The sequence below is a fragment of the Bos indicus x Bos taurus genome, chromosome 12 (assembly GCF_003369695.1).
Source record: "Bos indicus x Bos taurus breed Angus x Brahman F1 hybrid chromosome 12, Bos_hybrid_MaternalHap_v2.0, whole genome shotgun sequence".
In the NCBI taxonomy this organism is placed as follows: Eukaryota; Metazoa; Chordata; class Mammalia; order Artiodactyla; family Bovidae; genus Bos; species Bos indicus x Bos taurus.
The window spans coordinates 15656400-15800578 of record NC_040087.1 but is presented as its reverse complement, the minus strand read 5'-3'; the positions used below and the strand labels follow the sequence as shown (position 1 = coordinate 15800578).

Below are 144179 nucleotides of genomic sequence, written 5' to 3'. Positions count from 1 at the left end.
AGTTCCAGGGAAATTGGAGCCAAGCAGTTCAGACTGTTGCTGAGCAATGGGGAGGATTGGAATTTTTAGGGCAAGTGACAGAAACTGAACCCTGACTTCCTTAAGCAGAAAGGAGAACTCATTGCAGAAGTCTTGGGCCTGCAGGGGACCCTGGACAAGATAGGACTAGGGTCGGGACAGCTGGAACCAGGCCGGCCACACTGTGTCTGCCCCTCTCCCCTCTCCCCTGTACCTACCCCCACCCCTTCCACACCAGCTTCCTCTCCGTTCGGAGACATGTGTCAGTAAACGCCACGTTACCAAACTTCAGAGCTTCAATCTCAACCACCAGCAGGAGTTTGGCACAACTGCTGAATCCAAATTCGAGAAGCCCACTTGGGGGCCTCTTTGGCCTAGCTTGCCCAGGTGTCCTGCCCTGGATAAATCAACATGGCCAGGCCTGGGAATTCACAGTACATACTCCAGCGTCAATGGCACCCCACTCCAGTCCTCTTGCCTGGAAAATCCCATGGACGGAGGAGCCTGGTAGGCTGCAGTCCATGAGGTCGCTAAGAGTCGGACACGACTGAGCGACTTCACTTTCACTTTTCACTTTCATGCATTGGAGAAGGAAATGGCGACCCACTCGTGTTCTTGCCTGGAGAATCCCAGTGACAGAGGAGCCTGGTAGGAGGCCGTCTATGGGGTCACACAGAGTCGGACACAACTGAAGTGACTTAGCAGCAGCAGCAGCAGCACTCCAGTGTCAAAAGATGTTGAGACTTTTTCTGTTGCCTAGAAATGGTGAGTTCAACTCCAGCAAAAAACAAAACAAAACAAAAACAAGGAGGCATACTCCTGCTTCGTGAAGAGAGTCACCTCCAGAGTGTACCCAAGAGATTACCAAGCTGACCCAACCATCATGCCAGATGGGCCCTCCTAACCCCTGTGAGATGACTGGAGGGAGAGAGGGGGACAGTGATTTGGGCTTAGACCTCATGTGGATGGAGTGAGATCATTCAGGGAGAGGGGTGCTCTCCTGCCCGCCCCCCGCCCCAAATCGAGGGAGGCACGGAGAGAATCACACTGGAGTGATGGGTCAGCGAGGAGGGGAGCCTGGCAACTCAGGGCCAGCTTTGTGGGCATGAGAGCTGTGCAGTCCCCCAGGGCCAGCACCCAGGAGGGTCCCACTCATTTAATGCTCTGCTGTGGCCATCTTGGAATGCTTAACAGTTCAATAGTTTTGCACTGGGTCCTGAAAATTAAGGGGCCCATCCTGAGGCCCATCAATCATCTGGGGACACTTCCCAGGCAGTGGACTTGCTGTCCATCCTGTGGCTCCATGCAGAGCAGAGAGAGGGTGGCACTGGGGCACCCAGTACTGCCCGGCATCTGAGATGGCAAGGATATAGTGGTTTCCGTTGGTCAACCACTGGAGGGCTGACAGCAACCATCTTACTGACACCCTAACAAAAATCCACTCCCATGCAAAGCACTCTGATAACAAGAAAACTGGAGTCTCCTGATGGTAGAGGCTGAATAGAATAGGGAACGATGTTGGGCTGAGCAGGCCCCTGCACACCAGGGGACTGAGCCTGGAGGAGGCCCTACAGACACTTCAAGAACTCAGAGTCTTCACACACTTTGTGAGGGGGCCACTGATGGGACGTCTGCCTCACCTAGGGCATCAGAAAAATAGTGCTGGATCCCGGGGCAGAGCAGTGTGCCTCCCCCACTCCATCCAGCCTCCTTCACTCCCCCCAGTTCCTGAGAAGAGAGGTGGAGGAGGCAGCTCAAGGGAGGATCATGCTGCCATTCCTAACATCCCACCACAGGTCCTGGCATCCTGGGAAGAGGAAAAGGTGAGCTGGGAATGCCCACGAGACCGGAAGTCTCAAACCGGGCTGGAATGCACTTTAAAGTCTTCAGTCATCTGAAAGGTACCTGGCCAAGATGCTCTGAAGGACTCCTCTACCCAACAGGGGTATGGTGAGCGTCCACACGGCCCGGCTGGGACACTAAGTCGGGGGAGGGGGAGATACATCTGGTTTATGTAGACAGGCGGCTGGGTTGAGATCACCGCGCTGACAAGGCAGCACCACGGCACTGTGATGAAGGGGCTGGGGCACACCTTGCCGATGTGCCCACATGGTGTGTGGGGGGGTATGAGGCAGGCTCACAGACACTCACTCCTTCTGGTGTCCTTGGGGGACCTAGCATCACCTAGGGATGGTGCACCACAAGATGGCCTGCTTGGTGTCCCCCGGCTGCACACATTCTGGGGCTCTGCATTCAGGAGGTGCTCACTAAGTGTGCTGAGTTACCGCCCAGAAGAGCATCCAGTTCTTTCCACAACGGTTGAGAACAGTGGTTCACCAACATCAGAATCTCCCACAGGATGACCCGTGAAAACACTAGGCTGGGCTCCACAGCTGGTGCTTCGGATCAACAGGTCCAGGGTGGGGCCTGGGAATCTGCATTTATCACATATTCCCAGGGGCCACGCTGAGACCCAGGGGATTCAGGGCTGCCCCCTCTACCTGAGAGCCACACCCTCCACACGGGGACTGCTAACAGAGGCATTAGGTGGGCAAGTGTGTGTCTTCCTGGTCTGCAGGCCTGGCCTGCTAGTGGATCGCCTGAGGGTTATCTCCCTCCCGCAGCCCCTGCCTGAGTTGAGGGCTCCAGGCCTTTCTTACTCCACTGGGGACTGCGAGGTCTGTCCTGCAGGTGCCAGGGGCGTGGAATTAAAGGCAACCTCTGTATGCCAGCCTCCCCAGACCTGGCGTGATCCCCCTCTGCCTCCACAACCCTCTGGTTTGTTTTATATAACATCTAAGAGCAAGGGGCCTATCAACCTCTTCTCAGCTTCCTGTGGGCTTTTTTTTTTTTTTGGAGATTACAAAAAAATGTTTTAGAAGTTTAATTAGATTCTAATTCTTCACTGTTTTGAAAGTGTCTTTACATTCTGATCCACTTTAGTTTAAACTTTTTAATTTGTATTGGAGTATAGCTTTCCAGATGGTGCTAATGGTAAAGAACCCTCCTGCCAATGCAGGAAATATAATGATCCCTGGGTTGGGAAGATCCCCTGGAGGAGGGCATGGCAATCCACTCCAGTATTCTTGCCTGGAGAATCCTATGGACAGAGGAGCCTCGTGGGCTACAGTCCATAGAGCTGCAGAGAGTCGGACATGACTGAAGTGACTTAGCATGCAGAGCTGACTCACAATTCTGTGACAATTTCAGGTGGACTCAGCCTTACACACACATGCATCCGTTCTTTCCCAAACTCCCTACCCATTCCCATGGGCTCCTTTTTTAATGTGATAAAATATACGCAACACAAAAGTTACCATTTCAACTGTGTTAAGGTGTACTACTCAGTGGGAGTATGTACATTAATATTGTTATGCAACCGTCACCATTACCGATTTCCAGAACTTTCTGACCCCAGACAGAAACTCTTGTACTTAAACAATAACTCCACATTCCACTCCCCTCCATTCTACTTTGTCTCTATGAATTTGCCTAATTTAGGTACCTCATACAAATAAGACCATACCGTATTTATTCTCCCGTGTCTATTTCACTTAGCGTAATGTTCTCAATATCCATCTATGCTGCAGCGTGTGTCAGGACTTTATTCTCTAAGGCTGAATAACATTCCATTGGATGGGCGTATACTCCATTTTGTATATCTATTCATATGTTGTGGGCATTTGGGTCATTTCCACCTTTTGGTTAATGTGAGTAATGCCGCTATGAACAGTGTTATATAAATATCTGTTTGAGTCTCTACTTTCAATTTCTTGAGCTATTAATACATACTGAGAGGTGGAATTGCTAAAGCGTATGATAATACAATGTTTAACATTTTCAGGAACGACCATACTGTTTTCCACAAACTTTAATCTACCTAACAATCATTCACCAGGAAACTTGGAACCTCACCAGTATCCTCTGAAGAGGATCTGAGGCTGCCTCTACCAACGGGCTTATGGCTCCAAAGTGCTGTTGGAAGTGGTGTAACCAAGCTCCTTATTTATAAACATGGAAAATCTAGTACTGGCCTGTCACCCCAGCGCCCTCGCTCTATGAGATGAGCAGGTTGTAGCCAAGAGAGGTGAGGCTGCTCTGTGGCTTTGCTGGCGCCTCACTCCCCAGGGCTTAGCCCAAACACCGCCTCCGCAGAGACCCTGGCCGGCCCTAGTCATCCTCTAGCTTTGTTTTACTTTCTACGCGTAACAAGCTAAGATGATCTGTCTCCTTGTTTATTCTCCTTCACTTCCAAATAGATGTGAGTGAGGGCAGGAACCTTATCTGTCTTAATCACAGCACAGCCCTGGCATCTAGAACTATGCCTGACACATTGTAGGCACTCAGATAATTTGACCGACTGAATAAAATATAAATAGCCTATAAGAAGGTATATTTGTTGTTTGTTGTTCAGTTGCTAAGTCACGTCTAACTCTCTGCGATTCCGTGGACTGTAGCCTGCCAGGCTCCTCTGTCCATGGGATTCTCCAGGCCAGAATACTGGAGTGGGTTGCCATTCCCTTCTCCAGCGGATCTTCCCAACCCAGAGATGGAACTCAGGTCTCCCGCATTGCAGGCAGATTCTTTACAGTCTGAGCCACCAGGGAATGTATATATAACTCCAATATTTGCAAGAAATATTCTGCAACCTTCGTAGTTCTCCCAAACACATAATCTTCCCATAAAACCAACTTTTTTTTTTTTTTTTTTAAAGATAAAGTCATACTGAGGTGCTCACTAGGTGACTGACTCCAGTTCAGCAGTTTTGAGCCTTAGACTCTGCACAATGTTAACTCTGCAAATGCCAGATTTGCCACTCTTTCCACAGGCCTGGGATGGTTTGGGAAGGGTTACCATTCCATTAACCAAGTCTTAATTGGGACCAGGCTGAAATTTGTCTTTCCATTAAGATTTTAAAGCCCTATGATTTTCTAAGTAATGCATCCCCCCAGTGTAAAAAAATGCTGTGGGTAATAGGAAGGAAGGAAGGAAGGAGAGAGGAGCTTGGCTTCTCACCCCATCTACGTAGTCAGTCAGCATCACCATCCTTGGTCCTGATGTTCTCACAGGAGCACACTGCATGTAGACCAGGGCAGAATTTCCAGGAATGCTACATATGGTTTTACTAGTTTCACGTCAACTGGTTGAAAACTGAAACGTGAGACTTTGTCCTGAGCCTGAAGTAGAGCTACCTGGCGGCTGGGTGGGAGGCAGGAAAGCATGGCCATGACTCATATGGCACAGACCCTCCAGTTTATGGTGCTTGACCTAGAAATTAGGAATTTCAATAACAATATAAAAACCCATAACAATATAAAAAACCCACAGCATTTTTTGTGGCTTGGAGCTCCTCTGTGGTTCCCAAAGTCCACACTGTCTATGTCCTGGCCTCCGAGTTCCCTGTGCTCTACTGTGGCTGAGTTGCTAGCCCTTTGCCAGGCTCTGCTGTCCACCTTCCCTGCAGAAGCAGTGGGATTAAATGGGAAGAAGGGACAAGAGATCCAGGCTGGAGCAGGTCGGTCAGCACGACCAGGGCACGACCCTGCAGGGGTTCCACCTGGTGCCACCAGGACAGTACCTGCCTGTCACGCCTCCTTTCTCAGTGTGGGCTGTCCGCTCCCTTCCTCTTCACCAGCCAAACACTCCCTTCAATAAAGCCTCCTTCCCCTGGTAGCTCAGTTGGTAAAGAATCCACCTGCAATGCAGGAGACTCTGGTTCAATTCCTGGGTCAGGAAGATCCCCTGGAGAAGGGCTAGGCTACCCACTCCAGTTTTTTTGCACTTCTCTTGTGGCTTAGCTGGTAAAGAATCTGCCTACAATGTGGGAGACCTGGGTTCGATCCCTGGGTTAGGATGATCCCCTGGAGAAGGGAAAGGCTATACCCACTCCAGTATTCTGGCCTGGAACTGTATAGTTCACGGGGAAGCAAAGAGTTGGACACAACTGAGCGCCTTTCACTTTTCCAATGAATCTGCCTATTTGACTTAAGTTACCACACTCTCTATGGACATGAGTTTGGGTGAACTCCAGGAGTTGGTGATGGACAGGGAGGCCTGGCATGCTGCGATTCATGGGGTCTCAAAGGGTCGGACCCGACTGAGTAACTGAACTGAACCACACTCTCTGTGACTTTAACATCCTTCAGGTTTTTAAGATTCCATATGTTTATTTTCCATTTGTGTTTAGGGCTTCCCAGGTGGCTCAGTGGTAAAGAATCTGCCTGCCAAACAGGAAACACAGGTTTGATCCCTGGGTCAGGAAGATCCCCTGGAGAAGGAACTGGCAACCCACTCCAGTATTCTTGCTTGGAGAATCCCATGGACAGAAGAGCCTGGCGGGCTACAGTCCATGGAGTCACAACGAGTCAGACATGACTTAGCAACTAAACAATATGTTTATTTAAGGTGGGCCTGATTTCTTTGAGGACAGTATCTGCCTCTTCTGCTTCCTCATGAACCTTTCCTATATTCAATAAAGTACCAGAGAGGTCATGGGGAACTGGAGCAATAGAGAGTGAAAGATGCTGAGGAAGAAGAGGATTTTGAGGGGAGATGAGGCAATCAAACATAGCAGTCACACCCACACACAGCAGGAGAAAGAGAGGGATGGAGGGAGAGAGAAAGAGAAGGAAAGGAAGTGGGGAGGGATGGAGAAGAGAAGGAAGGAGAAAGAGATGCAGAGGGAGAGAACAGAGAAAGGCATCAAAGGGGGAATTCTGGATGCAAGAACTAGAAACTCAGAGAACTTGACGAGCAAATTTGACATTGTTGTAAGAAAAGGCTAGATTAAAAGGCATTAGGAAGTGAATGAAGGATGGTACCCAGTGCTGGTAACATGCACTTTCAAACACAGCTCATCGAGTATAAATTTGTGTAACCATGTCTTGAGAACTTTAAAAATATTCATACCCTTTGGCTCAGGATTTCATTTCTAAGCATGGCTACAGACAAAGATGCAGGCGTAAGAATGTCTATCACAACAATACTTACAACCATGAGAAAATGGAAACCACTTCAGTGTCCAAAACTGGATCTCAAAGATGGACTATTAGTCATTACCACTGTTATGACAAAGAATATTTCATCACCTAGGATTGCAATATCATGTTTAATTCAAAGTTCAGAATATAAGATATTTCGTATGATTTAAACTTTGTAAAATATAAACAGGTATCTATTGATGTATTTACTTGCCTACCATTTAGGCATCTAATCTCACAGATAAAGAAAGACTGAAAAGGAAACCCACTAGAACACTAGTAGTCAGTGGTTATATTACGTTGTGAGCTTAGAAGGGATTATCTGCTTTCTTTTCTATATTTTCTGTCTTTTCCGGATTTCTGTACTAATTACGAGTCATGCTTAACACTCAGGGATACCAAAGGTTGCTATAAAAATAGAATGAGACTGTGGTGAGGAAGTGGAAGGATGGAATGAAGATTATCTTAAAAGTTCAGAAGAGGAAGGAGCCTTTTGACTCAAGATGTTAACACAGAAGTCTCCTGAATTTACTTCCTTTTAAGGAACACCACATATCTACAGTTACACATGGAACCATTTTCTCTGAGATATATCTGGAAACTAGCTTAGTGGTTCTTACACGTTTGGCAAATGAGCCAATAGCTAACATCAACCTCAATGGTGAAACACTGGAAGCTCTGCTTCTAAGATAAGGAATAAGACAAGGAAGCCCACTCATGCTGCTTGCACTCACCACAGTCCTGAAAGTCTAGCCAGTGCAATCAGGTAAAAAAAAGAAGTAAACGCATCCAGATCAGAACAAGAGAAGTAGAACTGTCTCTATTTGCAGATAACATGACATTATACATAGAAGACCCTGACGACTTCTCTCGGAAATTGTTAGGACTAATCAATGCATTCAATAAAGGTGCAGGATATAAAATCAATATACAAAAATTAGTTGTGTTTCTATACACTAGTAACAAGCCCATTTACAATTGCTTCAATTGTGGGAATTATAGGAATTCAATTGTAGCAATAAGTTTAACCAATTAGGTGAAAGATCTGTACACTAAAAACTGTAAGAAATTAATGAAAGGAACTGAAGATACCAATTAGTGGGAAGAATATTGCAAAAATATCCATACTACAAAGCAATCTACAGATTTAGTTCAATCCCCATCATAATTCCAAAGGCATTTTAAAAAAGAGAAATGAACACTCCCAATCCTCTATGGAACCACAGAAGACTCAGAATACCTAAAGCAATCTTGAAGGAAAAAGAACAAAGCTTTTTCCTCAAATTGGGAAGCATTCATACTCCCTGATTTCAAACTATATTGTAAAGTGCTAACAAAACAGTATGGAATCGGCCTAAAATAGACACGCAGTCTGGAGAAGGTAATGGCACCCCATTCCAGTACTCTTGCCTGGAAAATCCCATGGACGGCCTGGAAGGCTGCAGTGAGCGACTTCACTTTCACTTTTCACTTTCATGCCTTGGAGAAGGAAATGGCAACCCACTCCAGTGTTCTTGCCTGGAGAGTCCAGGGATGGGGGAGCCTGGTGGGCTGCCATCTATGGGGTTGCACAGAGTCGGACATGACTGATATGACTTGGCAGTAGCAGACACGCAGTCCTGATAGCTCAGTTGGTAAAGAATCCACCTGTAATGCAGGAGACCCCCATTCGAGTCCTGGGTCGGGAAGATCCTCTGGAGAAGGGAAAGGCTACCCACTCCAGTATTCTGGCCTAGAAAATTTCATGCATCCATGGGGTGGCAAAGAGTCGGACACGACTGAGCGACCTTCACTTCACTTCACATTGAAACAGAAAAGAGACCCCAGAAATAAACCTATACATATATGGTTAATTTATGATAAAGGACCCAAGACAATACAATAGGGAAAGAACAGTTTCTTAAGTGGATGGTGTGGGGAAAAATGTACAGCCACATGCAAAAGAATAAAACCAGACAACTATCTCACACCATAAACAAAAGTCAACTCAAAATGGAATAAAGGCTTGAATGTAAAACCTGAATCTATAAAACTCCTAGAGCAAAACATGGACAGGCAGCTTCTTTACATAGGTCGGTGATGAATTCAACAAAAGGCAAAAAAAAAAAAAAGGGAAAAAAAGGGCAGAAAACAAACAAGTGGGGGACTACATCAAACTAAAAGGTTTCTGCACAGCTAAGAAAATCATCAACAACATGAAAAACAAGTCTACTGAGTGGGAAAAATATTTGCATATCTGATAAGGGGTTAACATGCAAAAAATATAAAGAACTCATACAACTCAATAGCAAAAAGCCAAACAATACCATTAAAAAATGGGCAAAGGATCTGAACATTTTTCCAAAGATGACACACAGATGGCCAACACATACATGAAAAGATGCTCAACATAATTAGTCATCAGGCAAATGCAAATCAAATCCACGAGTTTATCACTTCACACCTGTTAGAAAGGCCTTTATCAAAAAAATCATGTTTGTGAGGATGTACAGACACAAGAACACTTGTGCCTTGTTAGTGGGAATGTAAATCGCTGTGGCCACTATCGAAAACAGTATGGAGGTTCTTTCAAAGGTTAAACATTCAACTGCTGCGTGATCTAGTAATTCCACTTCTGAGAATTTATCCAAAGGAAATGAAATCACTGTCAGAATAAGATATTTGCACCCCCCCATGTTCATTGCAGCATTACTCACAATAGTTAAGACAGGGAAACAACCCGAGTGTCCGCGGACAGCGAATGGATTGAGAAGATGCGGCATACATACACAGGGATCGCTCATAAAAATGGAGGAGTCCACCATCTACAGCAATGTGGATGCGCATTAAGGGAATTAAGCTAAATGAAATAAATCAGATAGCAAACGACAAACTGTACGCTATCACTAATATGTGGAATCTTAAACAAACCTGAACTCACACACATAGAACAGACTGGTAGCTGGCAGACGAGGGTTGGAGTGGGGGGTTGAAATGACTGAAGTAGTCAAAAGTTTCAAACTGCCAGTTGTAAGATGAGCATGTACAATGAACAACACGCTTACTATTTTTTTTTAATTGAAGCGATGGGGAAAGAAAGAAAACTAATTCAAGGGATAGCAATGGTTGGGAAGGTGTGGTTTGGGGTTATTTTTTTAAGCTCATACAGTAAACCATCCTTTTAGACAGAGGAGACTACAATAGAGAGGCTGAAACTGAAGAACCAGAGGAGAGAGTAACTGACAAGAATGCCCAGAGCCACAGGGGCAGGTCACGGGGAGAGGCGGTCTTAGAGGGAAGAGGGCCCCTTCTTCCCTGCGATGATCCAAGGCAGAGAGGAGGCAGCGAGGAAGAACCCAGAGTGGCTTTGTTAATGACCTTGATGATGACCTTGTTCTGCTCTGGTGCATAGCAGAGGACCCAGGGGGTGGGGGGACGCTTGGGCTTTAAAGCAGGATAGGTACCTCACTTTGCACAGCCACATCTGGGACCGGAGTCCTTCCCAGCTTCCTAATAAAATAGGTTCCACAGTTCTGGGCTCTCATTTTTCTACCTTCCAGAGACTATTGCAAAAGCAAGATATATGGACAAAGTCTGTTACTGGTTGGCACACTGCCCTGGGCAGGTGGCTCCTGGGGGGAGTCTGGGAGAAAATAGAACACAGCCTTCTCCTGGGAGCCCCTGGGAACTCACCAGGTCTAAACCTGACACCTTCAATCCGCCTGCTGGAGCCAGCTCCCCTCACAGATCACTGTTCCTGTTAAAGGCACTGACGTCCACACAGTGCTGAAGCCCAGAGTCACCTCTGACAGCTTCCTCCTCCAGCACCTTGTCACCTCTTCTTTGTGGTTTCTGGTGCCCACCTCGGTAATACCCCCACTCCCAGTGTTGGCCTCAGCTCCTCATCACCTCTGAGGATGACGGCAATGCAGACCAGCTGGTCTCCCCGCCTCCAGCCTGTTCCACTGCTCCAACCCCCTCAGTGCCTTACTCTCTTTGACCCAGGGACATTTGGATATGCTATCCCCACACTTCCTGCCTTCTCTTGGCCAAGGTTAATCATGGCAACCTACTCCCTATTCTTGCCTGGAAAATTCCATGGACAGAGGAGCCTGGTGGGCAGCAGGCTATGGGGTCACAAAGAGTCGGACATGCGCTCACGCGACAATCAGCCTCCAGACTCCGCTCTGACCCTCCCCCTCCCTGATGCCGAAGAGGCTGTACTGTGCAGTCTGGAGACAGGAACATGGTTCTATTTAACCCACAGTCATGTTATTCCAGCATCTAACCTGGTCTCCGGCACATAGTGAGTGCTTGGAAGTGATGAAGGAAGAGCTGAACAAAAAGTGATGCTCACAGCTTGTTCTACTCAAGTTAGATGACCAGGGAACTAACACCTGTGTTATGCCTGCTCCAGGAATTGTACCAAGTATAGTTATCCCAAGTGCTCTGAATACACTATTTCAATAAGTCTCAGATCAACATAGAGGTTATTACTCTTTTGCAGATGAAGAAACGGGCTTAGAGAGGGAAAGCATTTACTCAAAGGCACCCTCCACAGTTAACACCCACCACTGTCTAACTCCCTATAATCAGGATCTCTATATTTTCATACTCTTATCTCCTTCTCCAGTTAAATTCCCTAGTGATCGCAAACTTTAGGGAACTAGGCAATTGCTCCTTTGCACAGAAGTTTAGGGTTTCTAAGAAGTAACTTTATGCCATCTACACATCTGTAAATGTTTATTTCTTATCTTTACATCAGGCTGAGAGGTCCCTACAGACCAGGACTAAGTCTTAATTCATCCTTGTACAACATACAATTCTTGGCAAGTTACAACTATTTCGTAAATAGTTACTGATTTGATAATCAACTTATTTGTTGATTTATTAAGTAAAGTTACGATGGTGAATTTTCTTGAGTCAGGGCAGGAAGTTCTTTTGAGCAGATGGCCCATTCTGGCACCCATCAAATTGTACTAGATCGGTCATTTTCTAAGCACAGGGTAGCCCTGGGGCTGTAGACAGAACAAATTTAAATTCATAATGAATTCATTGAAAAATCCCAAGGCAAGAAATCTTTCAGGAGCACTAATGGCATCTCCATTTAAAACTGGATTAATTCTGTATGGATTAAATATTATTATAGGGAAGGGCAAATAAACACAGTTGTGATGAAACGCTGCTTCTGAAAAAAGAATTCGTTAAGTCAGTCAATCATCATAGCTTAGTTGTTCATTAATACGATGACCTCTTCTATCTCACATCTTTTTTCTCAGTTCATTTATTCCTTTCGTATTTATGGAGCACCTGTTCAAACAAAGCAGGGGGCTGGGTGCTTGGGAAGTGGCACGGAAATGTGTGTTCCATAGGTCTTTGCTGTTTTAAGAGGCATCTAAGATCCAGCGTGTGGAGAGTTCAGCTAAACTGCTCTGTGATATGGTGGCCACGCATCAGTCTTGTGTGGTCAAGTGGCCTGCTGCTACTGCTAAGTCACCTCAGTCATGTCCAACTCTGTGTGACCCCATAGACGGCAGCCCACCGGACTCCCCCATCCCTGGGATTCTCCAGACAAGAACACTGGAGTGGGTTGCCATTTCCTTCTCCAATGCATGAAAGTGAAAAGTGAAAGGGAAGTTGCTCAGTCATGTCTGACTCTTAGCGACCCCATGGACTGCAGCCTACCAGGCTCCTCCATCCATGGGATTTTCCAGGCAAGAGTACTGGAGTGGGGTGCCAAGTGGCCTGAGGGGGCCTTAAATTGACATTAGCCCCTCACGCAAGTGCACACCCTGGACTACAGCCCATAGAATCACAGGTGGATATAAATTCCCTGTGACTTCTCCAATGACCATTGTGGTAAAGTATCCCTGATTCCCATGGCATTCTCTTGTATGCCCCATTGATAAGACCCCCAAGAAGCTTACGAAAACCCTGCACTTTTGGTCTGAACTCACCAACTCACCAGTCTTAGACATGGAACCCCAAAGCATGGCACCCACCAACCCTGAAAAGACCTGTGGCCCAGGCTCCTGCCTCTCAGCCTGCACCCTGCCTTAACTTCCCCCCTCCCGGCCCTGCAAGGCATGCCAGCTACCACCTCCTGTGGGTGGTAAACCTCTATTTCACCTTCCCTTGCAGTCATTTGTTGAGCCTCGCCATTGCACACCCCAGGGCTCTACTTACCTGGCGTTAATCCAACAGAGACAGAGAACAGCAGCAGCCTCACCTGGGAGCTTGTTAAAAAGGCAGGCTCTTAGACTCCATCCCAGGCCCACCCAATCAGAATCTCCAGTTTAACAAGATCCCCAGGTGATTGGAATGGCCATTAAAGTTTGAGAAGAACCATGGAAACCAACATCCTGTGGGCCATACAGGACAGTCCAGTGAGACTGTTTATTAACGACATAAAACCTTTTCAATCAGGTCTTCCCTATACGTATATCAAATCACTGCACACCACAGACTTTCCCAATATTACACGTCAGTTGTATCTCAGTAAAGCTGCGGGGGGAAGGCCTAACCTGCCTTATTTATTCCTACAGCTTGAGCCCCCACTGTAAGATTCTCATAGTCTTCTTACCCGACTTTTTTCCCCCCATGGTATTTATCACCTCAGGTGGTGCTGGTGGTAAAGAATCTGCCTGCCAATGCAGGCGACCCAAGAGACGCAGGTTCCATCCCTGGGTCAGAAAGGTCTCCTGGCGTAGGAGGTGGCAACCCACCCCAGTATTCTTGCCTGGAAAATTCCATGGACAGAGGGGCCTGGTGGGCTACAGTCCACAGGGTTGCACGGAGTCGGACACATACATATTTATTGTGTATACAGTTCACTCTGTCTCTTCCTGCTAGAATTTAAGTCCACAAGGGGAGAGACTGTCTGTGTGGCTCACCAGTACCCCCAGCACCGTGGATTTGAGCTTCCAGAGCTCAGGCGTGCTTCTAAGGTTCCTCCAGCTCTCAGCTCAGCCTGAGGCTTTCTAAGTTGAAAACAAATGTTTCGTAATTATCAGATGAAGAACAGCGGGCTGCTTCCAGGGCCCAGAGACGCTTCCTAGTGCAGGACTTCTAGCCTGTCTGCCGATTCTGGGTCAGTGAAGAGCAGCCTGCAATCCGCGTGCCTTGTGGGTAGCATGGTTGTGTCATTTAAACTGGGACACTTTTGAGATGGGGAAGGAAGCACTATTAATAATTCTGCAGATATGAGAGGTATACAACTGTGACCTCACGTATGGGGCCCACTCTGTTACAGCCACAATCCAGCTCCCGGGAAGGGATCATGTCATACATTTTTGTCTTAGTCTGGACTCGAGATGCAAGAAACAGAATCCAATACAAATGAGGTCAGGTTTAAAAGTGCCTTATTGGAAGCTTATAGGAACAGCTTGTGGAAACTAGAACAGGAGTTGCAGGCAGGTGGTGAAGGGTAGGGCAGCCCGGTGTGCTGCAGTCCATAGGGTCACAAAGAGTGGACACAACTTAGCAAGACAACAACAACAATTACCTGGGGCCTGCTCTAGCTCAGATATGAACGAAGCAGAAGAGCATGCCCTGGGATATTTCTGGTTTACAGCAGTTTGGGAAAGCAAAATAATTTATTTCCAACATTGGGAAAGGAATACATCAAGGCTGTATATTGTCACCCAGCTTATTTAACTTCTATGCAAGTACATCATGTGAACTGCCAGAAGGGATGAAGAACAAGCTGGAATCAAGACTGCCAGGAGAAATATCAATAACCTCAGATATGCAGATGACACCACCCTTATGGCAGAAAGTGAAGAGGGACCAAAGAGCCTCTTGACGAAAGTGAAAGAGGAGAGTGAAAAAGTTGGCTTAAAGGTCAACATTCAGAAAACTAAGATCATGGCATCCGGTCCCATCACTTCATGGGAAATAGATGGGGAAACAATAGAAACAGTGACAGACTTTATTTTCTTGGGCTCCAAAATCACTGCAGCTGGTGACTGCAGCCATGAAATTAAGAGACGCTTGCTCCTTAGAAGAAAAGTTATGACCAACCTAGAGGGCAGAGACATTATTTTGCTGACAAAGGTCCATCTAGTCAAAGATGTGGTTTTTCCAGTAGTCATGTATGGATGTGAGAGCTGGACCATAAAGAAAGCTGAGCGCTGAAGAAGTGATGGTTTTGAACTGTGGTGTTGGAGAAGACTCAAGAGTCCCTTGGACTGCAAGGAGATCAAACCAGTCCATCCTAAAGGAAATCAGTCCTGACTATTCATTGGAAGGACTGATGCGGAAGCTCCAATACTTTGGCCACCTGATGTGAAGAACTGGCTCATTTGAAAAGACCCTGATGCTGCAAAAGATGGAAGGCAGGAGGAGGAGGAGGAGACGACAATGAGATGGTTGGATGGCATCACCAACTCAATGGACATGAGTTGAGAAAGCTTCAGGAGTTGGTGCTAGACAGGGAAGCCTGGCGTGCTGCAGTCCATGGGGTCACAAACAGACACGAGGGAGCGACTGAACTGGAGTAATTTATGGGACTAAGGGAGAGAGGCAGGGACTTGATGCTGATGTTTTGGCATATGCCAGTGTTTCCTAAAGCTTGGGCCAACTAATATTCCTTTAACCTGAAATGTTTTTTCTTGCCTGTCCCTTTAAATAGCCCACATCCTCCACCCAGCCTTTTCCTGAAGGACTGTTGGGGTGGGACAACTCTTTACTGAGCCCTTTGTCCTGTGCAGAGGTGCTGGATATTTAGTGTCTCCTGCCCAGTAAATGCCAGTGACATCTCCTTAGCTATGTGTTATTACAACCTAAAATACATCCAGGCATTTCCAAATGCCCCCACTTACATGATAATACAGGTGCAGCATCCCTGTCCAACATGGCATCAGTGTCTGAGTTCAAATTCCCAGAAGAGAAACTGATCTGAAACTGAACTGAACTGAAACTCTGCAGCCACTGAATTGGACCCTGGTCCATCCAGCCATGACTGGAGGTGTGAACGGTCAATCACAATCACAGGATACACCCCAGGCTGCCAAGACCGACCCCCTCCACAGAAGCTAAGGGCAGGGATAACTTCCAGAGAGGGGACTGCGACAATCAGCCTGTTGACTTGGCTAAGGGTGGGGGCAGTGAAAGGCGTTCTCGGGGATAATTACATTTGCTCAAGAGACCCCAGTGACACTGCTCAGTATCTTGTCATGCTTTTTGGAATCAATGCCTACAAGGTCATCTCTTTTCCCGTCTCTGAAAGCAAACCTCACCCCCACCCTGTAACTCCTGCATTTCCACCTTCCCTCATCTTGTACTTGTCTATGCCTCCTCCAGCCTTGCATGTCCACAAACATGTGATATCAGCAGCTCTGGCTTCTCTTGCATACAGACAACATATCATTAATTTGCGGAAACTTGAATGAGCTATTTCATAGTCGTAAGGATGCAGGAAAAATGCCTAATTTACCCTCAATTAATACACTTTTGGCGTATGCATTTGCCTTGCACAGCTGTTCACTATTTGCAGAGGCCATCACGATGCTCAGAAGATAATCAGAGAAACTACTTAAGAATAACATGCTGCCTTTAAAAAAAAAAAAAAAACACCAATGCCCATACTGAATGGTAATGAGCTCAGGCAGGAACCCAGCTGAGACCTCCATGGCCAACCCACCCAGCTGGTATATTTCCATTTTATACGAACCTTTTTACAATGTTATAAATTTCACATTTTTACAGTAACAGGTCTTAATCATCATGAAAACCATCTCTACATGTATCTTTGGTAAACGGAATTCAAATTTCCGCGTGACCTGGAAATGCTTAATTATTCATAGCTTCTCTAGGGCCTTCTGGCTTCTTCTGACCCTGCTGATGATTTCATCATTGTTTATGCATATAAAAACCACAATTTAGGCTCATGCACCAAAAGTAAGCCTATAAGGCATTTTTCAGTCCATTTTTGCTGCTTGTATATATTCTCAAAGGTAGAGGAGTGGGGGTTTGAAAAGCAGCAAATGTAAGGCTTGAGTTTGTAAATCCCTTTCTCACACCAAGTTTTTTTTTTTTTTATAATCAACACAAAATAGTACAAAATCTTGGAGATATAATTTGTAAACCCAGCATATTTTAAACACTGCTATATCCCTTGATACACTCTAGAGAATTCATTTGAAACACACAGTCACAGGGTCTGACCCATAATTTTTAGTTGTTTCACTTAGTATTTGGCTCTTACATCGGCTTTTCCATCTAGAATCTTTCTTAGAGATTGTTTTAACCTCAGTCATTGGAAGTTTTGAACCCAATCTTCCTATATTTGCTTACTTTTTAGGTCACAAAGCTTTTTGGAACAGAGTCAAATTTCTAAGAGCCAAGCAAGCATTTGACTGAAAAATTATCTTTGAGCCATTTAGTAGCGACTTAGGAGCATTTGTCTGCTACTCTATGGGAATTCTTCTGAGTGGTTCATTCATTCGTATTTTATCAGTTCTGTATGTTTGGGATAAAGAACATGAAGTAGGGGATATGGTCACAAGACAGTAAATTTAACAAGTTGTTTTTGATTTCACTATAAAATGTAAGTTTGTGCAGCCTTGAAAACCTCCTTTGCATGAAATGAAGGCATTGATTCTATCATTGTTACCTGCTGGAGGGGATCAACAAATCCGTGGTAAACGCTGACCTAACGGGCTCTGCATCCTCACCTCCTTCCACCTTGAACCCGGGGCCCTGAGAAGCTAGGAGTGTGTTGGTTGAGGCTTATAAAACTTTCTCTCACACCAGGTGTGTGTGTGGTTGATGGCACAATAGGGCGATAGGGGAAAAAAAAAAAAAGCACTAGGTTTCCATGGGAACAAATGAACACGAAGAACCTGGACACACCTGTAAAGGATCTGACACATCCTGCCTGGGTGTTTGACAAAGGTCTCTTGTCCTCACAGAATTGGGACCCAGGAGATGCTGGGTCTGTCTTTTGAACGAATATAAGAACTTCCTAACTGATCTTGCCCACTTCAGCCTCACAACATGGTCCCTGGTTTATTCTTCTCAAATGTAAACGTGACTCTGTCATATCCTTTTTGAAACTCTTCAAAGTTTCCCTATGGCTTGCAGGGAAAATATACAAATAAGTTGGCAAGATCTCCAAAGCCAGGATCCTCTGGCCCCAGCCATCCCTCGGGTCCTGCCTAAAGCACTTCCTATTAGCCTTGTCCATTCCAGCCCTGCAGAGCAGCAAGGAGCCCTTGCAATGAGTTGGTTTCCTTTCACGGATATGTATCTGTCTAAAGGGACTCTCCCTTTACCTGCCCTGGTGACCCCTGCTCTTATTGTTGTTTAGTCACTGAGACACGTCTGACTCTTTGAGACCCCCATGGACTGTAGCCCACTAGGCTCCTCTGTCCGTGGGATTTCCCAGGCAAGAATACTGGAGTGGGTTGCCATTTCCTTCTCTAGGGGATCTTCTTGACCCAGGGATCAAACCTGCGTCTCCTGCATTGGCAGGCAGATTCTTTACTGTTGAGCTACCGTGGAAGCCCCAGTAAACCCCTAGCAAACTTGTGGGCTTCCCTGGCGGCTCAGATGGTAAAGAATCCATGTGTAAGCCAAATAAAAAAATACTAAAAAAAAAAAAAAAGAAAGAAAGAAAAACCTTCCACTTCTGTGAGTCACAAACTATTCCCAAGAGTGTGTTTCTGTTCTCAGACCAGTGTTTCGACAATCAGACGGTACTCATACCATTCTGCAGAAGGCAGGATCAGTCTCCTGGTATCATTGGTCAGCCCCGCCCCCGCCCAGAGCCACGCCCAGGCTGCCTTGCTCGAGCAGCAGAGATCTGGACAGAAGATTGGACAGACAAGAGAAGACTCCAGAGATGGGCTGGAAAGAAACCTCTCCCAATTTCCCAGGGATTTTCCAGCAGCCGAATTAGTGCATTATATTCCTCTGCACTGAATACCAGGACTGAGGCTAAGCATCGTGCAAAACCCACCCCGTAGGGGGTAAAAAAGCAGATCTTCCCCAGCCTCCAGGATAACTCTTTCACACTCCTAGTTGTCTGGATTTTTGCAAAATGGACCTCAGAATTGTAACAGTCCAAATGATCAGAGCTGACGAATCGCTAATGACTGCAGGATTTTGTTTTTAAATATGTGAGCTGTGTAGGGAAGGGAAAGTCATTGTGCAGGGTGCAGCATTTGAAGCACAAACGTGATCTGGGGAAGAGTTATGTCCGTGGCAACCCCCACATGACTCCCCTTTGGGGCGCTGCCAAAGTTCCCATAAAACCCTCCTTTTTTTCTGGTGTCTGCACCCTGCGCTCTCGTGTAATCAATTTAAGAGGCTTTTATGAGATGCCAGAGGACGTTACTTAAAGCATTTCCATTTATGTTGCCTTACTTTATGTTTTTATTACATAGAATTTGAATTGAATCCATTTGGCAACGTTTTACAGTTGGGGGTGGGGAGCAGGTGGGGTCCATCAGGAAAAGAGGAATTTGTCATGAGGGGAAAGTGCTACTGGTCAGGCTCCCGAGGAGGAAGCAGAAGTGAAGATGCCTTGGGTGGGAGCACCGCTCTGCCCCTCAACTTGATCCGATATGGACAGCTCCTTAAGCATCACTAGGCTTCCCTCCTTCCTATTAATACGACCGGTGGTAATCTTTCCAAAGGCTCTCTCTGCCCACCACTGTTCTGTTCACCCCCTCCAGTGACATCACATCGGCTTCAAAATAAAGCCCGTTGCACAGCATGACGGTTTCCATCACCTATGAACCGCTCTCAACCCAATGTGACCTCCGGTCTTTCCTTTTTGTGTTCCTCACTCTGCAGCTCTGCATGCATTGCTTTTTATTGGTCTTTCCCACTCACCAGCCTCTAGTTCTTCCCTGAGGGTCAAGGTCCAGACACAGCGTCCTCTCAGCCTCAACCTTTCCCATAATCCTTCTGGAAGGAAGTGCTGGTGCCTGTTCTGAAAGCCCATGGCATTTTATTTGTACATCTTCATGACAGTTGTCACTTTTTTCTTGATTTGTGCATGCATCTTTTAATTAAGTCCAGAGCGAGATACCCGAACGTTTCATCTTTGACTCCTGCTTAGCACCTAGTGCCATAAACTGACACCAGTTGTTGCTGTTCAGTCACTAAGTCACGTCTCACTCTTTGTGACCCCATGGACTGCAGCACACCAGGCTTCCCTGTCCCTCATCATCTCCCAGAGTTTGCTCAAACCCGTGTCTATTGTATCACTGATGCCATCCAACCATCTCATCCTTTGTCGCCTCCTTCTCCTTCTGCCCTCAATCTTTCCCAGCATCAAGATTTTTTTCCAGTGAGTCGGCTCTTCACATCAGGTGGCAAAGGATTGAAGCTTCAGCTTCAGCATCAGTCCTTCCAGTGAATATTCAGGGCTGAACATCAGAGGGACCCAATAAATACTTGCTGAATGGCTGGGTAGATACTGGCCCCAGTAAGCAAGTTCAGAATTAAGATGCATCCACCCCTTACCTGTAAATGGGCCTTAAATGCTTTAGAGGCTGCTCCCAGAATCACAGCTGCTCACACACCCACCCAACAGCAGTCCTGGCAACCACACAGATCAGCCTCAGGTTACCATTGCTTCAGACCTGCACCAGTCCAGGGCCAAGGGCCAGGCTGACTTGCTCTGACGTCAGAGATCTGCACTCCTATGGCATCTTGTGGAAATGGACTGAGTTACTGACTACCAGGACTGGTTCATCTGGCTGCAGTAAAGAAGATCCTGTGTGTGTGTGTGTGTGTGTGTGTGTGTGTGTGTGTGTGTCTCCATTCTGTCCAACTCTTTATGACCCCATGGCTCTAGCCCTCCAGGCTCCTCTGTCCATGGGATTCTCCAGGTAAGAATACTGGAGTAGGTTTCTAGTTCCTTCTCTAGGGGATCTTCCCAACCCAGGGATCAAACTCAGGTCTCCCACATTGCAGGCAGATTCTTTACCATCTGAGTCACCACGGAAGCCCAACTTAGGTATGAAAATGGGGCTCATCTTGAGGACCCAGATGGAGCTCTAATCAGGCCAAGCCCCTTGTGGACACACCTGGAGTTTGGATCTGCGAACCTTCATTCTGGTGCCCGACCTCGCTCAGACGTGGCCACACACCTCAGCTCTGATTCTGCTGGGCCATGAGCAGGCCATCCGTCTAGGTGAGGTCTCCCCATGCCCGACTCCACTGTACAGCCTTTGATTTGAAGCTCTTGCAACCAGCCAGCAAATGTGTTGTCTCCATTTTAGTTTGGATTTCTGAGTAAAGAAATTTGGGACTTCCCCGGCAGCCCAGCGGTTAAGAATCTGCCTGCCAAGGCAGGGGACATAGGTTCGATCCCTGGTCCAGGAAGAGTCCCCATGCCAGGAGGCAATGAAGCCCATGTGCTGGAGCTACTAAAGCCATCATGCCCTAGAAGCTGAGCTCTGCAACAAGAGAAGTCACCGCAATAAGAAGCCCGTGCCCCCCACTTGCTGCAACTAGAGAAAGTCCACGAGCAGCAACAAAGACCTGGCACAGCCAAAAATAAATAAATACATAATTTTTTTCAAAAAAAGAAATTTGATTGGTATAGTGCATCTCTGTTTGGAGAAGGAAATGGCAACCCACTCCAGTGTTCTTGCCTGGAGAATCCCAGGGACGGGGGAGCCTGGTGGGCTGCTGTCTATGGGGTTGCACAGAGTCGGACACGACTGAAGTGACTTAGCAGCAGTGCATCTCTATAAGCCAAACGATGTGGCCCTTAGGTCAGGTGCCTTCTGTGGAGTCTAGTCCCCAGAGGCTGGGGTGCAGAGACTCGTGTGTATCCAGGGGACTGTGCAGTGGAAGCTGCTGCTCAGGTGGCAAGGTCATATACCCGTGGAGGATGGATGCCCGCCCCCCACGGTGACCCTGTGGCTATGGGAGCGTGAAGTAGGAAGGACTCTGCTCCCTGTCTGAACAGCAAGAGAAACACAATAATCAGAGGATGTGACAGCGAATCCACCCAGCTGTCCAGGCTCTGGTGCACTGAAGGGAGAGGTGGGAGAGTGGTATGGGGAGAATGAAACCACCACAAGTGATCCCAGACTTGTTAGGAAACAAAGACTAAAAACACACACCAGGGAGAAGAAGAAGAAAATGAAGTCAGCACTATAATTAGCAGTGGAAGCCTGGAGCTGGTCTTTCTGTACTGAGTGATAAACTCCATGCCTTATTTAGAACCTTAAATAGAGCTCGTTTGGGCCTCCTGTATTTTAGACTCATATTCTACTCTGGGTCCTCATTTTTAAAGCATTTGAGGCTTGCCACGGGATATTTAAAAAGAAAAAGAAATCATAAGCCATTGCCCGATGAATGCCTAAGACACAGCCGTTTCTGATGTTCACTGAGCGCTTTGCCTCTCGAGGCGGCTGATGCTTGTTCAATTTTCATCTAACAAGCTCTCCCTTCTCAAGTCTCTGGTACTTTATAATCACAGGTGGAGAGCCGTGATTAGCTGTTCAATCTGGTGACCACAAGCACCAGTTATTTCTTTCAGCAGATTCAGGCAATCACTCTGAGGTCCCTCTGAGAAGAATCTGATTTCAGGGCACTACTGGTCATGGCTGCCCTGTTGCTCTCCCTGCTGCTGGTGCCCTCCCTGCCTCTGGTGCTTCTTTCTCTTTCTTCCTTCGGGAATCCTTTGGCTGACCCAGCACTGATCCTAAGAGCCAACATCTACTGAATGCTTACTACACACCAGGCGTGCTTGTAAGCGTGTCCCATAATCACCTCACTGAATCTTTGTGACGGCCCTACGGGCAGGTACCATCACATCTCTGATTTACAGAGATATTTTCAATGCTCTCCTTCCAGTCTGGGCTGGGGATAAAGTCGGGGTGAGAAGGAAGCAGGGCATAGGAGAGAGAAGGCAGGGCACAAGCCACCCAAACCCGACTTGATAAAACGTACTAGGCTGTGATGTAAAGCGCATGACCCAACCTCTCTATGCCTCCGTTTCCTCGCAAGCAAAAGGAGAATAAGGATTCACTCACCCCTGGAACAGACAGATGGTTCTGTTACTGGTAGCTGTTTTCAGCATCCTCAGGCTTCTCAGGTGACTCAGTGGTAAAGAATCCACCTGCCAATGCAGGAGACGCAAGAGATGCAGGTTCAATCCTGCAGGGTCAGAAAGATCCCCTGGAGTAGGAATTGGCTACCCACTCCAGTATTTCTAGCCTGGAAAAAGTCCATGGACAGAGGAGCCTGGAGGGCTATAGTCCATGGGGTCGCAAAGAGTGGGACACGACTGATCAACTAATCACACCTAAGTATCCTACCAAGTCACGCTTGACCCTATTTGCAGCCCCTCCCAGAAGGGCCTTGCCTCCCAGAGTCCTAGGAAGCAAGCTGAACGCTTCATTCCCAAAGAGGTGCACTAGACGGAAGCTTCCCAGGCATGGCATTTCTGGATCTACCACATGGTGATAAAATAGGCCGTGGCACATAATGTTAGTGTATTTAACTGGCACAGCAACTTCTAAGAGGTGATTTTCTCTTCATTTGGCAAGGCAAGTTACCCCATCTCACCACGCTGAGTTGCAATGAAAAGAAGAAAGGTTCCTGATGGGACCTGCATTTTAAAAAAAATTTATACTGGAGTATAGCTGGTCAACGATGTTGTGATAGTTTCTGGTTGGACAGCAAAGTGATTCAGTTATACATATACATGCATCTATTCTTTTTCAAATTCTTTTCTCATTTAGGTTGGTAGATAATATTAAGCAGCCTTCTCTGTGCAATACAGTGGGTCCTTGGGACCTGTGTTTAATCAGAAGGACCCCTGTGGGTTTTTCTTTTTCAATCAAGCAGACCTGCTGCCTCCTGTTCCCAACCCCGGGCACATCTGCAGTGGTGGGAAACCCAGACCTCCTGGGTTTCTTCTGCCGTGTGGCTAGGACTCCATTTCCCATCCCCCACCATCACCCCCACACCACACACAGAAAAAGACAGGGGAGAGACAAACATCCTTTGTGTAGCCTGAAAGAATTAAACTTAGGGGCCAATCCTGCTTCAGCACCAAGACGACAGAAATACGGAAAGATTCAGCTCAGCTCCGTTCAGTCGCTCAGTTGTGTCCGACTCTTTGCGACCCCAAGAATCGCAGCACGACAGACCTCCCTGTCTATCACCAATTCCCAGAGTTCACTCAAATTCATGTCCATCGAGTCGGTGATGCCATCCAGCCATCTTATCCTCTGTCGTCCCCTTCTCCTCCTGCCCCTAATCCCTCCCAACATCAGAGTCTTTTCCAATGAGTCAACTCTTCGCATGAGGTGGCCAAAGGACTGGAGTTTCAGCTTTAGCATCATTCCTTCCAAAGAACACCCAGGGCTGATCTCCTTCAGAATGGACTGCTTGGATCTCCTTGCAGTCCAAGGGACTCTCAAGAGTCTTCTCCAACACCACACTTCAAAAGCATCAATTCTTCAGCGCTCAGCTTTCTTCACAGTCCAACTCTTACATCCATACGTGACTACTGGAAAAACCATAGCCTTGACTAGACGGACCTTTGTTGGCAAAGTAATGTCTCTGCTTTTGAATATGCTGTCTAGGTTGATCATAACTTTCCTTCCAAGGAGTAAGCGTCTTTTAATTTCATGGCTGCAGTCACCATCTGCAGTGATTTTGGAGCCCTAAAAAATAAAGTCTGACACTGTTTCCACTGTTTCCCCATCTATTTGCCATGAAGTGATTAGGGGGTGTTTATTCTGTCCACCGATCTTTAACTTCATGTCCTTTCTACTTGCTTTCTTGGGGAAAGTTCTACATTCTCCCCCTCCACCCCACAGACAGATGTCTTGAGATGTCTCTTGTGTCCCCCTCTTTATTTTCAGTTTTACACTTAAAAAAAAATTTTTTTTTCACCTTGTCACTCCCTGGGGTTGGCATTAAGACTACAGCCTCAGTGATCACCTCAGCAGCCTTAAAATGTACACTTCAGGGCTTCCCTAGTGGTTCAGTGGTGAAGAATCTGCGTTGCACTGTAGGAGATGAGGGTTCAGTCCCTGGTCTGGGAAGATCCCATGTGCTGTGCACCACAACTATTGAGCCTGTGCTCTAGAGCCCGGGAGCTGCAACTACAGGCCCATATGCTACAACTACTGAAGCCCTGGCGCCCTAGGGCCTCAGCTCCACAGCAAGAGGAGCCGCCGCAATGAGAAGCCTGCACACCGCAGCTAGAGCGTAGCCCCGCTCGATGCAACTAGAGAAAACCCACACACAGCAACAAAGACCCAGCACAGCCAAAGGGAAATAAATCCTTTTTTTTTTTTAAATATACACCTGAATTCTTCCAACCCTCACCTGCCCTCTGCCGTGGGGTTCATCTCCTTCCAGTCAGGGTTGGAAACGAGGAGCTCTGCTGATGGGAAGGTGAGAGCAGGATGCTTGAGCCTCTGAAGTCCCTCTGTAGTCTGTATGCAGAGTGAGGCTTGGCTGAGCTGAGTGTTTAGACAGCTGAACGCTCTTGAAACAAAAACCTGAACAGGTACTTCCATCCCTGCAAAAGAATTCAGTTCTGTTCAGTCACTTAGTGGTGTCCGACTCTTTGCGGCCTCATGGACTGCAGCACACCAGGCTTCCCTGTCCATCACCAACTCCCGGAGTTTGCTCAAAGTCATGTCCATTGATTCAGTGATGCCATCCAACTATTTCACCCTCTGTTGTCCCCTTCTCCTGCCTTCAATCTTTCCCAGCATCAGGGTCTTTTCTAATGAGTCAATTCTTCATATCAGGTGGCCAAAGTATTGGAGTTTCAGCTTCAGCATCAGTCCTTGCAATGAGTATTCAGGACTGATTTCCTTTTAGGACAGATTGGTTGGATCTCCTTGCAGTCCAAGGGACTCTCAAGAGTCTTCTCCAACACCACAGTTCAAAAGCATCAAAGCTTCAGCACTCAGCTTTCTTTATAGTCCAACTCTCATATCCATACATGACTACTGGAAAAACCACAGCTTTGACTAGACAGACCTTTGCAAAAGAATTAAACTTCATCAAATTCCCATTGCTTTTATTCTCAATAGAGATCTCAGGTGATAAAGAATCTGCCTGCAATGCAGGAGACCGGGGTTTGATCCTTGGGTTGGGAAGATCCTTTGGAGAAGGGAAGGGCAACCCACTCCAGTATTCTTGTCTGGAGAACCCCATGGACAGAGGAGCCTGCTGGGCTACAGTCCATGAGGTTGCAAAGAGTCAGACACAACTGAGCGACTAACACACTACTAGGGGTTTTGCCCTGGGCATTTCAGGCTGAGGCTAGGTCCATTTCAGACATAATTTCCTCAAAAATAGGAGACCTTCAGCCAATCAAATTAGGGTTGATTCACCTGACCCTTCCCAACCAAAGCACAATTACTAAGTGACCCATGACAATGGCTTTGGATTATTTCTACAGTAAGGAAGGAAAAGCATCAGCCTCCCATCTTAGCATCTTTGACTTCATCATTCAATAAATAGAGAGCAGCAGCTATATGCCGGGCACTGGTGGCTCAGAGGGTAAAGAATCTGCCTACAGTGCAGGAGACCCTGGTTTGATCCCTGGGTCAAGAAGATCCCCTGGAGAAGGAAATGGCAACCCACTCCAGTATTCTTGCCTGGAAAATCCCATGGACAGAGGAGCCTGGTAGGCTACAGTCCACGTGGTTGCAAGAATGGGACATGGCTTAGCAACTAAATCACCACCCTTATGTGCCAGGCAGTGAGTGTGCTAGGGGAGAAAAGAGACCCCAGGAGGATTCTAGGAAAGAAAGAAATTACACTTCAGTTTCCATCCTCTGAGCTCAGAACCAATGGAGAGATACATTCAAGAATCTGACAGGAGAGGATTGAAAATGTCAGCTTTATTATTGGGAAAAGCCAGACTAGAGGATTTTTGGCTTAGGTGTGCAGTCTTTTACTACTTCTGACCACTATCCAACCCATCCCTGGAGAGTTGGCCTCCTGCCACCTCCTGCCTCCAGCAAAGGCGGAGCATGTGTGCCCAGGGAGCTCGCCCCAGGCTGTGGGAAGACAGGCAAACCAGTTCCTCCACGGGACCAGATCTGAAGGAGAAAGGAAGGTACCAGGACCAGGCCCTTCTCCAAGCTCACAGGTTCCACACAACAGTGACTCCCAAGGCTCCTGCCAGCTGGGCTGGTTGTGTGCATGCATGCTAAGTCGCTTCAGTCATGACCAACTCTTTGTGACCCTATGGACTGTAGCCTGCCAGGCTCCTCTGTCCAGAGGATTGCTCATTGTTTTACAGAGCAGGGGGTCTTCAGGGTAAGGTCAGAAGGATAAGCAGGGCCTCTGCCAACTGGGCTGGTTGCAGAGGACTTGACTGTGCCAAGGCTCAGAGCATGATGTAAAGAGGGTGAGTGCAAGATGAAGATGAGCTACCAAGGAGGACTTCTTCCCACTGGCTGTCTAAGAACCAGCTTCCTCTGCCTCCATGGCTTTTGCATTCAAGGAATAAGGAATTGAGCACAGGACGCAGGAGGCAGATGCTCCACAGAGCAAAGACAGGTTTGCTTGTGTGTCTGTGACAGCACTTGGCACGCGCGGGTGCTCCGCAAGTGTTTGTTCTTGGAACTCACATCACCTCCCTCTGGCTGCTTTCTGCCCGCCTGGAGCAGGACGCTTTTCCTCTGGGCCCATTTCTTTTAACTGCAGAGACCCGAGTCAGAGTCACCTTCTCACTTCCCTGAGCCTGTGTTGTGAACATTCCAGAAGTGATGTTTGCACAAGCCTGATGCTCTCAGACGCCCAGCTCTCTGTAAACACAGTTTTATTATTAGAAGACAATGAATTTTTAAAATGCCAATTCTGGCCTTTTCACTGTGACAGAGTGCAACTCAAGTTTCCAGGCACTTTGTTCTTTCTTCCTCAGAAACCTTGCAGGTCTCAGCTCTGGGCTGAGGACATGACTCTTGCCAGGGTCAAGGCCTCTGATGCTCAGGGGAGCCAGGGAGGCCCCATGAGTGATGGAGCCTGCCCAGCTGAAGCACAGCAACCCTAGGAAGGCCCAGTGGTATAGGTCCAGCAATAGCTTGTCAACATTTTTCAGCCTTGTATTAGTTTTTCCTTTAATGTTTCCAATTGGAGGACTTGTCTTAATGAAAGTTGATGCCCTATGGCACCGACTCAGCCAAACAGGATCGGAGGTACACAGAGCAGAGCCCGTGATGTCACACCAGTTCATATCCTGATTCCATCACTTATTGCTGTCTGATTTTGGCAAATCATTTCATCTTTCTGAACCTCATCTGCAAAAAAGGAACATTTAGGGCCTCCCCAGTGGTCCAGTGGCTGAGAGTCCACACTCCCAACGCAGGCGGCCTGGGTTCCACCCCTGGTCAGGGAACCTGGTCCCACATCCCTCAACTAAGGAGTCTGTATGCAACTAAAGATCCCGTATGCCGCAACTAAGACCCAATGCATGCCTGCTAAGTCGCTTCAGTCATGTCCGACTCTCTGCGATCCTATGGACTGCAGCCTACCAGGCTCCTCTGTCCATGGGATTCTCCAGGCAAGAATACTAGAGTGGGTTGCCATGCCCTCCTCCAGGGGATCTTCCTGACCCAGGGATCAAACCTGCTTCTCTTATATCTCCTGCCTTAGCAGACAGGTTCTCTACCACTAACACCACCTGGGAAGCCTAACTAAGACCTCGTGCAGCTAAATAAATATAAATAGGCATTTTAAAAAGAAAGAAAGAAAGAAGTGTTCATAATCCCTGTTTCAAAGGATGACTGTGAAACATACTACAGGTCAAGCCCAGGGCACTCTCTCCAGCAGAGCAAAATTCCAGAGAGGAGGTTCCCTGCCCCTTAATGCCTCCTGCTGCCAGCGGAGAACCCAGGGGAAATGGAGAGTCAAGTGGGCATCTCTTGGGGAGAGAATCAGAATCAGCCAGCATTGGGGGTACTTCCTTAATTCCCCTGGGTTGCTGATCTAACTGGGAAACAATCTGCCACTCACCCAATTGGCCTCCTTTACTGATGGAAACATAAGCTTGCAGGGCAGAGTCTGGGGCATGGAGTTCTCTTAAGCCCTTGGCACTTGCCCTCAGCCCTGTCAGGCAGAAAGCGACTCCTTCTCTTGGATGAAGTCTATCTCCCTCCTCCTCCTGGGCTTATACCAGAGAGTTCCATGTGACCCTCCCACAGCATTTAGTATTTATCTTACCCCATTTCTCACTGTCTGTGGGCAGGTCTCTTCCCTTGTTGGGACACAAGCCGCCGGGTAGGTTGGACAGTGGGCTGCGTCTCCATCTCATTCATCCTTGTATCTCCTCTTCCTCCACCAGCTTGCCCAGTGGCTGCCAAGCAGTGCTAAAACAAGACAAGACAAGGCTACTCTGTTAATTCAGGACTGAACCAAGAACACCACAGAGCCACAGGGCCCAACTTCCCCGCTAATTTCATCCTAGCCTTTGGCCTTTGATGGTTTCCATGTCCTTTTCTACTTTAAAGTTCTCAGTGACATCAATAATTGACTCCACACCAGACTGTGGTCTCTTTTCCCCTTTGCAGATTCTCTGGGGCCTGAATGTGAAACTTTGGAACTCATAGACTGTGAGGAATAGCAACCAGGTCTTTAAAAAAATTATTTTTAATTGAGACCAAATTCACATAACATAAAATGAGCCACTTAAAGCACAATTCGGTGGCATTTTGTACATTCACACTGTTGTGTAACCACCACCTCTATCTAGTTCTAAAATATTTTCATCATCTGAAAGGAAATCCTGAACTCATCAAGCAGTCACACTCTGTACCCCCTCCCCAGCCCCCAGCAGCAACCAATCTGCATTCCATCTCTATAGTAGACTTACCTATTCTGGATATTTCATTTAAATGCAGCCTTTTGTTTCTGGCTTCTTTCATTTAGCATAAAGTTTTCAAGGTTCATCCATGTTGTAGCAGGTATCAGCCCTTTATTTCTTTTTATAGCTGAGAAGTGTTCTATTATATACACCACATTTTGTTTATCCATCCATTTTGTTTATCCATCCATTAATAAATTTGAACATCCATCCAAATAATGTTTTCAACATTATTTTCAATGTTTCAACTAAACATTCTTTCAATGTTTAGTCTGTTTAATTGTTTTGGCTATGATGACTAACACTGCTATGAATATTTGTGGGGAACTGGGTCTTTTAAGCCATTGTATTCTCAGTGCAATGGCGCTGCCATAAATATTTATTAAATAAGTGGATGGATGTTCAAACATGGTTGTGAAAAAAAATATGCCAATGTAACAGAACTTAAGGTAGAGGCTCTAAGGGTTCTGTTACCTCACCTCCAGCTCCAAGAAAAACAGCTCACACTGTTCAGTGCTTGACAAATGGATGCTGACAGTGATGACAAGACAGGCAGTAACTGAAGAGCAAGCTGAGGATGCTGGCTGTTCTAGAACTGTCCTGGTAGCAGCTCTGGGTTTCATGGACTCGTAGATGAATTCATGATGGCAAAGTGAACAACTGATTTAAAGACAATTGGCCAGTGTTTCAGATGTTCTTCAGCTCCTACAGAAATCCAGAGAAAGAAAGCAAACGCTCTGAGATTAGGTAAAAACTTTGCCCCGGCCCATGTCTGCGCCAAGGAGCAGTGGTAGCACTGTCTCGAGAGTGGACGGTGACACCCCAGGACTCTAGAGTGACATGGGGACAGCCCTGGAGTGGGATGGCGGGCTGGAGCCGCCTGCTTTTAGGGCGGGCAGCAAGCTGACCGTAAGCCCAAGAGAAAAGGCCGTGAAGAGGATGCTGCCAGGCCTGGGAGGAGAGTCACGTGGCTGCACGTCAAAGAGCCACCAAATTGTGGGAAGAAAAACCAGTCATATGTGGGCCTTGACAGTGACACCTCAACAAATTGTTAGTAACTATTTTCAAGGTGTTTATGTGAACATAAAGTGTCCTGAGTTACGGCACACTGGGAAGAATAATGAATTTACAGTTTTGCTGTTAGGGTGCTACTTCCCAACTGTGTGGTAGGGAGAGCTTGAAATAACCAATGATCCCACATGCACTCATTCATACATTCTTTCCTTCACTCCTTCATGCATTCAGCAAACGTTTATGGCATAACGTCCTCCTACAGGGCACTGTGCTCGGCACCGCAGGATGACTGACAGGAGCTCATCGTTGACGCAGAGATGCGATTCAGTCTTAAAGCTTGGAGAGGGGTTTACCAGGTTTCCTCGGTGGCTCCGCAGTAAAGAATCTGTGTGCAATGCAGGAGATGGAGGAGATGCAAGTTCGATCCCTGAGTTGGGAAGATCCCCTGGAGGAGGGTATGGCAACCCACTCCAGTATTCTTGCCTGGAGAATCCCATGGACAGAAGAGCCTGGCAGGCTATGGTCCAGAGGGTCGCACAGAGTTGGACACACCTGAAGTGACTTAGCACGCCTGTAGGAATTTACCAGATGGGCACAGAATAGGGAGGGGAAGGCATAGGCCTGCAAATCAAACTTTGAGGAAGATGAAAAAATGTGTCCCAGGGACAAGGTTTTTTTCAAGCTCAGATAATGCAGTTATCAATTTGAAAATCTTTGGAATGAGCTATCATTGGACAATAGCTAAAGGAAGTGATTTTGGAGTAAAATATCTTTTTTACTCATAATTTATCAGACAGTAGTTACCTGCCAATGTTCAAAAAGAAACTGAAGTGATTGACCATAAAAATTCCTTATTCTCAATGTGAGAGAAAGACCCACTACATGAGGTCGGAGCAGATGCTATTGGGGGTATCTCCATGGTCCTGGGGGTTCCTGCAGGCAGCCACCTCCCCCTGCCATGGCCACGGGTCTGCCTGAGGGCTTTCCTGCCTGAGGCAATGGACATGCTGGGAGGCAATGCCCCAGCAGCCCGAGGCCCTACAGAGGAGGTTACAGCAAACACACCCAAAGCTCCTCCAGCAGGATATTCTGCATGGTCCTTTGGGGCCCCCAGCAGGATTAGGCCCCATCTGCCCCCAAGAGCGTCCCGCTCATTCACGTCCTCTGTCTGCCTCCCTTCCCTTTCTCACTTCTCCACCTGCTTCAGCGCTTCCTGCGATCACCTCCCAAAGAAACTAAATATTTGCATTCACAACTTTGTCTCAGGGTCTGTTTCAGGAGGAACCCAACTGTTGCAGGTTGAACCATGCCTCCCCAAAAGACAGGCGGAAGCTTTAGCCTTCCCTCCCCCACCTGTGGGGCTACCCTGATAGCTCAGTTGGTAAAGAATCCACCTGCAATGCAGGAGACCTGGGTTTGCTCCCTGGGTTGGGAAGATCCCCTGGAGAAGGGAAAGGCTACCCACTCTAGTATTCGGGCCTGGAGAATTCCATGGACTATATAATCCATGGGGTTGCAGAATTGGACACGACTGAGAGACTTTCATGGGAAATAGATGGGGAAACAGTGGAAACAGTGTCAGACTTTATTTTTTCTGGGCTCCAAAATCACTGCAGATGGTGACTGCAGCCATGAAATTAAAAGACACTTGAAGGAAAGTTTTGTCCAACCTAGATAGCATATTCAAAAGCAGAGACATTACCTTGCCAACAAAGGTTCGTCTAGTCAAGGCTATGGTTTTTCCTGTGGTCATGTATGGATGTGAGAGTTGGACTGTGAAGAAAGCTGAGTGCCAAAGACTTGATGCTTTTGAACTGTGGTGTTGGAGAAGACTCTTGAGAGTCCCTTGGACTGAAAGATCCAACCAGTCCATCCTAAAGGAGATCAGTCCTAGGTGTTCATTGGAAGGACTGATGCTAAAGCTGAAACTCCAGTACTCTGGCCACCTCTTGGGAAGAGTTGACTCATTGGAAAAGACTCTGATGCTGGGAGGCATTGGGGGCAGGAGGAGAAGGGGACGACAGAGGATGAGATGGCTGGATGGCATCACTGACTCGATGGACGTGAGTCTGGGTGAACTCTGGGAGCTGGTGATGGACAGGGAGGCCTGGCGTGCTGCGATTCATGGGGTCGCAAAGTCGGACACAACTGAGCGACTGATCTGATCTCATCTGATCTGAGCGACTTGCACTATCTACAACATTTCCAGATCTTTTCTACACACACCCACAAAACCCTACACTCATATGTAACTGAATTTTATAGCTTTTAAATACTAAAGTATGATGTTTGCCATCTTTAGAAAGATCATAGCACTAATTAAATATTGGCAGGGGAGTTCATATAACTGTAAAACTTGCTATGTCAGACTCTACAGTTCAAATCTCTGGATTGTTTACATTTCTATTCCATTTCCAAGGAAAGAATGAAAGAAGGAAAGGGGGGAGGGAGAGAGTGAGGGAGGCAGGGAAGGAGGAAGAAAGAAAGAGAGAGAGAGAAAAAGAAAGAAAAAAGAATCATTGATCTGTTTTGGAAATTATCTTAATCCTTTATCAAAACCCAATTCCAGGTTTCAAACTTTCAACTGTTTCTATCTTCTTTTATCCACCTTTATTGAGCCAGCTGCCTCTTCCTTAACTTGCATTCAGTCCTTTCCTGTTAGAAATAAATCTGCTTTTAAGTGTTTGACCTTGAGCCCTGAAGACGGAGGAAGGACGGAAGAAAATCAGCACAGCCTGATAAAGACGCTGTGAGCCTCCTCCTGAGGCTGGGGAGACTCTTCATACACATCTTTGGAACCTTGGAGTTTTCCTCCTGGTCGTTCATTCCCGGTCCAGAGTCATCAGATAGATAGCCCCAGAGCAAAACTCAGTGCGTGTCTGTGGCTGGAAGTGGCCACAGCAATTTGGAATCTCTTTTAAGGATTCCTTCCCGCCATTCTGCAGACAGGTGTTGCCATGGTAACTCTCAGGGGCATTTTCAACCAGAGACATTCGAACACGGGAAGACGGTTGGTTAAGAAAATCCATCTTGACAAATAGTTGGCGTTTTAATTTGAAGGCAGAGTCAGAAATTCTGCCTGCAGCTCTGAGTGACCCTATGTGCAGGAGAATGCAAGTGATCAAAGTAATCTGAAATGTCTGTAAATCAGACTCCCAGCTGGGAAGAGCATGGCCCGGAAGCCCTTACTGGGAGGTCTCTCCATAGGAGGCCCAGCTAGTGAGAGACTCTGTGAGTGCTGTTGAGAGCAGAAGTCAATGGTGGTGATTCCTCCTGGAAAGGGTGATGGGCGTGTTCTTCTTTTACTCTCTTACACACTTATTCACCGTCCCCATCATCCTCCTAGAATCTTCCTGCCTTTCTGGGTTCCATTTCTCTTAGGCCACAGACCATATTTGATTTGTAATTCGTTTGAACCTGGAGTTCAGTCCCACCTGTGTGACCTTGTTCCTTAACCTCTCTGAGCCACAGCATCCTCATCTGTTAAATGGAACTAGTAGGGTGGAGGATGCTTGTCAACAGCGAATGTGGTGACATCTGGACCTGGGTTAGCACAAAAGCAGCACAGTGTAGTTCAGTTCAGTCGCTCAGTCGTGTCAGACTCTTTGCAACCCCATGAATCGCAGCACGCCAGGCCTCCCTGTCCATCACCAGCTCCCGGAGTTCACCCAGACTCACGTCCATCGAGTCAGTGATGCCATCCAGCCATCTCATCCTCGGTCGTCCCCTTATCCTCCTGCCCCCAATGCCTCCTAGCATCAGAGTCTTTTCCAATGAGTCAACTCTTCGCATGAGGTGGCCAAAGGACTGGAGTTTCAGCTTCAGCATCATTCCCTCCAAAGAAATCCCAGGGCTGATCTCCTTCAGAATGGACTGCTTGGATCTCCTTGCAGTCCAAGGGACTCTCAAGAGTCTTCTCCAACACCACAGTTCAAAAGCATCAATTCTTCGGCGCTCAGCCTTCTTCACAGTCCAACTCTCACATCCATACATGACCACAGGAAAAACCATAGCCTTGACTAGACGAACCTTTGTTGGCAAGGTAATGTCTCTGCTTTTGAATATGCTATCTAGGTTGGTCATAACTTTCCTTCCAAGGAGTAAGCGTCTTTTAATTTCATGGCTGCAGTCACCATCTGCAGTGATTTTGGAGCCCAGAAAAATAAAGTCTGACACTGTTTCCACTGTTTCCCCATCTATTTCCCATGAAGTGATGGGACTGGATGCCATGATCTTCGTTTTCTGAATGTTGAGCTTTAAGCCAACTTTTTCACTCTCCACTTTCACTTTCATCAAGAGGCTTTTTAGTTCCTCTTCACTTTCTGCCATAAGGGTGGTGTCATCTGCATATCTGAGGTTATTGATATTTCTCCAGGCAATCTTGATTCCAGCTTGTGCTTCTTCCAGTCCAGCGTTTCTCATGATGTACTCTGCATATAAGTTAAATAAGCAGGGTGACAATATACAGCCTTGACGTACTCCTTTTCCTATTTGGAACCAGTCTGTTGTTCCATGTCCAGTTCTAACCGTTGCTTCCTGACCTGCATACAAATTTCTCAAGAGGCAGATCAGGTGGTCTGGTATTCCCATCTCTTTCAGAATTTTACACAGTTTATTGTGATCCACACAGTCAAAGGCTTTGGCATAGTCAATAAAGCAGAAGTAGATGTTTTTTTGGAAGTCACTTCCTTTTTCCATGATCCAGCGGATGTTGGCAATTTGATCTCTGGTTCCTCTGCCTTTTCTAAAACCAGCTTGAACATCTGGAAGTTCACGGTTCACATATTGCTGAAGCCTGGCTTGGAGAATTTTGAGCATTACTTTACTAGCGTGTGAGATGAGTGCAATTGTGCGATAGTTTGAGCATTCTTTGGCATTGCCTTTCTTTGGGATTGGAATGAAAACTGACCTTTTCCAGTCCTGTGGCCACTGCTGAGTTTTCCACATTTGCTGGCATATTAAGTGCAGCACTTTCACAGCATCATCTTTTAGGATTTGAAATAGCTCAACTGGAATTCCATCACCTCCACTAGCTTTGTTCGTAGTGATGCTTTCTAAGGCCCACTTGACTTCACATTCCAGGATGTCTGGCTCTAGGTAAGTGATCACACCATCGTGATTATCTGGGTCATGAAGATCTTTTTTGTACAGTTCTTCTGTGTATTCTTGCCACCTCTTCTTAATATCTTCTGCTTCTGTTAGGTCCATACCATTTCTGTCCTTTATTGTGCCCATCTTTGCATGAAATGTTCCCTTGGTATCTCTAATTTTCTTGAAGAGATCTCTAGTCTTTCCCATTCTGTTGTTTTCCTCTATTTCTTTGCATTGATCGCTGAAGAAGGCTTTCTTATCTCTTCTGGCTATTCTTTGGAACTCTGCATTCAGATGCTTATATCTTTCCTTTTCTCCTTTGCTTTTCACTTCTCTTCCTTTCACAGCTATTTGTAAGGCCTTCCCAGACAGCCATTTTGGTTTTTTGCATTTCTTTTCCATGGGGATGGTCTTGATCCCTGTCTCCTGTACAATGTCACGAACCTCAGTCCATAGTTCATCAGGCACTCTATCAAATCTAGGCCCTTAAATCTATTTTTCACCTCCACTGTATAATCATAAGGGATTTGATTTAGGTCATACCTGAATGATCTAGTGGTTTTCCCTACTTTCTTAATTTAAGTCTGAATTTGGCAATAAGGAGTTCGTGATCTGGGCCACAGTCAGCTCCTGGTCTTGTTTTTGCTGACTGTATAGAGCTTCTCCATCTTTGGCTGCAAAGAATATAATCAATCTGATTTCAGCACAGAGCTACCCAAAAAACATTGGTTCCTTCCACTCATAACTTTTCCTTTTCTTTGTAGTCTTTGTGTGAAGAAGAGTGACCATGAATTAGAATCAGAGGGAGATGCCATTCCTCAATTCTGTGGGTGTTTGGCTAAGGTGAAAGCATTTGATTGAAAGTAGTTAGAGCCTGGCGGGCTGCAGTCCATGGGGTCGCAAAAGAGTCAGACATGACTTAGCAGCTGAACAACAACTGTTCAAATGGAGGAGAGACCCTCACAGGATAAAGGCACACTATTCCAAGAGAGATGCAATGGGCCCAGCAGAAATGGCAATTAATCATCAAAATCTTGCTCTGCCACTTCTAGTGAGTCCAGACTGCTGGGGATGAGGGTAGGAAAAAGTGCAGAAGTGTCCCCAGAAGCACACCATGAATGTACTTAATGCCACTAAACTGGATGCAAAAAATAGTCATGATGATCAATTTCATGTTATGTGTATTTTATCACAACTTTTTTTTAAAAAAGCATCACTAGTGATTTCCTGAGGATTTTATTCCAGATTGGAAAAAAATAAATGCAATAATGCATTAAACTAAGAAAGACGTCCATCTGGGATTTATTTGTTAATAACAACCAAGGCATCCTTAACTAAGCTGAACTCAGCAAAGAGAAAAAAGCGCTGTGAAATTTGAAAGGCCAATGAGAGAAGGAAGAGTTGTTAAATTCCAAAGATTCCAAACCACCTTTCAGATCCCCTTGATTTAGGATCTGAGGCACACACAACCCTGGTAAGTCTTTAGGCCGCCTTTAAATGCATCTGCTTTCCTAAGTATCTTCATGTTCTACCCCAAAGGGAAATTGATCTGAAATTGCCAAGTTTTAAACAACCCTGTCTGTGATGTAGTTGGTTTCTGTCAGGGCTGCAGTCCTTTTGAAGATGTCTGCTTGCTTCTGCTCCCCAGGCTCCCAGTCCATGGGACGCAGCCTCCTCCTCCCAAGAAAGCTGCTTCTCCCCTACGGGGTGGGCTCTAGTGAGGGCCTCCGAAAAGTTCCGTTGTAAAGGTGGCTTGATGGGGTGTATTGAATTACCTCTTAGAATGGCAAGTGCAGTCAATTATTTAATGACTCTTCAACTGCAGGGTTTTGGGATTTTGTTTTCTTCAAATTAAAAATGAAAAAAAAAAAAAAGCAATTTCAATGAGACTCTGCTTGACAGTTTTTCAAGCCTGTGGAATTTCATTTCCAGCCCAATCACCAGGGGAAAAAAAAAAAAAAAGCATGTCAATCATGGAGTTGAAAAGAAGAAGAGCTTTCCAGGAAGCTCTGATGTGAGGCCCAGGGACAGGTGTCTGCCATCAGGGCACGGCTTCTGCTGTTCTGGGAGCAAAGGGGGCTAAAAGAGGTGTGAGGCTGCTCAATGGCCACAGAAAGGGCGGGGATGTACATTGGTATAGCCACTGGGGAGAAGAGTATGGAGTTTCCTTAAAAAATTAACAACAGAGCTACCATATGACCCTGCAATCCCACTTCTGGGCAAAAATGTGGAGAAAAACATGGCCCCAAATGATACATGCACCTCAGTGTTCATTGTAGCACTGTTTACAATAGCCAAGACATGGAAGCAACGTAAATGTCCATCAACAGATGAATGGATAAAGTAGATGTGATAATATATACAATGGAATAATACTCAGTCATTAAAAAGAATGAAATAACGCCATTTGCAACAAAATGAATATATTTCCACAGCATGTTGGATTTTCCTGGACCAGGGATTGAATCCACAGCTCCTGCATCAGCAGACGGATTCTTCACCACTGAGCCACCAGGGAAGCCCCACTCTTGTTGTCCAGCCACTCAGTCATGTCTGACTCTGCAACCCCATGGACTGCAGCACCCCAGGCTTCCTTGTCCTTCAGTATCTCCTGGACTTTGCTCAAACTCATGTCCATTGAAATCAGTGATGCCATCCAAACATCTCATTCTCTGTTGCCCCCTTCTCCACTTGCTCTCAATCTTTCCCAGCATCAGGGTCTTTTCCAATGAGTCAGCTCTTTGCATTAAGTGGCCAAAGTATTAGAGCTTCAGCACTGGTTCTTCCAATGAATATTCAGGGTCAATTGCCTTTAGGATTGACCGCTTTTAAATAAAAGATTACTTTCAAATGTAGGTGGGCCTCTGTATTTGCTTATGCTGCCATAAGAAAATATTGCATCATAGACTGGTGTGTGGGAGGGGGCAGAGGATGGCTTAAACAACAGACATTGACTTCTCACAGTTCTGGGGGCTGCAAGTCCAGGACCAAGGTGCTACTAGGCCTGGTTTTTTCCTGAGGTCTCTCTCCTTAACCTGGAGACCTTCTCTCTGTGTCCTCACCTGGCTTTTCCCTCTATGTGCTCCTCCCTGATGTCACTTCCTGTTCTTATAAGGACCAGTCCTGGGGCTTAGGGCCCCACTCTGTGACTTCATTTCATGATTGAGCAAATAAGTGCACACGTACATACACACACACCCTGCTCTGTGACCTCATTTCACAACTGAGTGAATAAGCATGCACACACACACACACACACACACACACACGGACCCTATCTCCAAATATCGCATTGGAAGTTAGGATTTTCACATACACATTCTGGGAGGACATAATTCAGTCCATGATGGTCTCATTCAGTGAATTGAAGGCCTTAAGAGCAAAGACCTAGATTTCCTGGAGAAGTAGAAATTTTGCCTCCAGACTGTAACATAGAAATCCTGCCTCAGTTCCCAGCCTCTGTCCTGCTCTATGGGTTTTAGACTTGCCAATCAGGTAAACCAATTTCTTATATCAAACCTCTATACATTGGAGAAGGAAATGGCAACCCACTCCAGTGTTCTTGCCTGGAGAATCCCAGGGACGGGGGAGCCTGGTGGGCTGCCATCTATGGGGTCACACAGGGTTGGACACGACCGAAGTGACTTAGCAGCAGCATACATATCATATATATGTAGTATATAATTCATGATCTAGAATGGATAAAGAAGACATGATATATACATACATATGCATACATACACAATGGAATATTACTCAGTCATAAAAAAGAATGAAATAATGCCATTTGCAGCAATGTGGATGAACCTAGAAATCATAGGTTCATCATTTTAATTGAAGTAAATCAGAGAAAGATAAATATATGCTATCACTTGTATATGGAATCTGAAATATGATACAAATGGACTTATTTACAAAACAGAAGCAGGCTCAAACATAGAAAAGAAATTTATGGTTACCAAAGGGCAAAGGCAGAGAGGGATAAATTAGGAGTTTGGGATTAGCAGATATAAGCTACCATATATAAAATAGATAAACAACAAGGTCCTACTGTATTAGCACAGGGAATCATATTCAATATCTTATAATAACCTACAATGTAAAAGAATACGAAAAAGAATATCTATGTGTATGTGTAACTGAATCTCTTTGCTTATACCTGAAACTAACACAATACTGTAAATCAACTTTAGCTTCAGAAAATATGATCTAGAATAGGATACATATATCATATGTGGTATATAAAGGGTCAGTGCCATGCATGTCTGCCTTCTAGCTTCTCCATCAGGACTCCTCGGGCCATATTATCTGGCAGCTGAGGCCTCTGGGCACACTCCTGGCATGAAGTAGGATTGAAGAGAAGGTGAGGGCAACGGAGGTTCTCCTGAGTATCTCGCTGAATAAATGTCCTTATCCTATAGAGCCCTTTGAATGTGAGCCCCACTCAATGAACTGGAAACCCTTTCATTTCATTGCCACAAATAACATATTTTCTCAGTCTTTAGTGATCGGTCCTTCTTGTTGCCCCATCTTATCCATTTTCCTTATAAATGATCTTAATTGTGACCCTGAGCTACTAATTAAGTCAGTTAAACACTGTGAGTTTTCTGCCTCCAGCGGTGCCATAGAAATTGAGGGTTCTGCTGGTAAGTTACTAATCCATCCGAATATATTAATTACTGCATGAACTATTAAGAGCTTTGAGAACATCTTAAGAACATTCTAAGAATACCTTGATAATGAAACGTCTCTCCTCCATGATTCACCTCTGGGTAGTCAGGAGAGTGTCTCACACCAAGGGAAAAGCCTCCACCTGTGCTAGGCATTCAAACAAGAACTCAAAACAAGCACTCAAAAATGGAGACCGTGTGAATGTGCTTGTATATTTTTATCCATGAGGACTGGTCAGGTTTACTGCAGTAAAACAGCTGCCCAACTCAGCAGCTAAAAACAACAAGTTTCTCTCTTGTTCATGCTACTTATCCTACGGGCCATGTGCTGGGTCACCCTGGTATTGGGAGGAATGCACTGGCACGAATTATGCCTCCTTCAGTCACATCAGGGCAGCTGTGGATCAAGGTCATGTGCCAGTGAGGCAGAGGAGCACAGCCTGAAGCACTGGGAAGAAGACCTTGAGAGACAGACAGGTTTGGGTTCAAGCTCCAGCTCCAGCATGTCCCTGCACCTGACCTTGGGCATGTCCTCCATTTCCTCTGAACCTCAGTTCTCCTATCCAGTGAGATCAGTTGCATCTCCTAAGGCTGATGTGAAAATTTAGGAGATGATACTTGGAAAGTGGAAAAGCATTGAGTTCCATGCATGGCAGGAGACAAGCACTCAGTCAACGTAAGCATCCTTTCTGCTGCTCCAATTTCCTCTGAGCCCATCTACACACACACAGCATCAATACCACCACCAGGCAATGAGACAATCCTGAGTTTTATTTAAAAAAAAAATTACCTTAGGAGTCTTCATTTTTTTTACTTTACTTTTTAGTTGGAGTATAACTGCTTTACAAAGTTGTGTTAGTTTCTGCTGTACAACAATGTGGATCAGATATAAGTATACATAAATCCCCTCTCTCCTGTGCCTCCCTCCCTCCCACCTCCCATCCCATCTCTCTAGGTCATCGCAGAGCACTGAGTTGAGCTCCCTGTGCTATACAGCACCTTCCTGCTAGCTATTTCATACATGGCGGTGTGTATATGTCAAGGCTACTCTCAATTTGTCCCAATGTCTCCTTCCTCTGCCCCTGACCTTAGAAGTCTTTAGGCTCATGCATTCCAACTCTTAAAAATCACAACACCCAATCAGAAAAATATTTGAATAAAATCATGTATGAGCTGGTAAGGGGAAATAGGTACAAGCCCTGAACTGCACCTCACCAGGTAGAACACGCAAGAATCACAAACCAAACACCTGTCTCTTGTGTAGCCAGAGAAACTCCTTTGCAAGTGTGCCAAGGAAATGAAGGAGAAGGTTCATACTAGCACTATTTGTGAACACCCAATCTGGAACCATCTCCATGTCCCCCAGTCCTGGGGCAGAAAATGGATCATGATACAATCATAGGAAGAAAAGCACGCAGCACTGAAAACAAATGAACTCCACTTATGGGAATAAATCTCCCAAATATAACATGGGGTGAAAGAAGCAGATCAGGGAAAACTCTTATGAAGGGATCAGAGACAGACCAAACTAAACTGTTTTTCCTGATGTATACATAGGTGCTGAAACTATAAAGAAAGCAAAGTGGTTATTATGATAAAAGTCAGGACAGGGGCTACCTCTTGGGACAGGGAGGGGAATGAAGAGAGGAGTCTCATTCAGATGTTTTCTAGAAGGTATTGGTTCTGTCCTAGTTCTTAACCAGAGTGATGGGAATTCAGGATTTGGCTTAGTCTTTAAAAAACACGAATTGTGTTTCAGGCGCTTCTGCACACGTCCTGAGGTGACCTGCTGCCTAGCTGGTTCATGCCAGGAACTCAGGTCTGAGGCGCCAGATGTGTGGCCTCTGCATGCGCCCCCTTAGGAACTAAGCACAAAGGAAAAGAGAAGAAAAAGGTGCTGTTGCAAATGGTCCTCCTGCCTGGCTGGAAAGTCCCCGGAGGGGGATTTGTGGCAGCAGAATTCTCACATTCTCTAGGTGCTGAGGGGGTGTGGAGCTCAGTACATAGAAAGAAGAGTGCAACCAGATCAAGCACTGAGCCTCTGGAGTGGGAGCACAGACTCCAAGACCCGAGACCACCAGAGAACTAACCCTGCTGCTACTGCTGCTGCCAAGTCGCTTCAGTCGTGTCTGACTCTGTGCGACCCCATAGACGGCAGCCCACCAGGCCCCGCCGTCCCTGGGATTCTCCAGGCAAGAACACTGGAGTGGGTTGCCATTTCCTCCTCCAATGCATGAAAGTGAAAAGTCAAAGTGAAGTCGCTCAGTCGTGTCCGACTCTTAGTGACCCCATGGACTGCAGCCCACCAGGCTCCTCCATCCATGGGATTTTCCAGGCAAGAGTACTGGAGTGGGGTGCCACTGGGGTATCAAATAGTGAGAACTCACGCTAAGAAAACCTCTGGAATACAAGACCCGGTATCACACAACCACCAGTAGCACCCTGTGCACCCTCATCTAAACAACAAACAAAACAAAAATGCAATCCCAATCATTAGTAGACAGGATTACCACCTCACTCAGCCTCGCCCATCAGAGGAAAAACAAAGAAGCAAGCAAACAAACAAAAACCCAGCACAAATCTCACTCTATACGAGGCTTACACAAACCACTGAACCAACCTTAGGAGGGCAGAAACCAAAAGGAAGAAAGAATTCAACCTTGAAGTCTGGGAAAAGGAGACCTCAAACACAGTAAGTTTAAAAAAATAATGAAAAGGCAGAGAAATACTACACAAATGAAGGAACAAATTAGAAACATAGAAGTTCAAATAAATGAAGAGGAAATAGACAAACGACCTGAAAAAGAATTCAGAATAATGATAGTAAAGATGATCAAAAACCTTGAAAACAAAATGGAGAAAATGCAAGAATCAATTAACAAAGACCTGGAAAAATTAAAGAATAAACATATAGAGACAAACAATGCGATTACTGAAATTAAAAATACTCTGGAGGAATCAATAGCAGAATCTGAAGCAGAATGAATCAGTGACCTGGAAGATAAAGTGGTGGAAATACTTCTGAAGATCAGAATAAAGTAAAAAGAATGAAAAAAACTGAGGATCGTTTCAGAGACCTCTGGGACAATATCAAATGCACCAACATTCAAATGATAGGGGTCCCAGAAGATGAAGAGAAAAAGAAAGAGTATCAGAAAATTTTTGAAAGAGATTATAGTTGAAAATTTCCCCAACATGGAAAAGGAAATAGTCAATCAAGTCCAAGAGGTGCAGAGTCCCATACAGGATAAACTCAAGGACAAACAGCCAAGACACATACTAATCAAACTAACAAAGACTAAACACAAAGAAAGAATATTAAAAGCAGCAATGGAAAAGCAACAAGAAACATACAAGGGAAACCCCATACATTTAACAGCTGATCTTTCAGCAGAAACTCTGCAGGCCAGAAGGGAATGACAGGATATATTTAAAGTACTGAAAGGGAAACATCAACAACCAAGATTACTGTACCTGACAAGGATCTCATTCAAAATTGATGGAGAAATAAAAAGCTTTTCTGACAAGCAGAAGTTAGAACTCAGTACCACCACACCAGCTTAACAACAAATGTTAAACGGACTTATATAGTCAAGAAATACAAGAGAAGGAGAAAGATCTATAAACTCAACCCCAAACAATTAAGAAAATGGCAACAGGAACATATATATCAATAATTAGTTTAAATGTAAATGGATTATATGCTCCAACCAAAAGACACAGACTGGCTGAATGGATACAAAAACAAGACCCATATATATGCTGTCTACAAGAAACCCACTTCAGACCTAAAGACACATATAGACTGAAAGTGAGATGATGGAAAAATATATTCCATGCAAATGGGAAGCAAAAGAAAGCTAGAGTAGGAATCCTCATATCAGACAAAATATACCTTCAAATAAAGGATATTGCAAGAGATAAGGAAGGACACTACATAATGATCAAGGGATCAATCCAAGAGGAATACACAGCAATTGTAAATATCTGTGCACCCAACATAGGAGCACCTCCATACATAAGACAAACACTAACAGACATAAGAGGAGAAATTGACAGTGACACAATAATAGTAGGAGACTTAACACCCCACTCACCCACCAAGGGAAAGATCATCAAAACAGAAAATTAATAAGGAAACACAAGTTTTAAATGATACATTAGATGAGATGGATCTCATTGCTATCTTCAGGACATTCCATCCAAATGCAGACAAATATGCCTTCTTCTCAAGTGCACACGGAACATTCTCCAGGATAGACCACATCTTGGGTCACAAATCAAACCTCAATAAATTTAAGAAAGTTGAAATCATATCAAGCATCTTCTCCAACCACAACGCTATGAGACTAGATATCAATTACAAGAAAAAAACAGTAAGAAACACAAAAACATGGAGATTAAACAATATGTTTCTAAATAACCAACAGGTTACTGAAGAAATAAAAAGGGAAATAAAAAAATTTCTAGAAACAAATGACAATGAAAACATAACAACTCAAAACCTATGGGATGTAGCAAAAGCAGTTCTAAGAGGAAAGCTTATAGCAATACAATCCTACCTCAAGAAACAAGAGAAACATCAAATAGACAATGTAACTTTACACCTAAAACAACTGGAAAAAGAACCAAAAAAAAAAAAAAAAACCCCAAAATTAGTAGAAGGAAATAAATCATAAAGATCAGAGTGGAAACAAATGAAAAAGAAATGAAAGAAACAATAGTAAAGATTAATAAAACTAAAAGCTGTTTCTTTGAGAAGAGAAAAAATTGACAAGCCTTTGGGCAGACTCATCAAGAAAAAAACAGAGAAGAATCAAATCAACAAAATTAGAAATCAGAAAGGAGAGGTTACAACAGACAATGCATAAATACAAAGGATTATGAGACTATTATGAACAACATATGGCAATAAAATGGATAACCTGGAAGAAATGGACAGATTCTTAGAAAAGTTCAATCTTCCAAGACTGAACAAGGAAGAAATAGAAATTATGAGCAACCCAATTACAAGCACTGAAATTGAAGCTGTGATAAAAAATCTCCCAAAAAACAAAAGCCCAGGACCAGATGGCTGCACAGGATGATTCTATCAAACATTTAGAGAAGAGCTAATGCCTATCCTTCTAAAACTCTTTCAAAAAATTGCAGAGGAAGAAACACTTCAAAACTCATTCTATGAGGCCACCATCACCCTGATACCAAAACCAGACAAAAACAACACAAAAAAAGAAAACTATAGACCAATATCACTGATGAACATCAATGCAAAAATCCTCAACAAAATTTTAGCAAACAGAATTCAGCAACACATCAAAAAGCTCATACACCATGATCAAATTGGGTTTATTCCAGGAATGCAAGAATTCTTCAGTATACCCAAATCAATCAATGTGATATACCATATTAACAAATTGAAAAATAAAAACCATATGATAATCTCAATATATGCAGAAAAAGCCTTTGACAAAATTCAGCGCCCATTTATGATTAAAACTCTTCAAAAAATGGCCATAGAAGGACCCAACCTCAACATAGTAAAAGCCATATATAAGGAAACTATAAGCAAGATGAAAACACAACCCTCAGAGTGGGAGAAAATAATAGCAAATGAAACAACTGGCAAAGGATTAATTTCTAAAATATACAAGCAGCTCATACAACGCAATACTAGGAAAATAAACAACCCAATCAAAAAGTGGGAAAAAGACCTAAACAGACATTTCTCCAAAGAAGACATACAGATGGCTAACAAACACACAAAAAGATGCTCAACATTGCTCGTTATTAGAGAAATGCAAATCAAAGCCACAATGAGGTATCACCTTACACCGGTCAGAACGGCTGTCATCAAAAAGTCTACAAACAATAAATGCTGGAAAGGGTGTGGAGAAAAGGGAACGCGCTTGCACTGTTGGTGGGAATGTAAATTGATACAGCCACTAGAGAAGACTGTATGAAGATTCCTTAAAAAACTAGGAATAAAACCACCATATGATCCAGGAATCCCACTCCTAGGGATTCCCCACTCCTGAGGAAACCAGGGTTGAAAAAGACACATGTATCCTATTGTTCATTGCAGCACTATTTACAATAGCTAGAACATGGAAGCAACCTAGATGTCCATCGACAGATGAATAGATAAAGAAGTTGTGGTACATATACACAATGGAATATTACTCAGCCATAAAAAGGAACACATTTGAGTCAGTTCTGATGAGGTGGATGAACCTAGAATCTATTACACAGACTGAAGTGAGTCAGAAAAAGAAAGATAAATATCATATTCTAATGCACAAATACGGAATCTAGAAAAATGGTTCTGAAGATTTTATTTACAGGGCAGCAATGGAGAAACAGAGAATAGACTTATGGACATGGGGAGAGGGGAGGGGAGGGTGAGATGTGTGGAAAGAGTAACATGGAAACTTACATTATCATATGTAAATTAGATAGCCAACAGGAATTTGCTGTATGGCTCAGGAAACTCAAACAGGAGCTCTGTATCCACCTAGAGGGGTGGGATGGGGAGGGAGATGGGAGGGAGGTTCAAAAGGGAAGGGATATATGTATACCTGTGGCTGATTCAGGTTGAGGTTTGACAGAAAACAACAAAATTTTGTAAAGCAATTTTCCTTCAATAAAAAATAAATTAAAAAATATGAATTGCATATATGTAGCTGGGAGTTTTATATATTTCACAATAAAAATAAAGATTAAAAAAAAAAAACCAGAAATAGGGGACTTCCCTGGTGGTTCAGTAGTTGAGAATCTGCCTTGCAATGCAGGGGACGCTAATTCGATCCCTGGTTGGGAAATGAAGATCCCACATGACTGGGAGAAACTAAACTTTCAAACCTCAACTAGAGAGTCTGTGCACTGCCAGTGAAGATTCCAAGTGCTACAATGAAGACCTGACACAGTCAAATAAAAAATAAAATAAATTAATTTTTTTTTTTAAAAAAAGGGAATACATTTTAGGTCCTACCTTAGGCTTCCCTGATAGCTCAGTTGGTAAAGAATCTGCCTGCTATACAGGAGATGCCAGTTCAATTCCTGGATCAGGAAGATCCGCTGGAGAAGGGATAGGCTACCCACTCCAGTATTCTTGGGCTTCCCTTGTGGCTCAGCTGGTAAAGAATTTGCCTGCAATGCAGGAGATCTGGGTTCGATGATGGGTTGGGAAGATCCCCTGGAGAGGGGAAAGGCTACCCACTCTAGTATTGTGGGTATACTGCACCCCACTATACAGTCCATGGGGTTGCAAAGAGTTGGACACAACTGAGCGACTTTCACTTTGACTTTTCAGTACACACATTTATAGACCTAGGTGTGTATAAATACATACCAGAACAGAAATTTTCCAGAGAACTCTACTTTTATTACATATTACATGCTGCTGCTGCTGCGTCGCTTCAGTCGTGTCCGACTCTGTGCGACCCCATAAACGGCAGCCACCAGGCTCCCCCGTCCCTGGGATTCTCCAGGCAAGAACACTGGAGTGGGTTGCCATTTCCTTCTCCAATGCATGAAAGTGAAAAGTGAAAGTGAGGTCGCTCAGTCGTGACCGACTCTTAGTGACCCCATGGACTGCAGCCTACCAGGCTCCTCCGTCCATGGGATTTTCCAGGCAAGAGTACTGGAGTGGGGTGCCATTGCCTGTCTTGAGGTGTATTCAAATGTTTATTTTATTCTACTTGATTCAATTCTTTCTCTCTCTCTCTCTTTTTTTTTTTTTTTTGGTTGTACCACATGGCTTGAGAGATCTTAGTTCTCTGACCAGGGATCAACACATGCCCTCTGCAATGGAAGTGTGGAATAAACACTATGGACCACCAGGGAATCCCCTCAATTCTATTTTGTGATGCTGGTTGTAAAATGTTGCTGTTTAGTCACTAAATTGTGTCCGACTCTTTTGTGACTCCATGAACTTTAGCCTGCTGTCCATGGGATTTCCCAGGCAAGAATACTGGAGTGGGTTGCCACTGTAAGCCACTCAACTGATTTTAGATCCCCCTAGAGGATCATAGGGCTTCCCTGGTGGTTTAGTTGTAAAGAATTCACCTGCCAGTGCAGGAGATGAGGGTTCAGTCCTTGGGTCGGGAAGATCTCCTGAAAGACTCCAGTACTCTTGCTTGGGAAATCCCATGGACAGAGGATCCTGGCAGGGACTGTAGGCAAAGAGTCATACATGACTGAAGTCACTGAGCATGCAGGAAGTGGATCAGGACCTATAGTTTAAGAACACTGCCTTCAGCTAATGATAAATACCAACACCCCACCTTGCTTAGACCAGAAAGGCTATTTGAAATATTTGGCAAAGCCCAACGTGGCAAAGCCAGACCTTGTTCTTGGAAAAGATTTACTGCTTTTGATCAGCCATTTGCAATTCAACGGGCAAAGCTTTTCTCCTAGGGAGCTAGTCCAATAAGTGATTGCTGGTTATTGTACTGCAGCATCAGACGCCCTTGACCTCTGATTCAAACAGTGAAGGAAAAAAAAAAAAAAAAAGGCTGGATGCAAAAAAAGAATAAAAAAAGGACCAGATGCAACAGTTTGGGGGGCTGTATTTCTGGGGTGGAATAACAGTGTTTTTCAAGAGACAAACCTAAGTGCATCATCAGGAAATGGGCAATGGAAACTATTTAGAGAGGCAGGAGGGAGTGAGAATTGCTGTGGGCACCTCTAAAGGAAGAGGGATGCTGAGATGAAAATGACGCACTAACACAGCCTCCTGCGGAAGAGCATTTTGTTCAGGTGCTGTCCTGTTGAGCTTGGCAAATTATATGGAGGGAGGGTTTTGAGGGAGAAAGCGCTTCCGGCTCCCCAGATAACAGAGCAGCAGTAGGAAATCAATGGACAATCAGCAAACACTCTTTTAGTGTCTAAATACTCTGAATGTTCCTCTTCAGGGCTTCAGAGCTAGTGTTGCTTTTGCTGGCTGAGCAGGACCCCAGGCAGAACAAGCCAAACCCCCTAACTCAGATCCACGTGAATTGCACATTTGCTTTAAGGAGACCAGATGCCTCTGGGCTTATGGCTTTGGGGATCACTGGAGTGAAGGCCCTGCTGCCCTCTGACTTTCCTATAGCTCCAGGTTCAGACACAGTGACTCCCTCACAGGCCAGAATGGAAGCCTATGTAATGCTCTCTCTGGGGACTCCAGCCCATCCAGCCAAGTCCAACATATGGACTATTTCAGATGGCCTCTAGTTAAAGCAGAGACATCACTTGCCGACTAAGGTCTGTATACTCAAAGCTATGGTTTTTCCAGTAGTCATGTACAGATGTGCGAGTTGGACTGTAAAGAAGGCTGAGCACCAAAGAATTGATGCTTTTGAACTGTGGTGCTGGAGAAGACTCTTGAGAGTCCCTTGGACAGCAGGGAGATCAGACCAGTCAATCCAAAAGGAAATCAACCCTAAATATTCATTGGAAGGACTGATGTTGAATCTGAAGCTCCAATCCTTTGGCCACTTGATGCGAAAAGCCAACACACTGGAAAAAACTCTGATGCAGGGAAAGACTGAGGGCAGGAGGAGAAGGAAGTGACAGAGGATGAGATGGTTTGCTAGCATCACTGATTCAATGGACATGAGTTTGAGCAAACTCTGAGAGAGAGTGAAGGACAGGGAAGCCCGGTGTGCTGCAGGCCATGGGATTGCAGAGTCAGACACAACTTAGTGACTGAACAACAACAGAAACTGCCTTGGCCAGTCCCAGGTTGTTCTCCAGAGAGTAACCAGAGCATGTCAGGCTCTGGTTGCTTATAAGTACTTTGGGACACATTCCTTTCGAGCCTTGAAACTCTGACTGGATAAAGCGTCCACATGTTATTGCCAGGAGAGATCAGAGCTACGTGCTGCCCTGGTCCCGCAGGGAACTTGAGAAGGTAGAGCACAAATTCTGGTAAATACCCAGTGGGGAGACAGGGTCTGGACCTGTGACATGAGCTGTCAGGAGGCAAAGACATCACGTGGGCTCCAGATGGTCCTGCAGTGATGCCAGGGCGCCGAGTCATAGGGGTGTGCTGCCTAACCATTGGGATGGACTAGCTACCCTAAGACAATGACATGAATGAGGGAAAGTGAGAAAGAAGGAATGACAGATCTCTCATGTTCCCTTGTGTTCTTGACAATCACTGAACATTTATAGCCAGAATAATAACACTTGATTCCCAGGCCCCTTTCACTCGAGCATTCCTCTTCCGCAGCAGGAAGCAGAAAGGGTCCGCACTCGGGCACGTGTGCTCAGCTGCTCAGTTGTGGCCGACTCTTCTGTGACGCCATGGACTGTAGCCTGCCAGGCTCCTCTGTCCATGGGATTCTCCAGGCAAGAATACTTGTGTGGGTTGCCCTTTCCTCTAAGGGGGTCTTCCCGACCCAGGGATCGAAACGGCGTCTCCTGCATTGGCAGGTGGAGTCTTTACCACCGAGCCACCTGGGAAGAAGCGGTCTGCATTCTTGGTGCTTTATGAATCTTTTATCATGTGCAGAGAAGCAGACCAGCCCTGGGTACAGTCCATGTATTCTTGGCCTTCCTTCTGCAAAAGGGTTTACAGGAAGAGAGAAAATTAGCAACCTTCTCTCCTCTGAAAGAATCCACAACGGAGGTCTGTTATGATGACATGAAACGTGTCCCCACTGTCCCCAGAAAACTGTTGATATGTCTTTGTTTGTGTTGTGGATAGGAGGCTGCTGTGTGTGTGTGTGTGTGTGTGTGTGTACGCGTGTGTGTGCACGTGCTTGTATGCACAGGTGTTTGTCCACACATCACAGAGAAGAGAGAGAACAAGCTTTGGAGAAAGACCAGAAAGGGATGGAAACACAGTCTGGGAAGCAAATGTAGACATGATCAAGAACCAGGTATCACCTTCAGGGAGCAGGTTTTAGCTCACAGGCTCCTCTCCCCAGTAGCTGGGGCTCTTGGCTCTTTGCCCAGCTTGTTGATCAGTAGCGCTTGCTTCTAACCTACTTTGTATGGAGAATGCATATATACATTTTAGGTAGCCCCTAAAAGGAAAATCGAGGTTTGAGAAGATAAATATGCCATAAAAGCTTTATGACACGAAGATGAGGTTTCACAGTAAGTACAGGCTTCTTGGTAACAACAGAAATTAAACTGCAGTGGGTTTTTCCTATCCTACTTGTAAATGCACCCAGAGGGTAATAAGCCATGAGCACATCCAATAACTCTAATAATTGAATAATAAATAAGCGTTGAGTGAAGACAGACTGTGCAAGGGAGTGATGCCAACAGGCTGGAGCAGCCCCTCTGCAGGTGGTACAAAGGCAGATTGAAACAGATCAAAGAGGAAGTACGAGGAAAACCCTCTATAGACTTCCTGACCTTGGCGTTTATCCAAGACACGTGGCACAAACTCCTAAACGCACACCCAGCACACACCTCCGACCTCCTTGCTGCTCTAAATGAGCCTGCTGAAACTGTGGTTGTTCTGGCACAGGCTGAGGACAGCCAGTGGCTGCTGCAGGGCAATTGTCTGGAGTACCAAGACCATCACAAAATTGGATGGATTGTGACTTCAGCATCAATCAGTGTCTTCCCTGGGGTGGGGGAGGAGAGGGAAATGTGTGCAGGGGCTGGGCAGGGGATGAGGCTATTGAGTTGGGAGAATTAACATAATGGGAGGAAATGAGGAGCTCCAGAAAGTGAATGAATTCCTTGCCAGATAGCACTCACTCCTGGAAACATTTTTTTAATGATTCCTGGAGGATTTGACCCAATGATCTGGGGGCACTTGAGGCTCCATTATGGGCTTTTCAGGTGGCGCTAGTGGTAAAGAACCCACCTGCCAATTCAGGAGACATAAGAGACACAGGTTCAGTCCCTGGATTGGGAAGATGCCCTGGAGGAGGGCATGGCAACCCACTCGAGTTTTCTTGCCTGGAGAATCCCATGGACAGAGGAGCCTGGAGGGCTACAGCCCATAGGGTCCCAAAGAGTTGGGCATGACTGAAGTGACTTAGCAAGCAGCAAGCACAAGGCTCCATTTAACTCTGAGGTGAGGGAGAGTGGAGTTCCCTCACTGAATAAAGACCTACAGGTACCATAGGAGGAAGGAAGGAAGGGCTAATGCATATAATAACATTTGCAGCTCATATTTCTTGGAGGAGCTCAAGTTGGGGCAGCTACCTGATTACAGAGGCAGCCTCCCTCTCCTGGGAGCTCTCAGTGGGGAGGCTGTGGCCACCTTTAACAGAAACACCCAGAGTTGGCTTCTGGCCATGCTCCTGTGAACCTGGAGACAGGGAGAGGGGCATGGGGCCAGCAAATCACTATACATGCTTATTACCATTATTAGCACCTCCTTCAAAGAAATGACAGAATCCCAGGATACCATTAGAAAGGGAAGATGAAGTCTCTTTCAGTCCACCATTAAAAATGACACCATGAAAGACTGTTCTACGAATGCATATATATTGATCCAATGGTTCCCGGGCTTCATTTCCCGCACTGAGCATAATACTTAGTACACAGGGCCTTTGGTGATGGTTGTGGCTGATGATTGGAAGGGGAGGAGGAGCAGGAGGAGGGGGGGAGGAGGAATGGGAAGGAAGGGGGAGGGGAAGGGGGAGAAAGGAGAAGGAAGAAGAGGGGATGTTGGTGATGAGGATGCCTTGGAATGGTTTGGTACAGTCTTTTCTGTAACAGAGTTGGATTAAGTGGTTTAGACTACTCCATGTACTCTACAAAAAGCCACTTTACTTTCCTACTCAGTCCAAAAATCCTATAAATATGAGTATTGTACCTTTTCAGGGTTGTGCATGTAATTGCTGTTCAGTCGCTAAGTCATGTCCAACTCTTTGTGACCCCATGAACTGCAGCATACCAGTCTCCCTTGTCCTTCACTAACTCCTGAAGTTTGCTCAAATTTATGTCCATTGATTCAAAGATGCTATCCAACCATCTCATCCTCTGTTGTCACGCACCCCTCTCCCCTCGCCACTGTGGGTCGATGGGATGAAACCACCAGACGAACATTTTCATGGTATCTGCTTGTGCTGAAGGCACGTGCATCTGAGGACCTCTTGTCTTAAGGGTAGGGAAGGATAATGTGGGTGGAGGGGAGTAGGAAAAGCTTCCTGGTGTCTTTGGATAGTAAAAGTTGTAGTTCAGTTGCTAAGTCATGTCTGACTCTCTGTGATCCCATGGACTGCAGCACGCCAGGCTTCCTTGTCCTTCACTATCTCCCGGAATTTGCTCAAACTCATGTTCCCTGAGTCGGATATGCCATCCAACCATCTCATCCTTTGTTTTCCCCTTCTTCTCTTTCCCACAATCTTTCCCAGCATCAGGTTTTTTCCCCAATGAATCAGCTCTTCTCATGAGGTGGCCAAGGGATTGGAGCTTCAATTTCAGTATCAGTCCTTCCAATGACTATTCAGGATTGATTTCCTTTAGGATTGACTGGTTTGATCTCCTTGCAGTCCAAGGGACTCTCAAGAGTCTTCTCCAACACCACAATTTGAAAGCATCAGTTCTTCTACACTCAGCATCCTTTATGGTCCCACTCTCACATTTGAACATGACCACTGGAAAAACCATAGCTTTGACTAGACAGACCTTTGTGGGCAAAGTGATGTCTCTGCTTTTTAGTATGCTGTCTAGGTTGGTCATAGCTTTTCTTCCAAGGAGCTATGTTTTTTAATTTCATGGCTGCAGTCACTGTCCACAGTGATTTTGGAGTCCAAGAAATAAAACCTGTCACTGTTTCCACCTTTTACCCAACTATTTGCCATGAAGTGCATGTAATAGTTAAATAATATATATCTATGGAGTAGTTTGATGAACCCACTTCCTAGACTGTAGGTGGAAAGACTAAGCCTGATCCACCATTGGACAGCTTGTCACCAGTGGCATTCAAAAAGAAAGTGACCAGGCTGAGTCCCAGATAAGAACAGGTCCTTGAATAATGAACCCCTTGGATTGCATTGCTATTAATAAATTCACCTTCTCTACTGGAAGGGGAAGTGTAAGAAAGCATCAAAGTGGTGACGTCAGGGATATCAGAGCCAAGTCTTCTCTGAGAAGAAAGAATCACACACAACCACCGAACCATTAGGAGATTGAAAAGTCAGCTTTCGTTTTTCCTAAAGAGCATCAACTTTGTGTTCTTTCTGTCAATGGAAGTGAGTAAATTTTGAGGGCTACTATCTATTCATTCATTCATTCTTTTTTTTTTTTTTTTTTTACTGAGTTATCTGGACATCATCAGCAGTAAGCCAATGTAGAAACTGTCAGTGCTCTCAGGGAGCTTGCAATTTACTTAGAGTCTACGAAGTCTTCATATTTTACTATAACACAAGGCAGGATAAGGTACATACTCTGAGAGAAATGCAAATAAAGACTAGTTCTGAGGTGGTAGAGATGTGGCAAGAGAAGAATCTGTCATCTCTGTGGTTGCATGAGAATGGGGAGAAGCAAGAGGCCATTCAGAACACTGAGCACCTGCCTCCTGAGCTGATCTGACGCTGCAGATCCAGGGGTATACACTCATCTTCTTACCTGCAATCCTCTTCTCTCTCCATCTTGACTCATGACTTGCTGCCTCTTTAAGAAATAGAATGATTTGAGCCTTCTGCTTGGTGTTTCAGGATCTCAAAGCCTGAAACTACTTCAAGTGTCCCAACATACATGCAGTCAGGAGACTAGATCTCTGATTACAGGTCAACAGTGTAAAAGGAGAACAGGGTAATATGATTATACACTGGCATTTCTGCAGTGTCCAATCTGAAGAGTGCTGGCTGTTTTCTGGGTTACCTGCATATCTCAAGGTAAAAGAGCACTCAGGGTGAAATGCCCCAGTGTTATCAAGAAATAGCATCATTTCAAGTCCTGCCATTACATACACTTAAAAATCAGCTCACATGGTTGGCCAAACAGAAGGAAGATTATCAACCCTGCTCACAGAAACACACACACACACACACACACACACACACACACACACACACACACCTATCAAGGTTCCTCAGTGTCACCTTTGTTTATGTTCCTGACTTCTGGTTTTTACCATTAACCCCAGAAACTTCTTGATGAACTTTTGTTAACAACCTCAAGGAACTACAGTCTATGTGACAATATGGTGCTTTTATGGAATTAAACGACTGCTTTACCTTGAAATGGTCCGTGATCTAGACTTGGTAGAAAGAGCTATGCAGTGTTGGTGTCTGCTAGAATTTTCTTTTTGACAGCACAGAGAATATCAGTCTGAGAGCTTATTATCAACATTGATGTTAAAATGCCAGTGGAAGGTGAAAAATAACAAATAATGCCAAGAACAATTTTCCTCCCCAGATGTCCTAATGGGCCTAGAAATACACAGCACTCACCCTTCTAATCAAAGATGAGCAGACCAGAGGGCACATAGGAAAGGCATTTTCCCCCTTTATATTCTTAGTTATGTAAGTAACCATATACTCAATATTTAGAAAAGACAGAGGACCCAGAGCTCAAACTGCCAACAACATCTGTTAGATCATAGAAAAAGCAAGAGAATTCCAGAAAAACATCTACTTCTGCTTCATTGACTAGGCTAAAGACTTTGACTGTGTGGATCACAGCAAACTGTGGAAAATTCTTAAATAGATGGGAATACCAGACCACCTGACCTGTCTCCTGAGAAATCTGGATGTGGGTCAAGAAGCAACAGTTAGAACTGGACATGGAACAACAGACTGGTTCCAACTGGGAAAGCAGTATGTCAAGGCTGTATATTATCACCCTGCTTATTTAACTTATATGCAGGGTACATCATGAGAAACGCTGGGCTGGATGAAGCACAAGCTGGAATCAAGATTTCTGGGAGAAATATCAGTAATCTCAGATATGCAGATAACACCACCCTTACAGCAGAAAGCGAAGAGGAACTAAAGAGCCTCTTGATGAAAGTGGAAGAAGAGAGTGAAAAGGCTGACCTAAAAAAAACAAAGATCATGGCATCCAGTCCCATCACTTCATGGTAAATAGATGGGGAAACAATGGAAACAGTAACAGACTTTATTTTCTTGAGCTCCAAAATCACTGCAGATGGTGACTGCAACCATGAAGTTAAAAGACGCTTGCTCCTTGGAAGAAAAGTTATGACCAACCTAGACAGCATATTAAAAAGCAGAGATATTAGTTTGCCAACAAAGGTCCGTCTAGTGAAAGCTATGATTTCTCCAGTGGTCATGTATGGATGTAAGAGTTGGACCATAAAGAAAGCTGAATGCTGAAGAATGATGCTTTTGAACTGGAGAAGACTTGTGAGAGTCCCTTGGACTGCAAGGAGATCAAACTAGTCAATCCTAGAGGAAATCAACTCTGAATACTCATGGGAAGGGCTGATGCTGAAGCTGAACCTCCAATACTTTGGCCACCTGATGCAAAGAACTGACTCACTGGAAAAGACCCTGATGCTGGGAAAGATTGAAGGCAGGAGAAGAAGGGAATGACAGACAATGAGATGATTGCATGGCATCACTGACTCGATGGACATGAGTTTGAGCAAGCTCCGGGAGTTGTTGAAAGACAAGGAAGCCTGGTGTGCTGCAGTCCATGAGGTTACAAAGAGTCAGACACAACTGAGCGACTAAACTGAACTGATACATTCAATATAGAAAATACAGATATTAAAAAGAGTTAATCAACCATTCTATTGGTTGAATTCTATTAATTCTACATTCTATTACTCAGAAAATGACAGTAAATATTTTGGTATATATCCATTGCTATAGATTGAATGTGTATGTCTCCCCCCAAATACATTGAAATGCTAACCTCCAATGTCATAGGATTAGGAGGCAGGACCTTTGGGAAGTGATTAGGTCATGAGGGTGGAGGCCTCATGAATGGGTTTAGTGTCGTTATAAAAGAGACCTCACAGAGCTCCCTCCTCCCTTCCATCATGTGAGGAAACAGTATGTAAAAGACTTCCATCTTCAAATCAGGAAGTGGGTCTTTAGCAGACACTGAACATGCCCATGCCTTTAACTTGGACTTCCCAGCCTCCAGAACAATGAGAAAAAAAATTTCTGTTGCTATAAGCCACTTTGTCTATGGTATTTTATTATAGCAGCCGATATGAACTAAGACATCATCAAAACTTTTTCATATATCTGTGTATATATTTTAATGGAATTAAATCTATAGTTAATATTTTATGACTTACTTTTCCCCTTAATGTATCATGAATATTTTTGTATACACATGCCCATGATCATTTTATTATTTTTAATGGTTAAATAATATTCTACTCTCAAAATGGATGATAATATGCAGTCCTAGATGGTGGTGTTCAGTCACTGAGCTGTGTCCAATTCTTTGTGATCCCCCGAACCATAGCCCACCAGGCTCCTCTGTCCATGGAATTTTCTAAGCAAGAATACTGGAGTGGGGTGTCATTTCCTACTCCAGGGGACTTTCCCAACTCAGGGATCGAACCCACATCTCTTGTGTGTCCTGCACTGGCAAGTGGATTCTTTACCACTAGTGCCTCCTGGGAACCCCTGGATATCACTGGATATTCAGGTTGCTTGCAGTATTTCACTTTTAAAACTAATGCTGCTGCTGCTGCTGCTAAGTCGCTTCAGTCAAATGAGTATGATTCTAATGAGTATCCCTGTACTTATATTTGCATACTTGTCTGTTACATTCTTAAGGATAAAGTCCTTAGAATGGAATTACTAGGTACATACACATTTTTGAGGCACTTGCTAGAAATTTCCAAACTGTACCCCAGGATTTGTACCAATTTACACTTTTAGCAAGTGTCTAAGAGTCTTTCCCCCTCAATGCATGAGAGGCACTTTGAAAATCCTGTTTAAAACCTTAGCCCTTTGAACTCCCAACTAGGACGTGCGCCCTTCCCGACAGCAGCTTACAGAAAGAACTCTGTACCACTCGTGGGCACCGAACAAAGAGAGGTGGGCCGGCAGCCACAAGAGGAACAGCTGAGACTGCTGTCAGGACATAGCGGGATTTCACTCGAGAGAAAAGAGTGAGGTGTCAGCCTCAGAGATAGGTGGCTTGCTTCCCTCTTCCCTTACTTGCAGTGTTAAGAGCAGCAACACTTTCTGTTCATACAGCAAGGTTTCAGCTTTCAAGCCTTTCCAGACTCAAGTATAATTGATATCTGTGCACTTTGGTATAGATGATCGTGGTAAGGCCTCTCTGCTCCCTGATTTGGTGCAGGTGTAATTATCCACCTCACTGTGAATTAGGACATTTGCCTAAATGGTAGGGTAGAGTGTTGAATCTCTGGTCCCCAGTCTAGAGCTCCCTTTAAGTATTATCCTCTTTCCCTTAATGTTTACAATATTTGGAATAAATACATATTAACCCCAGGACCTGTGGTGAAAATTACCTTTTCGACATAATTCCTGCTATCAATTTTTGCTGTGTTTTGATTTTTTTTTCTCTCCTAAAGAAGGGTATAGCACAAATAAAGAAAAAATAAAATAGCTGGTCCCAGCTCTTCTGCAGATGCCATGAAATTAGCTACCTTCATGGAACTTACTTATTGCATGAGTGACTCTTTGGGGTCATGGTTACTGGCTTGTGAGGAGGTACCTGTGTTTGGACAGGGCAAAAGGGGGTCCTTTCATGGTCAATTTTATCTGTCAACTTGGCTAGGTCATGGTACTCAGATATTTGGTCAAACATAGCTCTAGATAATTCTGTGAAAGTATTTTTTGATGAGTTTCACATTTAAATCAGCAGTCTTTGAGTAAAGCAAATTACCCTCTATAATGTGGGCAGGCTTCATCCAATTAGGTGAAGGCCTTAATAGAAAAAACTGATCTCCTTGACGAAGAGGAAATTCTGCCTGTGGACTTAAAATTGCAGCGTCGGCTCTTCCCTGGGTTCTAGTCTGCTGGCCTGCCTGAAGATTTTGAACTTGCCTGCATCCATTATGTATGAGCCAATTCTGTAAAATAAATTCCACCCCCGGCCCCTTGCTGTCTCTCTCTATATATAATACATAGAGATTATAGATACATATTATATAATTATAGCTATATATGAGATAGAATAAGTAATATATTACATAATATATTATGTAATATATATTATATTATATATATACATATATATATAAAATCTGATGATTCTGTTTCTCTAGAGAACTTTAATACAAGTCCATTGCCAACTTGTAATAGAACTTTCTTTTTTTCCTTTTTTAAAATATTTATTTATTTGGCTGCATCAGGGCTTCCCCGGTAGCTCAGCTGGTAAAGAATCCACTCGCAATGCAGGAGTCCCTGGTTCAATTCCTGGGTCAGGCAGATCCCCTGGAGAAGGGAATGGCTACCCACTCCAGTATTCTGGCCTGGAGAATTCCATAGACTGTATAGTCCATGGGGTTGCAAAGAGTCGGACACGACTGAGCAACTTTCACTTTCACTTTTCATCAGGTCTTGGTTGTGGCACAGGCTTCTCTCTAGTTGTGCTGTGCAGGCGTAGCTGCCCCGCAGCACATGGGATCTTAGTTCCCCACCAGGGATCGAACTCGTGTCCCTGCATTGGAAGGCAGATTCCTAACCGCTTGACCATCAGGGAAGTCCCGGGACAGAACTTTCTGATCAGGGTTTCTACCTAATCTGGTGTCACTTTCAAATCCAAGAAGCAAACACAGGTGAACTCCATTCCTTCCCACTTTTCAAAGATATGTTCAAAGACAAATGAGAATGACAATACAGGAAAGTCCCAAGCACTGTGCCCCCAAATTCACAGCCTGCCACTAGGAAGTCGGCCCTCGCAGCCCACCAAAAGAGAGGAAGCTAAGGCCTGGGGAGGCTGGGTTACCTGCATTTCCCTTGTAAATGTGACTCCAGTGAAATAATGCGTAATGAGTAACGTATAAGCAGCTGAAAGCGGTGGGCCTGGAGGGTCAGATTCAGGTTCCCCTGATTTGCCTGACTCTCAAGTTCAGGCTTTTGACCTCTGGAACATCCTGCCATGTCGTAAAAGCAGTTGCATTTGAAAAAAAAATTCAGTCCCAACTGGGCACAGGCAGGGGTCTAAATTATCTTTGTTTCTGAGTCAGTGAGAGCTACCCAGAGACTGTTTGCTTCAGGTTCTAAACACATGAAATGAGGTTCAGGCAGGAAAGAGCATCCTTCCCTGAGCCCGGGCAACCGAGCTGAGTGTTTCTCCAGTTTGAGAACAATTTTGATGCTCAACATATGCCACTGAGCTTCTCCAGAGCTCTGTCTTCATCTCCAGCTCCTATCTCCCTCTAAGGCCATTAGATGCAGACCTGGGCTCCAGCCCCGCTTACCTTGCCCCTGACTCAGCTCTTCCCAGGCTCCCGGTGTCCCCACGCGGGCTGCCTCGTGGCCAGATAGCCTGTTGTCTGTTTTGCCCTCAGCTAAAAATATCTCTAGCACACTTCCCAGACCTGCTGCTCCATTTCCCTCCTCACTGCCACGTTGTCCTTGCTTCATCCTCCTCCTTTACAGGTAGAAAGATCTGGAGGCAGGAGCCAAGGGGAGAAGAGGAGGAGGCGAACCAAGGCCATTCCTTTCCTCTCTTCTTCCCTTGCAAATCCAGACACAGTCGAAACATAATAAGCATCTTTCAGCCGCGTGAACAGATGTTGCAGTAAATGTCACAAGAAAGCATCAATGTGCTTTCACACTCAAGGGGACAGAGCTATAAGAAAGCCCTGTCCACTGCTGTTAGGAGTCACAGAAGGGAAAATGACAATATTACAAGAGGCACGGGGCTCCTATTTGGTTCAAGGCAGATTGTAATATGAAAAACACCATTTGCCTTTCCCTGATGACACTTTAAGCATTATGGAAGCACGTTCACCCAGAAAATAGTCAATATCTTACAGCCTTCTTTCCTGTTTTCCTAGGAAAGATGTACAGAATCATTCTGCCTCTTTATTGCTCCTCTTTGCTCCCTCCTCCCACCCTCGGCAGTGTCAGAAGCAGATGCTGTTGCCTTGGCAACATTACAGGATAAACTTGTTGCTTCTGAACCAGCTGTACCCAACCCGGGTTGTGTCAGGGCAGTTTGTTTCCTTTTCCTGTTCATCATCTGCTGAAAGTCAGGCTTCATAATTCAGATACTGACCTTCCTCAACTGTCCCATGAGGGTACTTCTCACACCCATCTCAGAGTTAGAAGGGCTGGTGGTTCATTTGAATTCAAGTCTTTCCTAAAGGACCCTTAATAAAATATATACCTGTTGCTGGTGAGAGGGGACCCACCAACACATTACAATCCAATGGGATATGCCAGTGTTCTTTCTTACAGAAGAGAATCTCAATGGACAGCATAGGGCCACCACATGAAAAAAACAAGTGTTAATACGCTGTCCCCTTCCCTCTCTATAGACATGCATTTACTAATTTATCTATTTGTCCTTATTTCAAGAAGGACAGTGATTAGAACAGTTATACTTGTGTCTTAAAACAGATTGGAAAAATACAGAACAATATTCCAAAATTACCAATAATCCTGCTACAAAACACTTTGTTTTCTGAACATTTTTTCTCTCATGCTGTATGTTTATTTAAAAATCAGATGGCTTTGTTTTATAATTTTATATCCTGATTTCCCAATTTAATATACATTGGGCATTTTTGCACATTTAAAAAACTATTTGAAACATGATGTCTCTCTCTCTCTCCTTTCTACCATCCTTCTCTCTCTAAGCACTGTTTTATTTATTAAATAAACTGGTCATTTTTCCTGTAGAGTTTCCAATGACCTGATTTTGCTAATAGGACCTCCCCATTTTGTCATTTATCATATTCTATTTTGTCATTGATCATGTTCCTCTGTCCCCTATATTCTCTAAAAAATGTTAGCTACATCTCAAAGTTTGATCAGATTCATGCTGTTCCTTTGGTAGGACTGCTTTTTTGACACTTTCCAGGAGGTACCCAATACCTGGTTGTCCTTCTGTGCAGAAGTCAAAGATGATCACTGCCCAGATTCATTATTTCATTAGGAATTTCAAACAGATGAATATTCTCACTTTACCACTATTTCTACATTCGTTAACTGAAGTTATAAGGAGAAAGTTCTCTTCGTTGACTCTAATTATATTGAGGCATAGCTCATAGAAGGCAGGATAAACGTGTAATTTATTCCCTTTATTTGCCAGTTATCAAAATAATGAATTAAGTGCCAAGCACCATGCAAATGGAACTAATTAGTTTTTCTAGCATCATTATGAATGCGTGGATTTAAACATATTTGATGTGTTTCAGTCCATTGCAGTTATTATTCTTAATCATGTGCCAACGGTCCCATCTTCAGCCAGTAGGAGCCTCTTCACTTTGCTTTCTAAATCCTTAAACAGATCCTAGCTTTTTTTTCCTAGTGCTTTTTAAAAACTACATCCTTACTTCCTGTTGTTATGAGATGTTCCAGGCTCATCTTAAACATTTTCTGTTCCAGATCTAGAGCTAGTCATTTCTTTAAGCAGATCCAGTTTGTTTGCTTCTAAGTGGGAAATTTTATATAGAAGCTGGGTTTTAAGGTATTCATCTTCAAGGTCTTTTCTGTGGACAGAATTAAGCAACTTTGCTTTGGCTTTCCCCTCCCCCTCCTCGTCCTTCTCTCCTCCTCCTGCTCTGCCTGCTCCTTAACATAAAATACTCCCTTGCAATGATTGCCATTTGAATTCAAGATTACAGTATTTTTCAGACCTCATCAATCTTATACCTGTGGTTCCTTTCTCTTACATCAATGACACCACCATAATTAGTCATTTGCTTCATCAACAATACACACACATTGAATTACCCCAAAACGAACGGTTCAAAGCCGCAACAAACACAAATATGCATCACGGTACCTGTGGATCAGCAACTCATAAGCAGCTTAGCTGCAGGGTCTGGGTCTAAGATTCTCAGGGTCTGGAGGGTCCAGAAAGCATGATTTCTGGCTTCTCCCAAAGTAAGCTGGTAAAAAATGCAAGGTATGAATGGCAATTCCTTGGGTAATCAAGCCTCAAAAATCATACAGAGTCATGGCTATCACTTTCTATGGTGAAAGTTCCTTGCCTAGGCCAGGTCTGAAAATGAGTCTCCACAACTTTCAACTCCAGCCTCTGAGCTCTTGTTTCTACCCTGGAGGTCATCTTTTCTTTTTCATAAAAGGTAGCCCAGGTTTTCTGCTCAAAAGTTTTCTCAGTTTGCTTCCTACCAATAGGAGCTCAGGGTCCAAAGGCTTCTTATCAATTTTATACTAATTTGGCCCCTTTCAATCCAACCATGTTCAGTTCAGCTGCTCAGTTGTGTCCAACTCTTTGCGACCCCGTGGACTGCAGCACACCAGGCTTCCTTGTCCATCACCAACTCTCGAAGTTTGTTCAAACTCATGTCCATTGAGTCGGTCATGCCATCTAACCATCTCATCCTCTGTCATCCTCTTCTCCTCCAACCTTCAGTCTTTCCCAGCATCACGGTCTTTTTCATGAGTCAGTCCTTCACATCAGGTGGCCAAAGTATTGGAATTTCAGCTTCAGCATTAGTCCTTCAGTGAATATTCAGGACTGATTTCCTTTAGGATGGACTGGTTGCATCTCCCTGCAAAAGGGACTCTCAAGAGTCTTCACCAAAACCACAGTTCAAAAGCATCAGTTCTTCAGCACTCAGCTATTTTTATAGTCAAACTCTCACATCCATACATGACTACTGGAAAAACCATAGCTTTGACTAGATGGACCTTTCTTGGCAAAGTAATGTCTCTGCTTTGTAATATGCTGTCTAGGTTGGTCATAACTTTTCTTCCAAGGAGCAAGAGTCTTTTAATCTCACAGCTGCAGTCACCATATGCAGTGATTTTGGAGCCCAAAATAAAGTCTGTCACTGTTTCCATTGTTTTCCCATCTATTTGCCATGAAGTGATGGAACCGGATGCCATGATCTTAGTTTTCTGAATGTTGAGTTTTAAGCCAACTTTTTCACTCTCCTCTTTCACTTTCATCAAGAGGCTCTTTAGTTCTTCTTTGCTTTCTGCCATAACATTGGTGTCATCTGCATGTCTGAGGTTATTGATATTTCTCCTGGCAATCTTGATTCTAGCTTGTACTTCATCCAGCCTGGCATTTCACATGATGTACTCTGCATATAAGTTAAATAAACAGGGTGACAATATACAGCCTTGACATACTCCTTCCCCAATTTGGAACCAGTCTGTTGTTCCATGTTCAGTTTGAACTGTTGCTTCTTGACCTGCATAAAGATTTCTCAGGAGGCAGGTCAGGTGGTCTGGTATTCCCATCTTTTAAGAATTTTCCACAGTTTGTTTTGATCCACACAAAGGATTGGCATAGTCAATAAAGTAGAAATAGATGTTTTTCTGGAACTCTCTTGCTTTTTCGATGATCCAACAGATGTTGGCAATTTGATCTTTGGTTCTTCTGCCTTTTCTGAATCCAGTTTGAACATCTGGAAGTTCATGGTTCACATACTGTTGAAGCCTGGCTTAGAGAATTTTGAGCATTACTTTGTTAGCGTGTGAGATGAATGCAATTGTGCGGTAGTTTGAACATTCTTTGGCATTGCCTTTCTTTGGGATTGGAATGAAAACTGACCTTTTCCAGCCCTGTGGCCACTGCTGAGTTTTCCAAATTTGCTGACATATTGAGTGCAGCACTTTCCCAGCATCATCTTTCAGGATTTGAAATAGCTCAACTGGAATTCTATCACGTCCACTAGCTTTGTTCATAGTGATGCTTCCTAAGGCCCACTTGACTTCACATTCCAAGATGTCTAGCTCTAGGTTGGTTCTTCTAGTTCTTCTGTGTATTCTTGCCACCTCTTCCTAATATCTTCTGCTTCTGTTAGGTCCATGCCATTTCTGTCCTTTATTGTGCCCATCTTTGCATGAAATGTTCTCTTGGTATCTCAAATTTTCTTGAAGAGATCTCTAGATTTCCCCATTCTATTGTTTTCCTCTATTTTTTTGCACTGATCACTGAGGAAGGCTTTCTTAGCTCTTCTTGCTATTCTTCGGAACTCTGCATCAAATGGGTATACCTTTCCTTTTCTCCTGTTTTTCCCTTCTCTTCTTTTCTCAGCTATTTGTAAGGCCTCCTCAGACAACTATTTTGCTTTTTTGTATTTCTTTTTCTTGGGGATGGTCTTGATCCCTGCCTCCTGTACAATGTCAGGAACCTCCATCCATATTTCTTCAGGCACTCTGTCTATCAGATTTAATCCCTTGAATCTATTTGTCACTTCCACTGTATAATCATAAGGGATTTGATTTAGGTCATACCTGAATGGTCTGGTGGTTTTCCCTACTTTCTTCAATTTAAGTCTAAATTTGGCAATAAGGAACTCATGATCTGAGCCACAGTCAGCTCCTGGTCTTGTTTTTTCTGACTGTATAGAGCTTCTCCATCTTTGGCTGCAAAGAATATACTGAGCCCACGCGTTGCAACTACTGAAGCCCGAGTGCCTAGAGCCCGAGCTCTGAAACAAGAGGAGCCACTGCAGTGAGAAGCCTGCACAACCCAACGGAGAGTGGTCCCCACTGGCCACAACTGGAGAAAAGCCACAACAAAGACCCAGAACCGCCCAAAATAAATAAATAAAAACTTTTTTTTTTTCACAGCCTAAAGAATTTCCACCAAATGGATATACCCATTGTATTGTTCTCTTGGGCTGCCATAACAAAGTATCACAATCTGACTGGCTTTCACGGCAGGCATCTATAGGACAGTTCTGGAAATGTCTGAGAAGTCTGAGGTCGACGTGCCCTCAGGGTCAGTTCCTCCTGGAGTCTGTGAGGGAGAATCTGTCCCACGCCTCTCCCTTGGCTTCTGGGGGTTTGCTGCTCGTCATCAGATTCCCTGGTGGCTCAGACGGTAGAGTCTGCCCACAATGCAGGAGACCTGGGTTTGACCCCTGGGTTAGGAAGAGCCCCTGGAGGAGGGCATGGCAGCCCACTCCAGTATTCTTTCCTGGAGAATCCCATGGACAGAGGAGCCCGGCAGGCTACAGTCCACGGGGTCACAAAGAGTCAGACCAACTCTTTTACTGAGCGACTAACCCTTTCACCTTTCAGGATTGTAGGGTAGCCATATGTTTGGCTTTACTAGATGGTTCCAAGCAGTTTTCCAAAGTGGTTTCCAGCAGGGCATGAGAATTTTGGTTGTTCCACATGCTCATCAGAACTTTGGGTTGACTTGGACAAAAATAATTTTGATGGGAAGATGATAATAATGATAATACCTTCCCACTAAAGTTATTATTAAAACCAGTCATTGGGCTGGCTATTTTACTTATATTATCTCATTTCATCTTTAAACTACTTTTCAAGGGAGTTGTTAGCTTCATTTTTACAGACAAACAAAACTAAGCATCAGTGAGATCACATAATTTGCCCAAAGTAGCAGTAAGTAGCGAAGTAGGTTTCCAAGTCAAATCTGTCCAATTACCTATCTCTGAGACTTTCTGGTCCAGGTAAAATGTAAATCTGGTTGCTAAGGAGGTGAAGGGGAAACCTTAGGCATTGCGGAACAGCAGGAGAGGGTTGGTGCGGCTGCTGCCAAGGGGCCAACTTAGTGGCAAGAGGCAAAACAGCTCTAAATCTTTATTTGAAAGCTTGTTTGTGCCACCATATTTTGGGTACATCAACCATGAGAATCTGTTCCCAGGGTCAGCTTCAGACATTTCCCAATGGAAGATTATTTTGAGGACTGATTCTGAGAACAGATGGATAAGCTTAATATTCAAAAATAGAGTGATGCAAACCAGTTTGAGGGTAGAGAGTTAGAACAAGAGGTCAGGTTAAGGAAAAGCATCCTTACTAGCAGATCTGTGGCACTGCCTAGTCAGTCACTGATGTCAATATGCACTCCTTAGCCCTTCAGGCCTCATTCCCAAGCCCAATGTCCAGTTGATACAAAGTAATACACTTAAGGGAGAAGGCAATGGCACTCCACTCCAGTACTCTTGCCTGTAAAATCCCATGGATGGAGGAGGCTGGTAGGCTGCAGACCATGGAGTCCAGAATAGTCGGACACGACTGAGCGACTTCACTTTCCCTTTTCACTTTCATGCTTTGGAGAAGGAGATGGCAACCCACTCCAGTGTTCTTGCCTGGAGAATCCCAGGGACGGGGGAGCCTGGTGGGCTGCCGGCTATAGGGTCACGCAGAGTCGGACACGACTGAAGCGACTTAGCAGCAGCAATACACTTAAGAACGTAGCAAGGGCTTCCCTGGTGGTCCAGTGGTTAAGAATCTGTCTTGCAATGCAGGGAACACCAGTTTAATCCCTGATCTAGGAAGATCCCACCTGCCTCTGAGAAACCAAGTCCATGCTCCACAACAGCTAAGCCCGCCCTCTAGGGACTGTGCTGCACAATAAGAGAAGTCACAGCAATGGGAAGCCCATGCACCACAACTAGAGAGACCCCATTCACCACTACAGAAAGTCTGTGTGCAGCAACAAAGACCCAGCTAGAGAAAAAAAGAACATAGCGAAGAGTCAAGTCTGTTCTTATCATGCCCAGTGCTCCCATGGGTAAACATCCATGGGGGAAAATAATTCACAGAGCAGAAAGGAAAAACATTATGGAAATAATCACTCTTCCACTAAAGACACTCAATAGGCTCAAGAATTGAGAGGCTGCTTTGAATCAGGCACTGGGATGGATTCTTCCAGATACATCATATCTTAGTCTTCCCAGTAACCTTGAGGGAGAAATAAGTTGCTATTATCTCTATGCTACAGGAGTGGGAACTGAGCCTCAGTGAGGTTTCAAGAAATCTGTCTGAGGTTACCCAAAGGGAGAAACAAACTGCATAATAGTTCTATTCTAACAAAGGATGTAGAAAGAGAAAGTTTGGACCTTCTGAATTACGAACTGCGTCTTTAAGGAATCTATGGGAGTATATGCTAATTTTTATTTTTATATTTTTAAGGAAGACAATAAAAGAATACTGAAGGTTTTCCTGCTAAAAGCTTGTTCTGGAAAATGAAAACCATAGAAAAAGAACTCCAGAAGTACAGACCAGCAACTCTTATTTATGAATCGTACAATGAACAGGACTTCCACTGTGGCTCAGCAGGAAAGAATTTGCCTGCAATGCAGGAGATGCAGGTTCAATCCCTGGGTCAGGAAGATTTCCTGGAAGAGGGCATGGCAAGCCACTCCAGTACTCTTGCCGGGAAAATCCCAGGGGCAGCGGAGTCTGGCAGGCTACAGTCCATGGAGTCGCAAAGAGTCAAACATGACTGAAGCCCCTGAGCACATAATGAACACGTTGGTCCAGGGACTCATATCCTATAAAAGTATCACATTGATGAGGTTCTAATCAGTTCAAATGTTGTCATCTTCTAACTTTGCGCCAGTGCAATTATTTTAGAAAGTACAGTTTCCATTTTAATGGGCGCTTGGCTTATTCATTTCTGAAAACATTGGTTTGGTTTCAAACTCAATTGAAAATGAACACCTGGGTTTTGTCCTGGTTTCAGGAAACCCACACATTTTTTTTTCCTCTCTATACTTTAATCAGTAGCTGGTTTAATTGCCTTACCAGGTCACAGACGTCACTGTCCCAGCTGTGTGTAAGCTTTACCTACATCACAACCCAAGCACAGCAGCCCGAGTGGTGCGAGAGCCATTCAGGAAGAAGCAATGTGCTCTCACACTCTGGGTGTAATTCACACCCAAGCCTGATACTCACCCAGGCTCGCTGGGTGCAGGCTGACTTCCCACCGGAGAAACAGCCAAAGAGGATGGGAAACACAGCACACGCCACTCTGCTGCGTGAGCCCCAGAGAATGACCAAGTCATCAGAGCTTGTCCGCCCCAAACTCTAAGACTGCTCATGTACTACTCACAGCCTTTCTCCCAAAACAAGTAGGTGGGCTTAAGCACCCCCAGCAGCCCAGTTCTGAAGAGAGACAGAGTGCCGTTTGAGGACTGGAATGCCCTCTGCCTGCTCCAGCACAGAAATGTGCTGCTGGCATTCACAGAGACAAGCAAACGATGTGGTATTGTGGTATGTGTGCTCTTAATCTCTATTTTAATGTCTCCAACAATCTAGTGGTTAATTAGCAATTTGCTGCCCACCAATATGCAAATGAATGACAAGCAAAAGCCCTCCGCATCTGTAATTATTTTGCTGATTTACAAGCCGCTCTCCTCTCCCTGTAGCTTTTCCCTCTGTGTGTGCATTCATGCACCAGGGATTTCATTATTTTTAGAAGCATACACTGTACACTTTTAAGCTTTAATACTTTCAGGCTTCAATAATTACAGTATTACGGATATACATACACATTTCCCCCCCCTCCAACTCCAAATGCTTGTCAGGAATGCTTTTCTCTTTGATAAAGACTGGAGAGTAAGATTTATCAAGCGGCTGAAATCCAAATCGCAGAGAGAGTCAGAGCTCAAGATTGAAAGATGCACGATTCTGCCGCTGCCAAATCCTTATCTGGAATTGGAGGAGTCTTGTAATATTTGATTTTCTCCCAAGCAGCTCTGGTGAATCGGAGCCACGATCTGCCTTATCCATCTGCCTACTTTGGAGCTGGGTGTTTTACTATTTGGCGGTTTAAATGCTTCACGTTTTTGCCAGCGCATTAAGAAAGGCTCTCATGTTAAATTAAGTCAATTAATAAATGAGACACATTAAGCAATCAATTTTGTCAGCCTATCTCCCCGGCATTATGTATGGTTGGCTGTAATCACAAGATAAATGCAATGTGCTGATCTATGGTAATGTTCAATAATACATTCTCCGCCAGGCTCAATTCATCAGGGAGTTTCGGTAGAGGAGGCATTTGTTATTGGCTGTCTCTGCACCTCAAGGATAACATTTCTGTCCTTTTGATTGGCCGCCTCACTGCTGCAAGATTCTAACCGTCTTATTTTGATGATGAATATGAAGGCATGCTAAGCCGGGCTGGAGCGAGTGTCTCAGAGGCTGCGCGCCTTCCAGAGCCCAAGGACTTAACGGCTTCCTCCGCCACCTTCCTGTGCCAATCATCACCCAAAAAAAGTTGTGATGCTTTTCTTCACCCAGTGCTTTGGGGCTGTGTTAGATCTCATTCACCTCCGCTTTCAGCACAACAAGGCTAAACGGGTGTTCGCCGCCGCCGGGCAACTTGTCTGCGTTGTAAACCCCACGCACGACCTAAAGGTGAGTGGCTGGCTACCGTTTGATGTTCCCGTGGCCCGTGGCTCGGGTTCAAGTCCTTCCTCGGCAGGGGAGGGGGGCGGGGGCGGGGGAGTGGCGTCAGGGACCCTCCCACGGAGCCCGGGGCGCTCCAGGCAAAGGTCATCCCTCTGCTACATAAGGCCGTGTTGGGCACCCGGAGCCCGCGCTGGGCTCCTTCTCCCTCTCTGGGTGTGTGGATGCTCTCGCGACGGCGTGTTTCCCTGCCTGGCGGGGGAGACTAGAGTCAGCGTCTATTTCTTTTACCCCACGCTGTCAGCCTAGGAGTCGGAGGTGGGGGGGTGTGTGTGTCAGAAGTGAGGGTGTTGGAGGGAGTAGGGGGCATCCCCCTCCCTCTCCCAAATACTTGTGGGCAAGTGTTTAGGAGAGGGTTTGAAAAGTTACCCACATTGCAGGCTGTCCCGTGTGCTGGAAAGGCAGGCAGGAAGCACACGGATTTCTGAAGCCCCCTCTGCTCCTGAAGTAGCTGGGCTGGGCGGTCGCGAGACGGGACCCAACCCTCCCACACCAGACAGGGGTCTGGGAGCTGGGGAGGGGACGCTTTCTGCAAAGTGTGTTTTCCCTGTGCTCAGACTCAGCCTGGGGGGCGCGGGGCGGGGGTGTCGGTAGGAGCTCGTCTTCTTTGCATCCTGAGAGCTGGATGCGCGATGCGCCTGGTGTATCGAGGACGGGAGCAGGCAGATTGTTTCAGTAGCATTGTAATGAACCCCGCTCGGAGCCGCCACCGCTGGGATCACTGCAGGCGCTGCAGCCCTCTCATCTCTTTAGGTCAGCGCCCTTTAAGAGGACAGCCTCAACACGGGCTCGAGGGACCGCTCTGCATCCCCCGCCAAGATGACGGGGAAATAAACCGAGAGCCGCTTGGCTAGGGGAGGAGGGAAGATGGGCAGTGGGGGCGGTAGGGGGCAGTGCGAGGATGCAGCTGAACTCCCCCGCACCCCAGTGTGAAAGTCGCAGCCGCCTGGGCTCCGTCCCAGAATAAACGATGGACTCGTTTGGGAGTTGCTCTCATTATACCCGAGGCTGAGAGAAGAAGGGGAGGTGGGGGGAAAGGGCATCTGTGCCGCTAAGCAAAGGAACAGTCTCTGCGAGCATAGATCTGTCATTCTGACCACTGCTGTGGGGCAGGTCTTATTGCTTGTTGCTCATCACTTTATATACTCCTGCAGTCAGACTCTCTTCAACTAGAGCCCTGCAGGCCAGTGCTAATGGGTACCTCCTCGCACCCCTACCCCCAACAATTCCTGGAAGTCCCCAGGAGGGCCAGCGGCCCGGAGCCCCTGGGGCCATATGCCAAGGCCCTTCCTGGATGGAAGGGTGATGGATTACCTTGAGAGAACTATGGTGCTCCGGACCTAGGAAGTGATTTTCTGCAGGATCCAAGCTGTGATGAACACCATCTCAACTGCTCTGCCTCTCTCCTGCTCTGTCTCTCCCCATCTCTCGCTCCACCCTCCCCTCTGCCCCTCATTCCCCTGTTTCTTTTTCCCTTCATGGCTTACTTTTATAAATGGGAATTCACTCCCAGTCATCCTTGGCAAAGTGAGTGTATGATGTACGTATTAAAATATGATTCTGAATTCCATTTTATGACTACTTTTGAGACCGCCTTCAAACTCCCATTATTTTGTCACTTTACATTTGTTTCTTCCCTGTGGCAAGAAATTCTGTTTATTCCTGCTTTGCATTTTAAAACTTTTACAAATTGTTTATGAGACTTAGTGTTTCCAAAGTTTCGATTTATATGGTTCGTTGGCTACAGCTGATGATGGAGGGGAAACAGGGTGCTAAGATCTTGGTAGGGGGTGGACTGAAAGTCATCTGTGCTTGTTTCTGTGATGTCAGCCTGGATTTTGACAGGCAGTCCTGCTGCCCAAACCCAGGATTCCAGAGTCAGGGTTGGAGAGCTTAGGTCAGTGCTGACCAGCTCTGTGACCTTGAATGACTCAGTGTCTCTGAGCCTTCCCTTCTTCATCTTCAGAATGAACCAATGAATCTCTAGCCTGCCTCCTCCGTGGCTCTATGAGGCTGTGAAGGGATACTCAGGGTAGATGGGCTTTATTAACACTCCCCTCCACCCCCCAAATTATATTATTGCACATCATTTGTAGGGTTCCATTAGAAATTTCAAAAGTTATTACTTAAAGCCTTCAGCCAACTTAGAAACTATATAAGCATGAATATAAAAATAGGTGACACGTGCTTTTAGAAGCTGTTTTCCATGGCTCAGTTTGTCATGTACATACTCATTTGACTTTTTATTTCCCATAAAAAGCCACTTAGAGATTCTGCTCAGATGAGTGTCCTCACAGATAAACAAATCAAACTGAGGGATGCTTATGTTACCAGGGGGTACGACAGGACACACAGCATTTACAGAGGCTGTGCCAGGTACAGACAGACCTCTGCAGCCCAGGATGCCTCTGTGAAAGTCTCATCCATGCTCCAGGTGGCCCAGCAGGTAAGTTCTACCTGCTTCTCCAACCTGAGAGCTAACAGCTTGGAGCTTTTTTTGGAGCTTTTAAAGGCACAATTCTCTAGGAACACTGCTGCTCCATCATGAATATTAAGAAGTGTATAAAACCTCAAAAGAAAGTGCTCCTTCCAACCATTCCTTTCCAAAGACAGGCCACGGAAATATGCCTTGGATGTAAAAAGCTGCAATCCATGTAGGAAGAAAAAGTCTTTTTTTAAAGAAAAAAAAAAAAAAATAGTTGTGGCCATGTTAAACCAGGATGGCTATTGATCTGCGGTGCTTCCCCACACTTTGTACGACAGGCCGGTACATGATGTGGTGACCACGGACACAGAGACCGCAGTCCTGCTTTCAAGTTTCTAGGTTGTGTGTTGCTTCCAAGAGGAACTGGGAAGCCTGTGTTTTTCTTTGTGGAAGCATTTTTGCACTTTGTCCTTTCCTATTCTTTCCTGAGAATGCTAGCAGTACTTCGGGATCTGAGGCAAGTGCTGAGTTATAATCAAAAATCACTTACTGAGCAGAGACAACCGTGTATTTACCATGCTTCTATAGGTCACCTTCATTCTCAATCTCATTATGGCGCTTTACTCAGCAACCTGGGATTCCTTCAAGCAAGCTTGTTCTAGAAGCTTGCTTCTAAGTGGAGGCAAAGGCCTTCCCGGGGAATGCAGACAACCCAGTTAAACCCATTACACTCCTTAAGCCCACCCTTCTTAAAAGGGGTGTTTAGAGTCGCTGGCCTGAAATAAGAGGTTCTCCTTCTTCAAGAAGAATCCACTGCAGAGCTGGCTCCATGGACTGCAGACGGCATCCTGTCTTGTCCTGTGTCTGTCTGTCTCTGCCTGTAGAAGTGGCTCCTTGAAGGGATCAGGCCCCCCAGTTCTCCGTCCCAGCCTGTGGAAAGCGACCGCCAAGGAGCTGGTGATCTTGCCTGGCTGCCGTCTGCTTCCTTGCTCATGGAGGTCACTGAAATGTGGCCCACAGGCTGCACCGAGCAGGGTGCAGGCTCATGTCCTGATTTAGCACCACTTTCTCCCTCCTGTCCTTCGCTTGTTTACAAACCAAGAAAGCCTTTCTCTCCCGGCTCCTCTCCCATCCACACTCGCTGCTTGGACAATGCCCTGCCCCGGCAGCCCTCTCTGCTCCTGCCCCATCTCCAGCGGTGCCCTTTGAAGAGTGGACTGGCCAGTCTGTGCACCCCGGCCTCTCCAGGGAAGGGTCTGCAGTGTCCGCTGGAGCCCCTCTGGGGTCAGAGCTCAGCACTTCCCAAGCAGACTGGCGCTGAGCCGGGGCTGGCTAGGAGACTTCCTCCCTGTAACCACAGCGCTTGATAAACCAGGTTCTGAAACAAGTCTTGCAAAAGGCTTTCTGGCAAACTTCCCAAAGGCCCTAACCTCCCTACTGCTCCTGGGAGGCCATTCATGCCTCAATCCAGTGGGTCCAATCCCCAGAGCCCTTTTCTGTTGTAACCCGTTAACCTTGAGTCTATAGACAGACACACACATACACACACTCAGAGCCATGCGCACACACACAGTGGGCGGGACATGCGGGACAGTGTGGGCTTTAAGTGCCCGTGCATGCTAAGCTGCTTCAGTTGTGTCCAACTCTTTTGTGACCCCACCAGGCTCCTCTGCCCATGGAATTCTCCAGACAAGAATACTGGAGTGGGTTGCCATGCCCTCCTCCAGGGTCTCTTCCCGACCCAGGGATCAAACCCAGATCTCTTGCATCTCCTGCACAGGCAGGTGGATCCTTTACCACTGGCACCACCTGGGAAGCCTAGCAGACACTAAACCCAAAATGAGGGCATTTTAGTACCAGGACTTGCAGCATCCACCTGCCTCTCATTCTGAGACCAAGCCATCTGGATGGATGTGTGCTGAGTGACGGTGGGGATGGGGTAGGGGCTGCATGGAGTTGGGGGAGGGGATGATTAAGGGAGAACCAAGGCAAACCTCACCTCAAGCGCCTCCACTGTTCAGGAAACCTTTGGAAATCCCATTCCGGCCTCAGGGCTTTCACTAACTGACACAGCACGGCAGGCAGCCGAAGGGAAGCTAAAGACCTGGATGTTGTTTTTAGAGATGTAAAGGCGGCCTTGGAGTGTTCAGCCTGAATGCCTAGTTTCCGGCAGTTCAAGATGGTTTAGTAGCCGGCGTGTGGGTTTCTCAGCTCTTCCTGACACAGCCACCTCTGAGGGTCCCATCCCCCATTCCCTGGACATGTCAGCATCTTCCTTTGCTGTCCAGGCTGGAGGCTCTATTAGCGCCTTAGATGGGGGTGGTAGGGAGGGAATGGGGGGGGGGGGGGATGGGGAGACCAGTGGAGGAGGATAAGGGGGGCTGAAGATGGTCCCTGAGTCACTCTCTGAGCTTCAGTCTAAAGGCTTTCCCGTGCTGCCGCCTCCAGCCCTTTGGTTTCTGTGAATACTGTATGACACTTGGCTCTGCAGGCACAGAGCAGTCATGCGGCTTTTCTGGTTAATGGTGATTGTAAATGAGGCTCCCGAGTCACATAACTGGAGGCTCCGGGCGGCCATTCGGGTAGCGGTGTGCTGTGATGGGGAGGGCAGAGGAGGCTGAAGCCGGTGTGGAGGTGAGGTAAGCCCACGACCTCGGCACTGCCTTTCTCTGGTAGCCCCCTGAAGCAAATTTTGTGGCCCTCCCTTCACCACGGTCCCTCAAGCAGCAGGGACTGTTTGGAAGCAAGGAGAAAACAGGGACTGAACGCTTTCTTTGAAATCCACAGAGAGGTCAGAATTATTTTGATGGCTTCCCTGAGGTTAAGGCAGAATATTTTTCTAGCAATTGACAATAAGAGAAAAATGAACTGTCTTGGGGTGGTATTTGACTCTTGGCAAAGTCACAGAGGATGAGATGGTTGGATGGCATCACCGATTCAATGGACATGAACTTGGGCAAAATTCCCAGAGATGGTGAGGGATTGGGAGTGCTGCAGTCCTTGGGGTCGCAAAGAGTCGGACACGACTTGGCGGCTGAGCAACAACAAAAAGTCATCTGGATTCAACCAGCTGTGCTCCCCAGAGGGAAAAGCCGGCCTGTTTAGACACAAGGTGTCACGTGGAAAGGGTCCCACCCCAGAGAATGGAGCCCCACCCTCCCACGGGGATCGCCAGCTCAGAGAATGATGGGGAGAATGTCAGAACTGGGAGGCTGAATCTTCTTAGTCTACAGTCAAGGAAACTGAGGTGAGAGAGGGAAATGACTTGTATTTCCTACAGCTGCTGTAACAAATTACCACAAATGGGGAGGCACAAAATCAGAGAAATCTATTTCTCAAAGAAATCAGGAGGCTGTAGGTCCAAAATCAAGGTGCCAGCAAGGCCAGGCTCCCTCCAAAGTTCCAGGAAAGAATCTGTTCCTTGCTCATCCGGCTTCTGAGGGTTCCCTATGTTCCTTGGCTTGTGGCCTCATCTCTCCACCTCTGCCTCTGGGGTCACATGGGCTCCTTCTCACCTCTGTGTGTCCATATCATAAGGACACAGGTGACTGTATTGAGGGCCTATCTGGATTATCCCTACCTGGACAATCCAGGATTAGTTTTCATTGCAAGATCCTTAATTTAATCACACTTTGAAAGCTTTAGTCCCTCAGTCATGTCCAACTCTGGAACCCCATGGACTGTAGCCTGCCATGCTCCTCTGTCCATGGAATTCCCCAGGCAAGAATACTGAAATGGGTTGCCATTTCCTTCTAAAGAATCTTTCCTGACCCAGGGATCAAACCTGGGTCTCCTATATTGCAGGCGGATTCTTTGCCATCTGAGCCACAAGGCAAGGCTAATCACACCTTTGGTCATATAATATTCACTCTGTTGCTCTTTAAGGTAATTCAGAAGTTCCAGGCACTAAGATGTGAATATCTTTATTCAACCCACTACTTCCCTCTTGCAGACTCAATCTATTTTGTGACAGAATTGGAACTGGAAGTTAGGTCGCCAAAGGTCAGATCTAGATCCCCGGCTGCCCCAGGCTGCCTTCCAGTTAGTCCAAACTAAACACCCCTTGCTTGAGTGCGTGCTGTGGGAGCAGGAAATTGCGGGGACCCCCTTCCTGCACCCCATCAGCCCTAGACCAGCCAGTGTGACCCCATGGGCTGCACCACACACCCTGTCATCTCTCCTTTATCAGAGCCACATTTCCTTAGCAAATCAGGCCCTCTTCATCACCGCACGGAGTGCTAAGTCAATTCATTTGTGTTTGACTCTCTGCAACCCCATGGACTGCAGCCCACCAGGCTCCTCTGTCCATAAGATTCTCCGGGCAAGAATACTGGAGAGGATTGCCATTCCCTTCCCTAGGAGATCTTCCTGACCCAGGGATCAAATCCACATCTCATTATGTTTCCTGCATCGGCAGGCAGGTTCTTTACCACTAGCACCAGCTGGGAAGTCCTCTTTATCACCATCCTTCCTTATTCTCCTATCCCTTCCATAAATTTTCTTTCCCGTTTCAAATTCTTTTAAAAATAATATAATCTATGTGGATGCCTGCACATCAGACTTTAAAAATCAAATGATAAAGAGATACACTGTCAGAAGCATAGAGCATTAGATCTTGCCCTTGGCACACAGTTTGTAAATCTACCAGATCAATACGGGGGTGAAGCAGTGGGTGTAGCGAAAACACACAGGCTTTGGGGCAGAAAGAGCTGAGCTCAAATCCAGACTGTTCCAGTGGCCGATGGGTGACTTTGAACAAATGACTTCGCCTCTCAGAGGCTTCATTTCCTTCTCTATAAAAAGCAGGAAAGAACGCCCACCTTCGATGGGGCTGCAAGGAGTAAATGAGCTCACAGAAGGAAAACGTCTGCCGTGGAGGAGAGAGTCGGTAAACAGCAGCCGTTATTGTCAACACGGGTCATTATGATAAAAGCTAAAAGCCGCTCCTCGGAAGCTGGAGTCAGTCTCCCCACCACTCCACCTTCTGTCTTCCTCCACCGCCCCTCCCTTCCTTCGGGCCTCGGGCCTGCTGTTCCTTAGTACTTGTGAATTGCCCTTGGCCTTCAAGAGAGTTTTGAATAGAACAATTTCTTGCCCTAGGTAAAAGTCAGATTTGTCCTTATTGCCTAACTTCATAGAAAACCCTGAGCCCTGCTTGAGTTCCGAGCCTGGAAGTGCAGTGGGCGAGGGGCTGGATTGGGGGAGGATGGGCGTGCCAGGTGGGACACGGGCTGGCACGTGTGCCCTGGTGCCCAACATCCGCAGAGCCAGGAGCCCTGCCACAAGGTCCCCTCTCCTCCTGCCAGAGAAGGGTCCTCATGATGTATGCATGCTTTCTTTTCATTAGCGGCAGCCGAGTAAGCACAAGGGCCAGCGGGTCTGTGAGGGACATCTGATCGGGGTGAGGGTGTGAGGCTGAGTGACACCATTGAGAGATGCAACAGGGCAGGGAGAGGTAAGCGGGCAAAACCTGCAGGCTCCCTGGGAAACTGGACATTCATTTTCTCTCTGCCTGCAGTTCATTCTGCCCTGAGGAAGTCCCTTGCCTCTGAGCTAGTTGGGATGGTTGATGCTTAACGAAAGCTTGGTGTTCTTATTGAGTTGCTAAGTCGTGTCCGGCTCTTTGAGACCCCGTGGACTTGTAGGCCGCCAGGCTCCTCTGTCCATGGGGTTCTCCAGGCAAGGATACTGGAGTGGGTTGCCATTTCCTCCTCCAGGGGATCTTCCTGACCCAGGGATGGAAACTGAGTCTCCTGCATTGGCAGGCTGAGCCACCAGCCACCATAGAGCCACCACTGGCAAGCTGATTTACCACTGAGCCACCTGTAGCCCCTGAAATCAAGGGAGAGAGAGGCTCTGGCCTTTCTAAGCCAATAAAGAATTTCCTGGATACTATCTTCAGGCAAGTCTATAAAAAGCACCAAGAAAGGCCACAGGGCTGGGCTCTTCCTTACTCTACCTGAGTTTCTACACAGACACAGACACACACACACAGACACAGACACACACACACACATCGTTTGCTTGTCTCTGTGAATGCCAGCAGCACATTTCTGTGCTGGAGCAGGCAGAGGGCATTCCAGTCCTCAAACTGCACTCCGTCTCTCTTCAGAATTGGGCTGCTGGGGGTGCTTAAGCCCACCTACTTGTTTTGGGAGAAAGGCTGTGAGTAGTACATGAGGAGTCTTAGAGTTTGGGGCAGACAAGCTCTGATGACTTGGTCATTCTCTGGGGCTCACGCAGCAGAGTGGCGTGTGTTGTGTTTCCCATCCTTTCTTCCCCACCCAAACTGTCACTGACCTCCAGCCTCAGGAAAGAGGTAAAGGGAGAGATGGGAGAGAAAAGAGGAACATTCTAGTTGAGGCTTTTGACTCAGACCTAGCTGGGTTTGGATCCAGTGATGTCAGTTCCCTTGAGTAACCTCTTTGACCTCCCAGAACCCGCATTTCCTCAACTATTAAAATGCTTGTCATGAAGGTGAAATATAATGTAGATAAACTGCTTAGTACAGCACCCAGCACCTTGTACACACTCCATAAATGGTAGCTGTCGTCACTAGCAAGTGGAGCTCCTTAGAGATGTTCCTGATGCACAAGATGTACCAAGATTCTTCTGCCCAACTTGGACAAGTGATCAAACTTCTCAGACTGGATGTTGGGGGAGAAAGAGGGAAGGGTCAGCAGTAAAAGGACCTGACCAAGATTTTGAAGCATAGTAGGTTCAAGCTCGGGCTTCCCAGGTGGCTCAGTGGTAAAGAATCCGCCTGCCAATGCAGGAGACGTGGTTTGACCCCTGGGTTGGGAAGATCCCCTGGAGAAGGGAATGGCAGCCCACCCCAGCATTCTTGCCTGGAGAATCCCATGGACAGAGGAGCCTGGTGGGCTACAGTCCATGGAGTCGAAGAGAGTCAGACACGACTTAGCGACTAAACGACAAGAGGTTCAAGCTCAGGGAACCAGACAGAGTCCAGGTCCTGGTTCAAACAGATGAGACCCAAAGGGGTGATGCCCAGGGTCACAACTGAGGCAGGGCAGGGCCCACTGCTCTATCTATGCTACCACACTGCTGGGGGCTGGGGCGTTGGATAAAGATGCTGCCTCTCTAATGTGAGCCACACAGGCTGGGCATCTTCCCAGGGGGTCCTTGTCCTTAGGACCTTGGCAAGGTAACAACTAGCCAGGAAAACATGGGGCATTAAAAAGGCAGTGTTCCTCGCATCTCTACTGTTGGCATAAATACATAGCAAAGGACTGGGATGAGACTGCAAGTGAAATCACCCAAGACACAAAGCCATAACCCCAGACTTTCAGATAGCAGGGTGGGTCAAGTTCTGCTACAAAAGGTGACGTTTTCATCTTGACCTGGGGCCCAGGATGAAAGCACCATCAGAAACCAATCTGTGATCAGCCCGATGTTTTTAGCAGACGAATAGGATCCCTGCGGATCATTTAGAATTGTGGTCTAACTGGAAATGTCAGTTTTACTTGCAAGACACTGTATCTCTTAATCATTTCTCGGTCCTTTAATGTATTTTTAATCACGAACCTGTGATTAGGAGGGAGCTGTGTGCTGCAGGGCTGTCTCCAGGCAGTACCAGGAACTCCAGCTGGAAGAAACTGGACTGTGGAAGGGGCAGGGCCCCCCAGGACAAAACTGGAGAGTGTCCTCTATGGAGGGGAAAGGCCACTGCGACCATTTTGGGGAGGGTGAGCATGGCATTAGGAAGGCTCCACAGAGACTGAACCGAATCCAGATCAATACAAGATTTTACAAAAGATGGGCCAGCTAGTCTAGCCATCTGCCCAGCTTTGTAGCCAGACGCCACGGTCCCTCAGATCTAATTCCTACGACTTCGCCAAGGATGTACCAGGAAGTCCAAGGCAGAAAGCCACTGAGAACCTTGTGTTCCCTTTCTATAAATTACAGGTATATTGTGACTTAGGCTAAGCTGGCTGCATATCCTGAAACCCACAGGCTGTGCTTTTCTGCTGTCCCAGTTATGCATACAATAATAACAATAATGATCAGAACAACCACAAAATAGCTACCATTTATGGCAGGCATGCTATGTCCAGGAACTGTGTTAAATGCTATGCATTTAATTCTCCCTAGGAAATAGTATATTATTATCATTCCATCAAAGCAGAGGAAAGGAAAAAAGCTTGCTCAGTGATACACAACTCTGTGCAGTGAAACCATTTAAAATTAAAATCCTGTGCTTGGGGGCTTCCCTGGTGGTTCAGTGGTAAAGAATCCACCTGCCAAAGCAGGAGGTTCGGGTTTGATTCCTGATCAGGGAAGATCCGACATGTCATGGAGCAGCTAAGCCTGTGCACCACAGCTATTGATCCTGTGCTCTAGAGCCTGGGAGCCACAACCACTGAGCCCATGCGCTGCAGCTGCTGAAGCTACGAGCCCCAGAGCCCGTGCTCTGCAGCAAGAGAAGCCACCGCGATGAGAACCCTCGCACGTCAACTGGAGAGTAGCCCCCGGTCACTGCAACTGGAGAGAAGCCTGCACGACAACTAAGACCCAGCTCACTCCAAAATAAATTATAAAAAAAGGAATCCTTTAAAAAAATCCTGTGCTTTTAAAAATTTCTTCGTTTGTCATCCCTCAGCATTCCTATTTCACAACAAACAACTGGCCATAAGACTAATGTTGAGTGTATTATATTTCATTTAAAAATACTGAGCTGAGATCCTGGCTCATTCACTCTGTATGTACAGACATTAAACACACACAGATGCCCCAGCTCTTGGGGGACGATCCTGGGAGGCTTGCTCTAGGATTCCCTGGGCTGCCCCATGGGATGGACCCTGTGGCCAATGGCAGCGACTTTGTCCCTTCCTCCTGCCTCCTGGAATCTCTTCCCAAAGAAACCACTGTATGAAGTTCTTCTCTCAGGCTCTTCTTTGGGGAACCCAAGTTAAAACTACATATGTGTGTAGTAGTAGTGTTAGTCGCTCAGTCATGTCCTACTCTTTGCAACCCCATGGACTGTAGCCTGCCAGGGTCCTCTGTCCATGGGATTCTCCAGGCAAGAATACTGCAATGGGTTGACATTCCGTTCTCCAGGGGATCTTTCCAACCCCAGGGATCAAACCCAGATCTCCTGCATTGCAGGCAGATTCTCTACTGTCTGAGCCGCAGGGAAGTCCACATATGTGTATATGTTTCCTAATTAACATGTATTTATTGAGCATTTCCTAAGTGCCAAGTGCCATGCTAAGTGATTTACCGAAATTGCCTTTTTAAAAATTCTCAGAACAATGCCGACAGTCTATCTCCAAATCACGTGGGGGGAAGCTAAGGTACAGAGAAATTAAGTAATTTGGCCAAGGGTGCATCCAATGAGTGGTAGAGTTTAACTGGTGCTTTTAACCTCTGTGTTAAGCTGTCTCTCCCGCTCCATCACAGACCACCTACTTGGAAGCTTCTACAAAGAGCCTAGCCTTCCAAATCAGGCTTGATAACAACTATGATTTTGGGGGACTTCCCTAGTGGTCCAGTGGTTAAGAATCTGCCTTCCAATGCAGGAGATGCAGGTTCGATCCCTGGTCAGGAAACTAAGATCCCGCATGTCGAGGAACAACTAAGCCCCAGCACCTTCAACTACTGAAGCCCAAGCACCACAACTAGAGAGCCCATGTGCTGCCTCAAAAGATTCCACATGACGCAGTGAAGATCCAGCACGCTGCAGCTAAGACTCCACGTGGCCAAATAAATAATAAATATACACAGATTTTAAAAAATTATGATTTGCATAAAATACTTGAAGGAAATATTGGCAACAACTTTACCACTTTTAAGTGCTCGACTCAAAATTATCTGCAGAAAAGGAAGTTCGTGTCCCATGATCATTTTTTTCAAATGGATTACATGATTGGAGGAGGACAGAGTGTCTGAAACTGGCGTGTGTGCTCAGTGGCTCAGTCTTGTCCGACTCTTCCTGACCCCATGGACTGTCTGATATTAGGTCAGACAAACCAGGATAGCAATTTGAGTCTCACGAAACAATGACTATGCTTTCTTTGTTATGTGTGTGTGTGTGTGTGCTCAGTCACTAAGCCGTGTCCGACTCTGCAATCCCATAGACTGTAGCCCGCCAGGCTCCTCTGTCCATGGGACTTTCCAGGCAAGAATACTGGAGGCGATTGCCATTTCCTTCTCCAGGGGATCTTCTCCCACACAGGGACTGAACCCGTGTCTCTTACATCTCCTGCCCTGGCAGGCCCTAGCACTGACCCCTAAATCTGGGCCACGTGATTGTCTTGTCAATACCTCACTTGCTTCTCAATGACAATGGGAACTACTCGACCGTGTCAGGATGCAAACACTCCCTAAGCACTTGGATATCATTAAACAGGGCACTTTTTCTCTGAGAAGAAAGGAAAGAAAGCTTTTTATTCAAAATCAAAAACATACTTCAAGAGAATGAGGCTCTTACCCTGTCACACCTGCTCTCTCAGAGATCCACAGAACTTTGAAATGTTCTTTCCCATTAGCAGCCATACTTTATTATCAAATTTATTTTTTTAAACTCAAATCAAAGAGGAGCGAACTTTTAATGACCATTTTCTACCTAATTTAACTCAGCCTCTACCTTGACTTCTGGTCAGCCCTTTTCCTGATGCTCTTCAAACGTTTCTTCTTTCCAAAGCTGCTGTGAGAAGAACTGAGTTGAGGGAGGCATCGGGTTAGAGGTGGGCTTATGGCAGAAGGGCGGAGTGGTGCTTGCGGTCTTTGTTCCCAGTACACAAGCTGGAGCTGTGCAGGGCAGTGTCTATACTGACTTCTGAGGAAAACGCTCAGCCAGGCACCGTGGAGGGAGGTCACCAAGGTAGTCAACCCCAGAGTCACCTCAAGCAGCAGCCCTGACATCTGGGGAAACTCACAGAGGCTGCAGAGGGCTCACGGGGGAAGCTGACACGAAGGAGCTAAAGGAATTCTGGGAGGAAAGTGCCTCGGACTGGAGCCATGTGCCATCACCGCCATTCCCAGCCCCCGTGATGCCTATGCATCTCTGTGGCCCTCGGGCTGACCACCTGGAGGACCACAGTGCGCAGGGGCCTGGCCCTGAAGCACCGCTGCTGCCCCCAGCCCTGCACACCCCCACCCCCACCCCCATCCCCCCGTAAGCAGGAGGGCTGATGAGCACGTGAAGAAGCTGCCCCACTGAAAAGTCAGCTCTCTTCAAGACTTCCCCTGTGGTCCAGTGGTTAAGACTCTGCACCTCTACTGCAGGGCACAGGTTTGATCCCTGGTCGGAGAACTGAGATCCCACAAGCTGCACAGTGGAGCCAAAAAAAAGACAGTCTCTTTACCAAGTGATGCTGGGAAACCTAGACAACCTCATGTAGCCCAATGAAGTTAGAATAACCCACATACTATACACACAAATAAACTCAACGTGGCTTACATTTAACCATGACGTCTTAAAAGTCCTAGAACACAAAGCTTTCTCTGACATAAATTGTACCAATATTTTCTTACATAAGTCTCTTTTTACTTGCAAAAGTAAAAGCAACAAATGAGACCTAATCACACTTAAAAACTTTTGCATAGCAAAAGAAACCATCCACAAAACAAAAAGACAACTCATGGATGGGGAGAAAATATTTGCAAACAGTGTAACTGACAAGCGCTTAATTCCTAAAATATATGAACAGTTCATACAACTGTATCAAAAAAACAAACAACCCAATCAAAAAATAGGCAGATGACCTAAATAGACATTTCTCCAAAAAAGACATACAGATGGCCAAGAGGCACATGAAAAGATGGTCCACAATGCTAGTCATTAGAGAAACGGAATTCAAAACTACCATGAGGTACGATGTCACACCAGTCAGAATGGCCATCATGGGAAAGTCTAGATCAATAAATACCAGATAGGGTGTGGAAAAAAGGGAACTCTCTTACACTGTTGGTAGGAATGTAAATTGGTACAACTACTATAGAAAATAGTATGGAAGTTCCTTAAAAAACTAAAACTAGAATTGCCACAGAATCCAGCAATCCCACTCCTGAATATATAGTATCTGGAAAAGACAAAAACTCTAATTTGAAAAGATATACACACCCCAATGTTCAGAGCAGCACTGTTTACAGGATCCAAGACATGTAAGCAACCTAAGTGTCCATCAACAGATGAGTGGATAAAGTAGATGTGGTATATATAGGCAATAGAATATTCAGTTAGTTCAGTTTCTCAGTCATGTCTGACTCTTTGTGACCCCATGAATCGCAGCACGCCAGGCCTCCCTGTCCATCACCAACTCCTGGAGTTCACTCAGACTCACGTCCATCGAGTCAGTGATGCCATCCAGCCATCTCATCCTCTGTCGTCCCCCTTTCCTCCTGCGCCCAATCCCTCCCAGCATCAGAGTCTTTTCCAATGAGTCAACTCTTCGCATGAGGTGGCCAAAGTACTGGAGTTTCAGCTTTAGCATCATTCCTTCCAAAGAACACCCAGGGCTGATCTCCTTTAGAATGGACTGGTTGGATCTCCTTGCAGTCCGTGGGACTCTCAAGACTCTTCTCCAACACCACAGCTCAAAAGCATCATTACTCAGCCATAAAAAAACAATGAAATACTACCATTTACAGCAACATGGATGGACCTAGAGGTGGTCATACTGAATGCCAAGTCAGACAAAGACAATATTACTATTATATGATATCATTTATGTGTGGGATCTAGCAAACACCCTGTTCCAACAAAACCAGAGAAGATTCTACACATGGACATCACCGATGGTCAATACCGAAATCAGATGGATTATATTCTTTGCAGCCAAAGATGGAGAAGCTCTACACAGTCAGCAAAAACAAGACTGGGAGCTGACAGTGGCTCAGATCATGAACTCCTTATTGCCAAATTCAGACTTAAATTGAAGAAAGTAGGGAAAACCACTAGACCATTCAGGTATGACCTAAATCAAATCCCTACAATTATAAAGTGGAAGTGGGAAATAGAGTCAAGGGATTAGACTTGATAGACAGAGTGCCAGAAGAACTATGGACAGAGGTTCCTGACATTGTACAGGAGGCAGGGACCAAGACCATCCCCAAGAAAAAGAAATGCAAAAAGGCAAAATGGTTGTCTGAGGAGGCCTTACAAATAGCTGTGAAAAGAAGAGAAGGGAAAAGCAAAGGAGAAAAGGAAAGGTATACCCATTTGAATGCAGAGTTCCAAAGAACAGCAAGGAGAGATAAGAAAGCCTTCCTCAGTGATCAATGCAAAGAAATAGAGGAAAACAACAGAATGGGAAAGATAGAGATCTCTTCAAGAAAATTAGAGACACCAAGGGAAAATTTCATGTACAGATGGGCACAATAAAGGACAGAAATGGTATGGACCTAACAGAAGCAGAAGATATTAAGAGGAGGTGGCAAGAATACACAGAAGAACTATACAAAAAAGATCTTCATGACCCAGATAATCATGATGGTGTGATCATCAACCTAGAGCCAGACATTCTGGAATGCGAGGTCAAGTGGGCCTTAGGAAGCATCACTACGAACAAAGCTAGTGGAGGTGATGGAATTCCAGATGAGCTATTTCAAATCCTGAAAGATGATGCTGTGGAAGTACTGCACTCGATATGCCAGCAAATTTGGAAAACTCAGCAGTGGCCACAGGGCTGGAAAAGGTCAGTTTTCATTCCAATCCCAAAGAAAGGCAATGCCAGAGAATGCTCAAACTACTGCACAATTGCACTCATCTCACATGCTAGTAAAGTAATGCTCAAAATTCTCCAAGCCAGGCTTCAGCAATATGTGAACCGTGAACTTCTAGATGTTCAAGCTGGTTTTAGAAAAGGCAGAGGAACCAGAGATCAAATTGCCAACATCTGTTGTATCATCAAAAAAGCAAGAGAGTTCCAGAAAAATATCTACTTCTGCTTTATTGACTATGCCAAAGCCTTTGATTGTGTGGACCACAACAAACTCTGGAAAATTCTTAAAGAGATAGGAATACCAGACCACCTGACCTGCACCTGTTCTTGAGAAATCTGTATGCAGGTCAGGAAGCAACAGTTAGAACTGGACATGGAAAAACAAACTGGTTCCAAACAGGGAAAGGAGTACGTCAAGGCTGTATATTGTCACCCTGCTTATTTAACTTATATGCAGAGTACATCATGAGAAACGCTGGGCTCAGATACGCAGATGACACCACCCTTATGGCAGAAAGTGAAGAAGAACTAAAGAGCCTCTTGATAAAAGTGGAAGAGGAGAGTGAAAACTTGGCTTAACACTCAACATTCAGAAAACTAAGATCATGGCATCTTATCCCACCACTTCATGGCAAATAGATGGGGAAACAGTGGAAACAGTGGCTGACTTTATTTTTGGGGGCTCCAAAATCACTGCAGATGGTGATTGTAGCCATGAAATTAAAAGACGCTTGTTCCTTGGAAGAAAAGTTATGACCAACCTAGACAGCATATTAAAAAGCAGAGACATTACTTTGCCAACAAAGGTCCATGTAATCAAAGCTAAGGTTTTTCCAGTAGTCATGTATGGATGTGAGAGTTGGACTATAAAGAAAGCTGAGTGCCGAAGATTTGATGCTTTTGAACTGTGGTGTTGGAGAAGACTCTTGAGACTCTCTTGGACTGCAAGGAGATCCAACTAGTCCATCCTAAAGGAGATCAGTCCTGAATAGTCATTGGAAGGACTGATGCTGAAGCTGAAACTCCAGTACTTTGGCCACCTGATTCGAAGAATTGAGTCATTTGAAAAGATCCTGATGCTGGGAAAGATTGAAGGCAGGAGGAGAAGGGGACGACAGAGGATGAGATGGTTGGATGGCATCACCAATGCAATGGACATGAGTTTGGGTAAACTCTGGGAGTTGGCAATGGACAGGGAGGCCTGGTGTGCTGCAGTCCATGGGGTCACAAAGAGTCAGACATGACTGAGTGACTGAACTGGACTGAAATGTGGAATCTAAAAAGTAATAGAAACAAATGTATTTATAAAATGGCAATAGACTCAGACATAGAAAACAAGCAAATTTATGGTAACCAAAGGGGAAAGGAGATGGATAGGGATAAATTAGGGGTATGGGAATAACAGGGCTTCCCAGGCAGCACCAGTGGTAAAGAACCTGCCTGCCAATGCAGGAGACATAAGAGACACAAACTGGATCCCTGGGTCAGGAATGTCCCCTGGAGGAGGGCATGGCAGCTCACCCCAGTATTCTTGCCTGGAGAATCCTCATGGACTGGATTCCTGGATTCCTTCCAGAGAAGCCTGGCAGGCTACAGTCCTTGGGGTCGCAAAGAGTTAATCATGACTGAATGGACTTAGCACACAAGCATGCATGGGATTAACACAACTGTATATAAAATAGATAAAGAACAAGGATTTACTGTATAGCACAGGGAACTATACGCATTACCTTGTAATAAGCTATAATTGAAAAAGAATTTGAAAAAGAATATATATATATATATGTAACTGAGTCACTTTGCTGTATACCTGAAGCTAACACAATACTGTAAATCAACTACAGTTCAGTTAAAACAAACAAATAAATAATAAAAGACAAAAAAAAGCCAGAAGCTGCCTCTTGAGGCCCAAGTGCTACATCTGTTTGTGGTAATTAAAGAAATGCCAATTGGACCCTTCTCGGTGCGCCTGCCGAAGCCAGTGCTAGACACCTGAGGCCCTCCAAGAACCCACAAGAAATGAGAGTACAAAGGGGCGCTCCCAGGCACTCACCAGGGCTCCTGAAAATGCTCGGCCGAGGAGGTTTCCTCAGAGCTGAGAAGCTGTGCCAGTGGTCGGGCTCCATGCCCATGGGGTCTTGCGCGAGTCACTTAACCTTGGCGTTGCCATCTGGCAGGTAAGAGGTGACACTTGCCCAGTGCCTCCCTGCTGGGCGACCCTGGTGTGCAGAGACGGCTCTGTACCGCTGACCTCATCCACACGTGGCCTCTTTTCCAAGGGGTTTGAGACAGTTTAAGCCAAATGGTGGCATGAACAGGTGAATAAGAAGTAAAATGGAGGATGTGAATAGTTAACCGTACAAGCTTAACCCATTTATCGTGAGTGACGGAAATTTAGTAGAAAAGTGAAATTCTACCGATGTGTCTTAAGCACCTCTCAGTGTACTAGAAAGATCGTGGCCTTTGGACTCAGATATGGCTTCAAATTTAGTTCCAATATTCATACCTAAGTGACTCTAGGCAAGTGACTATTAGAAGACAAACAATGTGAAGCTGGTGGAGGATTAAATGTGTCGAAAACACACAAAAGCACCTAGATCAGTGCCCAACACATAGGAGTATCCTCTTGGAGGTTGATTTCTTTTGCCTTCTTCCCTTCCTCTTTTCATGTTTTTCTATGTATTTAACATGGAAATAGTTCATATTTGAATAATAGGTTAGAGGGAACTCTCTAGGATTGAGAAAGAGCTTGAGATTATGAAAGGGAGAGACTTGTCCTGCAGGGAAGGCAGAAATTTTCAAGATGGGAATGACTCAGCTAACTTATCCAAAGTCAACGGATGAGTCCTTCACATTCTCTGCGTCTCCATTTTGTTATCTGGGTATGGAATTATTATGATGGGTTCTCTGACACCTGAGAGCTCCCAAGGGTTTGTGGGCACAGAACAGGGAATGCTGGGAGGATGTTTTTTGCACGTTGAAGCGAGAAGACCCCAGGCAGAGCCACTATTAGGAGGGCAAGGGGCACAGCTCCACACAGACACGAAGCTTTGCAACATCAGGATGCCTGGGTGGTCCAGGGGGCACTAGAATCTGCTGTTCCTCTGTTCCTGAAGCAGGCATTGGGACAGCAGTGTGTGTGTGTGTGTGTGTGTGTGCGTGCGTGTGCTTAGTCATGTCTGGCTCTTTGTGACCCCACAGACTGTAGCCCACCAGGCTCCTCTGTCCACGGGATTTTCCAGGCAAGAATACTGGAGTGGGTTGCCATGCCCTTCTCCAGGGGATCTTCCCGACCCAGTGATCAAACCTGCATCTCTTGCATCTCCTGCATTGGCTGGTGGATTCTTTACCACTGTAGCAACTGGGAAGACCCTTGGAATAGCAGCTGTCTGCACATTTTCTACTAAACAATTAAAAAGGAAAGATGACAAATGCAATTTTTTCTTGCTCTCTGAGGTCATGTGGGTATATGTGGGCAGGCAAAGAGACAACCAGCAAAATTCCAGGCAACTGGCTGGTATCAGGGACACACAGCAGCAGGGAGCAGCCCACACCACCTCTCCCCAGGGAGAATCAAACCTGCCTCCCCCACCTCACTGATATACAATGGAATATTACTCAGCCATACAAAGGAATGAAATTGGGTTAGTTGTAGAGATATGGATGGACCTAGAGTCTGTCATACAGAGTGAAGTAAGTCAGGAAAAGAAAAAGAAATACCATGTATTAACGCATATATGTGGAATCTAGAAAAAAAAGGGTATAGATGAACCTATTTGCAGGGCGAGAATAGAGATGTAAATGCAGAAAAGAGACATGTGGACGTGGCACGGAAGGGGAGGGTGGGATGGAGTGGGAGGGTATCACTGACATATATACATACCGCGGGTAAGACAGCTAGTGGGAGCCTGCAATACAGCACAGGGAGCGCAGCGCAGTGCTCTGTGAAGACCCAGATGGGTGGGGCAGGGAGGTCCCCGAGGGAGGGGATGTCTGTACACATATAACCGATGCACTTCGTTGTACAGCAGGAACTAATACAACTTTGTATTACACTCCAATTGAAAAAAAAAAGACCATAAGTTTAGGGTTGGTTTGTTGGTGCATTCAAATGCAACCAGTGGGCCTTGTGGTTTAGGCTGTCTGTCTTTATATTCTGTCTAAAGGGGACAAAAGAACATTAAAAATCTCCTTTAGATGTTAAAGGAAAATTCCTTTTTGTTTTTAAATGCACACTTAATAGCTATTTACTATGAGCCAGGCATGCTGTTCTAATGACAAATATTAACTCACTTAACCTGCAAAATTTCCCTGTGAAATACAGTGATAACCATCACTGCTTAACAGATGAGGAATGAGGCAGGGAGAGGGTAAGCAGTGTGCCCACAGTCACGCAGCAGTGAGGGGTGGAGCCAGGAGCATGACCTCAGGACCCGGCCCCAGGGCTGCCCCAGTGTCTCCCATCACGCCACCCTCCAGAAGACCTAAGTGTGGGTCTGTGCACAGGAAGGTAAACAGGCCTCTCCCAGTCCAGGGTGGGCTGAGCTCCCTGATGGTCCCGTTATAGCTCTGTCTGTCCTACTGGACAGGGGAATCCCACAGACCCTATCAGACTCCCAGGTTGACTCCAAGTGGCCCAGCTTTAGAAGGGAAGCTTCCTCAGAAAAGAATCTGAGAACCCAAGCAGACAGTCCCCACGAGCTCGAGGACACTGTCTACTGGCCATGGGCCCTGAGTTCCCACGTAACCTGAGAGCATAACCCTGTAACCTGAGACCTCAGAGGTAGACCACCTCTCCCCCTTGGTTTTCTGTTACCTCTCAGATGGGCCCAGACTCAGGCACAGGGCCTAGGGCCTGAGGGGCTTCCTCCTGCATCTGAGCAAGTGAAGGGAGCTGCACAGATACCGGTAAACAGGTCTATGTGATTGCCAGAACTTCGTAACTGGACAGCCTTCCCTTTCCCCTGATAGAGATAAATGTTGATAACTCAATGATGATGAAAACATTGTAAAGTGCCAAGCACAGCATGTTTAGTTACAAAAGCCAGGAATAATTGCTTCTGCCTTGCTGCTAAGAAAACCAGTTGTTGAGTCCAGGATAATTCTAGTAAGAAATTGGCATTCAGGGATTAATTGTTTAGGATGTAATGACCACTACAACCCAAACTAATGAGAACAGAAGGCAGTTTCCAATTTGAATCTCAGAAATGAAATAGGCCTTGCCAGGCTGGCTGGTGCAGAAAAAGAGAATGGAAGGGCCTTTTTTTTTTTTTTAAAACCTCACTACTGATTGGGCGAAAAATCAGAAAGCATTTTGCGAAAACAGCTTCTGAGAAGATTAGCCAAAAGTCTGTGTGGATGCCTCAGGAAAACTCTTGATTGATTATTAAAAGCCTGGCTGAGCTCCTCCCTGAAGCCCTGAGCAGGTTGAGGGCAGCAAGGCAAGGGAGAGTCACCACCGTGTGGGAGAAGAGGGAGCGGGCACCTGGCCTGGAGACAGGCCATCCCTGGTGCTTCAGTTTGACCTTCAGCGGGTCTCTTTTTTCTCAGTCTGTCCCTTCCTGCAAATCTTGGGATGGACTGCAGTACTCACCCCGCCAAACTCAATGGCTTAGGTGAGGAGCAAACAAGAAAATACCTGGCACAGGGTTTTTTGATCTTTAAATCACAATGTGGGTGGACAGTATTATTGGGATGAATTAGCCCTGTCCTCATCCTTTTATTTGTCTGCTTAGCCCTCTTTGTTTTAAACAGGACTCAAGGCAACCTACCTATCTTGTCCTAATTTCTTGCAGAGCTATAAGCACCCTGTAGAATCATGGTCATGGCAGGCAATGTTCAGTTCCAGAAAAGACCCAGGATGGTTTGCTGGACCCACTGGACAAGAGCCTGAGGGCCCTGGTGGGAGTGGAACCCTTGGCAGGTCTTCAGAGCCTCGAACGCACTCCCTACTCCCTCCTTCATCTCTAGCTCATGATTCATCATCCACAGCACTTAAGTCTGTCTGAAATAATTTGAAGTATTTATTTCTTTATGTATCTATGGTATCCATACCTTCTTGTTAGAATGTAAACCCCTTGAGAGCAGAGACTTTTTCTGCCTTGTCCACTGCTGTTGTGCTATGTTTAGTCCCTCAGTCATGTCCAACTCTTTGCGACCCCATGGACTGTAGCCTGCCAGGCTCCTCTGTCCATGAGGATTCTCCAGGCAAGAATACTAGAGTGGGTTGTCATGCCCTCCTCCAAGGGATTGTCCCAACCCAGGGATAGAACCCAGGTATCCTGCATTGCAAGTAGATTCTTTGCTGTCTGAGCCACCAGGGAAGCCTGAGAATACTGGAGTGGGTAGCCGATCCCTTCTCCAGGGGTTCTTCCCAACCCAGGAATCGAACTGGGGTCTCCTGCATTGCAGGCAGATTCTTTACCAGCTAAGCCACCAGGGAAGCCCTTGTCTACAGTGCCTGCTATCGATATCCATTTCAGGGACTTCCCTGGTGGTCCAGTGGCTAAAAACCCAACTATTCAGAGTGAATTTGAGAAGGACAAGAACTGTTGCTTGATCGAGACAAATGGCCTTAATTTTGTAGAACCACCCTGGGACTAGACAAAAGGGCATTTTAAGCTCTGAGTTCTGCAGCTTCCACCTTGCCCTCCCCAGGCTGTGTCCAGACCCGTGAGGGTGAGGGAGTTGCAGCCCCAAATGAACACTCCTCCCTGAAGCTCATATCTTCCCTTCCAGGCCTCTCTCTGGACGTCCAGAGCTGGTCTCTCACAGACTGTCTTTCCAAAGATGCCCCATGCCACCAGCATGCTTGAGGGTAGGCCGGGCGGCCCGATCAAGGCTTCCTTTTTGTGGACAGAACTTAGGTGGACCGGCTGGGTGGCCACATACATACATCAGATATGGGATAGAGCCAGAAATAGGAAAAGAGCTGGCAGGCTGCCCAGCCTAGTCACAGCTGACACTCTACTGCCACGTTTCAGAATTCCAAGGAGTCTGGGTGCTCTAAATTCAAGCCTGGTGTTATGAAAAGTTTTACTTATTAAGATGGGGGGAGGGGAGTACTCTAACAGGCTTAGCTGTAACTCTGAAACATCTAGTCAAATGACTGGGACTTCCCTGGTGGTGCAGTGGTTAAGAATCCACCTTGAAATGCAGGGGATTCGGGTTTGATCCCTGGTTGGAGAATTAGATGTCACATGCTGCAGGGCAACTAAGCCTGCACGCTGAAACTACTGAGCCCAAGCTGCAACTAAGCCCCAACACAGCCGAAAATGAAAGGTCTGGGGGCCTCTCCTTGACCCTTGCCCAGGGTCTCCCTGATGTCAAGGGTAGGCCTGTGCCTCAGCGAGACAGGAAGGAAGTCCTTACCACCGGGATATGGGCATCATGAAGTGCGGGGCTCTGACCTGGATACAGAAGCCTCTAGAAATACAAGGTACTTTTTTACTCTGGGGATTTTACATATAACTGAATACATGTGACCCTGAGTCAGGAAGATCCCCTGGAGAAGAGAATGGCAACCCACTCCAATATTCTTGCCTGGAGAATCCCATGGACAGAGGAATCTGGAGGGCTACAGTCCATAGGGTCGCAGAGTCAGACACGATTGAAGTGGCTTAGCACGAACATATATGATAACATATGGATTTTATTAGCAGGGCTAAGAGACAGAAGCACCTCTTGCTTCTCTGAGGACCAAATGCAGGCAAAGTAACCAGCAAGACTTTTGCCTCCAACTAATTTATGTCAGAGGAGGAATTACTGGGAGCAGTGGGGGTGAGGGGTATTGACAGAAGCTTCCAGAATGCTGGAAGTGTTCCACATCTTGATTAGAGTGGCGTTTACTGGGTCCTGCACATATTAACATTCCCCAAGCTTCGCACTTGAGATGAATGTACTTCACACAGGAGCAGTTGGGGAGTCAGGCAGCCTGGGGCTAGCCAGCTCCATGCCCTCCGGCAATTTACTTATCCTCTTAAATCTGAGTTTACTGGGGCTTCCCTGGTGGCTTAGATGGTAAAGCGTCTGCCTACAATGCAGGAGACCCAGGTTCAATCCCTGGGTCGGGAAGATCCCCTGGAGAAGGAAATGGTAACCCACTCCAGTATTCTTGCCTGGAAAATCCCATGGATGGAAGAGCCTGGTAGGCTACAGTCCACGGGGTCGCAAAGAGTCAGACACGACTGAGCGACTTTTCTTTCTTTCCCTGGTAGTCCAGAGGTTAAGACTGTATGCCCCCACTGCAGGGGGCATGGGTTCGATCCCTGGTTGGGGAACTAAGATCCTGCTTGTTATGCAGCCAAAAAGAGGAAAAGAAAATGTGTTGACTAAAAATCAAAATAAGGCATATCAACTTTCAAAAACTTAAATGAGAAAAGTAACACATACAAAAACAAAAACCTTAATTCACTCACTGCGTAGTGGGTAAGGTCAACTCCTTACCTCACGACGCTGCGGGGGAGGGCGGAGGTGCGCCTCAAGAGTGCTTCATCGCTGGTGGTTATCAAATTATATCAGCTCCATTAACTGCTTGTGCATCAGCTATGTCAGCTGGTGCTTATTAAAATGCTTAAAACTTTCAACAGATTTGTTGAAGGTATATTTTTTCTAAATGCAACAAAATGTGTTATCTCTGTCCAAAACTCTCCTTCGTCTAACTAGTCTGTCAATACCACTCATTTTCACTGACTGATTTCTTGGAAACCACGCTTGCGGCTAGGTGCCAACTCTTCTGCCTGGCAAGCAGGTTGCCCCTTGGCCATCAGGCATCTGGGACACGACTGGAATTCAATCCTCAGGGAAACTAGAGCCCGCTATGGAAATGGGCTTATTGACAAAGACCTTCATTGCTCTTGTGGTGGAATTCACCCCGGCCCGAAAGAGGCCTGGTCCTGGCCGCATTTCATTCCTTGTGGTAATGTCTCAGCTCTGATCTAATTCCACTCGGAAGCTCAGAGGAGGTAGAGAGGAGATTCTGACTGTTTTATATTAGGTCAGCCAAGCGAGGACAGCAGTTGGAGTCTCACAAAATATCAACTACGCCTTCTTTGTTGTGTGTGTGTGTGTGTGTGTGTGCTCAGTCACTAAGTCGTGTCCGACTCTGTGATCCCACAGACGGTAGCCTGCCAGGCTCCTCTGTCCCTGGAATTCCCCAAGCAAGAATACTGGAGTGGGTTGACATTTCCCTCTTCAGGGTATCTTCCCAACCCAGAGACTGAACCCACGTCTCCTCCATTGGCATGTGGGTTCTTTACCACTGAGCCACCGGAGAAGCCACTTCTTTGTAATACTGCTGTTAAATTCTGCTCTTCTCTAAATTCAACTTCTAAAGGAGAAGTAGGCTTCTCCTAGAGTCCTAGAAGCTTCCAGAACAGCACCTATACATCATCAAAACCTTACCAGGTGATGCCAAGGACAAGGAACCATCCCAGGTGCCATGGAGGAAATAAAGAGGGTCTCAACCCTCAAAGAGCTTACCTGGCATCAAACTCCTAAATGACGAACCCGGAAAGTGAACTTCAGCATTGGAGACGGACACGGGTGCAATCAACCCCAGTAGGAACTACAACCCCAGTAGTTCCTCAGGCAGACGAGGAACTAGAACAGGGCACTTGAGCAGGCCAGGCATGGTGGAGCTGCTCCACTAATGTCTCATAAAGTCCACCAACAACCAGGCAAAGGAGTGAGGATTATTCTCATTGTACAGATGAGGAAAATGAGGCTCAGAGAGCTAAGACATGGCCCAAAGTCGAAGACTGTAAGTGGAGGCAGGACTGGTTACATCACGTTCGAGACACAGATCAAAGTCAAAATCTAGAACCCTATGTTAAAAAACTAAGAATTTCTATTTTTTACATTTTATTATTGGAGTGTAGTTGCTTTACCATGTTCTGTTAGTTTCTGCTGTACAACAAAGTGAATCAGCTCTAGGTGTACATACAGTCCCTCTCTCCTGTGCCTCCCTCCCACACAAGCAACAAAGATTCATAAGAGGGGGAATTATAGCCATTATCTTGTAATAAATTTTAATCAAGTATAATCTGTAAATAAAAAAATACTGGAGCACTATGCGCTACACCTGAAACCAATATTATATTGTAAATAAACCATACTTTAAAAATAAATATTAATAGAATAAAAAAAATTTTAATTTAAGAATTCACAGCAGTGACAGTAGTGCATTAAATCAAGGCCGAGACCATTTTAAGTGCAGAGCCCTGTGTACCTGGACATTTCTGATGCCCATGAAGCCAGCCTTGAGTGAAGGGGTGGCAAAGAACTGTGGAAGGAAAGAGGGCTTTATCACGGTTGGGAAGACTGATAAAACAAAAAGTTGTATTTACAGAGGTGGCAATGAGTTGGAAGGGGAATATCACTTTGGTTTCATGTAGTCAGACCCGAGAGCACCCTACTGGTGCTTTTTAACCAGAGCAAGATGTAGCCAGGAGCTTAGGTATCTCCTGAAGCCGACGGGACTTGGGTATCTGTTCCAGGAGCAAGCTGCCAGTTCTTGGCTTCATCCTCTGCTGTCTAGTACTTTCCCCAATCCCTCTGAGAATTCCGTGACCTTCTGGATCAGCTCCAGGCCTGGACTAGACTTGTCTGTATAGTTCCCTACCCATTAACAAATAACAGAATAATTAAACATCAGTAAGTAGCCTGACTGGTTTGATCACCTTGCAGTCCAGGGGACTCTCAAACCAGTCAATTGTAAAGGCAATCAGTCCTGAATATTAACTGGAAGGACTGATGCTGAAGCTGAAGCTCTAGTACTTTGGCCACCTGATGCGAAGAACTGACTCATTGGAAAAACCCTGATGCTGGGAAAGATTGAAGGCAGGAGGAGAAGCGGAGTGACAGAGGATGAGATGGTTGGATGACATCACTGACTCGATGGACATGAGTTTGAGCAGGCTCCGGGAGTTGGTGATGGACAGGGAAGCCTGGTGTGCTGCAGCCCATGGGGTCACAAACAGTCAGACACGACTGAGCGACCGAACTGAACTGAAGTAGCTTGAAGAAATATAGGTCTATTTTTCTCACAAAACAAAGCCTAAGAGTAGGTAGTTTGCAGGATTAGTTTTGGTTCTCAAATGTCAGTTTTGGTCTCTCTGTGATTCTCTTGCCCTTTGTCTCAGGGTATCGCCTCATAGTTGCAATATGCTTGCTGTAGCTCCAGCCATCTTGACTTCACTCAAGACAAATAGAAGAAGGGGTAACAGTGCACCCAGAAGGGAAAGCGAAAGCTTTCTCAGAATGCCCCCCTCCAAACAGCAGCCCTTGAATTTCATTGACCAGAGCTGGTCACACAGCCGCCCAGAACGGCCAGGGCATGGAGACAAGAACAGTACTTGGCTCCGAGCTGTAAATGGCCATTCAGCTGCCATGAATTGCTATTAACCATGAAGAAAACAAACTAGTATTATGTCTTAAGGCTGCTGGTTACTCCATGGACAAATCTAGTGCCCGGAGTTCATCCCAGTCCACATGTATGTCTCCCAGAAACAGTTTGAGGGAAACTTGAGACTATGGTTGGCCTGGGTATCAATCTGGGGGCGTCCGTTACCCCAGGACTGTGGGCAGCTAGACAGACTTTGAAGCCCAGGCATGGCCTGTGGCCCTGTGTCCCCTCACCTCTTCCCTTTAGGGCACTTACAACTCACACAGTGGACTGAGGTCTTTCTGAGGATGCCTCTCCCCTCCTGTGGGACGGTAAACTCCTGGAAGGCAAATCCATTGTTCCGATTTGAGCAAGTGTATTTAAGGATGTCAATGGCTAAGAACTCTGATTTTGGTACAGTCCACTAATGGCTAATAAAGGCTGCAACACAGACAGGAGGAGAGTGATAAGAGAAAGCATAGAGTTCCTGTAATAACATAACTTGGAGAGCCAAGGAGGGCTTGCAGAGAAGGCGGTTGATTGAGCCATCCATCCATCCATCCATTAAAATATTTATTTAACACATAGAATGTACCAAGCATTGTCCTAGGCTCTGGGGACATATTAATGAATAAGATAAACAGGTTCTTGATCTCACGGGGCTGATCTCAATCTAGTCCAGGGAGGAAGAAAAATAAAATTCAAGTAAATAAACAAATGTATTAACTTGAGCAGCAAGGAGATCAAACCAGTCCATCCTAGAGGAAATCAACCCTGAATACTCATTGGAAGGACTGATGCTGAAGCTGAAGCTCCAATACTTTAGCCACCTGATTTGGAGAGTTGACTCATTGGAAAAGACCTTGATGCTGGGAAAGATTAAGGGCAAGAACAGAAGTGGGTGACAGAGGATAAGATGGTAGGATGGCATCATCAACTCAGTGAACATGAGTCTGAACAAACTCCAGGAGAGATGAAGAACAGGGAAGCCTGGTGTGCCGCAGTCCATGGGGTCACAGAGTCAGACACGACTTAGAGATTGAACAACAACAATGAACTGAGTCACCCCTTCTTTAAACAAATAGCTGCTGCTGCTGCTGCTAAGTCGCTTCAGTCATGTCCGACTCTTAGCAACCCCATGGACTGTAGCCCACCAGGCTCCTCCATCCATGGGATTTTCCAGGCAAGGGTACTGGAGTCGGGTGCCATTGCCTTTTCTGAAACAAATAGCATGTGTGTTCAAATTTAAATGAAGAGCAAGTTTCCAGAACCAGCTCTGCAAGGCTTGGGGGAAAACACCTTTGGGGGAAAGACTGAGATGAAACCAAGCAAGAAAGCTTCAGGGCTGGGGTGTTGGGAGCCTGAGCGAGGAAGGCAGGGACCCCTGAGTGTCCTGGGTCTTGTCTGCGTGTGTGGGGAGCCTCTGGAGGAAAGCTGGGTCTTAGAGGATGAGTTCAGAAGTGAGGAGGGAGCAGCGGGGAGGGCCATCCTATGAACAAACCAGGATAATGACAAAGCCCAGAGGCTGTGTGTGGCTGGGGCAGGTGTGACCTGGGGGAAGAAGAAGGTTCTCCAATAACTGTCTCTGGGTGGGGGGCCAGGAGTGGAAAGAGATGTCTTCAACTCAGGAAAGAGAATGCTGGCAGAAGGCCCTCTAGAAGCATCAAAAATATCCAGAAAAGAAATGTTGAGGATACACACTTGGGAAGGGGCTGGGTGGTGGGAAACTCAGTCTACCTGGGAAATAAGTAGGATCTTCAGATGCTCCGCAGGGTCTACCTGGTACTTCACCTGTGACAGGTGTGCATTGATGGTAGTGGAATGAATGGACAGGTGATGAGAGGCTGAGAAGCTCCAGAAAGCAGCAACAGGGAAAGTTATTGCCCCAACAGAAAGGGCTGCCTCCTAAGTCACTTACTGTTCACCAAGATGTTTCATAAAAGACACTGACTTTTTCTTTTCCCCTACCATTACCTTCCCAGGTGGTGCTAGTGATAAAGAACCTGCCTGACAATGCAGGAGACATCAGAGACTAGGGTTCGATACCTGGGTTGGGAAGATCCCCTGGAAGAGGGCGTGGTAACCCACTCCAGTAGTCTTGCCTGGAGAATCCCATGGACAGAGGAGCCTGGTGGGCTACAGTCCATAGGGTTGCACAGAGTCGGACATAACTGAAGTGATTTAGCACGCACACACCATAACCTTCAGTAGGAAAGTGAACTGGGAGAAGCAAGTCAGCTAGAGCACTAATTTACAAAGGTGTGAAAAGGTCAGTTCAGATTTAGCGCTAAGCACATCACTGTGACTTGGCTGGGAGCGAGGCTACGGGCTTTGGTGAAATCAGTTCCCCTTCCTGTGTTTAATGATGAGCAGTGTGATGTGAGGCTCTGTTATGGAGGCTGCAATCCCTTCTCTGCCTTTCTCCATCATCTTCCTTCCCATTTATTAATGTGATGCTCCTAGAGTTGAGATAATGATTTAAAAGCTCTAATTTTGTTACATTCTGAAGCCTGTCTGCCATCAAGGCTGATTGTAATGAGATTTGGGAAGGAGCTGGGCTCTTAGCTGGGGTCAATTCATCTCTGGGAGAAAGTGCTACCATCAAAACGCCCAGGAATTATTAGCACTTAGATGACAGCAGAAGAGACCTATTAATGTGAGCTGCCTGGGGAGTCCTGAAGTGTGAGACGCAATTATATTTCTTATTTATTTCTCCTGGCTTCATCTTTAAGGGTGAAGAATAGATGGGTAGGCAAGATCTTGTGAAATCACTAAATATTTAGTGATGCTATCCTAGCGCCCAACCGGTACCACATACTGGCACTCAAGGACGTGAGCACGCCTGCACGGGCTAAGTCTCCCAGTTTCTCAGCCCAGCCCTACAGACACGAGAGGACAGCCTGTTTTCTATTTTTGTTTTTTTAAATTGAGGAATCTGAGGCTCAGAGAGAATAAGTCCTTTTCTCTAATAAGTGGTAGAGCAGGATTTAAAGCTGGATTTTCCAGTTCCAGTGTACTATTTTTACAAATCCACAACCCCACTTTCTTTACATTCCAGGCTCTGTGTGATGTAGTCTAGGGGTCCATAGAGATTTTATCAAGTGGTTTCCAACCCTGCCTGCATGGTAGACTCAGCTAGCAACCTTTAAAAGAAGGGGGGAAACATGCCCAAACCTGGGCACCACCCCCAGAGATTCTGCTTTAATTAGATGACATCAGGCCCAGAACCTTTGACGATATAGAGATGAGAGAGAAGGAAGGTGTGGGAAAGACAATGCATGGCGTGGGGCCATGGTCACTGTTGATCTTTTTATTAATAACAATGCTTTAGTGACTGCAAGAAGGGCCAGGTGCCTTGCCTGCTCCTGGGTCTTATCACACTCAATCCCACTGACAACCCTTGGGGGCGGAGAACATAATTGACGTGTTCAGGGAACTTAATATGGCACAGTGAGATGAATTAAGGGCTTGGAACTAATAGGAATTGACTTCAAAACCAAGTTCTGCCGGTTTCTATTTGTGTGATTTTGAACAAGTCACTTAAACCTCTTTAAGTCAAATTTGCCTGGTTCGTAAAACGGGATGTAAAAATTGCCCTAAGTTACAGCGAGCGGAGATGAAACGGAACAAAATGTGTCTTTGAACTTTGTAGGGTCTACTGTGTAGGCCGGCAAAACAACATCCTGATGACATTTCAGAGAGATAGACTGAGGCTCAGAGCAAGAAGCGAGGCACCCAAGATGACAGGTGGGGCGGACACACTCCTGATACAAACCAGTGTCACACACCCCTCTCCCCTCGCCACTGTGGGTCGATGGGATTAAACCAACAGACGAACATTTTCATGGTATCTGCTTGTGCTGAAGGCATGTGCATCTGAGGACCTCTTGTCTTAAGGGTAGGGAAGGATAATGTGGGTGGAGGGGAGTAGGAAAAGCTTCCTGGTGTCTTTGGATAGTAAAAGTTGTAGTTCAGTTGCTTAGTCATGTCTGACTCTCTGTGATCCCATGGACTGCAGCACGCCAGGCTTCCTTGTCCTTCACTATCTCCTGGAGTTTGCTCAAATTCATGTTCACTGAGTTGGTGATGCCATCCAACCATGTCATCCTCTGTTGCCCCCTTCTCCTCCCTCCTTCAGTCTTTCCCAGCATCAGGGTCTTTTCCCGTGAGCCAGTTCTTCGCATCAGGTGGCCAAAGTTTTGGAGCTTCAACTTCAGCATCAGTCCTTCCAATGAATATTCAGGGTTGATTCCCTTTAGGATGGACTGGTTGGATCTCCTTGCAGTCCAAGGGACTCTCAAGAGTCTTCTCCAGCACCACAATTTGAAAACATCTTCACTCAGCCTTCTTTATAGTCCAACTCTAACATCTGTACATGACTATTGGAAAAACCACCTTTGTTGGCAAAGTGATGTCTCTGCTTTTGAATATGTTATCTAGGTTTGTCATAGCTTTTCTTCCAAGGAGCAAGCATCTTTTAATTTCATGGACAGTAAAAGACTGAGGCTAAATTCTTGCCAGTGCTTGAGGGGAATCACAGAACAGACCAAGCTCTCTAGAGCTGAGAGTTAACATTCAGGTAATTGGAGTATTTTAAAGCTGAAGGCATATCAGCTGTAGGTTTCACAAAAGAAAAAAAAAAATTGGAAAAACTCCAGAGGTAGAACACGAGACTTAAGGTTTCTAAAGTAGTGGCTATAAAAAGACTTACCTCAGAAACTAGGGCAGACTTGCCTTGCCTCTAGCGGTTCTGAGGATCAGCTAAAATAGTAGACCAGTGATTTAAAAACTTGGAGGCAGCACTTCTTAGCACTGGCTGTCTATCAGAATCACCTAGGGAGCCTTCATAAGCCTCCAGAAGTGGGGGGGGCACCCCAGACTGATTAAGTCAGCAGGCAGGGGTGGGTGGGGCAGTAAAAGCTCCCCAGGCAAATCATCTGAGCAAAGAGAAACCGCCACTCAGAAGCTTCCTGCAAATATGAGTTGTGATTCTGTTATTATGCAAGTAGACCCAACACTATTACGGACTATGGTGCCCACCTTCAACTGAGGTTCAAAGAAGAGCTAATAGCTTGAAGCTACAGCAGCAGGGCTTCTTTGGTGGCTCAGTGGTAAAGAATCCACCCGCTGATGCAGGAGATGAGGGTTTAATCCCTGAGTCAGGAAGACCCCCTGGAAGAAGAAATGGCAGCCCAGTCCAGTATTCTTGCCTGGGGAATCCCATGGACAGAGGAGCCTGGTGGGCTACAGTCCATAGGGTCACAAAGAGTTGGACACAAGTCAGCGACTGAACATCAACAGCAGAAGGGACCAGTTAAACCAAAGGAGAAGCTGTCTGCCCTGAGGATTAAAAGAATCCCTCGGGCTTCTCGAGCATAGACGTCCACGAGGACCAGGTAACCTGCAGCCTCCATATGCTCTTTAATAAAGCAAATAAACAGAACTGCACGGAGGTAATATTTAAGGCTGGGATAGAGGCTATGGGGGCAGGAGGTGGAGAGCACAGTAGCTTTCAGACCAGCTCCTCTTGTTTCAGAGTAAGGATGAGTGTCCATCCCCCATGTCTGTGCATACCCCGCTCTCACACAACAAATATGTGTCAACTGTACTGAGGATACTGACTCTTCTAAAAATAACATTTTCCTGATTGTATGAAAAATACACGTTCATTTTCAAAATCTGGCAATAAAAATATTAAAAATTTAAATGGCCCATAACCTTACATCCCAGAGGCAATTCTTATAAATATTAATTAATAAATTTTGCTCCCCCCATTCTCTCTCTTTCTTTCTGTGTGCACACTTGATAATGAAAACTTTAGCTCACTTTTCCATGGCATTAATCACTCTTGAGTAATAATTCAGATTTAAAGCTTAGATCAGAAAAGATTCAAGTTCAAATGCAGTTTATTTAGTTATAAAACAAACCCATTTAACTCAGGGTGTTTCCATGTGATCTAATATGCTGCCTACTATACAGGCATGCCTCGTTTTAGTATGCTGCACAAATATTGTGTTGTTTACAAATGGAAGGTTTGAAGCTTTGTGGCAACCCTGAATTATCAGAGGATGGTTGGTACTTTTTAGGCAATAAGTCATTTTTAAATTAAGGTATGTACATTGCTTTTTTAGATATAATGCTAATGCACACTTAATAGACTACAGTATAGTGTAAACTTTTATGTGCACTAGGAAATTTAAAACTGTGTGTGACTTGCTTTATTGCAATATTCTCTTTATCATGCCTGCCTGGAACTGAACTTGCAATCTCTCTGAGGTCTGCCTACACTTTGAAAAAGTAATGAGTGATTATGGGGTAATATATTTAAAAAATCTCTGGGCTTCCCAGGTGGTGTTATTGGCAAAGAACCCATCTGCCAATGCAGGAGACTTAAGAGACGTGGGTTTGATCCCTGGGTTGGGAAGATCCCCCAGAGGAGGGCATGGCAACCCACTCCAGTAATCCTGCCTGGAGAATCCCAGGGACATAGGAGCCTGGTGGGCTACAGTCCATAGGGTTGCAAAGAGTCAGACATGACTGAAGCGACTTAGCACAAATACACATATTCCCCTCTAAGAAATTTACAACAGAGTTGAAAAACAAGTCCCCAAATCACATTCCGAAAAGACTGCAATTTTTCCGCCCATGGTTCCCCAATTACAGGAGCAGGATAATAGATCTGAGTCAAGACCTCAGTGTCTTCAGAAAGTAGTGAGTAGCTGGAAGGCTCTTAGGACTAACGCCGGGGAGCCTGGACTGGCAACTCCAGGACCCAGACTGCTCCAAGATGCCCTGGGTCCCACACGTCCCCTGTAGCTGGGGACAGATGCTCCAAGAGCAGAAGCAGGTAGTCCCAGCAAAGAGCACACAGGTATGATGCATTCCCTGTAACCACTGCTGATGGCCCCCATAAATCACTCTGCCCCCTCCCCAGGCCCTCAGCCCGGCATCCTGGAGGGTGGTGCTGAAAGATAAGAACCAGACATCAATCTAGCACGTGAAGAAGAACCTCCAGGCATCTCACAGGGCACATTTGTTCTGCTCTCTCTTCTACCCAGCTTGCTGAGCTGCAAATCCTCCCCTTCGTTGCCTTTCTGCCCCACTTCATTGATTATGAACCGAATCATCACAAACAGGTATTTCCTGGGGGTCCTATCTAGGTGATGATAAAATTAAGAGGGCTATGGAGCCACTAAAATAAGGCATGCTTGTAATTTGCATCTTTGTGTCATTAATTAGAGGGCTTCCCTGGTGGCTCATGGTAGAGAATCCGCCTGCCAATGCAGAAGAAGAGAGTTTGATCCCTGAGCCAGGAAAATCCCCTGGAGGAGGACAAGGCAACCCATTCCAGTATTCTTGCCTGGAGAATCCCCATGGACAGAGGAGCCTGGAGGGCTACAGTCCATGGGGTCACAAAGCGGTAGAATATGACTGAGCGACTGAACACGCATGCACGCATCTGTGTACAAGGCACAGAGGGGAACACACAGGAGGAGCAACAGAGCCTGGCTGGGAGAGTTTGGGGATGAGAGGACTTTCCAGGAAGACAGGATATGTGGTGCAAAGGCCCAGGGGGCAGGGATGGGCCCCCCAGGAAACAGGATAGGCAGCAGCATGTTAGGAGAAAGCCCCACAGATGGCTATTCCCCAGTGAGGCTGCTCTAAGGACCCCAGGATCTGGGAAAGAAGGGGAAAGTGAAGCTTCAGGGAACTCAGAGACTCACAGAGGCGGCCCTGGTGGAGAGTCTGTTCTCCCCAGGTTACTCAGGGAAAGAGGTGAGAAGTAGGGAAGTGGCTACGCGGAAGGACTTGAGAATCACTAGGCACCATCGCCATTGAGCAGACCTGCCCCTAATATCTGTGGGCCTGGGGCAGGTGGAAGCCCACATCCCATACCTCTATGCTTTGAGGACAGCAGCCCCATGAGCCTTCAGCATCTCGGTGAGGCGAGGCAAGCAAAGGTGAGGAGGTGCTCCGTGACTGCTCAGAGCAAGAGTAATCAGAGGGTACACCCCAGAGGGCTGCTGTCCTGGGGGTTTTGTTGACACTTACATCGGATGAATGCTGTTCCTGCAGGGCTTTTATGACTCAGCTGTTCTAATTTATAACAACACTTAAAAAAATAGACGCATACACATAATTTCCCACTCCACATGTTAGTGGAAATACGGGGCTCCCTTCCTTCTGCTAGGATATGAACACTAGATAAGCCTCACTTCACTGTCTTTATGCCAGTCTTGTCTGGTCACCAGGATCCTGAGATAAAGAGGCTGGTGGAACCAGGGGCCGGCAGGTTGCAAGACCTCAGAGCACCCTTCCCGTGTCTTTTCTTTCCCCTGGAGCAGAGTGATGGGACGGTGCAGAACAGACACAAACCAGGGGGGGCTTCCCAGGTGGTGTAGTGGTAAAGAACCCGCCAGCCAGTGCAGGAGACATAAGAGACTCGGGTTCGATTCCTGGGTCGGGAAGTTCCAATGGAGAAAGGATAGGCTACCCACTCCAGTATTCTCGGGTTTCCCTGGTGGCTCAGATGGCAAAGAATCCGGCTGCAGTGCGGGAGACCTGGGTTTGATCCCTGGGTTGGGAAGATCCCCTGGAAGAGGGCATGGCAACCCACTCCAGTATTCTGGCCTGGAGAATCCCATGGGCAGAAGAGCCTGGCGGGCTATGATCCGCGACTGAAGTGACCTAACATGCACAGACGGGGTTCCAACCGCGGTCCTTGGTCTCAATGCAGGTCTAGCAGGAAGGTCTAGCCTGGGCTTCACTCCTGCCTCCAACCTCCTGTGTGAACCTGGGCGATGCAGCTACATTTCTCTGTGCCCCAGTTTCCTCATCTCTAGAACGGGGTTGATGATGATTCCTAACCTGTGGCTTTGTTGTGAGAATGAAATGAGAGGATGCATATGGCATGCTTCATGGGAGGCCTGGCTCCTGGAAAGAGTTCTCTTAAGTAGTACCTGTTTTCGTTCTTATTATGAAACTCCCTGAGCTGCCATGGCACCTTAACTGCTGATGTCAGCTATGTGACAGATGAAGACACTGATTCCCAGGAAGTTAATTGACTTGTCTAGACTCTAGAAACTCAGCGGGCTGGGGCAGGCATGGAATTCAGGGCTGTACTTTTTTTTCCTACCAAGCCCTCTGGGATCATACTGTGAGCACCTGTGATCAACAGAAAAAGCCAGAACACATGGTGTTTCCTGGTAGATAAGATGTAACACTTTCAAATGAACCTAAAGATAATGATATTTTATCATTATAAAAATACACCACATATATTAATCAGGGTTCTCCAGAGAACAGAACCAATCAGTTTTGTTCAGTTGCTCAGTCATGTCTGACTCTTTCCAACCCCATGGACTGCAGCACAGGCTTCCCTGTCCATCACCAAACTCATCTCCATCAAGTCAGTGATGCCATCCACCCATCTCATCCTCTGTCCTCCCCTTCTCCTCCCACCTTCAATCTTTCCCAGCACTGGGGTCTTTTTCAGTAAGTCAGTTCTTCGCATCCAGTGACCAAAGTACTGGAGCTTCAGCTTCAGCCTCAGTCCTTCCAATGAATATTCAGGACTGATTTCCTTTAGGATTGACTGGTTGGATCTCCTTGAAGAATCAACAGGACCTACCTATCTATGTATCGATATATCTATACATATACGGGGGCTTCCCAGGTGGCACCAGTGATAAAGAACCTGCCTGCCAGTGCAGGAGATGTAAGAGTCACAGGCTCAATGTCCGGGTCGGGAAGATCCCCTGGAGGAGGGGAAGGCAACCCACTCCAGTCTTCTTGCCTGGAGAGTCCCATGGACAGAGGAGCCTGGACTGTATGGGCTACAGTCCATAGGGCCACAAAGAGTAGGATACGACTGAGCAGCTTAGCACGCACGCATGCATACATATACATTCACACACTCGTGCCCCCAATATGTGCCACAGAAAAGTATGGCAGTAATGCCACAGGTTCCCGGAGATTCTATGTCAGGATAATGATCATTATAATCATGTGATATTAGCCACCCACTGCTCCAGAATGACTGTGAAGAGTAATGGGATGCGGTTAACAAAGTCCTTGAGGAATTCATCAGCAGGCACTGTTTTTAACCTCTTTCAGGTGAAAAAAAAAAAAAAAAGGATTAACTAGGAATGGGACCATCACTCTGCCCTGTCCAGGTTGTGTAAAATGGGCTCGGGGGTTGTCCGTCCTCTTTTCTGGGGTGTTACTGTTATTCAGTTGCTCAGTCATGTCTGACTCTTCACAACCCCTTGGGCTGCAGCATGCCAGGCTTCCTGGTCCTCCACTATCTCCCAGAATTTGCTCAAACTCATGTCCATCGAATCAACGATCCTGGGGCATAGGTGAGGACAAAAAGAGATCCTGAAAGTGAACGTCCTGGGAAAACTAGCGAGCTTGGGACCCATCTCCAGCCTGGCCTGCACGATCAACCTCAGGTCACGCTTCTGCACTGAGCAGCTTGGGAGCCCATTGGCAGCTCCTCCTCAAAGTCCTTGGTCTGCTCGATGTGGCCCACTTGCTTCTTCTCATCTCCACCTGTGCTGGGAGCTGTGCTCTGGTTGACTCCAGGCTAAAAAGAGCGCACAGCATGAGCCTGGCTCCTGTTCTCTGAATGTGTCCCTGGCATCCGTGCCCAGATGATCCATCTCTCCCAGGAGATCTAGCCCTTCCCAGGTGAGCTGTCCCTCTCCAAATGATCTCTCTCTCCCAAACTGACAACTGAGGAATCTCTGAAAGTCCAGGCAGAGCCTTCCCATAGGATCCCAATGCAGAGCCATCCTCACAGCAGGACCAGCTTAGACCTTCCCTGGTTCCCCAGAGACAGAGCACCTTCCATTTGCATGATCTTCCCCTAAACAACCTCCGAGTCCTACGTAAGTAGAGGCTGATGGACATGAGAAACGGAAGTTAAACCAAGAACAGCAAGCTCGAGGATAGGATGGCCCAGGGAACCCTTGGAAGGAGAAATTGGAGCAGGTGACAACAGAAGCAGTTATTTCCTGTCTGCAAGGAACGTCAGGACAGGAAGTATGCCAGGACCACAGTTTCATAGCCCTAAGACTCTGATAGTGGTTTCCTGAAATTAAGAAAAGTCACCCATAGGAGGTGTCATTTAGAAGGCTCTAAAAATACTTCCAGAACATCTATTTGTCCTATAAACAAAGCACAATTACAGAGTTTTCAAAATCTAGTTAGGCTGAAAACATTAATTTCTCTCCTGTTCATTGCCTCCCTCCTGGCCAGAGTACCCCCTACCACCACCCTTCACCCCCTCCAATTAGTCCTGCCTTTAAGTTCCAAAAACCTTCACCACAAGCACCATCGCTATCATCATCACCACTACCAATACTGACTAGCAACTCTTCTGTCCCAGATAATGTGCTATGGTACAGGACTTTCTCTTTTTCTTAAAATCACCCTATGACAGAATTCTCTTACTGTCTTGGTTTTACATAGGAAGCTCAGAGAGGTTAAGTAACTTTCCCTAGGTTGCACAGCAAATGAACAGCTAAACCAGGACTCAAATCCGTGTCTCCAAAATTCATGCTTTTAACTTCCTTCCCTATTTTACTGCCCCTAAGCATAATAGAATAGTTCCTCACTGTATTCCTGCAAAAGCCAAGCAGAAAGATACGGACAAGTGAGCTGCTGGTTTTCTTTCTTTCTGACTCTGTGCCTGGTTTCCAGAGAGTCTATTCTAGGCTCTTTCAGGCTGTACATGCAGACCCTCACCTAAAGACAATGAACCAGGGAGCCCAGGGAAGTTTGTAAAGTTTGTTGCTTCACATCTCCAGAGATGCCTGTAAGTGATTCAGTAGTGACAACTCACAGTCAAATTTTAGCAGAAGAATCTGTTCAAAATAATCATTTTGGAAGAGCATCAACTCTAGATTTCTATCATCCACATGAATAGAGCAGCACATAGTTCTCTAAATGTTGGCCTCCGACTCTGAGCCTAGAAGTGAGAAATTGACAGGCTCCATGCAAACGCTGGGCTAAAATTCCAGTCCTTCATGGGTTTCAGTACTTTTCTATTTTCTGAGAGCGATTTACTCTGATTCCAGGACACATCAATACCCCGTGTCTGAGCCCCCAAATACCAGCCACTGGAAGCAGAGTTTGAAAAATGCCTCCTGGATTTTAAGTATCCAGAGTGGTTTGCAGCAGCAGTACATCAGCCCGACAACACGTGCAAGAGCCAAGATATATGTGCAATTCTGGTGCAAACCATTCCTCACCCACGCCCTGAGTGGAAGCAGTCTCCTCTCCTGTGCAAAACAGAAGTGCATCCACCCATTCAGCCAGCTAGCCTCGGCAGAGCATCCCTAATGGACATGGGACACGGCTGAAGCTGGTGGTCTCTTTCTTTCGTTGAAAGGAGGGTGTTGAGTTGAGCAACCGGAGGGGCTGGCATCTCTACCAGCTATTCTTGTAGAGCCTGGTCTCCTGGGAAGTCTAGAACGCTGGCTGTGGGCCACTGTGATGCAAGCTGATGGCTTCTTAGTCACCCTTGTGAATTGCGCCTTCAGTCGTCACCCCAGGACTTTGCAGTGGTTTAGGAACTTTGGGCTATGGGTCAGAACTGGCTCCAACAGGGGGCTCACAGCTAAGTGACTGCCCTGGACCTAGCTGCTGAAAGGAGTTCTAAATGGATGCGGGTTTGTTTTTTTTTTCCTGTTTATGTTTTGTTTCATTTCTCTCCCTCTTTTTCTCTTTCTCCTTCTTTCCCTGCGACATACATTTTTTAAAAAATAGCATTTATTTTTCTAATGACAAAACCAGCACATGCTCTGTAAGGATGCTTATAAAATATAGAAAACCACCAAGAGAAAAAAAATTGCCTATAGTCAATCCCACCCAGTGATCACCACAATTCTGTTATTTGTGCTTCCAGTAAAATATTAATGCAACATGTTTGACTGTATTTTTACAAGAAGAGCATTAAATAGCATTATCCATATATGGTCTTACCTTGCTTTTTAAAAAATTAATATATTTTAAACATTTTACAAGGTCAGTATGAAGGTAGGACTCTTTCAGGGAAGCCCCTTGGGCACTTTTAAGTCCAGTGTCTCCCAACTTGAGTCTCACCCAGGGTAGAGGAACATGGCCCAAAAGGACTGATGCTCTTGGCTGAGACTTTCCTTGCAGTCTTGAAGCAGCTGAACTGCCCACAATCAGGAGTCATGCCTGGCAAAACCCCTGAGAGACATGGCTCTCCGTCTCTACTGGGCACATCTGATTTATCTAGGGCATTTGTTAGAACATTCAGAGATGTTCATTCCACTGATCTGCAGGCACAAAAAAACATGTCCAGTACTTGTAATGATTTCCAAACCATAGTCTATAAATTTCCAGGGCAGCCTTAAGTGTGGAATGGAAATTATGGAGTCCATTTAAAGGTCTCGGTTCTATAGAGCCCCCAGCATCCCCAATTCCCTCCACCGTCACTCCCGACAACTCAGCCAATTACTTTAAGGCAGCAGCTGCTGAAAGTTCAAGGGTTATATGAGGCAGCCTCGGGATTTATGTCTGCTTCAGGACTCACTGACCCTCATCGACTTCTCTTATGTATCAGGACCGAGAGTAGACCATCAATATTGTTCCAACGGGGTTGGAAGCCAGCTCATCCCCCGTATGGGGACATGCCACTGAAGGCAGAAACTCAGGGCACTGCAGCCTCAGAAGCTTCTTAATCAACTAAGACCTTTGAGATGAGAAATAGGTCCAAATTGTAGACATGTTCATAATTTGAGAAGTGTAAGAAATACAACATTCTTTTCTCTATAACTGAATTTACGTCTTGGCTTCCCATTCCACCAAGAGTGGAAACAATCTTAGCCAAGTTGAAGATTCCCCACTTTTGCCCAGAGTTTTGTCCACATTTTGAGGGGCCTAAGAAATGGTGTCCTTTTTTTCTTTTTTTGACCACATAGAATGGCTTGTAACATCTTAGATCCCTGACCAGGGATTGAACCGTGCCCCCTGCAGGGGCTTCTAACCACTGGACTGCCATGGAATTCCCTGACATGATGTTCTGATCAAAGTTTAGCAATCAGCTCTCTGGGGTAAAAAGTATATATACACACATACATAAGTTTACTATAAACTTTACTGATATGAACTACCTGCGACCAGTCTAAAAAAATAGTAAAATACACAATATTCTTAATCTTAAATTCCATATAGCCACACAGAATGCCTTCATAGGTTTTGCTGGACTCTTATACCCATAGCCAACCTATAGTTACAATTTGAGCATCACTTGACAAGACCAGGTCATCATGAGACATCGCCACTGAGCTGATGAATGTGTGTGATTTCCCTGTGAGTGCTGGTCGAGAGTTTCTTTCATGTTAACAAGATAAAAGTGAACCAGCAAAGGTACATGTCAGAGTATCACTCACACTTCAGTGTGTGAATGACCCCTTGGCTTAATCAGATAACAATCTTAGAACACACTAAAAGAGTGTTTCCTCAATTTTTTGCACTATTTAACACAAATGAACAGCTCTATACCCAATGCATTTTTAAATGTAATTTGCCTTATTAACATTTTCTTGGGAAAGAAAGGATGGGACAAACTGAGAGAGTGGCATTAACATATATACAGTATCATGTATAAAATAGCCAGCTAGTGGAAAGCTGCTGTACAGCACAGGGAGCTCAGCTTGGTGCCCTGTGATGACCCAGGGGGATGGGAGGGAAGCCCAAGAGAGAGGGGCTATATGGATACACAGAGCTGATTTATGTTATTGTACAGCAGGAACTAACACCACACTGTAAAGCAATTAATTTAAAAAGAAAAACATGTTCTCCATTATTTTCTTCATTCTCCTCTAGACAATCAAAAAATTTGAAAAACCGAAACAGAGAATCAAACCCTGATTTCCAGTACTTGAGAATTTCCTAAATACTCCTACCACGTGTGCTGATTTGTCTACACACGCTGTCTTCTCCAGGTCCATAGCTCTCCGCTCACTCCTGTGCCTCTATGGATGAACGTAGATGCAGAGTCTAAAACTCAGGGGATTTCCCTGGTGGTCCAGTGGTTAAGAATCCACCTGCCAATGCAGGGGCCATGGGTTTGATCCCTGGTGAGGGAACTAAGATCCCACGTGCCTCAGTGCAACTAAGCCTGCCCTTCATAACGAGACAGTCTGTGTGCCACCAACGAAGAGCCCACGTGCCACCAGATAAATAAATAACTCATTAGAAGAGTTGGGAGATCCTTATCTCTAAAGACACACAATGGTAACTTTCCGCTCAACTAAATCCACTAAAGCAATCCATATGTGTTTGGGTCATGTGGTTATTGTACGTTTAACGCTCTGAGGAGCAGCCAGAATGTTTTCTGGCTGTACCATTCTACATTTCCACCCACAGTGTATGAGGATTCCAGTTTCTCCACATCCTCAGCAATTCTTGTTACCTTTTTTGTTTGTTTTTTAATTTTAGCCATCTTAGGGGGTGTGAAGAGGTATCTCATTGTGGTTTAGAACTGTATTTCCCTAAAAGCTCATGACATTGAACATCTTTTTACTTGCTTGTTGGCTATATAACTTCTTTTGAGAAATGCATCTTCAAAAGAAAGTGAAAGTGAAACATGCTAAGTTGTACCTGACTCTTTGCCACCCTATACAGTCCATGGAATTCTCCAGGCCAGAATACTGGAGTGGGTAGCCTTTATCTTTTCCAGGGGATCTTCCCAGGGATTGAACCCAACTCTTCCACATGGCAGGTGGATTCTTTACCAGCCAAGCCACAAGGGAAGCCCTTCAAAGCCTTAACCCATTTCTTAGTTGGGTTACTTGTCTTCTTGTTACATTGTAAGAGTTCCTTATATATTCTGGATATAAGCCCCTTATTGGATATATGATTTGTAGATAGTGTCTCTCATTTTTTTTGCTTTATCAAATATCTTTACAACATCAAGGAATATAGTTACATGATTCCTTTTGATCTACTTATATGGTAAATCATATTAATGACTTTCTAATATTGCCATCAGTCTTGCATCCCTGGTATGAACCCTTCTTAGCCAAGGGTTATTATTCTTTCAATATGCTGCTGCCATACTCTAGTTGTATCATTTTATTACAATTTTACATCAGTATTCATAAGTGAGATTAGTCTAAGCTCTCTTTTTATGTTGTCTTAATTAAATTTTATAATTAGTATTTTGGTGGGCTTTTTTAAAAAAATCAGATTTCTTTTTGGACTGCTTAACCATTTAGATATGCTGAGGATCATCTGTTTGGTACAGATTTGGCAGCAGTCGTGTGTGGAGCTGTCTGGGCCTGGGGGTTATATCTTTGGAGGGTGTGAGAGAGGAACAGCAGCTTCCTCTACTGCTTTTCAGATTTGCCATCTCTGAGGTTCACTTGTGTGAACTCATCTCTTCCAGGGAACGTACACATACATCGCTCAGTCGTGTCCGACTCTCTGTGACTCCCGTGGACTATAGCCCTCCAGGCTCCTCTGTCCATGGGATTTCCCAGGCAGAAATACTGGAGTGGGTTGGCATTTCCTTCTCCAGGGGATCTTCCTGACTCAGGGATCGAACCTGAATCTCCTGCTTGGCAGGCAGATTCTTAACCACAAGCCACCTGGAACTCCCCTATATTTGCATAGGCTGAAGTAATTTTATAATTTTTACAAATTTCCTGAGTTTATTCTCATTTCATATTTGTACACGGTCCTTAGTAATGACTCAAGGTGTTCCTGGGAGAAAGGAGAGCCCTCTGTGTGTCTCACCTTTGGACTCTAGCCCTGGTGGATCAATTTGAATGTGAAACAAGAAGTTAGACCCTGCTCGCTCAATCCAGGGTCTCCACACAGGACACGATCCGTGTCCCATCAAGTCAAGAGCCGTTTTCCTCTCATTCTTGTGAATGTTCTTCTCATTTCCCCTCATTCCCTGTGAACAATTCCCTGAACAAACACATGGCAATCAAGACTTAGGAAGTATTAATAACGTATTCCTAAATTTGAAAAAGATCTGTAAGTGGTTAAGAGTATTGCACCAATTTTATTTGCCTGATTTTGATTACTGCAAGATGGTTGTATGAGTTGGTAGCAATAGATGAAGCTGCATTCATGTACATGGGAAATCTCTGAAATTTTTTTGCAACTTGGTTCTCTACATCTAGAGAAATGGTACTGATAAACCTAGCAGAGAATGGACTTGGGGACATGGCAGAGGAAGGTGAAGTTCGGTGAACTGAGAAAGTGGCATTGACATATACACACTACCATGTGTGAAAATGATAACCAGTGGGAAGCTGCTATGCGGCACAGGGAGCTCAGCTCAGTGTTCCGTGATGACCTGTGCAGTGGGATGGCAGGAGGGGAGGGGTTCAGGAGGGAAGGGATATATATATATATATAAATTATGACTGATTACACTGTTGTATGGCAGAAACCAACACAAAATAATAAAGCAATTTTCCACCAATTAAAAAATAAAAATTTTAAAAAATGAGTTTAAAAGAAAAAAATGCACCACCTGGGAAGCCCACAAAAAATATTTTTTAAAAATAAAATGAGTTCAAAAGAAAAACTATAAAAAAATAATACCTGATATTGTACATAAAACTTAAATGTATGACATCACAGCCTTAGAGTATATGCAGTGGAAAAGGAGTCTTTGTATTTTAGAGATAGATTTGTTTTAATTCATATATACTTATAACAACATTAATATAGTAATATAGGAATGGTAATAATGAACTCACTTAAATAACATGTAAAGTGATTTTATTTTTAAAGATATAATATGTAAAACCATTCTATTTGTAAAAGTTTCAACCACAGTTTACTTTATAGGAATCCATCTGTTTTCAGTGTCCAACTATATGCATCTCCAAAAAGGGATTGTGTAACTGATAAAAATACACATTTTTAATTGCTACTAACCTTATATCCCTCTTCACATCCCAACCCACCCACCTGGCAAAGTTTTAGTAAGAAATTAGTTTATGTCAGCCTCTTCCCCTCTCTTTTAAAATCCTTTAGTGGCCCCACCAAAGCCTTCATGATGAGATCCAAACTCCTTAGCAGGGTATCCACGTGTTCCAAGGACTCTTCTGTGTCATTTCTCACCATCTCCAATCACCTTGACCACCTCCACCTCCAAGACTGGCGGAACTGTCTGTAGCCTTGAACTCTGTTGACATGTCCTAGCTTCTTGTCTACCTGAATGTCCTTGCTGTCTCCTCATAGCCTGCCCTTTGCCAGGACAGTCCCTACTTGTCAATCAAGGCTGGGCTCAGCTGTCACCTCCTCCATGAGACGTTCCCTGGCTGGACCTCTCTCCCTGTCTCCCCTCTGCTCCCACTCCTCCCTCGGCTTCTTTCTAACACAGCACTGCCCATGGATGTATTGCCATGTCTGTTTTCCAGCCTGTCCCTCCATCAAACTGTGCTCTCTTTAGGGGCAGACATAAATGATGATAGACATATCATCAGGATATATCACAACTCCTAGCTCATGGAAGATGGCTGATAAAGTGTGATGAATAAATGAAGAAAACAAAATCCATACACTCCAGCTTTAGGCAAACCGACAGACACTCTTTGATCACTTCTACATACCTTCTAGGAGAAGGCAATGGCACCCCACTCCAGTACTCTTGCCTGGAAAATCCCATGGACGGAGGAGCCTGGTGGGCTGCAGTCCATGGGGTCGCTGAGGGTTGGGCACGACTGAGCGACTTCACTTTCACTTTTCACTTTCCTGCATTGGAGAAGGAAATGGCAACCCACTCCAGTGTTCTTGCCTGGAGAATCCCAGGGATGGGGGAGCCTAGTGGGCTGCCGTCTATGGGGTCACACAGAGTTTGGACACGACTGAAGTGACTTAGCATATACCTTCTACATGGCAAACACCCTCTTCCAACACAAGAGAAGACTCTACCCATGGACATGATCAGATGGTCAACACCAAAATCAGACTGATTATGTTTTTGCAGCCAAAGATGGAAAAGCTCTATACAGTCAGCAAAAACAAGAAAAGAAGCTAACTGTGGCTCAGATCACAAACTCCTTATTGCCAAATTCAGACTTATATTGAAGAAAGTAGGGAAAAACCACTAGACCATTCAGGTATGACCTAAATCAAATCCCTTACACTTTTACAGTAAACATGACAAATAGATTCAAGGGATTAAACCTGATAGACACAGTGCCTAAAGAACTATGGACAAAGGTTCATGACATAGTAAAGGAGGCAATGATCAAGATGATCCCCAAGAAAAAGAAATGCAAAAAGGCAAAATGGCTGTCTGAGGAGGCCTTACAAATAGCTGTGAAAAGAAGAGGAGCTAAAGGCAAAGGAGAAAAGAAAAGATACACCCATTTGAATACAGAGTTCCAAAGAATAGCAAGGAGAGATAAGAAAGCCTTCCTCAGTGATCAATGCAAAGAAAAAGAGGAAAACAATAGAATAGAAAAGACTAGAGATCTCTTCAAAAATTTTCGAGATACCAAGGGAACATTTCATGCAAAGACAGGCTCAATAAAGGACAGAAATGGCATGGACCTAACAGAAGCAGAAGATATTAAGAAGAGATGGCAAGAATACACAGAAGAACTATATGAAAGAGATCTTCATGATATAGACAACCACGATGATGTAATCACTCACCTAGAGCCAGACATCCTGGAATGAGAAGTCAAGTGGGCCTTAGAAAGCATCACTACGAACAAAGCTAGTGCAGGTGATGGAATTCAAGTTAAGGTATTTCAAATCCTAAAAGATGATGCTGTGAAAGTGCTGCACTCAATATGCCAGCAAATTTGGAAAACTCAGTAGTGGCCACAGGACTGGAAAAGGTCAGTTTTCATCCCAATCCCAAAGAAGGGCAATGCCAAAGAAAGTTGAAACTACTGCACGATCACACTCATCTCACACGCTGGCAAAGTAATGCTCAAAATTCTCCAAGCCAGGCTTCAGCAATATGTGAACCGTGAACTTCCTGATGTTCAAGCTGGATTTAGAAAAGGCAGAGGAACCAGAGATCAAATTGCCAACATCCGTTGGATCATACAAAAAGCAAAAGAGTTCCAGAAAAAGATCTACTTCTGCTTTATTGATTATGCCAAAACCTTTGATTGTGTAAATCACAACAAACTGTGGAAAATTCTGAGAGATGGGAATACCAGACCACCTGACCTGCTTCCTGAGAAATCTGTATGCAGGTCAAGAAGCAACAGTTAGAACCAGACATGGAACAACAGACTGGTTCCAAATTGGGAAAGGAGTACTTCAAGGCTGTATATTGTCACCCTATTTATTTAACTTATATGCAGAGTACATCATGAGAAATGCTGGACTGGAAGAAGCACAAGCTGGAATCAAGATTGCCAGGAGAAATATCAATAACCTCAGATATGCAGATGACACCACCCTTATGGCAGAAAGTGAAGAGGAACTCAAAAGCCTCTTGATGAAAGTGAAAGAGGAGAGTGAAAAAGTTGGCTTAAAGCTCAACATTCAGAAAACGAAGATCATGGCATCCGGTCCCATCACTTCATGGGAAATAGATGGGGAAACAGTGGAAACAGTGTCAGACTTTATTTTTCTGGGCTCCAAAATCACTGCAGATGGTGACTGCAGCCATGAAATTAAAAGACGCTTACTCCTTGGAAGGAAAGTTATGACCAACCTAGATAGCATATTCAAAAGCAGAGACATTACTTTGCCAACAAAGGTCCGTCTAGTCAAGTTATGGTTTTTCCTGTGGTCATGTATGGATGTGAGAGTTGGACTGTGAAGAAGGCTGAGCACCGAAGAATTGATGCTTTTGAACTGTGGTGTTGGAGAAGACTCTTGAGAGTCCCTTGGACTGCAAGGAGATCCAACAAATCCATTCTGAAAGAGATCAGCCCTGGGATTTCTTTGGAAGGAATGATGCTAAAGCTGAAACTCCAGTACTTTGGCCACCTCGTGTGAAGAGTTGACTCATTGGAAAAGACTCTAATGCTGGGAGGGATTGGGGGCAGGAGGAGCAGGGGATGACAGAGGATGGGATGGCTGGATGGCATCACTGACTCGATGGACATGAGTCTGAGTGAACTCCAGGAGTTGGTGATGGACAGGGAGGCCTGGTGTGCTGCGATTCATGGGGTCACAAAGAGTCGGACACGACTGAGAGACTGAACTGAACTGAACTGAAAATTCAACATTCAGAAAAGTAAGATCATGGCATCTGGTCCCATCACTTCGTGGGAAATAGATGGGGAAACAATGGAAACAGTGACAGACTTTATTTTCTTGGGCTCCAAAATCACTGCAGATGGTGACTACAACCATGAAATTAAAAGATGCTTGGTCCTTGGCAGAAAAGCTATGACCAACCTAGACAGCATATTACAAAGCAGAGACATTACTTTGCCAACAAAGGTCCATCTAGTCAAAGCTATGGTTTTTCCAGTAGTCATGCATGGAAAGAGAACTGGACCATAAAGAAAACTGAGTGCCGAAGAAGTGATGCTTTTGAACTGTGGCGTTGGAGAAGACTCTTGAGAGTCCCTTGGACTGCAAGGAAATCAAACCTGTCAATCCTAAAGGAAATCAATCCTAAATATTCATTGGAAGGACTGATGCTGAAGCTGAAACTCCAATACTTTGGCCACCTGATGCAAAGAACTGAGTCATTTTAAAATACCCTGATGCTGGGAAAGATTGAAGGTGGGAGGAGAAGGGGATGACAGAGAATGAGATGGTTGGATGGCCTCATCAACTTGAGGGACATGAGTCTGAGTAAACTCTGGGAGTTGGTGATGGACAGGGAGGCCTGGCAGGCTGCAGTCCATGGGGTCGCAAAGAGTCTGAAACAACTGAGCGACTGAAATGCACCAAACTGAACATACCTATCAGTGACCCAAGCAAGTCAGAGTTGTATAAAGCTCAGTCCCCACTTTCAAACTACTTAGGAGAGTACATTACTGTGGCTCACACGCTAGTGAGCAAGCTTTCTGGTGCAAGGCTGCTTCAACCCAGAACTCCTGGTTCTGTCTTCCTTCGCTTGCTTCGATGCAAACAATTGGGGACAGCACGCATGCTCAGTCATGTCCGACTCTTTGGGACCCTATGGATTGTCACCCACCAGGAGCCTCTGTCCGTGGGATTTTCCAGGCAAGAATACTAGAATGGGTTGCCATGCCCTCTTCCAGGGGATCTTCCCAACCCGGGGATCGAACCCATGCCTCTTGCATCTCCTTCACTGCAGGTGGATTCTTTACCCACTGCACCATGTGGGACAGCATGTGTGAATGCACAACTAGAGCTAGCGTGGCACTTGCGTGAGGCTCACCGAGGCCACTGCTCTGTTCTAAAATAGTGCATCCTCCTAGAGCATCCCCACTCCCTCTCCTAAAGCACGAACGGTGGCAGCCAAAGTGACCCCTCAGTCTAGTGTATGGATATTTGGCTGAGAATTACCCTAATAATGCTGAAGATTTTCCCACCCTCCTTCTAGCTCAAGGACCATAATCCAAGAGGCAAAGTTCCTCAACAGTTCCTGCCCTGGCTCACCCCACTTCGCTCTGTAAACTCACCACCTGCGTCACTGGGCCATGGGAAAAAAACTATACCCCTGTCATTCTGCCACTTCATCGAACCTTAAACTCCTTGTGTTTTAAAACCCATTTTCTGGTTGATTCTTTTACATATCCCAATTTCCATTTAAAGCATCTTCCCCTCCCGCTCCCCGTCTCTTCCAGAGTCAGCATAAACTGGCAGAATCTCCACCAAAGCTCAGCCTCTCTGACACTTACTGTCGAGACCAATGCCTGGAACATACAGAATACCAGCAAATGTCATCAGTGGGGTGACAAGTGCACCTGACCTTCCGTATATTCAGGACTGCACGAGACACTAAGTATGAAAACACTTTAAAAATGCGAAAGTGATGGTTCGGGGTGATAGTTCTTCACTGAAGAGACGGCAAAGCAATGCATAATGTAACACATTATTAAATATCTGTTGAGCCCCTGCTGGGTGAAAAGCCCTACACACACAATTTATTTTCATCATGATTTCCAGTCACTTATAGTAGAAAGCATGCCACACTCAGTCTACCCTGTGTATCCTGATCATGTATCCAGGATACGGAACCAATCCAACGTGAACCCCCATGCCACCCCTCCCAACCCCCAACTTACTTCCAAAGCTCTTGGTAATGTTGTCACACCTTTATTTCTCATTATTCTGCTAAGGCCTCACCCGCCCATGAAAAGACTAGCTCCTCACTGAGCTCAAGCTGTTCCGTGGCCTCCAGGAGTTCTCTCTTCCCACCTCTCCACCACCCAGCTCTCACCTCTTGTTTCTGGCCCATTTTAAGGGTCACCCCCTGCACAAGGCTTTTCCTACAACTCAAGCCATTTGATCCTGCAGGGAAGGCAGCCTGCATCACTCCACGCTGTCTTATATTGTAGAAACATATGGCTTCACATATGGCTTGTGCTGGCGAACCCCCTGATGGTTGAAACAGCAACATCTCTGTCTACGTTCCATTCAACTCATCACACCGTGTCTAGCACACCCTACCTGTGCTGGCTGATAAGGACCCTGGTGGGAAATGGCCCTGAGCCTACAGGCAGAAGTGGGTACAGGCAGAGTCAGCCCTTCTCGTGGGATGGTTGCGGAAGCAAGGCCCGAGTTTCCCCACCCCACCCCCGCTGTGATCATGGCACTGGAAGAGGTCACCCACAAAGACAACGTTCTACCTCATTACCAATTCAGTCCCCGTGGAAACCCTTGCCAGGGCCCTTAATTTCTTGTGTTAAAACAACAAACGAGGTGACCCCAGCACAATCTCTAATAGGTAGCATGGGTCACCAATTATTCATTTTGTGCTGGAGCTTTTCGCATGACGGGCTGAGATGAAAATTTGTCCTCTTCCTGGCAAGAGCCATAAATTAGTTTTATGCTACTGTTAAACCCAGAGGCAAAAGGGGGGAAGGGAATGGAGTAGGGGGAAGGGCAATGAATAAGGCCTGGCTGCTTCCAGGGACAGAGCTACTTTTTGGACTCTGTGGACAAGGACAGAGGGGACAACAGAGGACAAGCAGGTTGGGCCACAAAAGAGAAAGATCCAGAGACTCTAAGACAAGACAGTGAACTCTCAGAGGATCTGAACTGAATCTTAGTTTTCTTTTTATGCCAGGATCTGCCAGGTCTGCTGAATGAATGACTCAGTCACGATTGAATACATGCAACTGTGTCTCTCTTAGCCAGATCTGTACGAAACCAATTATGCCACCTCCACATGAGTTCTCCATGAGTTCTCTGAGATCACTGGAGCCAGTAAAAATGATGGTGTCAATCAGCATATTTTGACATGTATCGTTCCATAAGCTCTCAAATGGGAAAAAAAAAATGTGTACAAGATCATACACACAATACGTGCATGCTCTGTTGCTAAGTCATGTCCAACTCTTCAAGATCCAGTGAACTTTAGCCCACCAGGCATACATACAATGTTTAGGTATTTACGTTTAAAAGGCATTGAAAAAAAGCACCACCAAAATATTAATAGTGCTATTGACAGGACGGTGGTCTTCTGAGTTTTCTATTTTCTTCTTTATACTGTGCAGAATTTTCTGAAATTTCTTTGACCAGGATACATTTCCTTTTCATCAGAAAAAAAAAAATCCATTAAAAAAAAAAGATCCATGATCAACCCATAGTTATCTGGGCTAGAAAAAGAGGACAGTGGTGAGCCATGTAGATCATCTAGAAGATGGGAAAAAGCACCCAGGTTTGACTCTGGAATATGTTGCATACATTTTTTTCCCCAGAAGATTTATCTTCCTAATTAGGCTTTGCTCTTTACTTAATATTAGGATTACTTTTAAGTCCCTGAGCTCCCCTGCCAACTAATGAGCTGAACTGGATGGCGAGAAAGAGTCAGCTTGGAATAAAATGAAATATGAGCTGCAGATAATCCAGAGGCAGATAATTGAGCTTCAGTTGCACACCAAGAGGGCAGGAACCCCTGGGTGGGCTCAGTTCCCCTGCTCGGAAGCCGGATTCCCAAGGATCGAAACCCAGCTTCACTACTGCTAACCCCAGAGTCTTGAAAGATCCTTCTTTCTGCTGCTCTAGTTTCCCGGGATGCAAATTGCCATTGATAATGGTTCCCACGTCCTGGAGCCCAGAGGAGGATTCAGTGAGGTGATGCATGTAAGGCGCTTTACACAGGTCCTTGGCAGATGTCTGCCAGAATAATTAAGTGGGGGCACGCCCCTGCCTGATTTGCATTCATATAATACTTGCTTCCAAATGGATTTCACTGTTTAAAACACATTCTAACATAACATCTCCTTCACATCCTCCAGTTAAGGGGCAGGTGCCAACTTTCTCATTTTACAGTCATGGAAATGAAGGCCTGGAAAAAAAAACCAAAAAGAGTTGCTTCTGGTTTCAGAAGGAGTGGAAGAGTTGGGACCACATCGCATTTCTGCAGGAGTCTTGATGGCTACCCACTCCCCATCACACATGGTGGGCAGAGGGGGTGGGGTGGGGTTTCCACTCTACACCTCGGTTCCTTTCTAAGCCCTCACAAGGACATTTAAGTTTCACTTCAAGATCTGTCTGCAAAGATTTGTGACGATTAGCCAGGAAATTACTGTTAACTGCTTGGCCAAGTTCAAATGCTGTGGATATGCCAAGTTCCGGTAATGGGGAGAAACTGAAGAGACTTTCGCTCACTCCGACTCTTCATCACGAGGCTGGCACGTTGGCAGGGCTAGGATCGAGGACTTGTCATTCCTATGTTTTATGAAGGAAGGCCTTCCTGCCATCATCAACTTATCTCCCTTCTGAAATATTCTTGAATGTTAGATTCGTGGAAGAATTTTTTGGCCATGGTGGTATAGGGAAAGGGCTGGGGAGGATAAAGTCCTTCCAAACCTGGCTTCCTGCAAGGAATTTATACAGAGATCAGACCTTAGAGTCTACATGGATTCTAGCTCCTTCCTCATCCCCACCCAAGCCACGTTCCTTGCCCTCTTTGCTTTTCTTACCCGCCCCCCCATTCTCTCAGCGTGTGCATGCTCAATAGCTCAGTGGTGTCTGACTCTTTGCGACCCCATGGAATGTAGCCCACCAGGCTTGTCTGTCCATGGGATTCTCCAGGCAAGAATACTGGAGTGGGTTGTCATGCCTTCCTCCAGGGAATCTTCCCCACCCAGGGATCGAACCCAAGTTTCTTGCATTTTCTGCATTGCAGGGAGATTCTTTACTGCTTGAGCCATCAGGGAAGCACCCCACCCCCACCATTGGGTTTGACATTAACAGAGGAGGACGCAGAAAGGACAGAGCAGTTTGCCCTCAGCTTCTGTCTACAAGACACCACACAGAGCACACCCTGATCATTCTACAAATCCCTGCCTGACACCTATGAGCACGTGGTCCCATTGCTCAGAAAGTCAGCTCTGAGAAGATGGGGACTCATTGCCCTGTGCACCTCCCACGGCACATACTAATTGCTTAATATAGATTTGCTGAATGACTGAGTGAATAAATGAATTCACTATGTGACAGCAGCAAGCTCTGGGAATTGGTGATGGACAGGGAAGCCTGGCGTGTTGCAGCTTATGAGGCTGCAAAGAGTCAGACACGACTTAGCAACTGAACAACAAGAAATGTGACGGCAGAACAGCATGGAAATCAACGGACGCTGCTGGAGAGGGTGATATTTGTTTGTTTATGTTTTACTACTTAAAACTCGGAGGAGGAAGCTGCTTCTAAATTCCGAACATGAAAACCCAATTAAATTAAATAGTGGGAAATTACAGGCAGCTATAAAAAAAATGAAGAATTTATTAATTAAAGCTAAACTCGCTCCTAAAAAATGAATTTAAATACTGTGAAAATAAAGAAGATAAACCAACTTCCCACTCTGTGCTTAAAAACTCCCTCAGTGCTGTGCCTTCCCTTCTTCCCCCTCTGCCCCTCCTGGGAAGCAAGTCCATGTTACCAGGCTCTGCCTGGATACCGGGGACCCCACACGACTGACAGATCAAGTCGTTATCCTGCAGAAGAGGGGAGCCTGTTATGAAGGTGCCCCTGAAGTTTGTTAAAGAACCAGAGAGTTAAGAGAAATGTCTGAGACCATTGAGAACCATCTATTTGAGTCCAGGAGATGCCCAGTAGGATCTAAGCTGACAGGAAGAGTGCGTCTAGCCCCTTGCTCCTCAAACTGTGGTCCATGACCCAGCAGCTTTGAAATCCAGGAATCTCAGTCCCACACATGCTGGCTGAGTCAGAGTCTGCTTTTTCACAAGATGCCCAGGTCATTCGCATGCACGCTGCGGTGTTTGAGCTAGACAGGTCTAGTCCCCTCTCAGTGGATTAGTGAAAGGGGAGTTTTTCTGCTGATGGAACTGCCGGGGATGCTATGGGAGATTCACATGAGTGCAGGGCATGCGCTTGCCCTTCTAGAATATCCCCTAAGAGCGAGGGGAATGATGGGGCAATAGAAAGCCAGCCTAGCCCCCTTCCTGGGGTGACCCTAGAGGGGACCCACACTGCAGGTGCTGTGCAGGGTTCAACCAGCATAGCCTGCAGAGGGCCCAGCTGGAGTCTGGGGCCCCATGATCATCTTCCCCTTAGGAGATGGAGTGTTTGGGACTCTGGGAGGAAGTGAAGGAAATGGGACCAAAACGGGACCAATGTTGAAATGCAGCCACAGTGAATTCTAGAAAGAAATACAATTATGGGGACGCTTTCAACTGCCTTGAAGTATATTGGACTAATTATCTTAGTGGACACTAATAATCATGTTCCTTAGAGACGCATGGTGACCGTAATAACTCAGAGATGAATATTGGATGAAGGAGTTATTAGGGACTGGCTGGACTGCTCACCCTCCAAGCCCAGCAGGCAGCAATTCTCCTTCCTGCCTTCCCAAGTCACCCCCTTAAGCCTGAAATTTTTATTAAATATGTACCCAGCGACTGGGAGAGCTTTAGAGTCAATAAAACACCTGCCCCTACCTTGCTCAAGGGGATTGAGTCTGAGCCGTCAGCAGGGGTGAGGGGGGCCTCGCCCCATAGAGAGGAGACACACAGCTCTCGGCCCACAGCCGGAGGCGGGTCTCCTCTAGTTCTCGGTCCTGCCCTGGTGTTAGTCTCAGTCCTTAGCCCCTCATCTAGACTCAAGAAAGTGTCTTCTGCTCCCACGACCAAAGGGCTGGCCCTGCCCCATTCCAGGCATGGCTGTGCATCCCTTCAATCCTTTCCTCAAATTTCCAGTCTCCCCGGAAGTGTCAGTCTGACCCCATCTTCCAAGCCCAAGGGACTCTCACTCCCCGTGGATGCCCAGTGCCTGGCCCTGCTCTAACTCCCACCCTTGTCCTCCAGTCACCCTAGTTACTAGCATCACAGGGCACCAAGATCCACAGAGGAGCAAATGAACACGTGGGAACATAAAAAAAAAAGTTTTCTGCCTTAAGGACCGTACAGTATGCCCATTTAACAGTGACCTGGAGACAAGAGCCATCCACCCCCATTCCCCCAGTCTCCTTCTTTATTCTTTTTTAATACGGATTAAAAATCCGTATTAAAAATCTTAACGGTAAGATTCTTTTTTAAAAAACTGTATTAATTTATTTATTTCTGGCTGAGCTGGGTCTTCATTGCTGCGCACGGGCTTTCTCTAGTGGCAGCGAGCGGGGGCTACTCTCCAGTTGCTGTGGGCGGGCTTCTCTTGCTGCAGAGCTTGGGCTCCAGGGCGCAGGCTCAGTAGTTGTGGCGCCACGGGCTTAGTTGCTCTGCAGCGTGTGGGATCTTCCTGGACCGGAGATGGAACCCATGGCCCCTGTGTTGGCAGGCGGATTCTCAACCACTGGACTACCAGGGAAGTCCTTCTTTCTTCTTTTCTATGTGTTGCTTGGTTTATGTTTTTTCATGTATACCGTGCAGTAAAGTACACAAATCTCTAGTACATAACAGATTTTGATCCACCTAACTACTAACGGAGAAGGCAATGGCACCCCACTCCAGTACTCTTGCCTGGAAAATCCCATGGGCGGAGGAGCCTGGTAGGCTGCAGTCCATGGGGTCACAAAGAGTCGGACACGAATGAGCGACTTCACTTTCACTTTCCTGCATTGGAGAAGGAAATGGCAACCCACTCTAGTGTTCTTGCCTGGAGAATCCCAGGGACAGAGGAGCCTGGTGGGCTGCCGTCTATGGGGTCGCACAGAGTCGGACACGACTGAAGCGACTTAGCAGCAGCAGCAGCAACTGCTGAAACATTTCCAGCCCCGCCCCCTCGCAGAGATTCCCTCACGTCTCTTCCTAGTCGATGCGCCCCCACACAAACCTCTCACCATAGGTCAACTGTACGTGTTTTTCAACTTCATACACATGGCATCGTTCAGGATGTACTCCGCTGTGTCTAGCTTCTGTTAACCAAGACGTTTCTGAAATGGATCCATATGTGTAGCAGTCTTTCACTGTCCTGTGACAGCCAGATAGCATCCCAGCTTAGACAGTAGTGTATCCATTGAAAGCACACTTAGTGGTTTTTAGATTTCTAGCTACTGTGAATTAATCCTTCTATAAATATCTGTGTGTATGTTTGCTGATCTTACTTTGCTCACTTCTGTCAGGGGCTCAATGTAACCAAAAGGAGTCTGAGATTTTACTCAACTGGTTGGCTCACAAAGTAGCCTACCTATTTCACTGAGGCTGGCAGAAGACACAACACTCCTGGGTCTGAGATGACAGGCAATTTCCCACTCACAGCAACAGCAGCAGCCAGAATATTTGCATTTTTGCACCAGTTCCTTGAGACTCAATCCTCAAAGAGTAATTAACACAGAGAAGGCCAAATGACACCCACCCACAGTAGGGTGCCTTACAAATGCTCGGGGAGTTCTAATTTTTAAAAAAAATAATTATTTTTATTGATTTATTTGGCTGTAGCAGGACTTTGTTGTGGCACGTGGGATCTCTGATTGTTGCAGATGCAAGATCTTTAGTTGCGGCACGTGAACTCTCAGTTGTGGCACGTGGGATCTAGTTCCCTGACCAGGGATCAAACCCAGGCCCCCTGCATTGGATGAGCACAGAGTCTTTCTGGACCACCAGGAAGTATTCCCAACCAATTTTTTATAATGGACAGTAAGTATGCTTGCCCTTAGTTCTAGAGGGAGATACAATATCTGAGTCCCAAAGAACGTGAAAGTTGCTCAGTGGTGTCTGACTTTTTGTGACCCCATATACTATACAGTCCATGGAATTCTCCAGGCCAGAATACTGGAGTGGGTAGCCTTTCCCTTTTCCAGGGAATCTTCCCAACCCAGGGATCGAACCCAGGTCTCCCACGTTGCAGGTGGATTCTTTACCAACTGAGCTATCAGGGAAGCCCCATCTGAGTCCCAAGGCTGTAAGCAAATCTTTCTTTTGCTCCAGAGTGAAACAGTATCTCTCTATCTCAAGGCTGTTCAATATGCAAACATCCTTGAAAACATAATCTGAAACAACGGACATTGAATGCCTGGCTTGCCAGGTGTACAGAAATGCAAGAGTTCAACAGAGAACTGTTTCCCAACAGATGAATGCTGAGGGATCAAGGTGCTGAGTCAAAGTGGCTGGCTTGTATTTAGCTGCAGCAGATATTGCCCCAAAAGTGGGCCAACATGACTGTACCAATTTATACTCCCATTAGCAGTGTCTGAGGTTTTACCCGCTCCACTTCCTTGCCCACACATGGTACTGTTGATCTGTTTCATTTAAGCCATCCCAGTGTGGGCATGCCTTTGTTTATTCAGGAACTCTTCCACATAGCAGATGCTTAGAGGTCATTTAAAATGATGGTTCAGATCAACATGAATATTATTGCTTTACCAAATTTTCATTTGTCAACTATATATTAATAGCCATATACCAGATAAGCCGTGGGTAGTGTAGGCATGAGGCTCCAGGAAGCAGACATACAGGGCAATCTTCTCTCAGGAAACATATTTTAAAGACGTAGAACGGGACTTCCTTGGCAGTCCAGTAGTTAAGATTCCACGCTTCTGATGTAGGGGTTGTGGGTTTGATCCCTGGTCGAGGGACTAAGATCCCACATGCCTCATGGTGCAGCCAAAAAAAAAGACACAGAAAGGGCGGAAGAGGCTCTCTTAAGCAGGGAGAGCCTGTCTTAGGGGAGGGCACTGCATTACGTAATGCCACTTAGGCCTGGCCACCATGGGTGAGAGGCCCTAGGAGAAATGCTCGATCAATGGAGGAGAAAGGGATGAGCTTCTAAGAAGCTGGGGGGACCAATGCACACCTGCTCATAGAATTGCCTGAACTTTCCAGCAGCTTTGCACTGCCCAAAATGCTAGTAGATGATGATGTTCAGTCGCTCAGTCATGTCCAGCTCTTTGCAAACCCATGGACCAGAGCACACCAGGCTTCCCTGTCCTTCCCCATCTCCCAGAGTCTACTCAAACTCATGTCCACTGAGTCAGTGATGCCATCCAACCATCTCATCTTCTGTCGCCCCCTTCTCCTCCTACCCTCAATCTTTTCCAGCATCAGGGTCTTTTCCAATGAGTCAGCTCTTCGCATCAGGTGGCCAAAGTATTGGAGCTTCAGCTTCAGCATCAGGCCTTCTAATGAATATTCAGGGTGGATTTCCTTTAGGATGGACTGGTTTGATCTCCTTACTGTCCAAGTAGATGATGATAATGAAGATAGTAACGATCAGTTATTGAGTACCTCCTATGTTTCAGGCACTAAACTAGGCTCTCTACATGGATTAAGTTACTCTGTACCTTGCAGCCAGCATCCATTGGCTAGTGACGAGATGAAAATATTGAGTAAAAGGCTTTCTACGAGTGCAAACACTGGTCTGGAGTGAGAGCTGTCAGGGAGGTTTGAGGGGGTGTCTGGAAAGGTTTTGGTGTTTTTATGATTCCATCCAATTCAGTTATGAATCTAGAAATTATGTAGAGTGAATTTCCTTAGCTTATATCTTCAGCAGCTAGCTATTCAATAACCATGATAATAATAGTGATGATGGCAATAATGACAATAATATCTTCTTACTCTGGCTTAGGCACTATACAATGTGTTGAGTTGGCCAGAAAATTCACTTGGATTTTTCTGTAACAGCTTATGGAGAAAACCGAACGAACTTTTTGGCCAACCCAATATTTTGTATTTCATTCAGTCCTTACTCCAACCTTATGAGATATTACAATTCCCAACTTATAAAGGAAGAAACAAGAATGGAGAGGTTAATTAATGAGCCCACAGCCTCAGAGCTTTTAATAGCAAAGCCAGGATTCATACCCTGGCGGGTCTGCCTTCAAAAATGTTTTCTTTTTCCCTGCAGCACTATCTTCCCATCCACCCTTGGTCAAACGACACGCTTCCTATTTTAGGGGCAGGCTTATCGGAAGGCCCAATTTGCTAAAATGATTATTGGGAATTAAGTGTGCTGTTGGAAGATGGATTTTTTTTTTTTTTTTGTATGTGAAATGACCTGGTTCTCTGCTCTAGATTTATGCAGCTCTGGTGTTAGCCCAGGGATACTGAGCTGACAATCATTCTGGGAAAGACTGGCTACATCCACGTCTGGCTGTAGATGTTTCCTGACAGCGAGGCCATTCCCTGTCCCAGTCATCCTAAAGCAAGCCTCAGGGAGGAAACCAGAATTTTGAGCAGAGGTCCTAAGCAGACAGAGAGGAAACCCTTGCTTCTATCATCTTGGACCTGGAAGATTCAGAGGAATGCAGATGTGTAGGCATGAATTCCTCCGTGCTGGGAGATTTGGAGACGGACTGGGAGCCAGGATGAGACAGGCCTGAAAGTCATCATTGTTGTTGTTTAGCCGGTCAGTTGTGTCTGACTCTTTTGTGATCCCACGGACTGTACACACCACTCCCCCAGGCTCCTCTGTCCATGTGATTCCCCAGGCAAGAATACTGGAGTGGGTTGCCATTTCTCTCTCCAGGTGATCTTCCCAACCCAGATGGAAAAGTTTAAGACCCAAAGGAATGTAACCATTCATTCAAAAACAAACAAAAACAGTTATTGAGCTCTTTAAGGTACCTGATAACGTTCTAGAGATACACCAGTGAACACAGCCAAATTCCTAGTCCCAAGAACTAGGGGATACTGTAGGGAATCTGCAGTAGGGAATACTGACAGTATACAAAAAAAATGTATGACCTACATATACTATAATGTATAGTTGTATAGAACTGAAAAATACTAGGAATTGAACTAAAGCGGAGTAAGGGGATTGAGAGGGTTTCTTTAACAGTTAAGTGAAGGACAGCCTCAGAGTAGAGGCAGTTGTGGGACAGAGATGTAAATGAAGTGTGACAGTGAGCCACGTGGGGATGTGGGATTGTTTCAAGTAAGGGGAATAGACAAAAAACCCGGGGCAAGTGTGTGGATAGCGTGTTCAAAAAAACAGTAAGAGGTCAATGTGCTTAGGCTGAGTAGCAAATAGGATGCAGAGAAAAAAAAAGATGATGCAGAGAATGTGGGATTTTGTTCTTTGAAGTATAGTTGATTTACAACTTTGTGTTAGTTTTAGGTTTACAGCAAAGTGATTGTGTTATGCATATAAGAATATATATATATATATATATATATATATATTCTTTTTCACATTCTTTTCCATTGCAGGTTATTGTGAGTATTGAATATAGTTCCTGTGCTCTATAGCAGGTCCTGGGTGTTTATCTATTTTATATACAGTAGTGTGTATCTGTTACTCCCAAATTCCCAGTTTATCCCTCCTCCTCTCTTTCCTCTTTGGTAACCATAAGTTTGTCTTCTATGTCTGTGAGTCTATTTCTGTTTTATAAATAAGTGCATTTGTATCACATTTTTAGATTGTATATATACGTGATATCATATATTTGTCTGACTTCCCTTGGTATGGTAATATCCGGCTCCATCTATGTTGTTGTAGATGGCATTTTTTCACTTTTTATGACTGAGTAATATTCCCCTATATATTTAATGTGTTTATATATATACCACATCTTTTTTATCCACTCATCTGTCTATAGACATTTAAGTTGCTTCCATGTCATGGCTATTGTAAACAGTGATGCTATGAACATTGGGCTACAGGTGTGTTTTTGAATTAGAGTTTTCATCTTTTCTGGATATATGCCCTGGAGCAAGATTGCTGAATCCTATGGTAGCTCTATTTTTAGTTTTTAAAGGAATCTCCATACTGTTTCCATAGTGGCTGCACCAATTTAAATTCTAAGAATGTAGGAGGCTCCCTTTTCTCCACACCCTCTCCAACATCTATTATTTGTAGACTTTTTTGATGATGGCTATTCTGACCAATGTGATTTCACTGATTATCATTTCTCTAAGAATTCGTGAGGCTGAACATTTTTGCACGTGCTTACTGGCCACCTGTACATCTTCTAGAGTATGCTGGTTCTTGATGGCACACATAGGAGTTTGTGTTTCATCCTGACAGTGATGGAAGACCATTAAAAGATTTTGTGACAAAAGTTACGGTCTGTATGAGGCCAAGAATGGATGCAGGAAGACTTGCGTATTTATTTCCTAGGGCTGCCCTGCAAATTACCACAAATTTGGTGGCTCAAAATACTAGAACTTTATTTTGAATGGTTCCAGAGGCCAAAATGCTAGAATCAAGTTGTCAATAGATCCACGCTCCCTCTGCAGGCTCTAGGAGAGAACCTTTCCTTGCCTCTTCTGGTTCTGATGCTCCAGGTGTTCCCTGGCTTGTGGCAGCCGCACTCCAACCTCCACCTCCATTCTCACATGGCTTCCTCTTCTGTGTCTATGTCGTCTTCTCTTCTGTCTCTCCCAAGAACACTTATCATTGGATTTAGGGCCTCTCTGGATAATGCAGGGTGATCTCCTCTTGAAATCCTTCATTTATTTAGATCTGCAAAGACCCTTTTCTCACAGAAAGTCACATTTACAAGTTCCAGGGGTTAGGATGTAGACCCATCTTTTGGGGGTCACCTTTCAACTCAATACAACTAGTTAAGAGGCTGCCACATTAGCCCAGAAAGGCAGTGAGGCTGACTTGCCTTAGATTGGCAGCAGCCAGATAGTGAGTGGCTGGACTGTATTAGGGTGAGAGCTCAATGGGGAAGAGTCACTCATTCAGCATCTCCAGGAATATTTCTTGGGTACCAACCATGTTCCAAGTTCTGCCAGCACTGAGGATACAGCAGGGAAGAAAAGATGCAATGTTCAGGAACCTGAGTTCACATCACAGTCCCGCAGCAAAATTGGATGTTCAGTGTATCCTGTGTCACAAAGGAACACAGGGCAGACAGACCTGCACTGGTCAGCACAGAACACTGGAAGGAGGAATACAACTTAGCCAGGCCATAGCGTGTATTATCGGAGAAGGCAATGGCAACCCACTCCAGTACTCTTGCCTGGAAAATCCCATGGACAGAGGAGCCTGGTAGGCTGCAGTCCATGGGGTCGCTAGGAGTCGGACACGACTGAGCGATTTCACTTTCACTTTTCGCTTTCAGGCATTGGAGAAGGAAATGGCAACCCACTCCAGTGTCCTTGCCTGGAGAATCCCAGGGACGGCAGAGCCTGGTGGGCTGCTGTCTGTGGGGTCGCACAGAGTTGGACACGACTGAAGCGACTTAGTAGTAGTAGTAGCGTGCATTGTAGGTGGGCGATGGGGAGGGTAGCGAGTCCAGCTGGAGAGAGCTGAACTTATGGAATGTCTGGTCAAGATGTCTTTAAAGAACCACACAAACAAGGGTGGCATGAGGTCTTGGGGCAGCCTGGCCATCATCATGTCTCAGACTACCCAGGACTAACTGCCACCCACTCACAGCCTGCCAACACTGGTACTGCTGAAGTTTGCTTTCGCATGTGTAACTGTTTTTAGCAACCCACCCCCAGCCCTGATCCTACCTATTGCAACACCAGGCACACGAGCAAAACCGTTGCCCACAACCTGCAGTTGTTCAGATTGGCTGAGATTGTGTTCCTAGCAGGCTAGGCCCTGCCCTTGAGTCACCCCGGGGTCCTGAAGTCATCCGATGCAGATGCTTACCGTCTTTAGGTAATTAAATCTTAACCTATCAACGGCTCCCTAGAGGCCCTGGGATTCACTTGCTGGCTGCAGATATAAAAGTCTGATGACTCAAAAAGTTGCTTTTAAGGAAAGGTCTTTCATCTATAAGACTCATAAAACTCATTAGTATGCTCAAAAGCCCACGGATGAAAGGCGGAGTCGGGGAAGAAATAGTGATCCCTCCGCCACTGGTGCGGGATTCCTCCGCGGCGCGGTTTGACGGCAGACCCGCCCCTAACGTTCGCGGGGGCTGGAGGCCGAAGAGCCTGCGGAGGCCCACACGCTGCCTATCTGGATACCTCGAGGCTAAAAATCAAGGGAAGCGACTCTTCGAATACGTCCTACCCTCCTGCTTTAATAATTAGCCCTTTGAGATGATCCGGAGACTGCAGTCACCGGGCAGCAGCCTGTCTCACTTTCTTTTTACTGAGGCTTCGTCTTGCATTGCGATGAGTCCCAAGGCAGAGGCAAGTACACACCCGCGGCCCACCCATCCAAGCTCCAGCTAGTCCCCCACTGGCCACACCTCACGTCTGCCGTTGCCCGCCTTCTGGGTACTGGATCCTAGAAGTAGCTCAGGCTCCTGGAAGCTGAGGCAAGAGTCCTTGGGTAGGGAATTCTAGGACCCCTGTTATCTGGAGTGCGGCCTAGAAGGGCCAGTTCAGGGTGCGAGGGGACAACCCAGTAGGCCCTCATCTTAAAGGGGAGGGAGCAGCGGGGGGCGGGCCTGTAATCTTGGGTTGAAGTTGCTTCCTGGTGATTGTTGACAGAAAACGAAGAGGCGGTATGGGGGCATCCAGCCTTCTGTTAGGTCACTGGTCCTAGTGGGGAAAGTGGGTCCAGATCAGTCTAACAGGTGGGCGTGGGTCCACCAGACCGTCCTTCCCAGATGGTAAGAAATCATCTGCTAAGAATAAAGAGGATGCTGAGACTCGGGAAGTAATCGCTGTAAAAAGTAAAAGCAAAGAGAGTGCCTAACTGGCAGGAAAAGTTGCTTCTTTAACACTGTTATTACACTTCCTGTAATGGCGGCTGGACACGAACCAGTGCCTGGACGTGAATCAGGTCCCAGTGTCCCGTCACTCTCGAATTCTGGGGGAGGAACCACCAGGAGACCACCATGGAACCACCATGAGCCCACAGCTATCAACTCATGCTCACCCATGTGCACACACATACACACCCACGTATTTCTACAGGAAGGAAGGGTATAGGACAGAGCCTCTGACTGAAGGCCAGTGGCCTTTGCATGGATACGCTCCAGGACACCTGCTGGGCGGCCATGGGCCAGGATCCAGGAACTCAAGAAAGGCCCAGGGTGCTTGAGGACTGAATTATATTTTTGCTTTCACAGTATTGTCCACATATTTCTTCCCAGCCTCTCACACAGCCAGGGTCTGGATTTATAAGACGATCAGCTTGGTCAGGAGATTTTTGAGACCATAGGAACAGTACCTGTATAGACACCTGTATGGATACCTTTCACCCCTTTTCACCCACAGACCTTGGGTTTTAAAATCGATCCACCCAAATTTTTATCTTCCTCTTTTCACAATAATAACTCGTTTCCCTCTTCTCTAATTAGTTATGGCATATATGGGGCTTCCTGGGTGGTACTAGTAGTAAAGAACCCATCTGCCGATGTAAGAGATGCAAGTTCAGTCCCTGGGTTGGGAAGATCCCCTGGAGAAGAGCGTGGCAACCCACTCCATGATTCTTGCCTGGAGAATCCCATGGACAGAGGGCTGCAGTCTGTGGAGTTGCAAAGAGTCGGACATGACTGAAGTGACTTAGCACACACTCACACATGGCATATATAGCTCAGGACTCAAAGTTTCTGTGTATTTGCTAACCAATGTCTCCTTGCTCAATTTATATAATTTTGACTGCCAGCAAGAAAAGTTTGTATGTATGTAGTGATCTAACAAGAAAAAGATTCTGATATTCTTAGAGACGGCATCAGACCATGGGAAGTCCTTGACTCAGTGGCTAGATTCAGAAATGGTTATGGAACAAACTCCTGGGTTCATCCTTAAAGTACAGAATTATTCTGAAATGTTTTAAACAATCTTAGTACATCTATTATGCTGATTAACAAACTACTAATTTCACCAATGGAAACCTCTGTGGAAATGTTAATTAGCAACATCTGGTGTAGATCAGAAATATGGATACTAAGCGAGGCAACTGTAGTCATTATCTCTGAAGTGTGGCCTTTCGGATAAAATGTTAGGTGATCACCTCGAAGTGTGAATTCCTGATTAGGGAATTGACAGCCCCTGGAGTGTAGGTTAAAAATGTACACATTTCTATCACAATCTCTCAACTGAAGCATTTTAAAGAAAATTACAGACATTATCATGCTGCCCACATGAAGATCTCATTCATTCAGTGTTCTAAGTACAACAGTCTGGGGAAAAGCAGCATAAGACACATTTTTGAAGGAAGACAGTCTAGTGGAAATAAAAGCCCCATCGTTGTTTTCTATCTCAGCGTAACTCATTTCTTGACTGTTTGGCGGAAGCTTTTCCAGAGTCCTCCTGGGTTTCGTGTGCACATGCACACTCATGTTAGGTTTTGAGGTGGGGGGGAGGTGAGAAAATGGAATGGGAAACACTAAACCTTCAGCCTTGACCATCCTTCCCAGAAACAGAGGGGATTTTTAAACACTACAGAGTGGGACCTGAAGCAGATACAATTACTCTTCCGTCTTTGCAGACCTGATGCCCGGCTAGGTTCTGGCCGTGACTGTTTTCCAACGTTGTGGTTGTTGCTGTTGTTCAGTCTCGAGGTCATGTCCGACTCTGTGACCCGATAGACTGCAGCCCACCAGGCTTCTCTGTCCTCCACTATCTTCCGGAGTTTGCTTAAATTCATGTTCATTGAGCTGGCGATACTACCTAGCCATCTCATCCTCTGCCACCCCCTCCCTCCTTTTGCTTACACTCTTTCCCAGCATCAGGGTCTTTTCCAATGTTCTGATACCTGCCCTGAAATATAACTCCTCCCCATCTTCCCTCCTGTGTGTGAAATACATCGATAGCATTGCTGAAAGTACTAAAAGCTTCACTTCATTAACTCTCATAAATAAGGACATGAGCAAACTCAAAACCCATGACTGTCATTTGAAATTGGGTGCAAAACCCACCTTCAGCTGAAATGCCTCCATTAGCATGGCACTGTTCCTGGAATCAGGCAGAAGGACAGAGCAGTCCTCCAAATGAGCTCACAGATCAGAGGGAGCAGAGGCTGGAGAAAGGGTCACGTGGTGTTTCCAGGGGCAGGTTTCCTCTTTGGACACCAGGATTTGGAGGGATAGCCATTACCAACCATGGGAGTGTGGCTGATGAAATTAAGGAAGATGTCTTTAAATTCAATTACACCCTCAGTGGAAATGGTCTCACTAATGCTTGCGGAGAGAATTATACCCAGTCCATAAAGCCTAACATTTCTAAACCCAATTTTGCGAATTATTCTAAAGGTTAATTCAAGATCTCTCTTCCAAATGGCAAGTTAAGGACAGCCAATGGAAGGAAGGCGATCTTGGACTGACTGAGGGGTTTATCAGCCTGGAAGAGTTCATTAGTTTTAATTAGTGTAATCACTAATGTTGCATTAACAGTTTAGTGAAGGAAAGTAATTACTCACACATCCACTGTATGAGATGGGAAGATTAGAATTCATTTTCCAAAACGATTAGCATTTTGCCAATTAAAAGAATCCCTTCTCCCAGCCAGCGGCCCTGTGACCTCGCTCACCCCAAAGATCGTGTATATAAATGAAACATATTTTGCATCAGAAGGAGCATGAAGAAATAAAGGATTAAGGCTGTGTTTATTCTCAGCGCCTTCCCAGGGCAGAACAAGCAAGCACAAGAGTCTCTGTGAGTTTACGATGTATTTGCATAGTCATTCACTCTGGAATACATCCCTGGCGGCTTTGTTACCCTGCAGCAATTAAACAATGGGAAGGCCAGGAGAAGATGAGGCCAGAAGGAAGGAAGGGGAGAGTCTCCCTGGAATGATCCTGGCTCGAGTCCAGGGGTTGGACAAGTGCCAGGACTCCACTGTGGTCCCATCTTGAGTGCGAGCTCTACTGCTGGGCTTGGGGCGTCGCACTGCTTGAGGGGGTTCCCTAAAGCCCTTGGGCCCTCCTACCGATTGCCCCTAGGGCTGGGTGCTACCTCCGTGCCCACTCTTTGGCAACATGGTCCGACTGCTCTCTGGCCCTGCTCCTCGCCATCTCTGCCAGATCCCCTAGCAACAGCCACTTGGAACGTCTCATTTCTTAAACATCCCATGTTCTTTCAGATCCGGCTCCTTGGAACCTGTTACAAACCTTTTGCCCATTTTGTTAGAGCATCGCCCTTCCTGTTTCACCGAGGGTAGACAGCGCTTTGCATTGACCAGAACAGCTACCGCCCCTAATCTGCACGCTCAGAGTTCCTCCCGGCATCCTGCATCCTTGCATTGTGTTATGTTACACTAATCACAGTGAGCCGCTGAGACGGGAGCAGGGATGGTACCCTGTTCAGTATTCTCAGCCCATGCCCAGGCGGTGCATGTGTCAGCTGGTATATACATTTTCATCAGACGGCTTAATGATTGTGGACAGGTATCAGCCCTCCCTACCTCCCCCTCACCAGCCTTATCAAAGCCCGGCCGAGGAAGCCCAGCATGGTGGGATCAAGGAACATCACAAAGGAGAGAACTGAGACATCTGCATGCAGGTGGACATTCCCTCTTCACAAGCACATTTCCAAGGGGAGCTGACCCTGGCTGAGTGCATCTCCCGGGCTTCCTTCTGCTTGCATTCAGCCAACAGGAGGCACCGGCAGGAGGCTGGAGGGAGGGGAGAAAGGGAGGCTATGGTGTTTCTTCCTAACTCCCTCCTTCCTTTGATTTTATATCAATACTGAGTGTGTGCTTGCTAAGTCGCTTCAGTCGTGTCCAACTCTTTGTAACCTTATGGACGGTAGCACACCAGGCTCTGTCCATGGGATTCTCCAGGCAAGAATACTGGAGTGGGTGGCCATGCCCTTCTCCAGGGGATCTTCCCCACCCAGTGATTGAATCTGCATCTCTTAACGTGTCCCTGCATCGGCAGGTGGGTTCTTTACCACTAGTGCCACCTAGGAAGCCTGGTGGTGAGCCCCTGGTAAGTTGTTCTTTAACAATGAGTCTAAAGCAGGTCAGAAGTGTGCCTGGTAGAGCCAAGTCCCAGGAGTCACAGCTGAGACTCCCGCCCTGGGGACCACAGTCCAGTGGCACACAGTCAGCTCTGCGTGCCATGGTTGTTTTACAACCCAGAAGGGCACCCCAGATAGTACCAATCCCTGGCAGCACTGGAAGGACAAACCGGTATTTACCGAAATTTTGTTCTAAAAATATCAGTAATGATAAAATGGGGGGGGGGGATCCATTGACCTCCAGTCCCTGCACAAAAATATCAACAATATCAAAAAAGAACAGAAAAATTGATTTCTTTGTTACTTATGACCATCATAATGCATGCTATTCAAAGGGGAAAATTGCCTGTTTGAGTATCTTATTAAAGAATCAGAAAGGCATAAATATTGCATTTTCTTCGACTGAGTTTTCAGAATCTCAACCACCCAAGACATCCACCATGTCCCTCATTTTTTTTAAGGTTTTTTTTTTTTTTTTTTTTGTAATACACTAATACATTTGGAAAGTCTCTTCTTGCAGGAGGAATCTTTTGAAGGAGGTTCTGTTTTCAATTGGGTAAATTTACATTCTCTCCTGAAATGACACGCAAATGTACAGATGTTTCAGCATCTAAATTTGGCAAAACATTCAAAACAATGAATTCGGTCTCATTAACCTATTTGTCAAAACACATAATAACAAGTGTTGACAAGGACATGGAGAAACCAGAACCCTCTTACTTGGCTGATGGGAATGTAAAATGTGCTGCCATTTCAGAAAACAGTCTAGAGGTTCTCTTTTTATTTTTTCCACAAAATAAAGCTTTTGTCTACCTGTATCGGTTGGAGAGGGAAAGGGCAACCCACTCCAGTATTGTTGCCTGGAAAATCCCAGGGACATAGGAGCCTGGTGGGCTACAGTCCACGGGGTCTCAAAGAGTCAGACGGAGCAACTGCACGTCATCACCTGTACTGGAGCGTTTGCTTTCCACACTGTGAACCTAGGGGTTGGTGGAGGGGGTGGCGGTAGGTGGTCCTCAGCCAGAGAGGCTGATCTCACAGCCACGAACCCACTAAGGCTCTTCTTCTCTTACAGTATGTGTCCAGCAGACACGCCGTCACTCAGAGCGCCCCGGAGCCCAGCAGCTACCCGCCTCCGCACGCCCCCCACCACCACTGCCACCGCCACTGCCCCCTCCAGCCCCGTCACCGCCTCTGCCACCACGCCCGGCCCCACCACCTGCACCACCAGGAGGCGGGGCCGCCCGCCACGCAGGTGATGCCCTGCCTGTGCCCCTTGTTCTCCTGCCAGTGGGAGGGCCACCTGGAGGTGGTGGTGCCCCACCTGCGGCAGATGCACAGGGTGGACATCCTCCAGGGGGCCGACATTGTCTTCCTGGCCACGGACATGCACCTCCCGGCACCGGCCGACTGGCTCATCATCCACTCCTGCTTTGGCCACCACTTCCTGCTGGTGCTCAGGAAACAGGAGAGGCACGCAGGGCACCCCCAGTTTTTCGCCACCATGATGCTGATCGGGACCCCCACCCAGGCCGACAGCTTCACCTATCGCCTGGAGCTCAACAGAAACCACCGGTGTCTCAAGTGGGAGGCCACGCCCCGGTCTGTCCTGGAGTGCGTGGACTCGGTCATCACCAACGGGGACTGCCTCGTCATCAACACCTCGCTGGCCCAGCACTTCTCCGACAACGGCAGCCTGGCCATCGGGATTGCCATCTCTGCAGCCTCGGAGATCTGCTCTTCAGAGGCTGAGATGTGACACAGAGGCCGCCGGACACTCACGTGCGGCCACCCCTCTACCAAGAAACTGCCTGGGCCCTCAGATCTCTGCGTGCCAGGACTCCGGGCTCCTTTCCATTCTTCTCCCTCCTCCCCTCCTTCCTTCCTTTCTGTTTTTTTGTCTCAGGTACTTTGTGGTATTTGGTATCTGTCTGCCATGGGCATTATATTATGTAAACATCCTGTGATGCAAGACCTTGGTGTGACGTTTGTCCTGATTTGTTGGTGTAGTTTTACAGAATGAGTTTTACATTCCATCAGAATGGTGATTGCTCGCCACCCGCAGTTCCCTTCCCTCCTGCTTCTCAAACGAGCAACAGTCACCGAGGTCACGAGGCAGACTCTTGGGGTTGAAAGGAGACTGAGTGTCCACATCATTTCCCCCTCCTCCTTTTAGTCTATTTCAGACTGAGCTAACTCCTAAGGGTGTGGAGACAGCAGATTACGGAAGGGGGCCTGGCCAGCTCGGGGGTGTGTATTGCAGACCAGCTAGACACAGCTCTGCCACTTTCCCAGGAACCTCTGGGGCCACGCTGCCTGGACACTAGACGGCGTCTCCTCCAGGGTGCGGGGCTGGAGGTACCATCATGCCATGTGTCCTCTGGGTTGATCCTGGGGTTCAGGGGAGCAGGCAAGAGGTTGAACCCTCTTTTGGCAGGCTGCTGTGAGCTTGCCCTCAGCCCGGGCCATTTTTTTCCTGCTCTGAAATCAAAGGCCTCAAGGGTTTGGTGCTTTCTAGAAAACCTCTTTGCCCTTCGTTGAGCAAGTCATAGAAAAGAATGGGTAAGACACAGGGGAAGAGAAGCAGCCAAAAAAAGCAAAAGATAAAATTAATCTCCTACCTCTGGGAGGGCATTCTCCCCAGAGAGAGCTTTATTATCAAGTTATAAAATCCATCAGTGTTTTCCCTCGGGGTGGAGTGCTTTTGTATCCAGCAAGGATTCCTCTGCTCTGGACAGTTCAGAACCATGATTCAGCAGCAGACACAAGGAACTCGGAGGGTGCAGCTGGCCCTCTGGCCCGGAAGCCTGGCCCCATCACTCAGACACCTGGGAGAGTCCTCCTTCCTTTCCTTACTTCTAAAATGCCCCGGTGGTCCAGCGGTTAAGACTCTGTGCTTCCAATGCCAGAAGCATGGGTTCGATTCCTGCTCGGGAAACTAAGATGCCCACAAGCCACACGATGCAGCTGAAAAAATAAATACATAAAACATGCCGAGGGCCCCATTCAGCACACAGATGCTATCACTGGTCAGTCTGCATCCACCACTCTGCTGCAGGGTGAATGAAGGGGCCACAAGAATCCACACTGCCTGCGGGTACAGTGGCTTTCTCTTAATTCGGCCGTCAGAACAATATGCCAACGTCTTGTTGTGGAAGTCTCTCGGGTTTCTGAATAAAGTAAGCGTGTTTAGTCAATGTCGTCTCTTCTAACAAAAGCTGAACACCTGTAAGTCTTCCCAGGAGGTCCTCTCCTACCTCCTCCTGTCATTTTCGTTCTCTCCTTGGCCACTCCCCATCCGCACCAGAAGCATGGGCCCCCCGAACCCCACATGACGCTCACTCGTGGACCTTTCGCCAACCAGACATTGCTCTCAGCCCCGTTCCCTCACCTCGGCCATCTCGGCTGGGTCCTGGCAGGCCTCCCACTGAGGACAGTTTCAGGCAGCATGCCCTGGCTGGGCATCAGCCATCTTTTCTCAGCCAAAAATAACTGATGTTGAAACACAAGAGCACCCTTCCCCCAACAACCCTGTGGTCACCTGTGCTGTTAACCTGCAGCTCCAGCTCCAGAAGGGCGGTGCCAGTCCATAGAGGAGTGCAGAACACAGCCCCCTCTACTTACACAGTAACTGCTGGGGCCTGGGAGCTGGAGTTTTATTCTCTAAGAGCCCTAAGGAGGCTAATAAACATCGTGTTACTGATGGAGGCAGACACCAGCTCTGTAGCCCCAAGGAAAGAGTCCTTCCTCTCAGCACCGTCACAGCATCCTACAAGGCGCCAGCATCTCCCGCCAAGAACAGAACAAGCCAAGACCGTTTGGCTCATGTGGGGAGAAACTGGCTCCTTCCTTTACCCCCAGGCCCTTCCCCAGAACCTAAGACCCTCCCCACTTGGCTGTAAGTCTGTTGCCTCCGGAAGTTGCATTCCTTCTCTGGCTCCTGGTCCTCCACCACTTTGAAACATTTGTGTAGCATCACAGGTGCCCAAGATAAACAAACCAAACCTCAGCAAGAGTCTAATTACTGTCCACAGGGCCTTAGGGCTCCTGCAGACATCATCTCTGCCTTCCTGTAGTGCCAAGTTACGTGAGCCAAACTGAGAATAACATTAGGTTATTATTAGTGCACACAAGACTGTATTATGAATAAGTGAGCCCAGACAGGAACTGATATTTTTGGTTCCCAGAAATGGTTTAGACACAGGGTAGAGATGGGTTATTGTCACCCATCTACGATGGTCCCCAAGAAGGCCTTTGTCTCGATAGCCATGCGTTAAGAATGGAAGAAAAAGGAGCAAACTAAAAACAACAGGGATTCCCACCGCATCTGTGGACTGTGGGCCCCAGGGTCCACTGGGTCTTGGTTCCAGGACCTGGGGGAGCAGAGACACAGAGTGTGAAGTGGCTTTGATTTTAGAGGCATCTCAGCTCAAAAAACTGGTCGACCTGGAAGTGTGGGGAGGGACATGGCAGGGATGGGGAACCAAAGAGTGGGGTCCTCAGTGACCTCAGGCCCTACTCCGTATCCCATCACCCACTTCAGGCTCCTCGTTTTTAGATTCCCAGGAGGCAGCTCAATGTAGAGCCCTGGGATCTGACTGCCACTCGCACATCTAGGTGCAAACTTATTACCCACTTTCTAAACAGTACAGTCA

The 144179-nt window shown here is 46.0% G+C and overlaps 1 protein-coding gene and 1 non-coding gene across 2 annotated transcripts; both read left to right on the top strand.

The window, feature by feature from the left end:
- Window positions 1-70346: 70346 nt before the first annotated feature.
- Window positions 70347-142721, top strand: SIAH3 (siah E3 ubiquitin protein ligase family member 3). The gene is made up of 2 exons (XM_027557199.1): window positions 70347-70702; window positions 140600-142721. The coding sequence occupies exons 1-2, from the start codon at window positions 70568-70570 to the stop codon at window positions 141281-141283; spliced, it is 819 nt and encodes a 272-aa protein (XP_027413000.1). The 5' UTR covers window positions 70347-70567; the 3' UTR covers window positions 141284-142721.
- On the top strand, window positions 94865-94936 carry TRNAC-ACA. Its single transcript has one exon. It is a non-coding gene; the product is annotated as a tRNA-Cys (tRNA).
- Window positions 142722-144179: the final 1458 nt, after the last annotated feature.

Bases quoted from the DNA above. Each gene is read 5' to 3' on its own strand.
- SIAH3 (XM_027557199.1), top strand. From the start codon at position 70,568: ATGCTTTTCTTCACCCAGTGCTTTGGGGCTGTGTTAGATCTCATTCAC. The intron at 70,703-140,599 runs GTGAGTGGCTGG...CTTCTCTTACAG, and splicing joins ACCCCACGCACGACCTAAAG to TATGTGTCCAGCAGACACGC.